Below are 144,179 nucleotides of genomic sequence, written 5' to 3'. Positions count from 1 at the left end.
ATGCCAACAAGAAGAGAAACAATTTGCAATTGATATAACCAATAAGCTAACAAAAAAATGCCAGTTTTATAGAACATAATGTAGAGGTAGTATCATGAGAAAGGGAAAGAGGAGATTAAAGAAAATGTATTAGAATGGGGAACACTCATGAAATTGAGATAATGACAAACAGTAGTATATTTTTTGCTATCTATTATTAAATCTCTAGAGTGTCTACTGTTATCCCAAAGGCCTTACCTAAAGAGAGCTGTTAAGACTCATGAGCACTAATGACTTCAGATACTTCAAAGAATAATACGTGAAATCCATACAATTAATGTGATAATTAGTAGTTTTAGTAACACAAGAAATAAATTTTTTCAGCCATACCCTTTGGTGTGATTATTCTCAAAGAGAAAGAAATATTATACACAGCAATAATTAAATAACTAAACTTTATTAAAGGGAGTTCTTGTTTTACCTACCAACATACGGAAATCAGATTTGTTTATGTTTTTATATATGTACATTTTTATTTATGGCTTTTTACTGCAGCTCTTTTATCAGTCTTAAAGTAAGAGTCAAAAAATGAGTGTGTTCCTTTTCTTAACTGGGTTCCTATTTTTCTTGCTTATTTGCTTTTAAATTGTATAAATTTCTTGCATGTTTTGCATACTAACCTCTTATCAGATATGTGGTTCACAAATATTTCCTCTCATTCTGTGGATTGTTTTTTCACACTGTTGATTATTTGCTCTGCAGAAGCTTTGCAGTTTAATGAAATTCTACTTTTTTTTTCTAAATTTGTCTATTTTTGCTTTTGTTTGTGTGTTTAGTGTCATATCCAAAAAAAACTTTGCCCAGATCAATATCAAGGAGCTTTCTCCTGTAGTTTCTTCAAGTATTTTCATGGTTTCAGGTCTTATGTCTAAGACTTGAATAGATTTTAAGTTGATTTTTGTATATGGTGCAAGGGTTCAAAATCATTCTTATATGGGTAGATAACTAGTTTCTCCAGTACAATTTATTGAAGATACCATATTTTCTCCATCATATGTTCTTGGCACCCTGTCAAAGATCAGTTGACCATACATGCATAAATTTCTGGGCCCTCTATTTTGTTCCTTTGGCTTATATGTCTGTTTTTATGCCAGTACCATGCTGTTTTGGCTACTATAGTTTTTTAATATGTTTTGAAGTCAGGAAAGGACAAAGAATCTGAATAGACACTTTTCAAAAGAAATCATACAAATAACCCAAAGCTGTAGGAAAAGGTGTTCAATATCACTGATGATTGGAAAAATCCAAGTAAAAGTCACAATTAGATATCACCTCACCTCAGTTAAAATGGCCATTATCAAAAAGACAAAAGGCAACACATACTGATAAGAATCTGGTGGAAAGGTGGTGGGAATGTAAATTAATACACTCATTATAGAAAACAGTCTAGAAATTCAACAAAAACTTAAAGATATAGCTATCATATATGATCTAGCAATCCCGTTTATGGTGTATATCTAAAGATAATGATATAACTATGTCAAAGAAATATTTGCACTCTCATGTTTATACTGCAGCATTATTCACCATTGCCATGATATAGAAACAATATAAATGTCCACTGATAGATGAATGGACAAAGAAAATCCAAGATATATAGATAGGTAGATAGTTTGGTAGGTAGGTAGACACAATAGAATATTATTCAGCTTTTAAAAATAAGATAGTCCTGATATTTATGACAAGATGATTGAACTGGAGGACATTACACTAAGTAAAATAAGCACACAAAAAGACAAATACTGTGCTATCTGACTCATATGTCAAATCTAAAATAGTCAAACTCAGAAGCAGAGAGTTAGAGTGGTGGTTGTCAGAGATGAGCAAGAAGAAAATGGAAAGATGTTAAGGGTTACAAAGTTTTAGTTATGCAAAATAACATGTTCTAAAGATCTCCTATACATCCATTAACAATAATGACTTATATGCTTAAAATTTGCTAAGACGATAGGTCTTAAGTGTTTTCATCAAAAATAAAAATAAATTTAACTGTGTAAGGTGACACATATGTTAATTGGCTGGATTGTGGTGATTATTTTATAATATAACACATATATCAAAATATCAAGTCATACTCCTTAAATACATACAACTTCGATTTGTCAGTTGTACCTGAATAAAGCTGAAAGAAATGAATTAGCATGTTCTTGAGTGATTTGTAAGGAATTCTCCCCAGCTACCTTGTTTTATCTCTATCTCTTCCCTCAGGATACTTAGGACATGTAAAATTCCTATGCTTCCTTGATTCTAACCCACAACCCTCAAAGCTAAATGTTTTTATTCAGTGATTATGAATATTTTGATTCAGCTATGCAACCACACTGAGTAAAACTGGGGGAACAAAGTAGTAGAATCCTGCTCTTTTGTGTCAAACACGGCATATAACCAGCACACTCCAGGTACTGAAAGGTAATTGAGCCACATCCATTTTCACAAGCTTCTAAAACACCGCTTTGGAAAATGTCTCTCATTATATTTCTTTAAACTATGAAAAATACTAAAATGACTTCTAATTCATTTGTGTTATTTCTTAATTCTTTTGGAATAACTAGTAAAATATTTTTAAAGCTCTCAGATTGTATTTTATGATTTTATTTGAAAACAATGCAAAGAACTATAGAAACATTACAGAGAGTAGATGAGGCTAGAACAATATCAACTAGGTCTATTTTCATCAATCATACATTCAAATGTGTGCTTTCAGGCTTTGTATATGAATGTATCTCAGCAATAAGAAAACACTCAGGTAAGTATTACTGAACGTTAAGTGCAACCATGTGATTATTCATGAACAGTTATATAAAGTTTTCATTGCCCATCCAAATACATGCCACACTGAGTATTCAATATGTTTGAATGTGAAATCTCTCACAAAAATACTTTCTTCAAACCATAATGTTACACATTAACTTACTACAGGGATTTTAAATATTATGTTAGAGTATAATTCTCTGCATATCATATTTGGGATTTTGTGCTATGAGCCATGTGATGCTCTTACACAGTGGTTCCTGGATCAATGGACCTAAGCTTTATTATCCAACTGCAAAGAGATAGTAGAGCAGAGGTGTTTGCCACTTACATGACTGTTTCTTATTTTGATTGTTTCATTTAGATAGTAAATCTCAATGGCATGGAAAGTGATCCAAAAGTAAATATTGTAAAAGATTTCCAAAATTAATAACGGCTGCTTCAAACAGCAAGATGAACGAAATTTACTTAAAACTGTAGGTGGCACTTACTGTTTTCTTTACTTCCTTTTGTTTTCCTTTAGGCCATCTAGAATTTCTTAAATAGCTCTATTTTACAAGTCTACAGAGATATCGGGGACATTCTTGTCTTTATTAGGAAGGAATGGGCATCTTATTTTTGCAGAAGTTAGCTTTTGGAAAATCTGTCAGGAATGACCTGTCTTTTTCCTATAAAATCCTGGGTTTCATGAAAAAAAAAAAAAAATGCATTCTAATTCCCATGTATATGTTAAATAGCAAAACTGTAACATGTGTCACTTAAAATAGCCATCATATGTGTCAACATTAACAGTAGAAAATAAACATAAGGAGGGGAAGTTCAAAGATGACCTAATAGCAACAGCTCCAGTCTATAGCTCCCAGCATGAGCGAGGCAGATGGCAGGTGATTTCTGCATTTCCAACTGAGGTACTGGGTTCATTTCACTGGAGCTTGTTGGATAGTGGGTACAAGGCAGTAGGAGCAGCCCACGGACCATGAGCCAAATCAGGGGGAGGCATTGCCTCACCTGAGAAGTGCAAGGGGTCAGGGAATTCACATTCCTAGCCAAGGGAAGCCCTGACAGACAGCACCTGGAAAATTGGGTCACTCCCACCCTAATACCATGCTTTTCCAATGGTCTTAGCAAATGGCACACCAGGAAATTATATCCCACGCCTGACTCAGAGGGTCCCATGCCCACGGAGCCTTGCTCGCTGCTAGCACAGCAGTCTGAGATCGAACTGCAAGGCTGCAGTGAGACTAGGGGAGGGCTGCCCGCCATTGTTGAGGCTTGAGTAGGTAAAAAAGCAGCCAGGAAGCTCCAGCTGGGTGGAACCCACCGCAGCTCAAGGAGGGCTGCCTGCCTCTGTAGACTCCACCTCTGGGGGCAGGACATAGCTGAACAAAAGGAAGCAGAAACTTCTGCAGACTTAAATGTCCCTGTCTGACAGCTATGAAGACAGTAGTGGTTCTCCCAGCGTTGAGTTTGATATCTGAGAATGGACAGACTACCTCCTCAAGTGGGTCCCTGACTCCCGAGTAGCCTAACTGGGACGCAACACCCAGTAGGGGCTAACTGACACCTCATAAGGCCGGGTTCCCTTCTGAGACGAAGTTCCCAGAGGAACGAACAGGCAGCAACATTGACTGTTCTGCAATATTTGCAGTTCTGCAGCCTCCACTGGTGGCATTCAGGCAAACAGCATCTGGAGTGGACCTCCAGCAAACTCCAACAGACCTGCAGCTAAAGGTTCTGAATGTTAGAAGGAAAACTAACAAACAGAAAGGGCAACTACACCAAAACCCCATCTGTACGTCACCATCATCAAAGACCAAAGGTAGATAAAACCACAAAGATGGGGAGAAACCAGAGCAGAAAAGCTGAAAATTATAAAAATCAGAGCACCTCTTCTCCTCCAAAGGAACACAGCTCCTCGCCAGCAATGGAACAAAGCCGGATAGAGAATGACTTTGAAGAGTTGAGAGATGAAGGCTTCAGAAGATCGATAATAACAAACTTCTCCGAGCTAAAGGAGGATGTTCAAACCCATCGTAAAGAAGCTAAAAACCTTGAAAAAAGATTAGACAAATGGCTAATGAGAATAAACAGTGTAGAGAAGACCTTAAATGACCTGATGGAGCTGAAAACCATGGCATGAGAACTACGTGACACATGCACAAGCTTCATTAGCTGATTTGATCAACTGGAAGAAGGAGTATCAGTGATTGAAGATCAAATTAATGAAATGAAGGGAGAAGAGAAGTTTAGAGAAAAAAGAGTAAAAAGAAATGAACAAAGCCTCCAAGAAATATGAGAATATGTGAAAAGACCAAATCTACGTCTGATTGGTGTACCTGAAAGTGATGAGGAGAATGGAACCAAATTAGAAAACACTCTTCAGGGTATTATCCAAGAGAACTTCCCCAATCTAGCAAGGCAGGCCAACATTCAAATACAGGAAATACAGAGAACACCACAAAGATACGCTGAGAGAAGAGCAATTCCAAGACACATAATTGTCAGATTCACCAAAGTTGAAATGAAGGAAAAAATGTTAAGGGCAGCCAGAGAGAAAGGTTGGGTTACCCACAAAGGGAAGCCTATCAGACTAACAGCAGATCTCTCAGCAGAAACTCCACAAGGCAGAAGAGAGTGGGGGCAAATATTCAAGATGCTTAAAGAAAAGAATTTTCAACCCAGAATTTCATATCCAGCCAAATGAAGCTTCATAAGTGAAGGAGAAATAAAATCCTTTACAGACAAGCAAATGTTTAGAGATTTTGTCACCACTAGGCCTGCCTCAAAAGAACTCCTGAAGGAAGCACTAAACATGGAAAGGAACAACTGGTACCAGCCATTGCAAAAGCATGCCAAATTGTAAAGACCATCAATGCTAGGAAGAAACTGCATCAACTCATAAACAAAATAACCAGCTAACATCATAATGACAGGATCAAATTCACATATAACAATATTAAAGACATAGACTGACAAATTGGATAAAGAGTCAAGACCCATCAGTGTGCTGTATTCAAGAGATCCATCTCATATGCAGAGACACACATAGGCCCAAAATAAAGGGATGGAGGAAGATCTACCATGCAAATGGAAAACAAAGAGAAGCAGAGGTTGCCATCCTAGTCTCTCATAAAACAGACTTTAAACCATGAAAGATCAGAAGACACAAAGAAGGCCATTACATAGTAGTGAAGGGATCAATTCAACAAGAAGAGCTAACTATCCTAAATATATATGCACCCAATACAGGAGCACCCAGATTCATAAAGTAAGTCCTTAGAGACCTACAAAGAGACTTAGACTCCCACACAATAATAATGGAAGACTTTAACACCCCACTGTCAATATTAGACAGATCAACAAGACAGAAGGTTAACAAGGATATCAGTTCTGCTCTGATCTTAGTTATTTCTTCCCTTCTGCTAGCTTTTGAACGTGTTTGCTCTTGCTTCTCTGGTTCTTTCAATTGTGATGTTAGGTATTGGTTTTAGATCTTTCTGGCTTTCTATTGTGGGCATTTAGTGCTATAAGTTTCCCTCTACCTACCACTTTAAATATGTCTCAGAGATTCTGGTACACCGTGGTTTTATTTTCATTGGTTTCAAAGAACATCTTTATTTCTGCCTTCATTTCGTTATGTACCCAGTAGTCATTCAGGAGCAGGTTGTTCAGTTTCCATGTAGTTGAGCGGTTCTGATTGAATTTCTTAGTCCTGAGTTCTAGTTTGATTGCACTGTGGTCTGAGAGACAGTTTGTTATAATTTCTGCTCTTTTACATTTGCTGAGGAGTGCTTTACTTCCAACCATGTAGTCAATTCTGGAATAAGTGTGATGTGGTGCTGAGAAGAATGTATATTCTGTTGCTTTGGGGTGGAGAGTTCTGTTGATGTCTATTAGGTCCGCTTAGTGCAGAGTTGAGTTCAATTCCTGGATATCCTTGTTAACTTTCTGTCTTGTTGATCTGTCTAATGCTGAGAGTGGGGTGTTAAAATCTCCCATTATTATTGTATGGGAGTCTAAGTCTCTTTGTAAGTCTCTAAGGTCATGCTTTATGAATCTAGGTGCTCCTGTATTGGGTGCATATATATTTAGGATACTTAGCTCTTTCTGATGACTTGATCCCTTTACCATTATGTAATGGCCTTCTTTGTCTCTTTTAATCTTTGATGGTTTAAAGTCTGTTTTATCAGAGACTAGGATTACGACCCCTGCTTTTTTTTTTTTGTTTTCCATTTGCTTGGTAGATCTTCCTCCACCCCTTTATTTTGAGCCTATGTGTGTCTCTACATGTGAGATGGGTCTCCTGAATACAGTAAACTAATGGGTCTTGACTCCTTATCCAATTTGCCAGTCTGTGTCTTTTAATTGGACCATTTAGTCCATTTACATTTAAGGTTAATACTGTTATGTGTGAACTTGATCCTGTCATTATGATATTAGCTGGTTATTTTGCTCATTGGTTGATGCAGTTTCTTCCTAGCATCGATGGACTTTACATTTGGCATGTTTTTGCAATGGCTGGTACCTGCTGTTCCTTTCTATGTTTAGTGCTTCCTTCAGGAGCTCTTGTGAGGCAGGCCTGGTGGTGACAAAATCTCTAAGCATTTGTTGTATACTTAGAAAACTCCCTTGTCTCAGCCCAAAATCTCCTTAAGCTGATAAGCAACTTCAGCAAAGTATCAGGATACAAAATCAATGTGTAAAAAAGTAACAGACAAACAGAGAGCCAAATCATGAATGAACTCCCATTAACAATAGCTTCAAAGATAATAAAATACCTAGGAATCCAACTTACAAGGGATGTAAAGGACCTCTTCAAGAAGAACTACAAACCACTCTCAGTGAAGTAAAAGAGGACACAAACAAATGGAAGAACATACCATGCTCATGGATAGGAAGAATCAACATTGTGAATATGGCCATAATGCCCAAGGTAATTTATAGATTCAATGCCATCCCCATTAAGCGCCCAATGACTTTCTTCGCAGAATTAGAAAAAACTGCTTTAAAGTTCATATGGAACCAAAAAAGACCCTGCACTGCCAAGACAATTCTAAGCCAAAAGATCAAAGCTGGAAGCATCATGCTACCTGACTTCAAAGTATACTACAAGGCTACAGTAACCAAAACAGCATGGTACTGGTACCAAAACAGAGATATAGACCAATGGAACAGAACAGAGCCCTCAGAAATAATACCACACATCTACAGCCATCTGATCTTTGACAAACCTGACAAAAACAAGAAATGGGGAAAGGATTCCCTATTTAATAAATGGTGCTGGGAAAATTGGCTAGCCATAAGTAGAAAGCTGAAACTGAATCTTTTCTTTACTCCTTATATGAAAATTAATTCAAGATGGATTAGAGATTTAAATGTTAGATCTAAAACCGTAAAAAACCCTAGAAGAAAACCTAGGTAATGCCATTCAGGACATAGGCATGGGCAAGGACTTCATGTCTAAAACACCAAAAGCAATGGCGACAAAAGCCAAAATTGACAAATGGGATCTCATTAAACTAAAGAGCTTCTGCACAGCAAAAGAAACTACCATCAGAGTGAACAGGCAACCTATAGAATGGGGGAAAATTTTTGCAATCTACTCATCTGACAAAGGGCTAATATCCAGAACCTACAAAGAACTCAATCAAATTTACAAGAAAAAAACAAACAACCCCAACAAAAAGTGGGCAAAGTTTATGAACAGACACTTCTCAAAAGAAGACATTCATACAGCCAACAGACACATGAAAAAATGCTCATCATCACTCGTCATCAGAGAAATGCAAATCAAAACCACAAGGAGATACAATCTCACACCAGTTGAATGGCCATCATTAAAAAGTCAGGAAACAACAGGTGCTGGAGGGGATGTGGAGAAATAGGAACACTTTTACACTGTTGGTGGGACTGTAAACTACTTCAACCATTGTGGAAGACAGCGTGGCGATTCCTCAAGGATCTAGAACTAGAAATACCACTTGACCCAGCCATCCCATTACTGGGTATATACCCAAAGGATTATAAGTCATGCTACTATAAAGACACATGCACACATATGTTTATTGCGGCACTATTCACAATAGCAAAGACTTGGAATCAATCCAAATGTCCATCAGTTACAGAATGGATTAAGAAAATGTAACACATATATACCATTGAATACTATGCAGCCATAAAAAAGGATGAGTTCGTGTTGTTTGTAGGGACATGGATGCAGCTGGAGACCATCATTCTCAGCAAACTATCGCAAGAACAGAAAACCAAATACCGCATGTTCTCACTCATAGGTGGGAATTGAACAATGAGATCACTTGGACACAGGAAGGGGAACATCACACACCAGGGCCTATTGTGGGGAGGGGGTAGGGGTGAGGGATAGCTTTAGGAGATATACCTAATGTAAATGACAAGTTAATGGGTGCAGCACACCAACATGGCACATGTATACATATGTAACAAACCTGCACGTTGTGCACATGTACCCTAGAACTTAAAGTATAATAACATTAAAAAAAAAAAAAAAAGAACCTTTGGAAAAAAGAAAAAAAAAAAAAGACTGTAACAGAACGTAATTACGTAATTTGCAATCACTTTCTGTAATGGATAATATGACGTGCTACCCAGACTCCTCTTGCAGGAATGAGAAACTCGTTCCACCACCTTCTGAAAATGTGAGCAGCTAAGTCTCTCTTTAGAACTTTCTTTTAGCTGGCAACATTTGTGCTCGGTTTATGACCCCTCCCAATATGTAAACCTATTCATTGTCAATATAAAAGTGTAAAGTCGTGGCTCCTTTGTCTCAAGGCAAGATGACTCTGAAGGGTCTTTTCAGCTCAAGGGCTTCTCCTGAAACTATATGAGGCCATCCTTGTAACTGCACTGAAGCTTAACTTCTTCCTCTGCCCAATTCTAGTGACTTTACAGGTTTTAAATGTTGATTTTGAGGGCGCTGCCCAACACAGTCCCCACATGCAAAATCCATCTTCATTTCTTTTCAAGGAATCCTGACTTAAGACAATTGGCATCATCAAGTCTAAGTAAATATATTTTAATATGAGATATTGAAGCTGGTTCCTCTATTAGCCAGCTGGTAAGGACGACATCATTATTGGGAGGAGATGGAGTACTGCAATTATAGCAGTGCAATTGTTAAAACTCTCACCTTTGATAAATTGGGATGGTATGCTGGTATAAGTTAATGCACTCAAAATTTCAGTATCTCAGGCTTTTGAGTGGCTAAGGGAAGTGTTAATTAGAAGGAAATTGAATTAGATGTTTTAGCTGAGCAACACTGATGCATCAGAGAAGACCAATAAAATGTTGTGGGTAATCAATCACCAATGAAAGTCAACTGTAAAATTCAGAGGGCCTCCTTGGCAGGTTAAAAAGAGACTCTTATTTCCTAAAGAGAGCGGGCAGGAAAAAAACCTGAGAATCAGGTCCAAGAATCAATTATGTATTATAATTATAACAGCAGCAGAGAGCTTTCCAGAGGAAGTCGAATTCGTAGCCAACGAAGGCTATGTTAATGCCAATGATAGATTCCTGGTTGGAAAAGATTGGGACCCTGAGCCTTGAGTTGGAAATATTTTTGTTGATGAATTAAAAATCATTAAACCCGAATTCCCTGAATACTCTGGGCTTGAATAAGATGCCCATTCCTTCCTAATAAAAACTAGCATGCCCTCATTGCCTGAAAATGATGCAGTAATTTCCACCTCACCCAGTGTCTTGAACACCCCTCAGCATCTAAACTCAGCTCCTTTTTTAGCTTACACGCTGGGAAAGTGCTAGGAATGTTAAGAATGATAAGCGACTATATCCCAAAAAGACCTGAAGACATCTCTCAATAAACTTCTAATGAGTTCAGCAATAACTAGTCAATATACAATTAATCCTTTGTATTCACAAGTTCCCCATCCACAGATTAACTGACTGCAGATTGAAAGTACGACAAAAATACAATAAAAAAATTACTGTACAAATTTTAAAAACAGTATAACAACTATTTACACAGCATCTACATTGTGTTAGGTATTGTAAGTAATCCAGAAATGATATAAAGTATACAGGATGATGTCCATAGATTATATGCCCATGCTATGCCATTTTACGTAAGGGACTTGAGCATCTACAGATTTGGATATCCAGGGGAGGTCCTGGAACCAATCCCCTGTAGATACCAGGGATGACTGTATACTGGAAGGAGTCAGGAGAGTGTGATTGGGTCTGTATCCAGAGGCTCTTGTATCAAAGAAGGTAGAATATGAGAATGGATAATGGCTGGCCCGTTTATTGATAAAGGAAAACTATCCCAAAAGGATTTGACCCTTTGATGAAAACCTCAGAAAACAGCATTAACATACTGATTGAGTTCTTAGCAGTTTTGAGAAAGTGGTAGTTTATAGTAGGTAAAGTATGAATGCCAAAACTGCCAGACGTGGCAAAAAAAGAGTTTGTAATTTTACAAAAGTGGCCAAGCTACTGAATATACTATGTAAGGCCAGAAAATTCACCATTTAACCGTATTCTGAAGAAAAAGTCCCATCTGCCGAAGCAATACGTGAGGTACTAGTGAGAGAAATACCATTCACCTGGAGAAACTCAATGTCACCTGCCCTCTACTGGGAGGACTTATGAGTAATAAATACTGTTACAGAACTGGGTTCCCTGATGACACAAAGGATAATAGAATCTTGATAATGTGGAGGCTAAAGGCAGTATTTAATCATCAAAAACAGGATGGAACCAGTTGTCATAACTATCAGAATGGTCACCTATAGGCCATGACTCTCAGAGAGTCATGGAGATAGTTAATAGATAGCAGCATCCTCAGGTGGGAAGCTGACGAAAGTTTCTCCATATGCACAATCAAAAGAAATCAAGCATGGATAGTCAGTAGACTGAGGGCAGCATCTCCAATAAAATTCCATGGTTCTTGACATAGTTTCTGAACTTGAGCCCGTTTTCATATATGGAGCCTATTAAGATAAGGAAAGAGAGAGGAAGGGGTGGTGGAAAAGGAAAATAGAAGTAACATCTCTCACACTTAAGAATATTGCTACAAGCTATTAACAAAATGACATGCATACCTGCCATCTTTGAGTAGGTCCAGACCAGGAAAGCGTTCTGCAGTAGAGAAAAGCTAGAAAAAGTAAAATTTGTACCAACCTGGCAGATTCTCATACAGAGGTTTGGTAATGAGTAATGATTCTTTGTTATTCATGGCATAGTGGAGAATTATGCAACATAAAAAAAAAAAAAAAAAAAAAACCCTCTGCTTCTAGCATGTTATTTGACCCTGGTATAGAAGAAATACTTAACCATAAGAAATTAAGTGGCCATTCTCCCTGCAAATCATGAGCTGAGTTCTGTCAGACCCTTCATGTCATAAGCAAGGCAGGCCTAGGAGAAATACATTGTAACATAGAAATGATACATCTAAAATCAGGAATGTGCAGTGGTGCAGACCCTTATAACACTCATCACTGTTATACCAGTCCCTCTATCTCTGCCTACATTTATAACAATATAGGAATTTGTCTTGTCCAATAATGGAAGTTGAGCTTAATCAGCTGCTGTACTACAACCTTAATCAGTAGTAGTTCTGAAAGGTAATAATGATAGAAAATCTACATGGTAAAGCCTCAGTCTTAAGACCAATTGCAGAAGCAGGTGTGATAATTTATCCCATTTCCCTTCTTTTGAAAGTTTCTCTTGAATTATAGAATAGTAAGAGTCACATAAAATATGTGTGAAATTTATCATAGGGTGGAAGTGGATTAAGATAGCACAAGGGGTGAACCATAGTGTATGCTGTGGTACACAATCCAGAGATCTCCTTCAGAACTGTCACCCTGTAATGGTTCCCTGCTGAGCCCCTCTCCATGAATTGCCTTAAGTCAAAGAGAGCTGCCTCCTCAAGGTAATATTTCTATCCTGAAGAAACTCACACCTATGACTGATGAATAAAAGGATATCTGGCTCACGCCTGTAATCCCAGCACTTTGGGAGGCCCAGGCGGGCGGATCACGAGGTCAGGAGATCGAGACCATCCTGGCGAACACGGTGAAACCCCATCTCTACTAAAAATACAAAAAAAAAATTAGCGAGCATGGTGGCAGGCGCCTGTAGTCCCAGTTTCTCGGGAGGCTGAGGCAGGAGAATGGCATGGACCCGGGAGGCGACGGAGCTTGCAGTGAGCAGAGATCGCGCCACTGCACTCCAGCCTGGGCGACAGAGCGAGACTCCATCTCAAAAAAAAAAAAGGATATCAAGATCTGATCCCTGTGCTTCGAGGTTGAATAACACTGAAAGTCCTTCTCAGATTCAGAGTTCCCTGTGGATGTGCTGAGGCTTTTGTTAAGACTGAATCACAGTTTTCTTTTTCTCTGCCCAAACTTCCTTCCTTCACTCCAACACAGATATTAATATCAAACGCACTGGTAAATCAACTTTCTTCATTCAAGTCTTCATCTCACAGTCTGTTTCCTGTACCAAATATAAGGCATAATCCTTACAGAAAATGTTGATCAGCTAACATACTAATATAATAATTAATTTTAGTTCATTCCAATGCCTAGGCCTTAATTGGTAAACAGGATGACTCAGACTTATTTAAATCTAGAAAATCTTGGAGATTTTTAGTGCAATATTAGTAATACGGAATTGAAGCTCGAGTTCTAATTGAGCAAAAAGCCATTGTCCCTGGCAATCTCTCCTGGATATCTGGAGTACTTTATTTATGATGGAGCATAGTGATCATAATTAAATATAATGGGAGATTTCTGGCACACTAAAATATTTGTTGGACACTTATATTTCTCCAGGATAATGCCATTTCCCCTCACAATATCCTATATTGTGACCTATTTCTAGTCTTTCCCCAACCCCAGCCATGCATTCATAGTTCTCTAAGAAGATGAAAATAATTTCCAGCTATCTTGATCTGTTTGTATTGCTATAGCAAAAGAACATAGATCATAGATTGGGTAGCTTAAAAAACAAATATTTATTTCTCCAGTTCTGGAGGCTGAGGATTTCAATATCAAGGCACCAATAGATTACATGTCTGATGAAGGTCTACTTTCTGGTTCATATATAGCTATCTTCTTGCTGTGTTCTAACATGGTAGAAAGAACTAGAGAGCTCTATGGGTCTCTTTTATAAGGGTGCTAATCCCATTCATGTGGGCTCCACCCTTATGATCTTCCAAAGGCCTCACTTCCTGATATCATCCTATTGGGGAATTAGGATTTTAGCATATGAGTTTGGGGGATGTACGTGTTCAATTCATAACACAAGCTCAAAGAACTTGCCACTCTAGAATTCAGGATGCTTTTTGTTTTGTATAAAGTACATTTTTCATGGTGCCTATAACTTTTATACTGTTGTATTGGACTAATCTTGGTACTATTTGCATTAATTCATGTTGTCTAAAGGAAGACATTAAGATCGGACACTACTACAGCTGATGCTCTCTTGAAAGCTTACCTCCTGGCAAGAGGTCAACTAGCACAAAAAATAGTGTACTAAACAACCAAAACTAAAGACCTTCACAGAGTCCATTTCACTTCCCTGTTACTTCCACCAGAGCAAATGCTGATATTCATGGCTAAGATACCTGCAGATGATTCACGTCACAGGACACTGTGCAGATAACCCCCAGTAGCAGCCTGGAACCGGGTAGACCTGCTGGGTGGCTAGATCCAGAAGAGAGATAACAATCACTACAGCTCAGCTATCTGGAAGCCACATCCCTAGGAAGGGGGGAGGGCACTACATCAAGGGAACACCTTGTGGGACAAAAGAAACTGAACAGTAGCCTTGAGCCCTAGACCTTCCTTCTGACATAGCCTACCCAAATGAGAAGGACATAGAAACACAATTCTGGTAATATGACAAAATAGGGTTATTTAACGCCCCCCAAAAATCACAGTAGCTCACCAGGAATGGATCCAAACCAAGAAGAGATCCCTGATTTACCTGGAAAAGAATTCAGAAGGTTAGTTATTAAGCTAATCAAGGAGGTACCAGAGAAAGATGAAGTCCAATTTAAGGAAATTGGAAAAAAAAAAATGATAGGAGAAATAAGGGAAGAAATCTTCAGTGAAACAGATAGCATAAATAGAAATCAATCACAACGTCAGGAAATAAAGGACACACTTAGAGAAATGCAAAATGTTCTGGAAAGTCTTAGCATTAGAACTGAACAAGCAGGAGAAAGAAGTTGAGAGCTTGAAGACAAGGTTTTCGAATTAACCCAATCCAAAGACAAAGAAAAAAGTATAAGAAAAAAACGAACAAAGCCTCCAAGGAGTTTGGAATTATGTTAAGTGACCAAACAAGAATAACCAGTGTTGCTGAGGAAGAAGAGAAATCCAAATGTTTGGAAAACATATTTGGGGTAATAGCTGAGGAAAGCTTCCCCAGCCTTGCAAGAGACCAAGACATCCCAATACAAGAAGCTCAAAGAACACCTGGGAAATTATCACAAAAATATCATAAGCTAGGAACATTTTCATCCAGTTATCTAAAGTCAATATGAAAGAAAGAATCTTAAAAGATGTGAGGCAAAAGCACCAGGTAATCTATAAAGGAAACAGATTAACAGTAGATTTATCAGCAGAAATCCTACAAGCTAAAAAGGATTGGGGCTCCATCTTCTGTCTCTTTAAAAAAAACAATTATCAGCCAAGAATTCTGTATCCAGCAAAACTAATCTTTATAAATGAAGGAAAGATACAGTCCGTTTTAGACAAACAAATGCTGAGAGAATATGCCACTGCCAAGTCAGCAGTATAAGAACTGCTAAAAGGAGCTCTAAATCCTGAAACAAATCCTGAAAACATTAAAACAGAACCTCTTTAAAGCCATAAATCTCACAGGACCTATAAAATAAAAATACATAAAAAAAAACAAGATATACAGTCAATAAATAGCACAATGAGTGGAATAGTACCTCACATCTTAATAATACTGTTGAATGTAAATAGCCTAAACGCCCTGCTTAAAAAATACAGAATTGCAGAATGAAAATGATTCACAAATCAACTATCTGCTGCCTTCAAGGGACTCACCTAAAACAGAAGAACTCACATAAACTTAAGGTAAAGTGGCAGAAAAAGATATTCCATGCAAATGGACACCAAAAGCGAGAAGGACTAGCTATTCTTATTCAGACAAAACAAACTTTAAAACAACAGCAATTTAAAAAGACAAAGAGGTACATTATATAATGATAAAAGGTCTTGTACAAAAGGAAAATTTCACAATCCTAAATATATATGCACCTAACACTGGAGCTCTCAAAATTATAAAACACTTACTACTAGACCTAAGAAATGAGATAGAGAGCAACACAATACTAGTGGGGGGTTTCAATACTCCACCTACAGCACTAGACATGTCATCGAGACAGAAAGTTAACAAACAATGAACTTAGACTATACCCTGGAACAAATAGACTTAACAGATATTTATAGAACATTCTACCTAACAACCACAGAAAACAGATTCTCTTCATCAGCACATGAAATTTTCTCCAAGATAGACCATATAATAAGCCACAAAACAAGTCTGAATAAGTTAAGAAAATTGAAGTTATATCAAGTACTCTCTCAGACCACAGTGAAATAAAGCCGGAAATCAACTCCAAAAGAAACCTTCAAAACCATGCAAATACATGGACATTAAACAATCTGTTCCTGAATAATCATTGGGTTAGCAATAACATCAAGATGAAAATTTAAAAATTCTTCAAACTGAATGATAATAGTGACACAACCTATCAAAAACTCTGGGATACATCAAAAGCAGTGCTAAGAGAAAAGTTCATAGTCCTAAATGCCTACATCAAAAAATCTGAGAGAGCACAAACAGACAATCTAAGGTCAAACCCCAAGGAAATAGAGAAACAAGAACAAATCAAACCCAAACCCAGTAGAAGAAAAGAAATAACCAACATCAGAGCAGAACTAAATGAAATTGAGACAAAAAAACAAAAAGAAAGAAAATTTAAACAAAAAGCGGGTTCATTGAAAAGATAAATAAAAGTGATAGACCATTAGCAAGATTAACCAAGAAAAAAAGAGAGAAAATCCAAATAAGATCAATTAGAAATGAAACAGGAGATATTAAAACTAACACTATAGAAATACAAAAGATAATTCAAGGCTACTATGAACACATTTGCACACATAAACTAGAAAGCCTAGAAGAGATGAATAAATTCCTGGAAAGATACAACCCTCCTAACTTGTATCACGAAGAATTAGACACCCTGAACATACCAATAACAAGCAGTGAGATTGAATAGGTAATAAAAAAATTACCAACAAAAAAAAGTTGGGGACCAGACGGATTCACAGCTGAATTCTACTGGGCATTCAAAGATGAATTGGTATCAATCCTATTGATACTATTCCACAAGATAGAGAAAGAGAGAATCCTCCCTAAATCATTCTATGAAGCTAGTATCACCCTAAGACCAAAACCAAGAAATGACATAACCAAAATGCATACACACACACACACACACACACACACACACACACACAAAAAAAAAAAAAAAAAAAAAAAAAAAACCACAGACCAGTATCCCTGATTAATACAGATGCAAAAATCCTTAACAAAATACTAGCTAACCAACTCCAAAAACACATCAAAAAGATAATCCACTGAGATAAAGTGGGTTTCATACCAGGGATGGTTTAACATATGGAAGTCAATAAATGTGATATACCACGTATACAGAATTAAAAATCACCTGATCATCTCAATAGATGCAGAAAAGCATTTGAAAAAATCAGCATCCCTTTATGATTAAAATCCTCAGCAAAATCTCCATAGAAGGGAAATACCTCAATCTAATAAAAGCCATCTATGACAAACCCACAGCCAACACAATGCTGAATGGGAAAAAATTGAAATCATTCCCTCTGAGAACTGGAATAAGACAGGCATGCCCACTCTCACCACTTCTTTTCAACATAGTACTGGATGTCCCAGCCAGAGCAATCAGACAAGAGAAAGGAATAAAGGGCATCCAAATCCGTAAAGAGGAAATCAAATTCTCACTATTGGATAATGATATGATTTTATACCTAGGAAATCCTAAAGACTCGTCCCAAAAGCTCCTAGAAATCATAAAAGAATTCAGCAAAGTTTCAGGATACAAAATTAATGTACACAAATTTGTAGCTCTTCAGTACACTGACAACTACCAAGTAGAGAATCAAATCAAATACCTAACTCCTTTTACAATAGCAGCCAAAAAAAAAAAAAAAAAAAAACACTTAGGAATACACTTATCTAAGAAGGCGAAAGACCTTTACAAAGAAAACTACAAAACACTGCTGAAAGAAATCATAGACAACACAAACATAGAAACACATCCCATTCTCCTGGATAGGTAGAAACCCTATTGTGCAAATGACCATGCTGCCAAAAGCAATCTACAAATTTAATGCAATTGCCATCAAAATACCACCATCATTCTTCATAGAAATAGAAAAACATCCTAAAATTCATATGGAACCAAAAAAGAGCCTGCATAACCAAAGTAAGACTAAGCAAAAATAACAAATCAGAAGGCATCACATTACCTGATTTCAAACAATACCATAAGGCCATAGTCACCAAAACAGCATGATACTGGTATAAAAATAGGCATAGACAAATGGAACAGAATAGAGAACCCAGAAATAAACTCAAATACTTACAGCCAGTTGATCTTTGATAAAGCAAACCAAAACATAAAGTGGGAAAAGAACACCCTTTTCAACAAATGGTGCTGGGATCATTGGCGAGCTACATGTAGCAGAGTGAGACTGGATCTTCATCTTTCACCTTACACAAAAGTCAACTCAAGGTGGATCAACCACTCAAATCTAAGACCTGGAACTGTAAAAATTCTAGAAGATAACATCAGAAAAACCCTTCTAGACGTCGGCTTAGGCAAGGGTTTCATGACCAAGCACCCAAAATCAAATACAACAAAAACAAAGATAAGCAGCTGGGACTTTTAAGTAAAAGAGCTTTTGCATGGCAAAAGGAACAGTCAGTAGAATACATGGACAACCCCTAGAGTGGGAAAAAGTCTTCACATTCTATCCATCTGAACTGGGACTTAATTAAGCAAAAGAATTTTGCATGGCAAAAGGAACAGTCAGCAGAGTACATAGCCAACCTCAGAGTGGGAGAAAATCTTCACAATATATCCACCTGACAAAAGACTAATATTCAGATTCTACAACAAATTCAAACAAATTAGCAAGAAAAAAAAATCCCATCAAAACATGAGCTAAGGACATGCATAGACAATTGTCAAAAGAAGATGTACAAATGGCCAAAAAACATGAAAAAATGCTCAATATCACTAATGATTAGGGAAATGCAAATCAAAACCACAATGCTATACCACCTTACTCCTGCAAGAATGGCCATAATCAAAAAATCAAAAAATAATAGATGTTGACATGGTGTAGTGAGCAGGGAACACTTCCACACTGCTGGTTGGAATGTAAACTGGGACAACCACTATGGAAAACAGTGTGGAGACTCCTTAAAGAACTAAAAGTAGAACTTCCATTTGATCCAGCAATCCCACTACTGGGTATCTATCCAAAGGAAAAGAAATCATTATATAAAAGAAATACTTGCACACAGATGTTTATAGCAGCACAATTCACAATTGTAAAAATGTGGAACCAACCCAAATGCCCATCAATCGACGAGTGGATAAAGAAACTGTGGACAAAGAAACTAATGAATAATTTTAGATTTATTATTGAATGCAAGGTTAATGCCTTTTAAAAAGTTATATTTCTATTTAATAGCAAAAAATAATTGATAAATAACAGCATATAATTACCATTCAAATTAGTATTTAAAAAATGTTTAGAAACTAATTTAACATAAAATGTGGAAGACATCTCCATTAAAAAGTTTAAAACATAGTTGAGATAAATTAAAACCTAAATAAATGGAAAAATACACCATGTTTATTATGGATTAGAAAACTTGATGTTTTCAAGATGCTTTTTCTCCACAAATAGATTTATATATGCATTGCAATCCCAATCAAAATAATGACAGGCTTTTTGTTTCTTTTTTCAAGAAATTGACAAACTGATTCTAAAATGTGTATGGAAATGCAAAGAACTTAGGAAAACAAAACTTTTGGAGAACACAATAAGTGGAGGATACATTATACTGACTTTAAGACTTACTATTAAGCTACATTAATCAAGATAGTATTATGCTTGTATAACAATTAACATATATATCAATAAAATAAAATACAAATTCTGAAAATAGTTTTACTCATGGCCAACTGGGTTTTAATGAAAATGTCAAAACAGTTTAAGGAGAACAGAATGTATTTTGTATAAATAGTGCTAAAACACCTCAATGTTTACATGGACAAAGTATATCTTAACCAATAATATATAACATACAAACATTAATTTGAAAAAGATAAAAGACGTTGATATTGAACCTAAAACTCTGAAGTAGTATATATATATATATGCTTGTATATATATATTAATTCCATATATATGTGTGTATATATACATGTATATGTGTGTGTGTATATATATACATATATATGTGTGTGTGTATACATATGTGTATGCATATATATATATATACACACACAACTCTGTGGAGAGCAAAGGAGTTTTTAGACAGGACACAAAAAACACAAACTGTAGAAGAAAAGCTGATGAATTTCTCTTGACCAAATTTAAAACATCTGCTCATTCTTATGCCACTCTACCCCATCATTTCAGCCCAAAATCTCCTTAAGCTGATAAGCAACTTCAGCAAAGTCTCAGGACACAAAATCAATGTGCAAGAATCACGACCATTCCTCTACACCAATAACAGACACACAGAGAGCCAAATCATGAATGAACTCCCATTCACAATTGCTTCAAAGAGAATAAAGTACCTAGGAATCCAATTTACAAGGGATGTGAAGGACCTCTTCAAGGAGAACAACAAACCACTGCTCAATGAAATAAAAGAGGACACAGGCAAATGGAAGAACATTCCATGCTCATGGATAGGAAGAATCAATTATCATGAAAATGGCCACACTGCGCAAGGTAATTTATAGATTCAATGCCATCCCCATCAAGCTACCAATGACTTTCTTCACAGAATTGGAAAAAACTACTTTAAAGTTCATACAGAACCAAAAAAGAGCCTGCATTGCCAAGACAATCCTAAACCAAAAGAACAAACCTGTAGGCATCACGCTACCTGACTTCAAACTATACTGCAAGGCTACAGTAACCAAAACATCATGGTGCTGGTACTAAAACAGAGAGACAGACCAATGGAACAGAACAGAAGTCTCAGAAATGATACCACACATCTACAACCATCTGATCTTTGACAAACCTGACAAAAACAAGAAATGGGGAAAGGATTCTCCATTGAATAAATGGTGCTGGGAAAAAATGGCTAGCCATATGTAGAAAGCTGAAACTGGATCCCTTCATTACACCTTATACAAAAATTAATTCTAGATGGATAAAAGGTTTAAATGTTAGACCTAAAACCATAAAAACCCTAGAAGAAAACCTAGGTAATACCATTCAGGACATAGGCATGGGCAAGGACTTCATGACTAAAACACCAAAAGCAATAGCAACAGAAGCCAAAATTGACAAATGGGATCTAATTAAACTAAAGAGCTTCTGCATAGCAAAAGAAACTACCATCAGAGTGAACAGTCACCCTACATTATAGAAAATTTTTGCAATCTACCCATCTGAAAAAGGGCTAATATCCAAAATCTACAAAGAACTTAAACAAATTTACAAGAAAAAATCAAACAACCCCATCAAAAAGTGGTCAAAGGATATGAAAAGACACTTTTCAAAAGAAGATCTTTATGCAACCAACAGACACATGAAAAAATGCTCATCATCACTGGCCATCAGAGAGATGCAAATCAAAACCACAATGAGATACCATCTCACAGTAGTTAGAATGGCAATCATTAAAAAGTCATGATTAATGATTAATCATTAAAAAGTCAGGAAACAACAAGTGCTGGAGAGGATGTGGAGAAATGGGAACACTTTTACACTGTTGGTTTAGACTGTAAACTAGTTCAACCATTGTGGAAGACAGCGTGGCGATTCCTCAAGGATCTAGAACTAGAAATACCATTCGACCCAGCCATCCGTTACTGCATATATACCCAAAAGATTGTAAATCATGCTGCTATAAAGACACATGCAACTGTATGTTTAATGCAGCACTATTCACAATAGCAAAGACTTGGAAACAACGCATTTTCCATCAGTGATAGACTGAATTAAGAAAATGTGGCACATATACACCATGGAATACTATGCAACCATAAAAATGGATGAACTCATGTCCTTTGCAGGGACCTGGATGAAGCTGGAAACCATCATTCTGAGCAAACTATCTCAAAGACAGAAAACGAAACACCGCATGTTTTCACTCATAGGTGGGAATTGAACAATGAGAACACTCGGGCACGGGGTGGGGAACATCACACACCGTGGCCTGCTGTGGGGTGGGAGAGAGAGGGGAGGGATAGCATTAGGAGATATACCTAATGCAAATGATGAGTTAATGGGTACAGCACATGATGCATGTATACATATGTAACAAACCTGCACGTTGTGCACATGCACCCTAGAATTTAAAGTATAATTGAAAAAAAGAAAAGAAAAAAATGATTCTGGCTAAAGTCTAGAGTGGACAATGAGAAAGGATAACCAAAGTCATAATCATACCTTTGTGAACACCTTTATGCTCATAGCTCATTAGTCTCTAAGTCTTTCTGCCTTGATCAGTAAGACATTTTGGATTATTAATGTGATATTCAATATTTTTTGAAGTCTGTCTCTCAAATATAAACATTACTAATTGATTGAGGTGACATAAATAAGGGGAAGTTTTCTCCAAATTGAAGATTCAGGAATATGTAAATAAGATATCAGTTCTCTGGAAGGTGAACCCTCTAAATTTTAGGAAAGGAGTGGGAATAATTGATTTTTTTTTTTTTTTTTTGAGACGGAGTCTCACTCTGTCTCCAAGCTGAAGTGCAGTTGCAGGATCTCGACTCACTGCAACCTCCACCTCCCAGGGTCAAGCGATTCCCCTGCCTCAGCCTCCCAAGTAGTTGGGACTACAGGCGTGTTCCACCACGCCTGGCTAATTTTTGTTTTGTTTTGTTTTTTGTGTTTTTGTATTTTAGTAGAGACGGGGTTTTACCCCATGTTGGCCAGGATGGTCTCGATCTTCTGACCTTGTGATCTGCTGGTCTCGGCCTCCCAAAGTGCTGGGATTACAGGCTTGGGATTACAGATGTGAGCCACCACGCCAGGCAATAATGGTTGCTTTTTGAGGGAGAAATTTTAAAATTAAAGAGCAGAGATACAATGTTATATGAGACAGGATAGCTTCATGCTGTGAATACATAAATGTAAACTGATTATATGGATTAAGAAAGCTAAACAATAAGCAGGTCAATCAGAAAGTATTAAGATTAAACCAGTAATCCTATAGAAAAGAAACTTGAAAATACATTTTGGCAGCTCCTAGTTCAGCACTTTTTTATGGAAAGAGAACTTTGGCCATCAGCCTTCAAATACACTTAGACATCGGGCAGAATCATCTCCGTCCTGAGATGAATAAAACATGCTCTTTGTTTCATGAGTTTAATAATACCTGTCTGCCCTTTGTCATGTGGAACAGTTGTGGAGTGATGATAGAATTATGTACCTTAGTCAGTAATTTTGGTGGCCAGACATCGGATCATGAAAATTTTACCATAAAATAATTGTCACTTATCAGAATTTTAGAGATATTAACTAACCATCTACTTTTTCCAACAGTATTATTCTCATTTTTTCATTTGTTTTTATTTTCTAGACTTTTTCAGAAAAAAATATTCCTAACATTTATTCTTTTCTTAAATCCCCTCTCCTGTTGGACCCTGAAGACGTTGTCAGCATTTGGATTTTATTCATGACAGATACATGTCTCTTTAACAAGTATGAATTTATCTCCTGAATATTAGTCTCTCAATGATTTATCTACCACATTTTCATAACTTGTATGAGGGATCAGTACCACCTTCCAGTGGTAGATCTTAATTTTTGCCGCTAAAGTTTTGCTCTGTTCTCTTTCTAGTAAGGGCTTTATCCTGAGTCATTTATTGACATGTGGCATATAGAGACCTCCTTAAAGAGGTACTACGTTATTGTCCCATTGATTTAGGGCCTGGCCACATTTCAAGCTTTAGCCAATGGAATGTGAGGGAATGTAACATACAGAAACATCTGAGAAAAAAAAAAAAAAGAAACTTCAGAAGGCATCAAGTGTTTCTGACAGGTCTCTCTTGCTGGATGTCCCAAGGACCACTTCTTGAAGAGGGTGGAATCTGGTGTGAGAAGACAAGGGGAACAGAGCCACAGAAGTTGATCTACAGCCATGGATATCTGTCTGGAACAATAAATCAATGTCAGTTGTAGCCACTGTCATTTGGGGGATTGTTTGTTTTCAATAAAGCCAACTAATAAAATTCATATACTAGGTTAGAAAACAATAAAGATGAAATATTTTAACAACAAATTTGAATTGTAAATTTGAATCCATCTTAAATGACATGTCGAGAGTAAAAAAGTTCGCTGCTTGAACAAAAATAAAAATTTTAAATTTATTAAAATTCACATTAATAAAAATAAGAATACTCTGCAATCCTGAGTTACTAAAAAGTATGATTTCTTTGCCTTTTGGTTTTAATAACATATGATTAAATAAAGTAGTAGTCTCATCACTTAATATCACTCCTGAGGCTTTGAGGAGAGATCTCTCCTACTTCAGCACGAACTTACAAAGTGAAGGCTGCTTTTCTTTGTCATGTCATCTAAGTCATGGCCAGGAATAGGAAAGGTATGTTTTTGGTTCTCCATTACATATACAAAACATCTTTTCATGTCCTCTGGAGATTATACCACCAGTTGTATTTTTCTCTACTACTCCTCATGCTGTCATCTACAGATAGCCTGTTCTTCCCCAGAAATTAAAGTCATGCACAGCTCATGTAATCCATACTTATTATTATTCTTAGTGAGTTAAATAATTGTATTGATGAGCTCTTCAAAACCTTAGTCTCTCTCCATCTTTTTACTCCCTCACATCTAGCAAAATCTGGTTTCACCTTGATTTAGTCTTCTGTTCCCATGGAAACACTCCTGTACATCAGTGACTTATTTTCCCCTAGAAATCCAAGTTGTAACCATCTCGCTTTCTCAGTATTACTAAATATCTCCCATCTTTTCAGCTCAGCTTCCCTGGTAGTACCTCAAAATTGAGACTTCATCCCAAGGAGCTTTAGATTTTATCTTTTTGCATGATTCCCTTTCTGTTTTCACTCTCTTTGTTACTCTTATATTTATTTGGTGGTTCATATTTATTCTCACGAGTTTTTAAGCACTTACAACTCTTGTTTCCTCTTCACCACTTGAACTCAAGTACATACATTTTCTGTGTCTAAACTCCATACAACTGAACTTAACTGAAAATAGTCATATAACCGTATTGACAGGACTCTCTTTAAATTCATCACTGCCTAAAAATAATATTATGTGTCCTAAATCAGTATGCTGTTTTAGAATTTGGTATAATTATTTCAGAAATTTGCTTTCAATAAATCCATCCCTATATACTATTCTATCTTTCTTAATTTATTGTGCTCAATATGATGGCTTCCATTGTATTCTTTATTTCCTGACATTTCTGCCTAGACAATTTCCACTTCCTGATCTTTGCACTTTCTATTCTTTCAGACTATAAGGCTCTTTCCCCAATCTGTTCAGAGCTAGCTCTTATTCTGGAGGTCTCAATTCAAATGTCACCTCCTCGGAAAGCCCTTGGATGGAAATCCTATTCAAAGAAAAGCTCCTTTATTACTCTCGGTTACATTGCCCTGTTGGTTCCCTCATTGCACTAATCACAATAATTACCTCCATTTTTTCCCTTTTATTATACCTTTCTACATCTAAAAATTATAGCCCTCAAGAGGAGGATGTTTTTCTGTTTTGTGTTCTACTATACCCTTCGTGTCTAGTATAATGCCTGGCAAAGAGCATGTACACAGGAAAGATTTTTTGATTAATGAATGAATGAATACCAAATGCAGATCACTTGCTAACACTAATTCAGTTTTTTATATGTAAAGAGAGCAGGTAAACATACATGATTTCCAAAGTCTTCTTTGGGGTTTTAGTCTCATCTTTAACCCCTTGACCACAGATTGTGAATATATATGCCACCTGATTAGGTGGGTAGTTGAATCAACTGTTAGTTTGAAGTGTCTATTTGGGCTAGTTCTACCATTTGTCATAGAGATTTCCAGATATAAGGCTATTTTTGATGCTTCCTATAGGTGACTACATCTTCAAAGAGATCTCAGCATGCATAAACAAGAATCATCGGCCGGGTGTGTTGGCTCAAGCCTGTAATCCCAGCACTTTGGGAGGCCAAGGTGGGGGAATCATGAGGTCAGGAGATCGAGACCATCCTGGCTAATATGGTGAAATTCCATCTCTACTAAAAGTACAAAAAAAATTAGCCAGGCGTGGTGGTGGGCGCCTGTAGTCCTAGCTATTCAGGAGGCCGAGGCAGGAGAATGGCTGAACCCACGAAATGGAGCTTGCAGTGAGCCAAGATTGCACTACTGCACTCCAGCCTGGGCGACAGAGCAAGACACCATCAAAAAAAAAAAAAAAAAAAAAAATCAATTATCCAAACCTCTCTGCTCACCTTAGTAGATATATAGCAGCTGTTTGTAATATTAGCTACACACCACATATTCAAAATCTCTATAGGTTCTAGGTTAGTGTTCACAAGAATTTTACACGTTAAAAAAGTTACAATAATCAATTCATTCCTGAGAACTCACTTTAAATTTATTCATCTGCCAAAAACATAATTGGAAAAATCCACTCTGTTACCTTCTTCATGTTCCCATGTAAGACATGGAGTCACAAAGCAAATAGCTTTACATGTAGGTCATACAAAAGTTATTAAAATTCCTGATAGTTTAGATCTTTTGGTAGAGTTTAATACGTATTTCTTTGTTTTTTTCTTTTTTTTTTTTTGAGACGGAGTCTCGCTCTGCCGCCCAGGCTGGAGTGCAGTGGCCGGATCTCAGCTCACTGCAAGCTCCGCCTCCCGGGTTCACGCAATTCTCCTGCCTCAGCCTCCCCAGTAGCTGGGACTACAGGCGCCCGCCACCTCGCCCGGCTAGTTTTTTTTTGTATTTTTAGTAGAGGCGGGGTTTCACCGTGTCAGCCAGGATGGTCTCGATCTCCTGACCTCGTGATCCGCCCGCCTCGGCCTCCCAAAGTGCTGGGATTACAGGCTTGAGCCACCGCGCCCGGCCTCTTTGTTTTTTTCTATTGATGAGATTACAATCAGACAGCAACTAACATAAGCTGTCACAATTTGCATAAACTTTGATTCGTAAGCATAATGTGCTTAAACACAATATCTATGCTATCCTTAGATATTGACATGAAGTTTTCTGGTGAAATGTAGGCAATTATAATTGTGGAAATACAGAGAGAGATCAATTGTTTATAATATGTTGGGTAGGCACAGGTCAGATGTGAATAAGACTCATTATTTTTCTTGTATTCCCACAGGCTCCCTCCAATAAGTGTCTATTGATTCATTCTCCCAGAGCAACTTTCTCCTGCTGACTGATAAGGCATCTCTAGAGTTGGCATCAAACTCTAGTTCATATGAGTTTTATTTAGTTATTTCCTCAACTATTCACTTTACAAATGCTAAGATTATTAACATTTTAATCTATTAAGCAGGTCAGTTATGAAATTTGTGTATCATAATAGAAGTATTCACTTTAAGGATTGCAAACTCAGATTCATGCAGGGTCCAAGTAAATCAAATCACTGAATAAAATTTTTGGAATAAACAAAAATTTAAGATAAAGTAAGCTGACACAACTGTTACTCAACTCCATCTAATTGTTACTCTGAGAGTAGGTAAGTCTGGCATTAACAAATTGTATGATATTTCTGAAAAGCAATTTGAAGTACTGGCACCGTGTGTGTGTGTGTGTGTGTGTGTGTGTGTGTGTGTGTGTGTGTGTGTGTTTTATTTCAGCCCAATTTACAAAGAAAAAAAAGTCTTCTGCAGGCTATATCCATCACTCAGTCTACAGTTATTAATGATTTCAGTATTGTTATTTTTGTAACATTCAAACAATAAATACTAAAATAATATTTAAAATGTCATTTCCTTTACAAAAATTCAATGTACATAGAACTGCTCTGTGTAATAATGTGTACTTTGATGCAATATTTTTCCGTGATACTCACTGTTTTTATTAGAACTATAAAAGCTGTTATGTAGATGTGTAGATCTCAAAAGACATAGACTTACACAAATAAAGTTTTAGCCTTGCATAATATGTACCATTATTTCTTCTTTTGCTTTTAATATGAAGGGTTAAAAATAGAATAAAAGGAAGACGAGTTACTCTAATGAAGAAATTAAGTGGGAGATTGGATTGGACAATATGAGAGAGGAAAGATCCTATGACAGGTGAAATAAGTTGGCTAAACCAGATACAAGTGAGAACTTTTAAAAAGCCCACAAATATGAAGAAATTACAACTCCAAACAATAAATTTCCTAGAGATAGTGACATAGAAGATTGCCTAGTAAATGACCACTTTTCAATAGGAGAGCAGGTTGGAGGGATATTTTGTTTACTGATTACTCTGTTCCTACCAGACAGTTCCTCTTATCACATTTGATCAGAAAAACACAGCAGAAAGAAAACAAAGAAAAGACAATATATTGCTAGATGCTAAAATAGGACATCTGTGATTTCCCAAAACATGTATGGGGTAGTCTATTTGTTTGTTTACAACATTTTAGGGGTCTATACAGTAGAAAATAAAACATTGCTAACCTGGACTATATAACTAAAGGAGATAACTGTAGATAAACAATTAAAATGTGGATTGTGAGCAACTGAAGTGCTTATTACAAATTGAGTCTGTTTGATCAACAGTAGTTAAAAGATTTCTTTCAAAGGACATTCGAAATGGATATTATAAATTGAAGACTATTTGACTAATGCTACCTAAGAATTGCCTCTTGCAAGGACACACATGTTTAAAGAGAGATCAGAGTGCTAAATGCAAAGGATAATGCTATAAGTTACACAGGTCAAACAATGAGGAGGAATTGATAAGGACAATGATGGAAGTTTTCTGTTCTTTCAGAAATTATACTAGATTCATGATTTTGTCTTTTACCTAATGTCAAGGTCATCTTTCTGTTGTAAGCTTATTATATCTGGTTATTATGGATGAAAAAAATGTAACAGAAGAATGTAAGTGAATACACATACAGAAAAATATTAATATTTTATAGGAATTCATATAGATAAAAATTAATTTAGAAACAAATACTTAAACTAGATATTTTGTCTGGAAAAAAATGAAAGAGAAATAATTGCTCAATGGTTAACAGCAGTTTTCTCATTTATATGCTTTTCCTCATTCATAGGTAAAAACTAAGCATGAATAATCCTCACTGTATCATATAATCACAAATAAAAATTTCAACTTTTTAATTTTTTGTGTCAACTTAGCTAGGCCATGGTGCTCGGATATGTGGTCAAACACCAGTACAGATGTTACTGTGAAAGTATTTTTTAAATAAAATTAACTTTAAATCAGTTAAAATTATCAGTAAAGTAGACTGACCTCCATAATGTGGGTGGGCCTAAATCAATCAGTTGATGGTCTTAGTTAAAAACAGATTGATGTACCCTGAATAAGAGGGAATTCTGCCTCTAGACTGTCTTCAGACATGAAGATAGCTCTTCCCTAGGTCTCCAGCCCGTCAGCCTTCTCTGCAGGTTTTGGAATTGCCAGCCCACACACCATGAGGTCTATTCCTTAAAATAAATCTCATTTTCACTATCCATGCAAATATTATTGGTTCTTTTTCTCTGGAAAAAAAAAAAAAACTCTGAAGTATACACTATTTAACATTTCCATTATCAAAAAATAAATATATATATATATACCATGAATTCCTGCAAAGGGCAATTGGAATTTGAAATGAAACACAGTGTCAGTTACATTAACTCGCCAAACAATAAAATATTCAGGTATAAAACTAATTAAATATGTTAAGATCCACGTGAGGAAAGGTAAAAAAAAAAAAAAATCTAATGAAATAAATTAAAGAACAGCTAAATAAATGGAGAGATAGCCCATACTCACAGCTAGAAATATTCAAACTGTCAAGATATCATTCCTTCCCAACATGATACGTGATTCAGTGAAAGCTCAATGAAAATCCCAATAAGATTTTCTTGGATAACAACGAACTCACTCCAAAGATTATACAGAGAGACAAAAGACCCAGAATAGCTAACACAATATTAAAGGAAAACAATAAAGTTGGAAGACTGATGCTACCCTATTTCAAGACTTACTATAAAGCTTCAGCAGTCAAGAGAGTGTGATATTGGTGAAAGAATAGACAAATAGATCAATGGAACAGAATCGAAAGTCCAGAATAGACCACCCAATATATTTAACCTTTGTTTCTTTGACAAAGAAGCAAAGACAATACAATGGAGAGAAGACAGCTTTTTCAACAAATGGTGCTGAAACAATTAGACATTGACATGATAAAAAATAATAATCTAGACACAAACTTTGCATGATTCACAAAACAACTCAAAACAGATTATAGATCTAAACAGAAAATGATAAAATGCCTAAAAGATAACATATCTGAAAAATCTAGTTTATCTTAGGTTTAGATTTTAAATAAACATCAAAGAAATCATCAATAAAATAAAAATTAATATGTTGGACTTCATTAAAACTAAAACCCTCTGCTCTGTGAAAGAAACTGTCAAGAGAATGAAAAGACAAGCCACAAACTGAGAGAAAATATTTTCAAAAAAGAGATGTAATAAAGAACTGTTATTCACAATATAGAAAGAACTCTTAAAACTCAATAGTAAGAAAATGAACAACCTGATTAAAAACCTGAGCAAAAGTTCTGAACACACAACTTACCAAAGAAGATAAACATGTGCACATTGCTCAACATCATATAATATTAGGAAATTGCAAATTAAGACAATGGTAACATAGGTAAGATACAACTACTACACGTTTAATATAATGGTCAAACTCTAAACCAATACAACAGCAAATGTTGGCAAGGATATGAAGCAACAAGGACTCTCATTCATTGCTGATGGGAATGCAAAATGGTGCAGCCACCTTGGAAGCCACTTGGGCAGTGTCTTACAAAACTAGACATATTCTTACCATATAATCCAACAATCTTATTTCTTTCTATATACCCAAATGGGTTGAAAGTTTTGCATCTACACAGAAAACTGTACAAATATGTTTACAGCAGCCTTATTCATAATTGCCCAAACTTGAAAGCAATAAAGATGTCCTTCAGTAAGTGAATGGATAAACTTTGGTATATCCATACAGTGAATTTTATTTAGTGCTAAAATAAAATGAACTTTCAAGCCATGAAAAAAAAAAAATCTGTTTTTTAAGCCATGAAAAAAAATGGAGCATATTACTAAGTCAAAGAATCCAATCAGAAAAAGCTACATACTGTATGATTCCAACTGTATGACACTTGAAAAGGCAAAACTATGGAGACAGTAAAAATATTAGGGAAGTCAGAGCCTGGGGTCAGGGGCAGTGAGAAGGAAGAATGAATAATCAGATCCCAGCGGATTTTGAGGGCAGTGACACTAATTTGTATTATACTATAATGGTGAATATATGTTCAGTATATATTTGGCAAAACCCATAAAGTGTACACCAAGGATGAATCCTAATATGAACCATGTACTGTAGGTGCTAATATATATACATGTAGGTTCGTTGAATGTAAAAAAAAAATGTACTGCTCTGATGAGGAATGTTGATAGGGAGGCTGTGAGTATGGGGAGAAGGTAGAGTTATATGGGAACTCTCTGTATTTTCTGTTTAATTTTTTTATACACCTTAATGTTTTTTTTTTTTTTTTAAATAGTCTATTAAAAATGTCACGGGTCATTAAAAACTCCACTATGAGACTGCAAGTATCTATTCATTTCTTGCCAACTAGATTTGAGAATACAGCCAGCAATGAAAATATGAATTTACATTAAGTCAAAGGATAAAGTAGAATTTTAAAACCAGCTGCCATTACTCACATTATTTATTTATAGGCTATTGTATAATTGCAGAATTGTGCTGAATAAAGACAAATATATTCTCTTTATTGAAGAACTTACAATCCAAAGATCAAATGAAAATTTAGAAACAACCTTATTTGCTCAGGAACATCAAACTAAGCCTTCTAATAGAAGAAGTTAATTCCAAAAGACTTCTTATGTGGACAAGATTTTTTGTCCCATATTTATAATTCTTGCACCTACTTACATATTGAGTAAAACCATACTGTTCTCACTTTGGTCTAAGTGTTGGCCTGTATGGCTTCTTTTCAATTGGTAAATTATAATGGCTCTGTATTTAATGAGTCTAACAATACTAAACAAATGGCATTCAATTACACTCCAAACACTAAATTGCTTTAATTTGGGAAGAAGAATTCCTGGAGTCTCGCTGAACAGTTATCAGTCATTCAGAATTGCTCACCGTAATATAAAAAGTTCTGTGCTTAAAAAATTCAGAAACAGCAGCATTATACAGTTGGAGAGCTCACTAATTCTTCTTCTGGGCATTTACATTTGTCTTATGTGTTCCTATAACTAGTTCTTGGTTGCTTTAGTTTCCCTCTTTTCTTTTTCTGTTTGGGCTAGGTAAGTAGTTTCCCCTAATGTAATTTAAAGCTTAATACATAAATTAAACTCACTTTCCTCTTGAAGATTTTCTGTGGCTTTCTCATTAGAGAAGACAGCTCCACACTCTGGAGCCATAGAATATTATGAGCACACCGAAACTTTTGGACCAGCACTCTCCCTTACCATTTTCCCTTCTAACAGTACTGAGCCACTTCAAAGTTGCCCCAAAGCACCAGCGTTTTATTCCTCTCTGCAGTTGCGCATACTCCTTTTTCCACTTGCAATGTTCTATCCTCCCTCTGCTTGGCTTAATCCCTTGTCAGTTTTGAAAACGGGTCTGTGTGTTCCCTTCACCGGGAAACTCATCTTCGGGGCTTCAAAAGGCTTAAACACTCCATGTACTTCAACCCAGGAGCTTACTCAGATACCATGTATATTTCAAATGATGTTTCTGATTCGTGGTGCCATACTGTAAATTATTATTTTAAAAGATGTCCCCCTTTGAGTGAGTAGGATTTGTGTCTGACTAGATGCTACGTTTTGTTCATCTTTGTACTCCCATCCCCTCACACATTGCCTGCCCTATAACAATTGCCTAAGAAATAATTAGTTTAATGAAATGATACTTATTACTCTATCCCTGACAGAGAGTGGTGTTTTACTTATAATCTAAAATATAGTTGTCTACTGTTTACAAATCAAAGTTTATCCTTGATAAATTAGCATCCTCACCACGCATCCCTATCCCACCCGACCCCTGCCCTCAGCCCCCGAACTCTTTTAACTTGAATAAGAAGCTGTTTTATTACGGCAGTTTTTGCCAGAATAAAAGTGAGTCTAACAGAAGTCAGTCCAACGGAAATGCATTAATGCAGGCTGGATTTGCCTAGACATCAATAAACTCGAAATGCTCCCTGCGGGGCACTTGTAGTGTCAATAAAGGTTCGTAATTACTTGCTCCTTGGAGCATTTTTATAACCGACCCCGTTCGCTGTGCTGCGAGGAGGAAACTCAAGATCTCACAAGTTCTTAACTTCCTAAACTCTAGAGGAAGTATGGTAAACACTGGAGGGAACTTCAGGTTTTTAAGCAAAGATGCTGGTAGTTTTCGTTGCTCTTTTAAGCTGTCAGGCGACAAGCAACTCAGAATTCCCCTTCTTACTTCCGGCGGGAGGGAAGATTGGAATTGGGCCTCATCATTTCTGAGCATGAAAGACCGCTGAAGCTACTGTTCAACCTGAAGGAACAAGGAATTCAACTGGAGAGAAACTCTGGCGACCAGGGAGCTGGGGACGGGCGCATATAGATGAGGGAAATCCTGGTTCCAATACCTTGTCTCATGCTAGAGGTGCCTCCCGACCTACCAGACCACATTAAAGACCGGGACCAAGGCGTGGTACTAACAGAGTAGCAAGCATCTCTTCCACTGACGTCAAGGACCAAAGGATGGAGGAGAGGTACTCAGAGCGAGCGCTTGAACACAGAACTCTTGAAGAGTGTCCCTGCCACCCAATACAAGTACGAAAAATGGTAGGACGGAGGAGAGGTGACAATCAGAGGCTGCATATGTATGTATATATAATTGAGACTTTTGGAGAGGACTTTGTTCTTCCTTCCTCCCCCCCCCCCCCTTTTCTTTCCTTTCCTTCTTTCTTTCCTTCGTTTCTTGGTATCCGAATGTGTGTGGGTGTATTTGCGTTTAAAAGAGAGGTCCGTGGTAGCTGCTTTTTTTTTTTTTTTTTTTTTTTTTTTTTTTTTTTTTTTTTCAGAACCCTGTTTCTCTGCAATGAAGTTTAAGCGGGACTTGAGTTTCCTTGACTTCTGCGTGAGGAGTTTCCAAATGAGAATTAAAGAGAGGAGCATAAATATCCATGAAGTTCCTAATGACACCTCTATCATCACTTGTTTCCTTCAGAATGCTGAGCCAGGGTCGTCGTCCACCACCCATGCAGAGTGGGCTGATCGCCTAACAGGTTCATGCGTGTCTTTCCAGATTGAGCTGTTGGTGGAATAATAAAAGTCTTCTTCCTTCCAACGCCATCCCCACTCCGGCACCCCGTTTCACTCCACCTCGGAGGGCTTGTTTTTGCGTGTGAGGGTGTGTGTTTAGCAAAAGCGATTGAAAGAAGGTACTCCTCTTGCAATCCACCCCTAGCTCTACCCGAAGCATTCCTCGGGCGGGACGCTTTTGTAATCTGTCCCCAGGCGAGGTGCCCTCTCACCTAGATGCGGATAGACTATCTTGGAGCCCCCAGGTCCAGAGAGCTGATGCTTTGATGTCCCAGGAGAGTGTGTGTGGCTCTGTGTGTACATGTGTGTGCGTATGTATGTATGTATATGTGTATGTGCGTGAGCTCGCAGGCGCGTAGCACTGTGAGCTTCCTCTCCCGGCACAGAGCAGGCAGAGCCGGGGACGTTACTCTCCAAGCAGCCTCCGCCCCCTTAGCCCGGTGATTGGCTTTGCGCAGCGTTTATCTCCTAGCAAGAGGGAAGGGCCAGTGACGCCCCCGAACCCAGCTGCAGAAGCTGCCGCCACCTCCAATGCACAAGGTGTCTCATCTGAAAAGAAACCTGAGCCCCAGGGAGGAGGCGCTGAGCGACCCTGGCGCGAACGGGGCGAGAGGTCGCTGGGCAGCGCTCGAGGACAAGAGGGAGCTCGGCCACAGAAGACCCCAGCGATCTGATCCTGGGATCCCGGCTCCAAGCTCTCCTCGCATTTTACAGATTTCAACCCCGCGACTATCTCCCCAAAACGGAGTCTTTATATCAAGAGAAGGTGCCGGAGCTGGGGCAACCAGGACTTTCCCGGGCACCCAAGATGCGCTCCATTAGGAAGAGGTGGACGATCTGCACAATAAGTCTGCTCCTGATCTTTTATAAGACAAAAGAAATAGCAAGAACTGAGGAGCACCAGGAGACGCAACTCATCGGGTAAATGCAAAGCTTCATTTCAGGATATGACAAAAAGTCAAGCCATAAATGAAATGTGAATATAGAAGGTAGAGTGGTGGTTAGGATAGCATGTGTGTGTGTTTGAGCTTGCGTGTGGTTAGTGTCATGAATTAAATAACAAAGGCTGTTGTTGAGATGTGCGTGCTTCTCTAAGCTGTTCCCAGTATGAGTTCAACTTGCTCTGTGCGGTTGTGGTGACAGTTGTGTTGGCCCTGGGTGCTCTCACGCCAAAGGAGAAGTCACTGCAGAAGTGTCAACAAAGAACGTGTGCCCTTGTCCTTTTAATCTGTGGACAGAGAGAGATGTCTTTATTCTCCAAACGGTTGCCTGTTTTATCTGTCCTATCACCTAAGGAGATACTGGAGATAGATCGTTTCTTGAAAGGCTGAAGGTAAAGCTTAGAAAGCAGGAAATAGGTATACTCTGTTTCTCTATTTTTTTTTTCTTTTTGACGTTGGATAGATTAATGTATTATAATTTGCGTTAGAAACTCCAGTACCACTAAGGATACTTCCTTATTTGTTCTTCTATGGGTAAAACGCATGGGCGTCATGGTTACAGTTTTAGAAAGAAACTGGGTACTGTAGCTTCACAGAGACTATATTTCTGCTATTTTTTTTTTTTTTTTAGTTTGTCTAGATGAGTTCAGACTCTCCCCCGCCCCATTAAGTTCTCTAAATATCACACTTCCTTCCACCCGCTGGCCTCTGTGTCTTTGAAGTTTACCCAGGAGGTGGTGCAACTTTGTGTTGCTGACATAGCCTGGAAGCCTTTTTCTGAGGATGTGAACCTGATTGTCAACTCTATTCAAAGTCCTGTTTCGGAAGTCCTCCCTGTTCCGGTTTGGAGGCGTCCTCTATCAGAAACTACACACCAGCAGAGATGCCTGCCCGGTTTATATTTTTATCTGACATTGATTAAAACAAAGAAAACAGTCCTTGCGCGTGTGTGTCTGTGTGTGTGTTTGTGTGTGTATGTGTGATGGGACTGCTAACACACACACATGCTCTTAAACTTCCTGCACTCCATTTCTTGATATTCCTGCTCCCTAGGTAATAAGCATTTATTTAAGTGAGCAAGATGCAGGTTTATCCTTACAGAAGGACTTGCTATTCTGTAGAAAACCAGGATAACAGTAGCACAGTCAATGAGGACTGGAAGAGAATGAAAAAGCTAGCAAGGAATGGACTGGAATGGTCGTTATGCATCAACGAATCTAAACATGGTCTATTCTGAGGGGGTAAAAGAGACCGGTATGAGATCGTTTACACAAGACTGGGTGGCTTGAATATCCAATCTGGCTCAATTGTTAGAAAAGCAGGACTTTGGGCAGGGGCGTGGGCATCCCTTGCAGACCTGTGCTTGCCAGACAGACAAAGGGGTCTTTAGAAAGGTGATGAATGGGCGCGTGGGGCTCCGATGAGAGGCAGAGGCTAGAGCGTGAGGGTCGAGGCTCTTTGTTCCCTCCCGGGCGGTGGGCTAGGAAGATAAGCCTGATCTCAGACAAAGCGGCCAAGGCTCACTAGGGCTCCGAGGGTTCGGGCCCTTGGCTCGGACCCTGGAGAGCAGAAGTGGGCGGGGCGAGTGAGGAGAGGGTCGCCAGATACTGCCGAGGTGTCAGTCTCCGAGCCTCCCTAAACCGTGGCCAGGAAAAGGAACGCGCCTCGAATCCCTGCGGGGGGAGTGGAGCCGGGACACTCCACATTGCACGGGTGTCATTTTTCCTGTGGCCTTTCCTGGACGTCGCCGGCTGGTGGAAGCAGCCCTAGGCGTTAAGGCAGAGGAGGCGGGCACAGGCGCGGCAGTTGAGCTAGCCGGGCTGGGTTTTTGCCCGCATCCTTTTCAAGCTGAGGCAGTTTCCTCCCAGCTTGGCTGAGAAGGCGTTGGGGCAGGCGCTTGAGTTATCCAAACAGGAAGAGAGGCGCGCACCGGGGCTATCCCCCTGCTCCCAGAGCGCTGGCGGCGAGGGGGAAAGAATGAGTGAGAAGACAGGGGCAAGCCTTTATTTCAGGACTCAGGCCCCTTTCGTCCCTCCCCGCCCCCCTCCCTCCCCCCTCTCCCCCCCCACACACACACCAAAGTCACTTTCAACGCTCAGTTGGCAAGTGGCTCCTCCTTCTTAATTAAAACCCGCAATGGCAGTCTGGTGGGGCGAGGCAGAGGGCTGACCGCGAACATCGCGCTTACACCCGTGCCCTGTAGCGTCCTGGCTGCTTTGGCTCTTCCTGAGAGACCGAGACTGTGGATGGAGTTGGAGCTCCAGGAACAATGCGAGGACATCTAGGCTCCCTGAGCACTGTTTCTTTTTTCTCCAGGATGAAAGGTTCAGTGGAAAAGCTTGTGACTCGAGCTCGTTATTTCGTTTCAACTCCCAAATAGCGCTTCTGGTAGAGGAGTTGACTCATGAAACGATCTAATCATCTCATTGACTCTCTTTCTACCCAAGCCACGTGGAGAGGCCAGTTTTGAGTAAACTGGAATGGAGGTTCGACTCCAGATCCCGGTCCAGTATTCAAGTGAGGCAACCAAGGCAGTCTCTGGCCTTTGGGGGGCACTGCGAGCCTTGTGGCTTGGCAGCAGTTTCAAAGAAGGGCCTTCCGTAGTCCTTGAATCTTGCGTCACCACCCCAGATTCATATTTAGCTTTTCTGCTACCATTTTTGCCATACACAGGCAGTTCCTTTATCCTTTCGACCCTTCCCCCGCAACTGAAGGTCCCATCTACAGTTACTATAGTCCCATCATTCCACGCAGACGGAAAAATAGAGAACCAGCACAACCTTCTCACCAACCATCCACACTCTCATATCTCCAAAGGAATACCTGTGGCATGTTTGTTTTGTTTTGTTTTGTTTTTTAAATATATATATAAGGAATTGTTCCAGCATAGGTCAAGTAATGCTTATTGAACATCTAAAATTCATGTTTCCTTCCACGAAAGCCTATTAGTTAATAAAGTTTAAGTCAAAGAGCAGTGAAGGCATTAAGTGGTGTGTTCTTGAGTAACTTTTCTTTCTTAATAGACCTCACAGTTGGCTTATGACTTAACTAGCTCTTTGTGCTCTTTTGGGTATGATTGGAAATGTGTTAATGTAAGGCTCCCACAGGTAAAATATGTAAGCATCCTCATTTAATGAGATAATATATTTGAAAGTGTAACATAGACTTTAATGTGCTATAAATATTTGTTTTGTTAGTCCTTAAATCTTGCTACACACTTGCTACACACTACTTTTCTGGTTGACTACAAATGAGACTAACTTACTTTTCTTATTATCCAGAAATCTCCCTTATAATTTGAGTATGTACTTTAGGTTGTGTTACTAAGTAATCAACAATATGAGTTCTGAAACCTATGATAAAATTGAAAGTGGAAATAAGTATTTTTACTTAGAGTATTACCATTGACAGCAAAGTTAGTTCCAGTTTGTTCTAGGTTGAAACACAACCTCGTGAAATCTAGAATTTGCACTTTACTTCACATTTCACATTTCACAATTCTAATAAAACTCATAAGCAATAAATTAAGGTAGAACCTATCTTTATTTTTAGTTGTTTGACACTTAGGTAATGAAAATACAAAATGGCCTGCTGTGTGTGTTCAGGCTTAGTTTCATGCAAATTCTTTTCTTAAAATGTTTATATTAAAGAGGAAGTTTAACTTAGTCCAAAGGGAACAAAAACATTCAAAAGCCAAGTCATGAAGAGTTTCAGTGGGGTGGAATACGGGGCTTTTGAGACCTAATGCCATGAAGTGAAATTAATCATATGTCTTACGTACTGCAAATCTATTAGAGTAACTTGTGGTGAAGCCTGGAAATATTTGTAGATACTAGGTTGCCTAAAAAGTGATTAATTCCTGCCATTGGTATCACATGGATGATTATCTTAGTGAATTTTTCTTTGCTCCATGTAAACAGGGATCCTTTGTATTATATTGATTTGTGCAGAGTGATTTCTTTGATGTGTTTTGCTCTTTTCCTTGTAAAAGTACGTATTGAATCTTCTTGTAGATGATCCTATGCAATAAATGTTTTCAGTGCAGCTGTTCAAAAGTCATGTCTGATCTGGAAAGAGAAATAAGTAGAGGGGTGGCAACATCCTTCGAGCTTCGCATTCATGGGAAGGAAGAGCCTTTTCTGAGACAGAATGCTACCAAGGTCATGAGTGAAACATCCCATGGGACCCATTTAACTTTATACAGAGGAATTTACTCTAGAGCTTCAGATTGTACTAAGTGGCCTTCTCCCACACTGAGTATAAGAAGTGTGACTAGTTGCAGATATTTTCATTCAAAATTATTTCCAGTGATAAAAGTCTGAAATTTGGCTTATCACCAGCTCAATGAAAGAAATTCAAACAGCAGAGTAAGATGGTAGCATTTTATTCATAGAACACTGATTTAAACTTTTTAAATCTTGGATATTCTGAAAAGGTTTGGAACAACTGAAAACATCATAGCAAACATTCTGCCATGTAAAAATGTATCTGTATTTACATGTCAATGAAGCAATCATCTATAGATTATCTATTTAATTAATTACTTAGTTTTTAGAGACAGGGACTTGTGATGTTACTCAGACTTGTCTCTAACGCCTAGGATCAAGTAATCCTCTCACCTCAGCCTCCTGAGTAGGCACTGCCCACCATACCCTGATTTTCCACACATTTTAAAGAGTGCAAGTCCATGTATATTTTTATTTCTCCTATGAAAGTTTATTGGTGGTGAAAATAATTATTGTAATGATATCAATCTGTGGTTAGAAAAAGAGGACATTGATACATCAATTAATAAGGTGATGATTAGAAATATTTCTTATCCCCAGAAATAGTGATAGTTTGTACCTGAAACCATGTAGTCATATTTCCCAAAGTGTGAATGTTAGCTTCTGTGTATAGCCACATTTTTATTCATAAGTAGTTATTATCATTAGAAATATAATATAAAAATTGACTTCTAGGCCGATGGTCAGTAAAGCACATCCCGTGTTTCCTGGCATCCTAAATGCCCCCTGTAAAGCAATAATTATTTGCCATGCACAGGCATGCAAATGTATCATTTTCATCAGTAGGATAGTTTAAGATACTAATTTTTATAGAATTCTGAATTTCACAGGGAGTAGCAGCCTATGATGCTTTGAACTGCTTCAGATTTAAACTACATGTTTAAAAAAGAATGCAAACCAAAATACCAAACTATAAGGCTTCAGTTACAGAACTCATCCAATAACTGTTACACAGGCAATGTTTCCATTGATACTAGGAGAGGATTGCGTAAAAAAAAAACAAACAACAACAACAACAAAACAAAACAAAAACACAGATTTAGACTTTGTTATGGAGCAAATAGTCATGTTACTTTTTAACTATATTTTGACATTCTAAGAAGTAAAAGGTGATGTAAAGAAATAAATACAAATATTCAAAGGGCTACGGTTACTATTGGTATCCCATAAGAAGTAGCTTTTTGATTTTCTGAGTCTGGGTTTACATTTATAAAGTACAAGAAAATGGTCCATTGAATAATGAATTTATTCAGTTATAAATGTTCTAATGGCATGCATACTATTATAGGTATCTGCCAGCATCATCACTCCCACCACCATCTCAGCTAGTACCATGCCCCATGATATACTAGCTTGACACTATTGGTTGCAGAGAGGTAGTCTTTTTTTTTTTTTTTTTTAATGTAAGAGAAAATGCCAGTAACAATGGCTACTGAATGAGTTTTCTGTCTACTATAATCTCTGTCTCTCCACCAACTGTCAGGGAAGTGACTCATTGTTGAGATGTTTTGAAATCGATGCAATTTTTGAAAAATTACTTTTGCATGCAGAGCCTTGCTTGATCCTCACAAAGCCATGGTATATTAGATAAAGTTATTGTAATTTTCAAGGTAAGGTAAGACCACTATGGCTTAGAAAGAGAGTAGAGTCCAGGAACTCAAGCAAGTCATAGAGTCACAAAGATGCCCAGATCACCTGATAGTCCAAGTTATTCTTGCTTCAAAACAGAAGCCCCTTCTATTATGCATATATGCCTTCTGTAAAAATGAAATTACAGTCTTAGGAATCACAATTATACAGATGGAGGAGCACTGACAAAACATTCTGTCTCTGTTGTCTAAACAGAGCTAGTGAGTGACTAGTAGGAAACAGAGCTTATTTGTTTAATCATATTTTAATTGCCAAATAATAATTGTATATATTTATGGGATACAATGTGAAGTTTCTATACAAGTATACACTGTGTAATGATAAGATCAGGCTAATTAGCATATCCATCACCTCAAAAGCATGTCATTTATTTGTGGTGTGAACATTTAAAATCTCCTGCAGCTACATAAAAATATACAATACAATATTATTAACTATAGTCACTGTGTTGTGCAACAGAACTTATTCCTCCTGTCTAACTGTGAAATTTTGTACCTGTTGACCAATTTCTCCCCATTCCCCACTCCTTCTTCCCTATATTCTGTTATCTACTTCCATGAGTTCCACTGTTTTAGAATCAACATGTAAGTGATATTAAAAGGTATTTGTCTCTCTGTTTTAGACTTATTCACTTCCCATAATGTCCTCTAGGTTCATTCATGTTGGCAGAAATGGCAGGATTTTGTTCTTTTTAAGGGCTGACTAGTACTCCATTGGTATATATAACCACATTTTCTTTATCTATTCCTCTGTTAATGGACACATATATTATTTCTACATCTTGGCTATTGTGAAGAATGCTGCAATGAACTTGGGACTGCAAGCATCTCTTTGACATACTGATTTCAATTCCTTTGGGTATATGCCCAGAGGAGAGATTGCTGAATTATGTAATTCTGTCTTTATGTTTGGTGATTATTTTTCTTCAAGTGCCATATATACCATTTTTTATTCAGAAATTGTTACCTGTAGATTCTTGTTCTAAGAGTCATATTCACTTAATCCTCATAACACCTTTCATCATGCTTGCATATTTCCTTCTAACTTGTAGGGGAAAAAGTATCTAAAATTCATCACCAGTATTAATTCAAATTGTGTACTGTGCTATATAGACAAAATGTTTCTTACTTTCACAAAGCTGGCAATTTTGTTTTGTTTCAGAGATGGTGAATTGTCTTTGAGTCGGTCACTTGTCAATAGCTCTGATAAAATCATTCGAAAGGCTGGCTCTTCAATCTTCCAGCACAATGTAGAAGGTTGGAAAATCAATTTCTCTTTGGTCCTAGAGATAAGGTGAGTTTCTTTACTAAGGCATAATAAATCTCACATCATGTCCTCAAATATGTTGGGCTTAGCAAATTTATATTAAACACCTGATTTATGGTTTAAGTATGAATACTTAAATAAAAGAATGAACCAGCTCTATTTAATGTTGCTCACTGAAGAATATGAAATCATAAAACTGAAACCATTACATAGTCAGAGATTTAAGGATGAATATGTGAGTTTTGAATATAGTGTCTTTATACGAGTGGAATACAATATTCATCAGAGTACTAATATTTAACATACTTCACTCAATTACTCAGGATGGACATATATTTTAAGAATTATCTTTAACTTCCCTATTGAGTCTTCATTCTGCTTTTGGGTTTTCTCAACTAGTTGAAAATTGAGCCTATTACACTCCTATTGTGCTGACGATTATAAATAAATTAGTCTTATCCTGTGAATGAGTATTTCTGTGTGGGCTCATGTTTTAAAAATTGGATAAAAATCAGAAAATAAGCTTTCTAGATTACTGACTTCTTTGTAAGACCAGTCATTTTAGCTGAAACCCACTCTTGAAATCATACTCCATGCCTACATTTATCCAGTATGTAATTTTCTTCTGATATAAACCTGTTACTAATAGGTAACAAGTAGGGTCACACCTTCTCAATTATGGAGGAAACAGGAAGATTGTTTTTTCTCTATAGTTACATTGCATTACTATATTGGTTGGTACCTTTGAATTAAAGCATTTCAGTAAACAAGAACTCACTAAAGTGTGAAAGAACACATTTGTTATATAATAAAATAATCTCAAAGTCAATGATAGCATTAACACACAGATTTTATAGGTGTAGCTTAGTGACTAAGATATAAGGGGCTGATTAATTTTCGTGGGTTTCTACCTACTCATTTCTTGGATTATACCCACCTTTAGTGTAGATTATAAGAAACTTGAAGGAGGAGTCTACTAGTCTATTACACTCATCTTTAGAGTATGCACAGAAATTTCACACAATGTTTTGGAGCAAAGATAATTACAGCATGTTGAAATTTACTTGAACTTATGTCTGGAAATTTTAAAAATATGGGCATCAGGGAGATGCAGGAATAGTATTACTACTTTGGTTTAAAGGTTTGAAATTGACTGGAAAGGGAAACAGGAATCAAATCATGGCAATGTCAAGTGGTGTATATTTGTTTGCTGTTAGTTTGGTGGGAGCTTTCTATATTCATGTGCCTCCTACAAGAATGAATAGATAAGTAGAATCTGATGATAGAGCTCATAAATCAATGACTTCTGGGTAAAATATGGCCAGCAAGCAAAATTTATTTCCACTGGATAAAGAAAAAAGAAACCTTAAAGCCAAGATTAAAAGCCAGGAGGTTTTTTAAATAAAAGTACAGATTTCCATAAACTCTTGAGAAATGGAAAGATTTGAAAACTCTGAATCTGTACTCTTCCTAACATTTAGCTGGTTAAAGCTGACCCTAGCCATGGTCTCTCAAGTTTGACATTTTCATACTTGGAACTCACATCTTTCATGATATCTATCAAGTGCATTCTTCTCTGTCTCATATCCCCATCCTCATATTTGAATTTAGAAACCCTGTGAGAGATGAGATAATCATGAGGAAAAAGCCACAAGATGTGAGACGATGTGGGGTTACAAACACAGATATATTTTGGTTTAGAATGGTGTGAAGGTTCATGTTTCTTGAAGGTACATTGGAAAAAGAGAGAGATAGGTGATTAAATAGCAAAAATTTGATCTGTGAGCAGAAAAATAACTTTCAAATTGGATGAGTTAGCAAGAAAGGGGCCAAATAAGGCTACAGAGATCTGGTAAAGAAACCTGATGGAAGAAAGTAAAATAAAATATTGTAATAGTTTAACTAGCATATCTAGCCATGCTAAATAATGTGTCAGATAACAAAAAATCTATTAAGTAAATTAAATAAGTAATTGGCACTAGTTCAATTATTATATCTGGTAATGCCTTTCCTAATAGCTATATAAAAATCAAATACTATAAATATGCATGAGGCTTTATACATTTTGCTATTAATAACATATTCAAGTGGAGGGTAATAAACCTAAGTTGACCCAGAAGATTCATATTACAACTTTACAAACCAATGAGCATTGCATTCAGGTATTTGAGGGTGATCTATTTTCAATTATAATAGCTGATAATATGAATGAAATGTTAGTACTATATTTGTGTGGTTCTCCTTAACAGATTAAAGAAATAAACAATAAAACAATGAACAAATGTTGAATAATACATACAAGGTTGTCACTTCCTTGAAAGGAAAGGATAATTTGAAAAACCATTATTGTACAATGTACAAAGAGTTCATAAAAATTAGAATTGGCTATAGCAGAAATGACTAGTGAGTATTAATCAGTTTGACACCTGTAATAAAAAATTTAGAATATGAAAGTATCTGACTGTTGGCTTAGTTTTTGCAAATATTTTTAAAAGACATATTGGAAACTAATTATGGACCATTTATTACTATTATTATTATTATTATTTTCTTTCTTCCTCACCTTTCTGGCATTTAAGAATTTCCATATCACTTTGGGTCAGTGATTGGCTGTGGGTAAATTTTAAAAATGTTTTCAAAATTCTACTTTTACATTTTTGTTTATTTTAATTTATTTTCTATTTTACTTTAAGTTCCAGGATGTGTGCAGAACATGCAGGTTTGTTACATAGGTATATATGTGCCATGGTGGTTTGCTGCACCTATCAACCCATCATCTACGTTTTAAACCCTGCATGCATAAAGTATTTGTCCCAATGCTCTCCCTCCCCTTGTCCATTGCCTTACGACAGGCCCAGGTGTGTGATGGTCCCCTCCCTGTGTCCATGTGTTCTCATTGTTCAACTCCCACTTATGAGTAAGAACATAAAGACATTATTTCCAACCAATTTTTATCTTACGTGATTCAACTATGATTATAAATCTTTCAAATTTAAAAATCTTATTAAACTTATGATACTTTTATTATATTCCTAATTTTGTCCACATATTAAAATGTGAAAATAGTTCCTGAGATATATTTTTTTACATTTGTAGATATGATTTTCATCCCTATTACTAGCCCCTTCATTCCCATATGCCTTATATTATTTTCATAAGCACACCAAGAATTGCTTCCTATGTATTCATCAAACAACTGTACTTCTATGGAGTTGTCTATGAGAAATGGTTCCATGTGTTACTTCATTGTACTTTGAGGATTCAAAATATATGGAGTTTATGCATTCTACAGCTAACTTTGCACTCAAAATAATTATCCTAGTTTTAAGGCTTGATATTATTGATAAAAGTTTGTTCTTTATTATTACAAGCTAAGAAATGACATATTTAAGATCCATTAGATGTTGTGAATAAATCTGTGAACATTGTACTGAGAGATTATACAGTCAGGTCCAATACTTGCAACTTGACTTTTTTTCCATATTTGGATTATTTATTTTCTTTTTTTGTTGTTGTTTTTTATATGTTGACTAGAAACCTCAAACAGTGCAAACATGAATTATAGATGTATAGAAATGTACAAATGTACACATCAGGACAGCTTTATCACATCAAAATTAGGAAACAATATTTCAGCTCTTAGTGTCATGATATATCAATGATCTGAAATACATAAAACTTGCAGGTTAACTAAACATAATTGCAAATTTATAGATGCTTAACTGACAAGAAAAATTTTCTTTTGCATACATAGATGTACTTTACAAAAAGGTATACATACAATGTGTATACCATCTTCTACTGGCTTTGATCAATAAGTTACCAGTAGAGTTAATCTCAGGTCACAAAGCTTATTAGTGGCAGTGTCAAGACTCAAACCCAGACCTCCTGACTGAGGAACCAGGACCTTATAAATATTTTTTTTGTTAATAATATATTTTCGTACCCAAATGTATATTATTAAAATTTATCATTATGGAATAAATGATTCTCTTTGCTCTAAAATAACACAAGATATTTTTCATTCAACATTACCAAATGCTGGACCAAATATCAAATGGCAGTCTAGGGTGTAAATTAAACTAAAAATGCTCTTCATCAAGTATTGTGGGACAATTTTGCCTTTTCATTTGCTGTGTTTAAGATTTTTTTTTTTTTTTTTTTTTTTTGAGGGTACTAAGATGGCTTTCCCATAACTGCTAGGTCTTAGAAATCCTAAACAAGATACAGTTAAAGGTTTTATTTTTTCAGCGCTTTAAGGCAAGTTGCCTTGCAAAAATAATCTTTTGAAATAAATAAACAAAATATGTATGTTCTCTCTGTTTTTTTGTAGGCATAATGAAACACTTGGCATTTTTTAATTTTACTTTTTATTTTCTTTTAGTGAACTGTGTCAGTACTAACTTAATTTACAGTGATTTTTCTTGTAGTCAGTGTCTAAAGTTTGCAAAAACTGATCCCTAATATATGTATCATAGCCTAATTTGCTTCTCAACTTGTGATACATTCCACCTATAAGATTTGTCACACATATTTTCTGATATAGTTAACAATGTCATTTAGATTAAATTTTAGTTGCAACTGTGTGCTTATTATTGCCAAGAAACTTACAGAGAAGAGTGGCACTTGGTGATAGCTTAGCTATATTTAACTTTTCACAAGTGAAAACTTGTTACTAAACAATGTTCAGTAAATTCATTTTCTGGGATTCTGCAGTTGCTATTTCAAGTGATAGGTGATGTTGAAAGGGAAGTTCTAGTTGAAAATTCAGTTAAAAGTTTCCGTGTAGAACTCTACTTGTCAGTTCAACAGTCCAAACCAACCTCTCAGTTTAAGGCTGATATTGCCTAACAATAAATAATTTCTATGACTAAGATACTTAGTTTCACTGAAAATGAAACACATTTTCAGATTCCTTCAGTTATCTTTAACGTTAAAATAGTTACTCAATTTAGGTGTTTGCTTATCTTATGAAGCTTCGAAAGTTGCATTATGATCACAAAATGACAGTTAAAGACCTGTGAAGGGTCTTTTTTTGGTTTGTCTGTTCTTTTGAGTCATGCACAGAAAACACAACCCCCTGCTTTGAATATCGGGTAATAACTTGACCACGTACCAGGAAAACTTGTACTGGTAAAGCATGCATATTAAGCATTAGCTTTTGTTGATTCATGTTTCTCTAGATAGAGCATAGATATTAAAGCCAGTTTTCTTTCTACCTCTCTCATTTCTCAAATAATTTTGTTTGACCTGCAGTTAAACAAAAATTTCTATCAATTGTCTTCTTAGCAAAAGCATGTATGTTCTCCTTGGTGACATGGTGTTGTTTCAGTTCAGTGTAAATACAGGAGTTTTCTATGCTTCCAGTGACATTTAGCTAATTATATTTGAATGCATTTTTTTTCATATTTATAGTCTGAACAACAACTAGACTTAGCAAATTCACAAAGCTTTTAATTCTGCATTACATCTACAGTCTAAAAACTGTTTTCACTAGGAGATAAAAAGCCAACCTTTTCTTACCGTTTCCAGAAATTATTAAGCACTTAAGTCATAATATTATTCACTCATAGTAATTACTTTCAGTCTTTCTTGGATCCTAGAAAAGGAATCTTAACTCAGATAACTTCACATATGTAGAAGACCTAAAACAGAAACTAAAAGTTTGGTTCGGGAATAAGAAAACAAAACAAAACAAAAACAAAAACAAAAACAAAAAACCCAGAGTCACTAAAGTTTACCTCTTTTACTTTTTACTTTGTAAAATAGCGAATTCTGAGTTTTGCCTAAACTTTTTGTGTTTTTATATTTTGATTCGTCTATGTGAGTTGGTAGTCATTTTTGTTTTGAAATCACTTTTACTATTTTTACTGCTTCAATTGAAAAAAATACTGGCGAGCCTATAACAACATTGGAAAAACATGTAATTAAAATCTGCATTTCGTAATTATTTATCTTATTAAGCATTAGTTTCTTCTAAGAGTTAGACAATATGATGTCTTTCAAAACTTTGCTTAACTCTTATAGTTCTCCTTTTAAATCATTTTTCCCTAAGAGTAAATAAAGTAAAGAGATTTAATTATACTCAGGAACTTTTTTTTTTTTTTTTTTTTTTTTTTTTTTTTTTTTTTTTTTGAGACAGAGTCTCACTCTGCCAGGCTGGAGTGCAGTGGCGCGATCTGGGCTCACTGCAAGCTCCGCCTCCAGGGTTCACGCCATTCTCCTGCCTCAGCCTCCCGAGTAGCTGGGACTACAGGCGCCCACCACTACGCCCGGCTAATTTTTTTGTATTTTTAGTACAGACGGGGTTTCACTGTGTTAGCCAGGATGGTCTCGATCTCCTGACCTCGTGATCTGCCCGCCTCAGCCTCCCAAAGTGCTGGGATTACAGGCGTGAGCCACCGCGCCTGGCTATACTCAGGAACTTAAAAGACATGTTTTACATTATTTTTGCAACTAACTTGTCTGTAACACAGCAAAGGTGCTGTTATTGGAAAGTCCCTTTTGATGTTAGTTGACTAGCATGTAAGTGTTAACTTTTTTGACCATTTCCCGTTTGGATTTCCAAGCTACAGAGTCTTTTTTCACACCAGGACTACTAATCTACTCGCTGTAAGCTTGCAAACATGCCACTTCTTGGTAGCGTACATCTTCAAATAGCTCTACAGCAACCCATTTAAATTATATTCAAAGAAAAACGATAACACCATCTAGCTTGATGATTTAACCACATCCGTGTAGTCTCTATTTTAGAGCCAGCCTTGTCATTTACACAGGAAATGAGAAATTTCTGTTGAAGTACAGGTGTCAGATATTAATTATTCACCAGACAAATAAGTGGTACTCAATAAATATATACAAAAGTCTCTGCATATTGACACTTTTGGTGCTAGTTGTTAACTTTTGTGAAAAATCATTAAGTGCTTGACATAAACACTTTTGCAGTTTCTATAATACATAAGCCCTAGGGTTTCTTATTTAAAATATAATTATCTTCTTATATAACCTGGACTTTGCTAAGATAAACTGTTATGGTGTGTCAGTGGTATTTCTATCAAATTTTGTGATTTCATTTGTAGAGTATTATATAGGCTTTCCTGTACAAACTCTACTGCTTTTAACCTGATATTCAGAATATTTGGGAAAAAATCATAAAATTATTTTTTCAACTAGCTGATGGACATATTTCTTGTTTATAAAATCAGAGCAGAGTTTTTCAATCACTTGGTTTTCTAATTAGAACAAATATTAAACTGGAACCTATTTAGAGCAAATACAAATAAAGACAACAAAAGAAAAGATATGAGTTACTTTCCTCCCTTCTTTGCTAATCATGCTTATGCCTTCTGAGTTAGAGAATTACTCTTTTGATGGAGTCAAGGGGTAAGGTTATATTCTGCTCTCAGTAATAAAATTTACTAATTGTGATGAACTTAAAAAGTAAGAGCAGTAGAGGAAAAAATGTGTCCATCATATCTTAAATGTTAAAATAATGCCATTATTGTTATTACTTTGAAAATATAAGCTTGCACTAACAGCACTTTAGTAAATAATATCCAATTTCCAACCTAGGTGTAGAGTTTTCTTAAATTGTTTCTTGCTGTTATTATGTTGTATATCCCCTATTATGTTGGATACCCCTAGAATCAAACAATTCCAGACTTTTGTAGACCAGGTTCATAATTTGAGCTAAACACAACCCCCTGCTTTGAATATCAGGTAATAACTTGACCACATAGTAGGAAAACTTGTACTGGTAAAGCATGCATATTAAGCATTAGATTTTGTTGATTCATGTTTCTCTAGAGCTGAGATGTTAAAGCCATATATATATATGTGTGTGTGTGTGTGTGTGTGTGTGTGTATACACATGTGTGTGTGTGTGTGTGTATATATATATACACTTTTTTTTTCCTTAAAACCTACTAGGGTCCCGGACTCTTCCCTTCTTGTTAGTTCCAGGTATAAATAACCTCATCCAGTGATTTCTTCTGCTCACTGTTCTTAAGCCTTCGAACTCTCCTCTAAGTACTCTGACCTATCCTTCCCTCCTCTCAATTTAATGGCAGCTACCCTTAAGTCATTTGAATCTATGGACTTATATGGGAAGGCAATATCCCTTTTGCTGCCGGGATGGCTCCAATTTATAGTGGTATCTCTTGCTAATTGGGGTTACAGAAACATTTAAAAGGTCCCAATCAATAGACTCTCACACAGTTCAGATTACAGGCACTGCTAGATATGTATTCTCTTTTATCTCAGCCTGCAAGTTAGTTGGCTATTTTATGCCTGACTTCACCTCTTTTAGTGCCTTGCTAAAAGGAGAAACTAACATAAACCAACATACAGACACATTTTAAACAATTATCTAAGAACAACATATTTATTAGATGTATGGCACAACTTCCCAATTATTGCAGACAGCATTTGTATCAGGTGCTTTTCTATATCATGCCAAGGATCATCAGTTCTCCAGCCAGCCATATATATGTATAGTATAATAATTATACATATATAGGATGTATATATATATGTGTGTATATATATAAAAAAATCATTTTCCATCATCTACCTAAGCATATGCATATATTTATGTTCATGTAGCTCTCAATCTGTTATCAATTTATATATTAGGTATGGGTTGGCTAAGTATCGACCAAAAAAGTAACTTTAAAATTTAGTGGCCAAACAAGTAGGAAATTTCTTTATTTCTCACATAAACTCATATGATCCACTCATATCCTATTTAATTAAGAAAACTAACTTGCATGACCCAGCTGAGCTCTACTTGGGTTTTGAGACTTGATGAGCATCCATGTGACCAGGTAAAACTTAGAAGGTTCAAATATTAGAAGGAAAAAGAGAATAAAGGAAACTAAGGAACAATTAGCTACCTCTGCCACACACAGTCCAATGTTCTATCTATTCATTTTGTCTTTGAAGTATCCATCTTACTTCCTGGACTCTTGATCTTAGAGAAAAAGTTGCATATATATTTATTGCTATAGTTTTAATTCTTCTTTAGATAATTATAATATACATATCATATGTATAAATGTATATAAGTTTGAGAAGTTCATTCCTTTTAATAGCATTAACTGTGATACAATCAAAACAATCTCAAATTATTTCTCTCCACCTTAACTAGATGATATTAAACAACATTTATGACTATCAAAATAGGCTGAAGCTAGCAGAATAACTATTCAAAGTCAAGTCATGGCAACTGTGTTCTACTTAATATACCAATTTTTCTATATATTTTGATAATTGGAGTACTTTTTATAACTCCACAAATAGATGTATATACTATATCTATGTACACAGTCATGAAGAATCTGTGCAAATGATTTTTAAAATTTTATTTCTTATAGAATCAACTTAATTCATTGGTTTAATCACCACCTAAGATTCATAGCTTACCGATTTGGTAATCTAAGATTAATAGTTTGCCAATTTGTATTTCTTCTTATGTTACTTTTTAAATGACACCACCAGTTCTTGGATATGCTGATGGTAATATAAAAACTTTGCTTGTATTTCAAACACAGGAAGAACATACTTCGTTTCTTAGATGCAGAACGAGATGTCTCAGTGGTCAAGAGCAGTTTTAAGCCTGGTGATGTCATACACTATGTGCTTGATAGGCGCCGGACACTAAATATTTCTCATGATCTACATAGCCTCCTACCTGAAGTTTCACCAATGAAGAATCGCAGGTTTAAGACCTGTGCTGTTGTTGGAAATTCTGGCATTCTGCTAGACAGTGAATGTGGAAAGGAGATTGACAGTCACAATTTTGTAATAAGGTGAGTTTTCTTCTGTTTTTTGAGATTGTAAGTTTTTCAAAGACATTTTACTTGGGGATGGAAAACTGTTAGAAAATTTCAAAGTACTACTAAAAGCTCAAACAAATATTTGTCTATGATATCCTTTTCTGTGTAACATTTAAATTATATTTACCCTGGAAGAGAATATTATAATTATTGCATAGTTGAAAGAAAAAGTGATCTCATCACAGCAACAAGATTCACACAGCTTTTTTTGGTGAGGGGGGAGGCAAATGGCAATTTTATTAAATTTAATATTCCACACAAACTTTTTTCTTAGTATCTCTTCTTCATATTCTATAGTTTTGTGTGATTGTATTTGGTGTATAAAGATTATCAATATTACTATGGAATGATGTAATAGATTTATGTTAATGTTACTTTTTATTAATAATTATCTAAGAGATAGTAAGAACATAGTTTAACAAGTTTATATTTGATATCCTGAGCCATATTTCTTTAATTTCTCTTTATATGTGATATTTGTGTATGTTAGTATGTTTGAGTTTTATGGTTTTCTTACATAATTAAGCATGCATGTTTGTTTTTCATTAATGGTTAAAAGACATTTGATGAATTGTGTGTTTGATTAATCTATTAACTGAAAAAACTCAACAGTAGAAATGGAATTATAATCACATCATAAATGTAAGCAGTTTTTAATGGTCAATTTTTATATCTGTACAGTTTTTTTGGATTGTTTTAGTTCCTTAGAAAAATTAGCTAAATGAATGAAACATGGATATTGAAATATGAAATAGTACAATTTAAAGATGGAAGAAAAGTATGCTGAGTTGACATGTTGAAAAACACAGTCTCTTGAAGATATGCTGGAATATATTATTTTTGAATATTTTGAATATTTTTTGAATATTTTTGAAATAAAGTCTTAAAAGGAAAGATAACTAATTATGTATGTATTAAATCATAAATAGGCAACTACTTTAAAAAAAAAAAAGTCATGAAAAATCACACCCAAGCATTATCAAGTGAAGAAAATGCGTAACAGCAAATAAAACTGCAAACATTTTTCCTTATTATCTTTCCTTTTCTCTCTTGGGTGCAGGGTCAGAGATTAATGTGAAATCAATTTAGCCTTTTAAAACTTGAACTCTTACACTAATTAGACTATGAGAGAAACCTTGTGAACAAGTAGATATAAACAAAGACAATTGTATAGAAAGAGGATGTAAAAAATTTGATGAGGGAATGGCAATGGAAGTGGAAATCAGGAGCTTCAAATGTTGAAGTCTATGCAAAATATAGCTGTGAAAAAATGTAAGGCCTCTAGAATTTCTGATGTGACTAAATCATAAGGTAGGTAAAATAAAGAAGTAACGATGTCAAGGCATAATCAAAATTGTTGCAATGTAAGGATTTCAGCAATCACAATAGGGAATTTTGAAAGGTGATAATACTGAAGGAAAGTAGAGTCTAAATGACTTCTTATTTCTGCATCCCTCTAAACTTTGACACTGGGGGCCAAGTTGTTAGATTTAGCCCCAGCTGTGACTCTGAAATGAAGACTGCTTTTACATGTGGGTAATGTTAGAGGCCTGATGACAGTAGTCCCCAAAGTTTACGTCATTTCCTTATTGCTTCCTGATCTGGCTTTGTTACTCCAGTTTCTATTGACTGGGATTTTGCATTATTCCAATTCCTAAACTACTGAGTTCTTATCTCATGTGGAATTGTGTGTCCAATAAGTAGGTTCCTACACTCTGTCTTAAGAGTGGCTGGTGACCAACCTTGCTTTATACTACCACCTTTCATTTTCACTTTTCCTGCCTTCAATTTCTAGAAGTTATACAGCCTGCACTATATCTCACTTCCTTGTAATTGGCTATGGCAAGCCTATAGGTTTCCAGATTTCTGGGATGTGGTCAACCTGTGAATAAAATTCTGATCTCAAAAAATCTTTCTGTCCACCCCTCTTATTCTAAAATTGAAGACTATTTTCTCTTTTACTGGCCAAGCAACAACTGGCCACTTGATAGTATTGCTTTCACAATTCTACTATGGACTACTGGACATTTAGATCACTACTAAGCTACTCTGGTGCTACTTCAGCAAAATGCCTAGAACTTGATATTGTACATATACTTTCTCTTCCTTTTATGTTTTAGGCACGTAATTTCATGCCTACTTTTTAGATTTAAAACCCTATAATCTGCCGTATACTAATGCACTCCAACTTCAATTTGGAATATTCTTTGATCATTCCTATAGTAACCCAACTCCAGTGATGTTCAGTAAACTGGTTTAACTGTTTTTACCCCATATTCTGTGACTCCTAGATTCTTTATCTACCTTATTACTAACTATCAGATGAATTTGAATGTCTGTTCTCAGTTTCTTGTCCTCTATTGTCAATCAACAGATCTACTTTTCTAGCAGAATATCATTAGCACTTCCTTAAGTGGTCCGTTTTCATGCTGTTTATGAGGGCATACCTGAGACTGGGAAGAAAAAGAGGTTGAATTGGACTTACAGTTCCACATGGCTGGGAGGCTTCAGAATCATGGTGGGAGGTAAAAGGCACTTCTTACATGGCAGCAGCAAGAGAAAATGAGGGAGATGCAAAAGCAGAAACCCATGATAAATCCATCAGATCTCGTAAGACTTGTTCACTACCATGAGAACAGTATGGGGAAAACTGTCCCCATTATTCAAATTATCTCCCACCAGTCTCTCCTACAATACATGGGGATTATGGGAGTACAATTTGAGATGAGATTTAGGTGGGGACACAGCCAAACCATATCATTCCACCCCAGCCCCTCCAAATCTCATGTCCTCACATTTCAAAACCAATCATGCCTTCCCAACAGTCCCTCAAAGTCTTGACTCATTTCAGAATTAACCCAAAAGTCCACAGTCCAAAGTTCCATCTGAGACAAGGCAAGTCCCTTATGCCTATGAGCCTGTAAAATCAAAAGCAAGCTAGTTCCTAGATACGATGGGAGTACAGTTATTGGGTAAATACAGCCATTCTAAATGGGAGAAATTGGCCAAAGCAAAAAGGTTACAGGGCCCATGCCAGTCCAAAATCCAGTGGGGCAGTCAAATTTTAAAGCTCCAAAATGATCTCTTTTGATGCCAGGTCTCATGTCTAGGTCACGCTGATGCAAGAGAGGGTTTCCCATGGTCTTGGGCAGCTCAGTCCCTGTGACTTTGCAGGATATACCTTCCCATCTAGTTTCTTTCACGTGCTAGCATTGAGTGCAGTTTTTCCAGGCAAAGGGTGCAAGCTGTCTGTGGATCTACCATTCTGGGGTCTGAAGGATGGTGGCCCTCTTCTCACAGCTCTGCTAGGCAGTGCCCCAGTAGGGATTGTGTAGGGGGGTGCTCCAACCTCACATTTCCCTTTCACACTGCCCTTGCAGAGGTTATCTATGAGCACCCCACCCCTGCAGCAAACTTCTGCCTAGGCATCTAGGCATTTCCATACATTTTCAGAAATCTAGGCCCAGGTTCCCAAACCCGAATTCTTCAGTTCTGTGCACTCACAGGCTCAACACCAAACGGGAGCTGCAAAGGCTTGGAGCTTACACCCTCTGAAGCCACAGCCTGAGCTCTACATTGGCCCCTTTCAGCCATGGCTGGAGCAGCTGGGATGCAGTGCACCAAGTCCCTAGGCTGCATACAGGGATCCTAGGCCCAGCCCATGATACCATTTTCTCCTAGGTCTCCAGGTCTGTGATGGGAGGGGCTGCTGTGAAGACCTCTGACATGCCTTGGAGATATTTTCCCCATTGTCTTAGGGATTAACATTCGGCTCCTCATTACTTACGAAAAACTCTGCAACCAGCTTGAATTTCTCCCCAGAAAATGGGTTTTTCTTTTCCATCACATTGTCAGGCTGCAAATTTTCCAAACTTTTATTTTATTCAGTTTCCCTTATAAAACTGAGTGCCTTTAACACCACCCAAGTCACCTCTTGAATGCTTTACTGCTTAGAAATTTCTTCTGCCAGATACCCTAAATCATTTCTCTCAAGTTCAAAGCTCCACGAATCTCTAGGGCAGGGGCAAAATGCCACCAGTCTTTTTGCTAAAACATAAAAAGAGTCACCTTTGCTCCAGTTCCCAACAAGTTCCTCATCTCCATCTGAGACCACCTCAGCCTGGACCTTATTATCCATATTGCTATCAGGCTTTTGGTCAATGCCATTCCACAGTCTCTAGGAAGTTTCAAACTTTCCCACATTTTCCTGTCTTGTTCTGAGCCCTCCAGACTGTTCCAACCTCTGCCTGTTACACAGTTCCAAAGTAGCTTTCACATTTTGAGGTATTTTTTTCAGAAACACCTCACTCTACTGGTACTAATTTACTGTATTAGTTTGTATTCATGCTGCTGATAAAGACATACCCGAGACTGGGAAGAAAAAGAGGTCTAATTGGACTTACAATTCCACATGGCTGGAGAGACCTCAGAATCATGGCGGGAGGTGGAGGTAAAAGGCCCTTCTTACATGATGGTGGCAAGAAAAACTGGGGAAGATGCAAAAGCGGAAACCCCTGATAAAACCATCAGATCTCATGAGACTTGCTCACTACCATGAGAACGTTGTGGGTGAAGCCATCCCCATGATTCAAATTATCTACCACCAGGACCCTCCAACAATACATGGGAATTATGGGAATACTATTCAAGATGAGATTTGGGTGGGGACCCAGCTGAACTATATCAAGTGAGAACCTCATGGAGTCAACAGTTGTATTTTGACCTTATACTTTTTCTGCATGCAATGTGTGCTTTACTTTCTTTCAAATTTCATGAGTATTATAAAATATATATACATCCAAACTTTAAAAGGTAAAATTCCTTGCCTAGATAACTAGTAATATTAACTAGTGTGAAAAAAATTCTTTTAAAGCTTTGAGAATAATGTTGAAATAGTTAACAAACTAGAATTTTCTCTTATTGGTAGTTTCCAGGCGCTTTCTCTTCCCAGAGAACAGATGACCTCAGATGAACTAAAATGAGAGGTATTATATAAGAATATACGCCACACAAAATACTAACTTTCTCAATTCAAAGTAGACTTATCTCTATACTTTGTAATACAAGAGTTCTTTGACAATTCAAACAGAGTTGATAAACTTAAAAAACAAGACAGGCTTGCTGTAGTTTTAATTTATATTTTTGAATTTGGAACATCACCGTGGATTTTTCAAACGCATTTCTGTAAATCTACAACCTACTTCAGTCTACCTCCCATTGTTGGTGACTTTCCTACATGAGTCTTACCTGCATACAAAATCAGAAATTTTAGAGTGGAGCAAGAATCTGCATCTTTGAAAAGCATATATATGGGGAGTTGACACTTAATTCACTATAAGGTAGAAGTTTAGTGAATGTAGATATATGTGTTTTATGTATATCTAACTCACATAACTAAGTCTTAGAGTGTCAGATTCATATACACACCCACAGGCACATACAAATATCATATTTAATTATTGTATGGTAAATATGAATGAGAAAAATTGAAATTAGTATAAAAGTGCCTTGACCCCTTTTTCTTCTTAGCATTATATCACCAATTAATCAGCAAATTCTGTAGATATTACCTTCAAAATATATCGGGAGTCAAATGATTTATCATAACGTCCACTGCTGTCACCCTGGTAAAAGCCAACATCATCTCTTGATTAGAATTCTCCAATAGTTCCCTAACTGATGTGCCTGGTTGCATTCTTGCTTCCTGTCCCCAAAGCCAAAGTCACTCTTTATCATGAAACAGCTTCTTACCACACTCTATAAAGTACTAATATCTTGCCAGTAACAATAAATGAGGTAATCTGAAGCTTCAGGGACAGACGATGTTCCTGCCAGTCATTTTCCCTGAAACCCTCTTTCCCACATACCTATGGGTGGTTTTACCCCCCATTTGGGGGAAAGGATGAGGGTCTATGCTTGTACAGAATATCCTCTGCAAGTCTTCCCTGACTGTAATATCAGAAACACTCCCTACCACTATCACCATCTTTCTCACTATCTCTTTACCCTTCCATTTATGTATTTATTTTTGCATTGTATGTTTATTTCTTTATTGTTTATCTTTTCAACTAGAATATGCAAGACCAGTTTTGCCTGCATTTAATCATTTTTTAATCTCAGACCCTGGCGAAGAGTCTGACATATTTATATATTCCATAAATATTTGCTAGAGGTAAGCGAGAAGGCATGTAGTAAGAAAGAAAGGAAGTAAGGGAGGGAAGGAGGAAGGAAGTAAAGGAGAGAGGGAGGGAGAGGAGCGAGAAAAGTGTTCTATCAAGGTCTTCCATCATCCATTCCACCTTGCATGAATGATAATCCCTTATATAATCTTCAGTATTACCATAATAATGTACTTGGTTGTCTGGGATGAGTGGCTGTCACATCATCTCATCCAAAACTACAGCTCATCTAGTCATCATCTCCTCTAAAACCTTAGGCGACCAAGTTTCAGAGCAGGATGCAAATTCTTCCTACAGTAAATGCAGAAGCTATCTTACTCTGTCTTTCATAGAGTAATATATATTGGGCATCTGTTGCTTGCCTTTTAGCCCACCATCTCACCAAGCAAAACATGAGGATCTCTGCTTTGAGTGCCTCTTCATTTTCTCATATTAGCATAGTTTTAAACTTACAGTATATAGTTATAATTCCAAATGTATAAAATGTATCTTATGAAACAATTGGCATGAAGTTGAATTTACATAAACTCAGTGTCTTACAACCTAGAGAAATGTTGTAGGGTAGAGGCTACTTTACATGTGCACATCTGAAATCTTTTTGTAACTAGTTTTGTTTTTCTAAATTATCGTCATCTCTATTATATTATTCCTTTAAAGATACAACATCTCTATTATTTCTTTAAAGATAAAACATTCCTTTATATTTTATTTAAAGATGATAATAAACTTGAGGGCAAATCTATTGGGCTATATAAATTCAAAATTTATGAGTTTAATTTTCAAGAAAAAATTCTAAACCTTTCTCTATAAACTTGCAATGCAGAAATGAGTTGAATAGCCATAGAACTTACTGATTTGTGCTTGAAAATTAGTAAATAGCAGAGTACACTTAGAACTAGGAGTTTAGGAGTCTCTTGATATTTTTAGCAGCTATGATTATTTTTAAAAAACTATTTAATAAGAACTAAATAGTGACCAATTCAAGTTCATAATTGTATTCCAGACTTATCAAGAAGTATAGAAAGGTAAAGATAAGCATCTTAATGAAGGCACAGAAATTATCACCGTGATCATTTTTTATTTTTTCTATGTTTTTACTACTTTCCAAAAATAGAGGTTAGAATGTTGTAGATTGAATTATTTGCTAGGGCTATACTGTCTTTCACGGAGTAAGGGATTACAGATTTGGCATCTGTTGTTTGCATTTTGCCTCACCATCTCACCAAGTAAAACATGTGGCACTGCTTACCACATAATCTAATCTACAATATTCTACAACAAAATTTCTGATTTACCACAAAAAAATCAGATTTTCTAATGAACATTTTCGAATGTATCTACATTTTAGAAACAATATCTACAGAAAAATCTTTTGTTACTTAATAGCTAGCTGAGAAATTCATTCGCTTGAGTTTAATTTTATCATTTTATTATGAAATTGTATGTGATCACTTACTGTATTCTACAGTGTTTAATTGTGGAGATATTTGAAAAGTTTTCTCAGTACCTATGAGCTGAAAAATATATTCCTTTATTGTAGGAAGCAATAAGCAAAACACTGATAGTTGGTCATTATTAAGTAGTTGGTGTTTGTATCAAAGTTCAATTAGCACTTAAGAGTCATCATTACGAACAAAAAATGAGCAAAAGTAATGCCTGGGAATAAAAACTTTGCAGCCCAGCACAATGGCTCATGTCTGTAATCCCAGCACTTTGGGAGGCTGAGGTAGGCGGATCACCTGAGGTCCGGAGTTCGAGACCAACCTCAGCCTGACCAACATGGAGAAATCACATCTCTTCTAAAAATACAAAATTAGCTAGGTGTGTTGGTGCATGCCTGTAATCCTAGCTACTTGGGAGGCTGAGGTAGGAGAATCTTTTGAACCCGGGAGACTGATGCTACGATCAGAGATCACTCCCTTGCACCCTTGTACTCCAGCCTAGGTAACAAGAGTGAAACTCCATTAAAAAATAAATAAATAACTTTGTCACTTCTGAATAAAGATTGTCACTACTTGCCAAGAGGCATGCAACCTCATTTTTCTCATTTTATTTATTAGGCCACTCCTAAGAATATATTCTTCAAACCATCAAGCCGAAAAATGAGGTGCTATATCTGGCAATATTAATGATGAACCAAACTGTCCCAGCGCTTAAACTCCCTGTAAGTTAGATCCTTTTCAAAGGTTCATTAATAGTGATCTGAATATCTGAAATCAAGTCATTATTTGAGGCATAGTAAAGAAGGAAGAGTAAAACAGAATCCAATGCCAACCAGTTTTCCCAAAGACAGAAGTTAATTTCAGCTCACAAATGCCAATTTGTAATTGATAGCTGGAGAGTGTGACCGTAAGTAATTTAAATATAGAGTATATGAAACAAAAATCGGAGACTATTTTGGTAATAATTTTAATAATAGAAGCTCTCCAAAATCACGTGTAAGTGTTCAACCGATAGATTTTGGATTATTTCTTCTGGTACTACCTTTTCCCTTAGTATGATATCTATTTTCTATTTTGAAGGTCATATCGTGCTACCTCTTAACATTCTTAGATTTATAATAACCCTTGAAAATACAAAATTCTAATCTGACTTATGAACATAAACAAACCAGTCACTTCATTGTGGACACAAGATCTTCAATGACCTGTTGTCATACCAGACTTCCATTCTTCCTTACAACTCTTGTTCCTCTTGCTGCCTTCTGACTCATTATTTGTGTAACAAATACATTTCCTTCCCCAAGTGTGTGTGTAGCCCTTTGTTACTACAAATGTGTCTCCTCTACTGTAGAAGGTACGGAGAATTTTTGCTTCAAATTTAATCAATCCTCATTATTCTTCCTTGAAATAGTTTCCTAGCCACATTGAACTGGTTAAAATTATTACAAAATTTTAGTAATAATTTTTAGGATCTCTAGAATTTTTTATTATGCTGGAGATGTGTATGTATCTGCGTAGCTGTAGACCCAATTGATTCGTTGGATGGTTGGTTTTATAGTCTGTGTTTCCAGTTTTTTGTTTCTTACTTTTCCTTTAACATAGTAAGTTTGTTGAAAGAGAGAGGGAGAGATAAATTATACCTGGTCTACTTGCAGTGGTCACTAATTAGTGCAGTAACTCCTTAAGGCTAAGATTTACCCAGGTATTATACTCAAGTTGACCTCTAACTTTATAAACCAAGATAGTCTCTTAGTGGAGGTTTGTATCATTAATTAATCAATTAGGTTAAATAATGGTTTTAGTGGGGTATTTCAAAAAAAGGGAGTCCTGGTCAATATCATTACATGATGCTTAAAGTTAAAAAAAAAAAAAAAAAAACAGATAAAAATAGGAAAATAAATTAAAACTCAATTTTCATTGCCTACTGAGTGACTCAACATTGAACTAATTTCTAAAATTTAGGTCTCATGTACATATATACCTAAATAACAGAAAAATAATCATAAGAGTAAAATTCTTATTTCTTAACAAAAATGTCTAAAACCAAAATTTACGTAAGAATTTTAAATACACTGCGATCAATGTTTTTGTATGTGAAACCCTAAAAACACCTAGTGTTTTTACAAGATTCCTGAAATAGCAAATGCCATGTTTCAAGGAAAGAAGATTGGCTAAGATAGAAAAACAAAGGAAGCCAGTCATTGACTAGGTTAAAGATATCTTCTTGTCCTACAGTTCCCTCTCATAAGAAAGGTTTGTAAAAAATGATAACGTCCTCGTAATATTAAGATTTAATCATATGATTATAGACAAGCAAAATTTTGACAAATTTGGTTGGGCATTGATGTGCCATTTAAAATATACCATTTCTCACCTGTTTGAGAAAACAAGCAAATGGGAGCATAAGAGAAAATATTGTTTTGATATTATTCCTTAGACCTATCTCTTCAAAGATTGATAGGAATTCTGAATACCCTCAATGCGCTATCTTAAAACTGCAGAAAATGATGATTTTCCCCTATGGGATTCTGTACAAAAGAATGTTCATTTACATATATAATTCAATCTCTCATATTCTCTTTTTCATCTCTGGGATAATTTATTTTATCCTTCAAATAACATCTGTATTTCTGGTATTGTTAAGTACAGAGGAGTATAGTTTTAGGCTTTATATATTTGTTTTAATAACCTAATAAGAGAAAAATTCCAAATAATCAGTTGACTAATGCTACACTTCTAATATCAATAGTAATGATGTGTGCAGAAGAAGTTAAACTATACGTGATTTTAAAATTGTAAAACACTACTTGATACTACTGCTTTTAACATTAGTAAATTTAGGAACCTGTAGAACTAGTTCCCTAAAATTTGTCTCAACCGGAGTCCATTTTAATGAAAAGTCTATCAACTGAAATACATTGGTTGTATATTTTTCTTGTAAACATTTAAAGAGAAAATTACCTTCTAAAAGATAAACATTAAGTTTATTTTATCAAAGGAACTAACACTTGTTACATTATTTTATCTATACAATAACATTTCATGAGTACCAACCAAGAGCCAGTCATGAACAGTCCCAATTACAGAAATGAACATCTACATTCATTCTTTTTGTTTTTTGCCATGAGGACTTTTCCCATTTATTTTATCTATTAATTTCAGGGGACTTTTAAGGTATTAATTAACATGTTAAATATGTTCTTCCAGAGGTCATCCTTAATACAAAACAAAACCTCCTAAAAAGTTATGAAATTAGCTACATTATCTTGCAAGATACTCATATTATGAGTATTCCAATTCAAAGGATCTAGAATTTTACAACAAAGTGATATAAATAAGAATGTAAAACAAAATCTATTATACAAAGTCAAGAGCAGAAAATCAACTCTAGAGAAACTATAACAGCAATGAGATTTCTTATGTTATGTTGTTCAAGAGTATTACATTTATCCTATCTGGTTATACACCACAGAAGATGTCCAGCTACCAATACAATGAATGCATCAAAACATTTGTAAATGACTACACCTTAATAGGGGACAAAGTTAAACACAAGCATCTGTTAAACATACGTTTAGCAGTAGAATATTATCTCTAAAAGCACCACATTGAAAGATTTTCGATCGGAATCTTTAAAAAATGTTTTGAAAATATTATCTTAGGTACACTGGAGAGTGTTTCTTTTTTATTTTATTTTTTATACATTCATTCTTAAAGGACAACTGGTGCCGTGTGGGGTGAGGAATAATCACTACAATTCAGAATCTCCAAAGACACATAATACATTTAAAATATTTGACTATGGCCAGGTTTATTATTTCCAATAATGCAGAGGACTAATAGAATGTTTGAAAGAGAAGTTAAGGTATGCTTCCAATGCTGAATGAAGTGTTCCCACTCAGAACTTTATCTGAAGTCTTTGAGATATTTCAGGATAACTAATTAGGTTACTAATCTTTAGATATTACACATAATAAATTTTAAGAAGAAATCATTAGTAACTTTAAAGTTTTAGTTAAGTGCCATAAGCTGTCTGACATTCTGCTACACACCAACCAGAACACCGCCAACATCTACATATCTTATATGATTAACTATTAACAGACTCAGTCATCATCATAAGGGGCTGAAAAATATTCAACTGACTAAAACCATGGCGGTTTCTACCATACCTGTACTGTAGAATACTTTGACCCACTTTGAGATTTTACATACAGTTCATGGGATAGTCTATTACCATATCTGAGCGGAATTTAACTTAAATAACCCTTTTTAATGCCACAAAAAGTGGAATAATGATGAGTAGAATCTTTATTAAGTTAAATAAAAACTGGTAAGCATTAGAAAAATTGTCCAATTGATATATATTTTTTTAATTTTGCACTTGGATTGTCTAATGTGCTAAATACCATATAAACATAGAGATAGATAGACGATAAACAGAGATAACAGATAGAAGCTGGGCACAGTGGCTCATACCTGTTATCCCAGCACTTTGTGAGGCCTAGGTGGGAAGACTGCTTGATTCCAGGAGTTTGAGAACAGCCTTGGCAACATGATGAAACTCCATCTCTACAAAAAATTTAAAAAATTAGCCAGGTGTAGTGGTATGTGCCTGTAGTCTCAGCTACTCGGGAGACTGAGGTGAGAGGACCACTTGACCCCAGGAGGTTGAGGCTACAGTGAGCCATGATGGTGTCCTACAAAATCCTTGCCTCAAGTTTACCACCACCATGTATACTTATTTATCGAAAAGTGTGCTGTAAAATTTCAAGAATTGAGAGTTTGAAAGATTACACATATCATTTATATATCACCATAGGTAAAGGAACACAAGTTTAGAAAGATTCCCTCATACAATCTGTATAAATTGTCTTTTGAAACTTTTCTTAGGTTCTTTCTCTTTGAGTAGTTTTGAAATTAATGTAATAGCGCCTATCTTACATTAAGGAATTTAATTTGTTGGTTGTGAAAATTGTTTTGAATTTTGCAAAGCAATCTTTAAAGTGCTTTTAAATTTTTTCTCTAGTTATCTTTCAAGTTTTTACATAATCTACTCTCATGAGTATCTACAAAAAAGCATATTCTAATATTTGTATTAGCTATACTCAATAAATTCACAACAGTGGTTTTCAATAAAAATATTCATATATTTCCTAATAGTGATTTTGAGTGATGACAAAGAGCAAAGTCTCATTTCATCGCTCCTAGTCTCCTCTTTCCCCACCTTTGTTGGAAAAGTGGTGGTAAATTCTTTCCTTTCTCTGGGCTAGCTGTGGATTGTAGAAACTCTCAAGCAGCACTTCAGTACTGGTTCCTCACAGAAAAGAAACCTTGTTTCCCCTTGGTAACAAGAAAATCTGGCCCTGCACTGTCTTTGGTGTTACATGGTGGACTCTGAGGGAGGCAATGATTAACAATTGCAATTGGCACCTAATATTCTTTAACCATGAAATACCACTCCTTACTTTGTTTAAACAAAGATGCTAGAGGTAGTGAGTCTTTCTAGAGACAGTCAGAAATCAATTAAGAGCTACAAAACACTTTCTTTTGCCACTTTTGGCTAATTAGTTGGAATTTCTAACTTAAGTTTCTTTATTTACTTATTTCTTTCTGCTTACCTTTTCTCCATTCTGTCTTCTCATCTTCCCTCTAGATTAAATCACTATCTTCTATTTACTCCTTTTTAATTTCTTAACCAACATCTTCAGTCCCTTTCCTGCAACTTCTGCTCTCCTTGACTGCTTTCCTCCTAATTTCTTCTTGGTACATATTTTCTCCTTAAAATCAAAAACAGCAATAAGATATCAATTGAGAGAGCCACTTAAATGTGTATGTATTTATGTAAGTAAATCCTTGCTACTCAAAGTGTGGTCTTAGATGACCAGCATTATCACCTGGAAGCTTGTTAGAACTACAGAATATCAGAACTTGCACCTGGTCTGCTGAGTCAGCATGTGCATTTGATTACAGTGCCCAGGTGATTCTTATGTGCATTAAGGTTTGAGATGTGCTGGCCTAAACAATATGCCTTAGGCACGTTGGAGCTCCCACTATGTCTGACTTTTTTTAGCCTATATCTTTAGGACCTAGCACCAAGATTGGTATACTGAGGTTGGTCAACAGGTACAAAATTACAGTTAGACAGTTTAGTCCATTCTCGCTTTGCTAATAAGTAAATACCAAAGACTGGGTAATTTATAAAGAAAAGAGTCTTGACTCACAATTCCATATGGTTGGCAGGCCTCAGGAAACTTACAGTAATGGTGGAAAGCACCTCTTCACAGGGTGGCAGGAAATAATGAGTGCCCAGCAAAGAGGGAAGCCCCTTATAAAACCATCAGATCTCTTGAGAAGTCACTCACTATCACAAGAACAGGATGGAGGAAACTCCCTCCATGAATCAACTATCTCTATCTGGTTCCTCTCATGACACCTGAGGGTTATGAGAAATACAATTCAAGATGAGATTTGAGTTGGGAGACAGCTAAATCCTATCAGACAAAAAGGATAAATTATGATGTCTATTACACAGTAGGATGACTATAGAAAGTTACAATGTATTGTATATTTCAAGATAGGTACAAGAAAAATTTTTGAATGTTATCACCAGAAAGAAATGAAAAAAATGTTTAAAGTGATGAATATGGTAATTACTTTGATTTGATTGTTTTATAACCTACACATGCATTAAAACATCACACTGCACCCTGTAAATATATAGGATTATGATGTGTCAATTATAAACAAAAAATAAAGAGTGAATACTTTTTTTTAAAAAAGAATATAACTGCCAAGAAAAACCTGATACATTGAGGTATATATAATGTATTTATTGAATGGATAAATGAATGAGAAAATTAATGTAGGAGTTGAGGAAATTTTGGTTTGTATCTGCTGCCAGAGTTTTTAACACACTGAATTTCAACATTAGTACATAAGATAAAGCATATATAAAGATAATTTAAAACTTTACAAGAAAATACAGAACTATGAAGAGTGGTATAGTGAAATGTTCTAAAGATTAGGAATCAGAAAACCTGGGTTCCTATTAATTACTATAAGTGTAATATTAGAAAACCATCAGTATTTTCATTGTTCAGTGAGGTCAATAATAATAGGCCTGTTAACAGCAGAGTGATTTTCTCACTTATCAGATGAGAACATAGTAAAGAAAAGCACAAACTGTAAAATGAACCTGATAATAAGTGATGCTAAAGGACGTCTTGTTTAAGTTCATTGTCATAGGTAAAACTTAAAATTGGCATTGCATTTTCTAACAGCCATGGCTAAAAGGGAAGCCTGATGACTAGAGATGCAAATTATCATTGTCTGATATGAATAAGAAGACAAACTTTCCCTGGTACAATGCTGGTACAATGCGTTTTTATAACTCAATCAATTCTTTATTCTCCACTGGTGGATAATTTACAACAAGCTTTAAATCACCTTCTTGACCTTCTTTGAATGCTAACTCTTTTATAAGAAAATAGACTTTTCGGGAACAGAAAAAATATCTTTTCCTTTTCTACATGTTCACAATGAATAGCCTTAAGGCTTTTTTAAATTTTTTTTATTTTTTTATTATACTTCAAGTTCTATGGTACATGTGCACAACGTGCAGGTTTGTTACATATGTATACTTGTGCCATGTCGGTGTGTTGCACCCATCAACTCGTCAGCACCCATCAACTCTTCATTTACATCAGGTATAACTCCCAATGCCATCCCTCTCCGCTCCCCGCTCCCCATAATAGGCCCCGGTGTGTGATGTTCCCCTTCCCGAGTCCAAGTGATCTCATTGTTCAGTTCCCACTTATGAGTGAGAACATGCAGTGTTTGGTTTTCTGTTCTTGCGATAGTTTGCTGAGAATGATGGCTTCCAGCTGCATCCATGTCCCTACAAAGGACACGAATTCATCCTTTTTGATGGCTGCATAGTATTCCATGGTGTATATGTGCCATATTTTCTTAATCCAGTCTGTCATTGATGGACATTTGGGATGATTCCAAGTCTTTGCTATTGTGAATAGTGCCACAATAAACATACGTGTGCATGTGTCTTTATAGCAGCATGATTTATAATCCTTTGGGTATATACCAGGTAATGAGATGGCTGGGTCATATGGTATTTCTAGTTCTAGATCCTTGAGAAATTGCCATACTGTTTTAAACAATGGTTGAACCAGCTAACAATCTCACCAACAGTGTAAAAATGTTCCTATTTCTCCACATCCTCTCCAGCACCTGTTGTTTCCTGACTTTTTAGTGATTGTCATTCTAACTGGTATGAGATGGTATCTTATTGTGGTTTTGATTTGCATTTCTCTGATGGCCAGTGATGACAAGCATTTTTTCATGTATCTGTTGACGGTAGGCATGTCTTCTTTTGAGAAATGTCTGTTCATATCCTTTGCCCACTTTTTGATGGGGTTGTTTGTTTTTTTCTTGTGAATTTGTTTGAGTTCTTTGTAGGTTCTGGATATTAGCCCTTTGTCAGATGAGTAGATTGCAAAAATTTTCTCCCATTCTGTAGGTTGCCTGTTCACTCTGATAGTAGTTTCTTTTGCTGTGCAGAAGCTCTTTAGTTTAATTAGATCCAATTTGTCAATTATAGCTTTTGTTGTCATTGCTTTTGGTGTTTTAGACACGAAGTCCTTGCCCAAGCCTATGTCCTGAATGGTATTACCTAGGTTTTCTTCTAGGATTTTAATGGTTTTAGGCCTGACATTTAAGTCTCTAATCCATCTTGAATTAATTTTCTTATAAGGAGTAAAGAAAGCATCCAGTTTCAGCTTTCTACTTATGGCTAGCCAATTTTCCCAGCACCATTTATTAAATAGGGAATCCTTTCCCCATTTCTTGCTTTTCTCAAGTTTGTGAAAGATCAGATAGCTGTAGATGTGTGGTATTATTTCTGAGGGCTCTGTTCTGTTCCATTGGTCTATATCTCTGTTTTGGTACCAGTACCATGCTGTTTTGGTTACTGTAGCCTTGTAGTATAGTTTGAAGTCAGGTAGCATGATGCCTCCAGCTTTGTTCTTTTGGGTTAGGATTGTCTTGGCAATGCTGGCTCTTTTTTGGTTCCATATGAACTTTAAAGTAGTTTTTTCCGATTCTGTGAAGAAACTCATTGGTAGCTAATGGGGATGGCATTGAATCTATAAATTACCTTGGGCAGTATGACCATTTTCCCAATATTGATTCTTTCTATCCATGAGCATGGTATGTTCTTCCATTTGTTTGTGTCCTCTTTTATTTCACTGAGCAGTGGTTTGTAGTTCTCCTTGAAGAGGTCATTTACATCCCTTGTAAGTTAGATTCCTAGGTATTTTATTCTCTTTGAAGCTATTGTGAATGGAAGTTCATTCATGATTTGGCTCTCTGTTTGTCTGTTACTGGTGTATAAGAATGCTTGTGATTTTTGCACATTGATTTTGTATCCCGAGACATTGCTGAAGTTGCTTATCATCTTAAGGAGATTTTGGGCTGAGACAATGGGGTTTTCTAAATATACAATCATGTCATCTGCAAACAGGGACAATTTAACTTCTTTTTTTTGTAACTGAATACCCTTTATTTCTTTCTCTTGCCTGATTGCCCTAGGCAGAGCTTCCAACACTATGTTGAATAGGAGTGGTGATAGAGGGCATCCCTGTCTTGTGCCAGTTTTCAAAGGGAATGCTTCCAGTTTTTGCCCATTCGGTATGATATTGGCTGTGGGTTTGTCATAAATAGCTCTTATGATTTTGAGATACGTTCCATCAATACCAAATTTATTGAGAGTTTTCAGCATGAAGGGCTGTTGAATTTTGTCAAAGGCCTTTTCTGCATCTATTGAGATAATCATGTGTTTTTTGTCTTTGGTTCTGTTTATATGCTGGATTATGTTTATTGATTTGCGTATGTAGAACCAGCCTTGCACCCCAGGGATGAAGCCCACTTGATCATGGTGGATAAGCTTTTTGATGTGCTGCTGTGCTGGATCCGGTTTGCCAGTATTTTATTGAGTATTTTTGCATCGATGTTCATCAGGGATATTGGTCTAAAATTCTCTTTTATTGTGTGTGTCTCTGCCAGGCTTTGCTATCAGGATGATGTTGGCTTCAAAAAAATCAGTTAGGGAGAATTCTCTCTTTTTCTATTGATTGGAATTGTTTCAGAAGGAATGGTACCAGCTCCTCCTTGTACCTCTGGTAGAATTCAGCTGTGAATCCATCTGGTCCTGGACTTTTTTTGGTTGGTAGGCTATTAATTATTGCCTCAATTTCAGAGCCTGCTATTGGTCTATTCAGGGATTCAACTTCTTCCTGGGTTAGTTTTGGGAGAGTGTAAGTGTCCAGGAAATTATCCATTTCTTCTAGGTTTTCTACTTTATTTGCATAGAGGTGTTTATAGTATTCTCTGATGGTGGTTTGTATTTCTGTGGGGTCAGTGGTGATATCCCCTTTATCACTTTTTATTGCATTTATTTGATTCTTCTCTCTTTTCTTCTTTATTAGTCTTGCTAGCGGTCTATCAATTTTGTTGATCTTTTCAAAAACCCAGCTCCTGGATTCATTGATTTTTTGGAGGGTTTTTTGTGTCTCTATCTCCTTCAGTTCTGTTCTGATCTTAGAAGGAGAAATAAAATCCTTTACAGACAAGCAAATGCTTAGAGATTTTGTCACCACTAGGCCTGCCCTACAAGAGATCCTGAAGGAAGCACTAAACATGGAAAGGAACAACTGGTCCCAGCCATTGCAAAAACATGCCAAAATGTAAAGACCATCAATGCTAGGAAGAAACTGCAACAACTAACGAGCAAAATAACCAGCTAATATCACAACGACAGGATCAAGTTCATGCATAACAATATTTAACTTAAATGTAAATGGACTAAATGATCCAATTAAAAGACACAGACTGGCAAATTGGATAAAGAGTCAAGACCCATCAGTTTGCTGTATTCAGGAGACCCATCTCACATGCAGAGACACACATAGGCTCAAAATAAAGGGATGGAGGAAGATCTACCAAGCAAATGAAGAACAGAAAAAAGCAGGAGTTGCAATCCTAGTCTCTGATAAAACAGACTTTAAACCATCAAAGATCAAAAGTGACAAAGAAGGCCATTACATAATGGTAAAGGGATCAATTCAACAGGAAGAGCTAACTATCCTAAATATATATGTGTCCAATATAGGAGCACCCAGATTCATAAAGCAAGTCCTTAGAGACTTACAAAGAGACTTAGACTCCCATACAATAATAATGGAAGACTTCAACACCCCACTGTCAACATTAGACAGATCAACGAGACAGAAAGTTAACAAGGATATCCCGGAATTGAACTCAACTCTGCACCAAGCGGACCTAATAGACATCTACGGAACTCTCCACCCCAAATCAATGGAATATACATACTTCTCAGCACCACATCGCACCTATTCTAAAATTGACCACATGGTTGGAAGTAAAGCACTCCTCAGCAAATGTAAAAGAACAGAAATTATAACAAACTGTCTCTCAGACCACAGTGCAATCAAACTAGAACTCAGGAATAAGAAAATCAATCAAAATCTCTCAACTACATGGAAACTGAACAACCTGCTCCTGAATGACTACTGGGTATGTAACGAAATAAAGGCAGAAATAAAGATGTTCTTGAAACCAATGAGAACAAAGATACAACATACCAGAATCTCTGGGACACATTTAAAGCAGTGTGTAGAGGGAAATTTATAGCACTAAATGCCCACAAGAGAAAGCTGGAAAGATCTAAAATTGACACCCTAACATCACAATTAAAAGAACTAGAGAAGCAAGAGCAAACACATTCAAAAGCTAGCAGCAGGCAAGAAATAACTAAGATCAGGCCTTAAGGCTTTATCCTTCTATCTCACAAAGGATATGTATTTCCTTAACTCAAACAGGAAATAGCGAACAACTAAATCCATGATAGAGAGCTAAGTCTAGGGCACTAGAATGATTTTTTAAAAAATTACTACTAAAAAAAATAACGACTTATAGTTTAGGAATAGTAACATTGCTTATCTAATATTTGCTACACACATTTTCTCCAGTAGTTTTGCTTAATACCTTGTTCATGTTTTTTATCTATGAAATTTTATAATTTATATAAAACTAAATTGTGATTTTTGTTTATTGATTTTAAATGCAAAATTTGTGTTATATGTAGAAACATGATTTATATGTTGTTCTAATTATGATGTTTAAAATTTAACTTAAAACTACACATGAAATATGAAATATAAATTGTGATGAGAGGTACAGTTCTTTTTTTCTAATTCTGTCACTCCTCACACAGACATTATTTTATCTACAAGTAAAAATTTTTAAAAATGGAAATGATGACCATAAACTATCTAAAATTTTAAAACGTTTTAAATTTTCACCCATTTTCTAAAGCAAAGATTGTAAACAATTTTTCATATATAAGTCTAACAAAGATTTTTAAAATGTTTACTAGTCAGTGAAAAGTTACATTGATGTTGGCATTCCCATAAAATGCATTTGGAAATGTAAACTGTAAACAGCTTTTCCAAAAATCAAGTTAATGATGTCTTCCAAAGTCTTATAAATAAAATTAAATCATTGTACATCTGAATAATTATTCAAAATGTGAAGAAGAGGAATCTGAGGCAATGGGACCTGTAAGCACACAGACAAATACTTTCCATGATCTTAAGATGAGACTATTCACAATAGCAAAGACTTGGAACCAACCCAAATGTCCATCAATGATAGAAAGGATTAAGAAAATGTAGCACATACGCACCATGGAATATTATGCAGCCATCAAATAGGATGAGTTCATGTCCTTTGTAGGGACATGGATGAAACTGGAAACCATCATTCTGAGCAAACTATCACACGGACAGAAAACCAAACACTGCATGTTCTCACTCATAGGTGGGAATTGAACAATGAGAACACTTGGACACAGGGTGGGGAACATCACACACCAGGGCCAGTCATGGTGTGGGAGGGGGAGGGAGAGCATTAGGAAAAATACCTAAAGTAAATGACGAGTTAATGGGTGCAGCACACCAACATGGCACATGTATACATATGTCACAAACCTGCATGTTGTGCACGTGTACCCTAGAACTTAAAGTATAATAATAAAAAAAAAGATAAGACAGAATTTGAGACCACCCTCTTGTTAGGTTCATAATGAACGTTCAAGGGGAAATGCCAAGACATGCTGACTTTAAATGATGAAGGATCATTACATCATGTTAAGAATTTGCATGGAATCTTACAGTCCAAGAGGGACCGCTGGAGTTTGTTGTTATGTTGGTTTGCTTTTTTGCTTGTTTGTTTGAGTTTTGTTGTCATTGTTATAAACAGAAGAGAAAAATACTGAGAAGTATAGAAACATGAACATATTAACACTTGGAAAGACCATAATAATAAACAGATAAAAAAGTATATGAAAGAGAAGGCACCCTAAATGAGGAAGATATTAGAGGAGGAAAAAAGTGATGACATTCAGATCATAGCAGTAAGTAAGATGATAACACCTAGTGCTGATGGTATGATTGCTATTAATGTGAAATATTATCGTTATCATTCCTCTTTGACATGAAATGGACATTAGCAAATGGTCAGTAGATCTATCCTTCCACAGATTTTCAAAATACAGCTACAGTTTTTGGTTTAAAGTACTTGTTATTTTTCAACTATCATATTTATCTGTAAATAAGACATAGGTAAAAAAAATGTACTCCAAAGCCAAACACAGATACACTTGTCAGTGCCTATTGTTTCCAGTTATGTGTAATTATAACTTTCACCTTCCTTATAATTGTTCTCCACTTCTTCATTCAGTGCTTTATCAGAAAGTTCAGATACAAATATAAAGAGCAAGTTTCGACTTTTCAGATGATCATACTCTGATGAAGGAAGTAAATTGTTACACTAACAATGTCCAAATTGCTTTATTAAAGGTACTCACAGAACTAGCCACTGATGATAAGGCAAAGGCAGGACATAAGCTCTCATTATTATTATGTGTAGCTTTACTAACTTATTAAAGACGTCAATCCCTGGACAAGTAACAAAATATGTCAGAGTTTAATACATAGTAGAATATAGATAACAGTAAGTACTTTTACACCAGAGCAGTGGAAACAATCAATTTGGCCTGGGAAATTAGGTAAAGCATTGAAATGGATATTAATCATTGGTTTTTAAGAACAAATACGACTTTTTCAGGCTTAAGACTAGGGTGTCTTAGGGAGGGAGGTAGTTTCAGGCAGAGACATCAACATAAATAAAGGAACACAAATAAACAAAGACATAGGGAGTCTGATAATATTTGAATCTAAGATAGGCAATAGGATGTATAAAACAAAAATTCTGAGTAGGGGAGGGAATAGTTGTGGAAGATCCAATTCGGAATCTTGACTGAAATTAATGAAGATGTTTGGTTAGGTTCATAACATGATTAAATGTACATTGTAAACATCAAAACACTATCTCTGAAACAGAGAATTGATAAAGTTGACAGTCCTTGTGGCAAGCAGCTGGTTACAGCAGTGTCTTTTAATATCTTTTCACAAAGATGATTAGTAATAGAATCGATTTTATATCATGATTTACTCCTCGTATTGTTTTCCCGACTGTGGCTACTAACCATGCACACATATATGGAAGTCTTCAACAAATTTTCTTAAAATGATGTTCAAGGAACACTGTCATTTTCTGTTATAATCCATTCTATCCTTTTTTACTCTTTCAAAATTAGCGATCAATGAGCACACAATTAATTCATGATCTACCAATGAATCTAGTTAATTGTTTGAAAAATAATAAGGATATTATTACAATACTAGTTCAAAGAAACATGGTGGTGCCTCAGCTGAGAATGTATCAGTAAGAACGTAGGAGAGGAAATATATTCAGGGGAAATTCTGAGAGGAATTTTTAGGGCTTTGTAATGAATCAGATACAGAGGATAAGAACATTATGGGGATCAGGCATTACAACTAAGTCAAAGTATGAACCTGTTAAAATAGAGCTTGAGAATGATCCCCTTATAATAAGTATGGTGTAATAAACGTGAAATTGTCTTGGCATACCTTATGATATCAGAAATTGAAACATTCATTTTTATACACTCATAATATTTTTCCCAATGCTTGATTGGTATTAGAATGCCTACATATTTTGAGCATTAAGCCGACTGTCTTTTTGGGACTCAGTATTGAATAAATAATATATAATAAGTTAAAAATAATTTTCAACCTTGGGTTATACTTTCAAAAAGATATTTATAAGAATGACAAGTGAATATGTTATTAAGGTTTTTTGTTTATTTAAACAAGAAAGTTAAATGTCAAAGTGACATTTCTGTGGCAATTTGATGATATAATCACTAAGAGTTAGATATTTTTCCTACAACCCCTCTAATGTACCCATTGTACATACTTTATCAACAGCATGAATTGCAAAGGGAAAAATTATAGTTTTTCTACCTTAGTTTTCTATCATGGGTGATTACAGTATCAACCATAGCAAATGTTGTTTCCTTCTTTTAAGTGTACAACATAATTTTAAAGGACTTAAGTACTATGCTGAATCAGTTCTTTTGTTAAACAGTAGTAACTGCTGCAACCACAGACCAGTGGAGTAGTTTTACTGATTATTTTGGCAAGAATGTGTCATGATACATATATCTTGAGAATTCTCACTTGGTTCTCCAATCCCTAATTTTAAATATCCTAATTACAAACTTTTCTCAAAATTTTATTTTGTAATACACAGGGAATCTTTCAACAACTCATATTTTTTCCTTGCATTCCTTCAGGCAAATAGAAATTACACCTCTTTTTAATTACAAAGGCAGAATTTTGAGGGTATACCTAGTATTAATTCTATGTGCAATTTTAAGAAACATATTTATGATTCAAATATATTTTAGTCGACTACCATAAATACATTCATATTCACTTTCATGAAAAAAAGAAAACAATCATATGCTGATTCTTAATGGTCTGTGATAAATGGTGAAATTAATATGTCATATTTAAATTACTTTGACAATTCATGTAGTGTAACAGCAAGTTCCCAACAATGCTCATGAAGTTTAATGATGTATTTTTCACATCTATGTATATTTTTATTTGGCCCAGGTGTTAAAAAAAAGTTTGAGTGTAGAATCACATGTAGACTGCTTGGTTTTGAACCCTGGCTCTAGCACTTACAAACCAATGACGTTAGTCTGGTCACCCATCCTCTGTGTTTGTGCTTCAGGTTACTAATCTGTAAAGTATATATAATTGTAGTACTATTTATTTGCGTCCTTATGAGGTTAAATGTTTAAATTTATGTATATGTGTGTGTGTGAAATTTAGAAGAGGTCCTGGCATTTTTAAAGTCCTTTTCAAGTGTTAAAACAAAAACAAAGATGTCTTTGTAACATTTCATTGAAGAAAATTTTTTGCATAGTAATTCTTCTTATTATTATTATTTTTGAGACGGAGTCTCGCTCTGTCTCCCTGGCTGGAGGGCAGTGGCGCGATCTCCGCTCACTGTAAGCTCCGCCTCCCGGGTTCCCGCTATTCTCCTGCCTCAGCCTCCCGAGTAGCAGGGACTACAGGCGCCGGCAACCGTGCCCGGTTAATTTTTTGTATTTTTAGTAGAGACGGGGTTTCACCGTGGTCTTGATCTCCTGACCTTGTGATCCGCCTGCCTCGGCCTCCCAAAGTGCTGGGATTACAGGCGTGAGCCACCGCGCCCGGCCCGCATAGTAATTATTTTTACTTACACAAACATCTTTCAGTTTACTCTTTGAAAGTAAATATGTGTGTTATATGTGATGGAAAAATGTGAACCTTAAACAGTTAATCAAGATATAGCACGTTTAACTTCAAATATTTCCATTCATTTTAGCAAATATTTTACACATCTTATTTCTTATTTCTCCTATGTTTTGGGCTTTGACTGATAGGCCCTGGAAACATAAAGAGAAAAGAGATATGTCTAAGGAATCCATATTCTGGTAGAAGAAACTAACATAACTATGTAATTAATCCACAGTGTGATAAATTCAGTGAGAGACAGACAGACACTAGGTTAACATTGTGCCAATGAATACAAGACAACACTTAGTAAAACCAGTGTTAAAATGACATAATCTAAGGCTTGGTTCTTAATTCTGAAGGCACTGAGAATTACTATTGGCCATGCCCATGTGTCCTCAAGCTTAAGGGACAAGCTTATGCTTTCTAAAGCAGACTGAGATTCCAGAACACTAGATTTTAAATTTCATTCACTGGAAGTCTCAACAAACAGAATTATCATAATCAGTAAATGCGCATGTATGATTGGAGGAGTATGAGACTAAAGATTGTAAGACCATTTAAATTATAACAAAAATCTAAGCAAGGTATAACTAAAATTGGACAGTGGCAAGAAGAATAAATAGGAAGTGTCATATTTGGGTGGTAAGAAGAGTATATATAAGGCAGAATTTGGTGACCAAGAAGATATGGGGAATACAATGGGGAGAAAGATGTAAAAAGTCTCTGAGATGCTTGTATTTTGGTAACAGTAGAAGTAATAGTGGCATAGTATTAGAAAATAAAGAAAAAAGAAGTTTATGGAAGAGAAAAGAGAACACTACAGGTAATGACTTTCATTGTAAACATGCTGATTTGAAGTATCGTTGGGATAATAACTGAGGAGTTCAGTAACTGATTGAAACCCAGATAGGTGTTAGAGTTGGAGATAAAGATTTCCTTAACCATGCTAAGTGAAGGATGGGAGTAGTTGCGCTCCTGCAAGAGGTGAGGTGTGAATTGAGAGATGATATGGCTAGTAACAAAAATCTAGAAAATGCCAACAAGGAAAAATTAAGAATAAGGAGTGATCAATTGGACATTTTTTGCCTTTTTTTTTAACTATTCAGTATCTGACAATTTCTTGTTATTTAAGGAGAACCTGTAAATATATAGAAAGGGGACCTGCTATCCACTACAAAAGCAAAAATTGATCAATATTTTCATTTCTCTCTGCCTAGCAGCACGGGAACAGAAATGTGGTCAAAACTAGTTTAACCACATTGTCCTAATTATGACTTTGGCTGGTGAAATGTGGGGTAAGAAAACTGGGTTTACTAGAAGTTCAGAGTTCCCTGATAGTGAGAAATCACGGTGTCCCTGACAGGGAATTAACCCATTGTTTGGGGGCTATGATCTTTTTAGTGATTCTGTGGTCTAGCCAGGTTTCCAATAAATCACTTTTTTCTAAGTTAAGCCAGAGTTGGTTTCTGGGAGTTGGGTATGGACAAGAACAGAACAGAAACAAAGGAAATAGACACTATGCAAATGTCACAAGAAGTCATATTAAATAACAAACATTATGATAGTTGGTTGCTTTGTGGGATGCAATTTTTAAAATATAGTATTCAGTTATGTGTATGTTATGTGTCACTGATATTGCCATGTGCTTTGTACTGCATTTAATAAATGAGAGAACTTTACAAAATGATTACTGAACACCTAATATGAGATATTTTGGCAGTGGGAATAAGTAATGAACCAGACAAGATAGCTACCCGCATTAGTAGAACCTGAATTTTGTTGCCATTTCAGAATTTGCTGTTGGCTTTTATAAATACATTGTGAAGTCCCAGATAAAGAACAGCAGTTAACGCTTTACCCTTCGTTTTCCTTATTACAAGCAACTATGCATTGACAACCAGATGCCATTAGACTTTCTTTTTAATTGATAAAAGTATTTACAAATTGTTGTCTTTATGATGTCTTATCATTTTAATTTATTCATTTTTGGTTCCTTTTACACTCTGCTCTATTTTTTTATCCTTTCTTGAAAAAACAAGTGCTAACTTGTAATTAGTCATACCATTCAAGTCTCCAAGGAGAAAGTTGATAAATGCAAAGTTTTAGTTTTATTTAAAATGTGGATTCACAAGGAAGCACTCTGACTATAAGCACCTTTCCTGATTTTACAGATTCTTTTCTGTTGGTATGCTGAAGTTAATAAAGACAGTGTAAGACAGAGCTGTCCTTGCCGTTTGTCATTAGCTGAAGTCCTGGGATATCTCTGTAATTTTAGGTCTTAGTTTAATCCATTGCTTTATATCAGAGAAGATAATTGTGATTTTATATTACATTTAAATAAATTAAAGATACTAATAGCATTTTAGCGATCTCATAATATTTTGAGATAATGCTTCCAGTATCCTCTTATTATTTATTTTGAGACTTGAGTTCCAGTGCTAAAGAAGATTTTTTTCTTTCAGCAATAACATTTGTTTAGGTGTAGTTTTTCATACTGGGCACATTTCTTATAAGATGTAAATCTCTTGAAGAGAAAGAAGATAAAAATTTACACATTTCAATATATTTATTTTAAAATTAAACTCAATGAGTGGTTTTTACTTCTCATTTTCACATAGAACCACTTTTTATTTTAGGAAAGAGAATATAGGCCACTGGTTTTATTGTAAAGAGTCTTGATTTGAATTCATGTGTTCTGAATTTTAGTACTGTACTTTTAAATGGCATCTCAGAAGTGCGTCATTTTTCTTCTTTCTTCTTTGCTTCCTTCTTCCCTCCCTCCTTTAGTGTGTGCACATCTACTATTAATTACCTAACCTTTTTTCCACACTTACATAGTAGGAAATCTCAGAATCAACCTTTTATTTTCCTTCACATTCTTTCCTATGTCTGTTTTCTTTGGTGGCTTTTCAGAGGATCACAACCTTCTGTATATTCCTACCAGGCAGTGACTTTCTGCATGCTGGAATTATCATCCTCTCCCACCCAAGACCCTACCTTTGGGGAGGAGTGTTTACAGAAGACTGAGGAAAGATGAAACCTTCACTTTAGCCAATTAGACTTTCAGACCAAACATAAGGTTCAACAAGGTGATGGAAGTCATAGCCATATCACCTTCACATATACAACTGAACTTGTGACCAAGTTCTTTGTATTTATTTTTTGCTTCCTTTCCATTCTTAGGGATTCAGTGTTACACAATATTTAAGAGCATGAGCTTAAAATCTGCCTCTACTACTTACAAACTATGTAATCTTGGACATATTTCTTGCAACTCAGTTTCCTCATCATTGGAAAACAGCAATAGTGACTATCTCATTGGCTTATTGTGAGAATCACATATATTACATGCAGAGCACAGAAAATGCTCCCTGGCACATCACAAATGTTCAATACAAGTTAGATATTCAGCCAGGTGGGGTGACTCATGCCTGTAATCCCAGCTACTTGGGAGGCAGAGGCGGGTGGATCACCTGAGGTCAGGAGTTTAAGACCAGCATGATCAACATAGTGAAACCCCATCTCTACTAAAAATACAAAAAATAAAAAATAAAAAAACATAGCTGGGCGTGGTGGCGGGCACCTGTAATCCCAGCTACTTGGGTGGCTGAAGCAGGAGAATTACTTGAACCCGGGAGGCGGAGGTTTCCCTGAGCCAATATTGCGCCACTGCACTCCAACCGGGGTGACAGTGGGAGAAGCCATCTCAAAATAAATACAGAAATAAAGAAATAAATATTTTAAAAATGTAAGTATTCTTCTTAGAGCAATAATAAAAGATTTTTATTACCATCTATGTGAATTATGTTATTATGAAATTTTAGCTGGGAGGACTTATTCTCCTGAATACTTGAGTCATATTCCTCTTTTTAAGTACAATTGACCATGTCTATGGGTTTTAAAGTTTCCATGCTGCCTATGGAGTCAAATTTGTTTCATCTAATATTTAAAATGTTTGCAGTCTGGCCCCATCAGCCATTCAAGTCTCAATTCCCAGGGGATCAAAAGTAAATTTCAGCCAAAATGGCTTACTAAATGTGTTGTAAATAAAGTCTGGACTTCCTTATGCTGTTGCTCAGAAAGATCTTATTTGACATGCCTTTAATTTACCTGCATGCATTTCCAAAGATTTATGATCATAATACATTGTAAAAGGAAAGAGTATGTGAAAGGAATTAGCATAATCTAATATGTTGTATCCATCTAGGGCAAGGGAATTTTGAGAAGAATTTCAAATATTTTGTTTCATTTAATTTTCCAGTTACAGTTTTCTATAAATCAGTTAGCCTGGTTTATAGAAAAATTTGAATCTCTGAAATATTTTTATTTGTCACTTATACTTGAATAAAGTAAAAAGTAAAAAGAAAAAAGAGCTATAAGCTTAGAGAAGTTAAGTAACTTGTTTGATGTGAACTCCATTGCCCACATTTTAGGTCTCCATTGCCCACGTGGTTACTGATGATCAGATAGCTAAGAATAGAAATGAAGCTAAGTATCTTTTATTTCTCAAAGTTTAAGCCAAATTTGGATAAATATGAGGTATATATTTAACATTTTTATTTAAATTAAACAATATATTTTTCCTTGGCATAGTTCTCCTTTCTGTCCCCTCCAAAATCTAAGCTATTCTGTAATATCTGTGCAGTTATAGCAAATTTGACCGAAGTTTCCATTTTTGTTTCCACAGAAATGTGAGAATGACACAGTCTAACATATTTCTTGGTGTTCAGATCTTTGTTTAGTAGAAGGAATTTGATTATATTTTCATTCTGTGAATTTCTCTAGAAATTATGACACTGTTCTTCCCACCCTTGCCAGTAATGTTAACGAATCTGGGTTTGTGAAAAATTTCCTCTTCTGTTTAGTCATTTCATTATTTTCATGATGTGTATTGTTTGTATTTCTATCAAGTTAAGAATTTCATCAATTGGCATTGTTAAAAGCATAAAATGTGGTATGTGTGTATATGTGTGTATTTTGTGTGCCTATTCAGCATACTGAAATGCAAATGTTCAAGGTGATATTTCAACTTTATTTCTTATATTTTGTTTACTACATTATGGTATACCACAGGAAAGTCAACTTTTAATCCTATGGTTAATAGTTCAAAAGTCTTATCAATTAGTTATTTAATACTTTCTAGTAACATTTTGAAATCTTGTCTATCAAGAGATCTGAGGTATAGATATTATGCTTATGTTTTAGATGTTTAAAACCTTTTGTTTAATAACTGCTCAAAATTTGGGAAAGGTCCTGGCTGAATGGCCTTGAATAATATACGCGAGTCCTAGGAATCTGAGCTATAAAGCTAGGGCTAAATGATAAAACATTCTTTCTTCTACAGGAAGGTTTGTGTGAAGGATGAATTTATAGACATTTATCATATTTCTGAATGAAATCGTATGTACAATAGTGTCAGTTAAAACTCCTGTCCTGGAATGATTACAAACTAGATGGTGCTTTTCCTTTATAACCTATATGCCCTTGGACATGTTTCTCAACCACTTTAGCCTTAGTTTCTCATCTAAAAGTGAAGTTAATACTACTTTTTACCTCAAAGCAAAATGAATGGTTTGAAGTCTATGTGAAGCCCACAACCTTTATGACAGGAAAGTCAAAGATACTGACAGGTCACATGTGCCAGCTTTCCCTAGGAATTTTGATAAAGTAATCAGAAAGTTCAAATATGTGACAAGAAAAAGTATAGAGTAATTGAGTGATTTTTTTCCTGAAGGGATAATTTAGCAGAATATATCATTTTTATTCTATTTAATTGGGTTGGTTTTTACTAGTTTTACTATTATAGTGAAAATAAAGTATAAATATTGATTTTTCTACAATCGGAATCCTCTGAAAAGAAATTACTGAGGGTTTGTTGTAGTGGAAAAAATATCCAAAGCCATTTCCCCAACAGGAACATGTTAATTGTAATGTTACAAGTATTCTCACTATTTTACCTAAAGAAGTGTCAGTAATAATGATGTCCAGAATATAATTTCTCCACAATTTCCAAATTCGTGTTATAACTAGCTTCATTAAGATTTTAGATTACTTTTAATATTTGTGTAGAGCACATTTTAGGACTTTAAAATGATCAAGTCCTTGATCTTCCTTGAGTTCCACAAGAAGGTGTTCACTTTGACAAGTATTCACATCAGCAAATCTTTTTCTGGTCAGTCCTGTTTGTAATATTCTTACCATAATGAGAATGAATAATATCAATCACAATTAGTGGTATGAATCATGAATAGAAACGAATATGTACTCTGTCATATAATATAGTGGATGTAACTAAAGATACCTAAATTGAAAAGATAATAATCTTTAACCTATACTTTCTAAATAATATTATTGTGTTAATATTTTTCCCTCAGTAGCTAACTCTAAATAACATAGAATTTGAGATGAAATATATTTGTTGTTATAGCTACATATTGTCAGAGATCTAGGAAGTAATAAGATATGTTAATTAAGAGAGATAAGGAATGATATATAAGACAGTATTTTTAATATCAGAACACATGCTTGACTTTTTAATTAAAATGTTTAATAATTCGATTAATGTGACAAAGTACACAAGGAAAAGAAATGTAAGGAACTTTCATAATGTGACCAAACATTCAAAAATGCAGAAAAAGAAAATCACGTCCCTTGAAAGGCTGATAAAAATACTAAAAATAGTTTCATATTTTCATGAAAGGTTTGATTGAATTGATTCAAACAACTTTTTCCCAATACAGTAAACTCTTGTTTATCAAAATCTAGCTTTTCTTTTGTCAACTAAAACCTACCTTTTTAAAAGCAAGTTAAAATAATTTTTTTTAATGAAGTTATTTTTAAAATCAAGTATAAAAAGGTCTATGTGACCGATCAAAGAAGCAACAGAAATTGGTTAAAGGCCATATTCAAGGTGCTTTTCAAAGCTTTCTTCTAATATAAGAATGGAATCAGGTTATATGAATAACATCAGGCCCAAGCTCTTTTCAAAACCTTATGGCTCTAGTGGAGAAAACAATACAACATATTCTGTTCTTTCCCTACATATGCATTCCCCAGGGATGCATACGTCCAAAAAGAGAAAACAGATATTTTGAGGAGGTCCTAAAATAACAGGAAGGCTGATATTTGATCTTATAGTAAGAGTTTTTCTGTATTACTTAAAACCCCAGAAAGTCACATTAAATATGATATCTCCACTCTTCTTATTTTTCTTCCCCATTTAGACCTATAGAAAACAATTGTAAATATGTTTGTGTAAGACACTATAAGGAATTGTACTTTTCCCTTAACCTCAGAGTATAAGTAAAGCCAACTTTATCTCCTTAGACTTACAAAGTTGTTGAAATGACTTAAGTTTTACAAGTGGTGCAGATTAGAATGTCAAGTCCAATGTGTTTTATTTACTTGTAGAGCAGCATGTGGTTTAAATTGCCTACTGAATGGCCAAAGAACCCTTGTGAATTTACCATCATAAATTCTCTGATTACAAATTCAAATTGTGTGGTTTTATGAAGATAATAGCAAAGGGTATTCTTAGACAACAGGTTGAATTCACACAAGTGGCATTTTGAGCCCTGTACTGGGAGTGCACTTTTTTATTGCAAGCAGCATTCCTGCATGTGCAGAGAGTTATTGAAAATGCAATCTTACCAAGTAGATGATCTGTTGGTTTTCTTTTCACATGGTTTAAAAAATGCTCATTTCCCATTCTTCTTTTCATGAACATCATTTTACCAGTGAATATTTCTTTTTTTTTCATTTGTCTCATTAATTTTTTCCTCTTCAGGTGTAATCTAGCTCCTGTGGTGGAGTTTGCTGCAGATGTGGGAACTAAATCAGATTTTATTACCATGAATCCATCAGTTGTACAAAGAGCATTTGGAGGCTTTCGGAATGAGAGTGACAGAGAAAAATTTGTGCATAGACTTTCCATGCTGAATGACAGTGTCCTTTGGATTCCTGCTTTCATGGTCAAAGGAGGAGAGAAGCACGTGGAGTGGGTTAATGCATTAATCCTTAAGAATAAACTGAAAGTGCGAACTGCCTATCCATCATTGAGACTTATTCATGCTGTCAGAGGGTAAGTGACTGGAAAGGATCAGTTTGTCCTTGGCACAGTGGAACACATATAACTAAACATTTTCCCTAGACAAGAATAAGCTTCAGTAAAATCTCCAAATGGATATATGCTTCCATTATTTCATAACGGTTACTCTATTTACAAACTTGAAGTTTGTTTACATATGATATGATTTTAATTCATCTTCTTTTTTGAAAAAGCAAATTGTTGAACCTGTCACTTATTTATGTCTGCTCATGAACAAACTACTATTTTTTTTTTTATTTTTAGCGCTAAAAAGTAATAAGAATTCATAGTAAAATTAATGGGTTTTGTGTAAGGAAACTACAACAGAAGAACTGAATGGCTATTGGGCAATATTATGTAAGCATAAATGTTAGATATATTTAAGGAGCAATTAAGTCCCATCTGTAGCCAAGAGGCCTACTGGTGAGAAAGGAGGCTGGCTGAGATAAAATGCCTTAATGCTTCCCCCCAAAGTCACAGATGCCGTTTTAATGAATTAAGCCAACATTTCCCTTTTATTAACACAAGTTCAGAAAAAAGCATTAAAATATAAACGCTTGCTTAAAAGTGGCAAATGACCAAAAGGCCAAATTCACTCATGCACACATATAAGTATGTAAAGAAGATGAACCACAGATGAGAAATTATGTTTTTTTACTGGAAGTGTACTGAGTGTCAGATACTGTAGCTTCAAAAATGAAGAGCTGACCACTAACTTTAAAAAATGCATAGGCTTTACAGTACAAACAGAGGCATATACAATTCACTAGTGGCCTAATAGGGGAATATATTGTCAGAGGTGTATAATTTGTCACTCAGGTTCACAAAGACACTTGGAAAGTAGATCAAACATTTGAACTGGACTTTAAAAACAGAATAGCCTGTAATCCCAGCACTTTGGGAGGCCGAGGTGGGTGGATCACGAGGTCAGGAGATCGAGACCATCCTGGCTAACACAGTGAAACCCTGTCTCTACTAAAAAATACAAAAAAACTAGCCAGGTGAGGTGGCAGGCACCTGTAGTCCCAGCTACTCGGGAGGCTGAGGCAGGAGAATGGCGTAAACCCGGGAGGCGGAGCTTGCAGTGAGCTGAGATCCGGCCACTGCACTCCAGCCTGGGCAACACAGTGAGACTCCGTCCCCCCCAAAAAAAAAAAAAAGAAAAAAGAAAAAACAGAATAGCAATTGCCCGAGGGATAAAAGAAACGGAATAAGAAAACCAAACAGAAGGAAATGCCGTTACATTATTAGAGGGTACCAGGTCAAGGAAATGATGAAGTGCACAGTAAACATATGGAATAATGGAGCCTGTTGTGGAACACTGGAATACAAAGTTGGAAAAGTAACTTGGGATGTGGTTGAGAAGGGAATTGAGTTTATGCTGTAGGAAGCACAGTTAGATGTCTGACTTTAATAAGAAATCTTGTAACTGCAGACATTTATTTGGCAAGGACAAGAAAAATGCTAGAGGCATAAAAACCAATTAGGCTTTTGATCAGTTTACTCATAAGATAATAAGGATGTAAGACAGAAGCAGTGGACTTGGGAAGGAAGGGCAAGTTCAGGGGGCCAATTAAATACAATGGATACAAGTCCTGAAAAAAACAGGTTTCCAAGCCCAGACTTAAAAATAGTTTCTTATACTGTAACAGGAACTGGGCTAAGGTGTTTTTGTTTTGTTCCTGAGATAATTTCCTGCAAGGATTTACTATTTCCTGTTTAAATCTCTAGAGAGTTTCTTGTATTGTATTATTCTGCACACAATTACATTGCTTTGAGACAGAGTCTCACTCTGTCGTCCAGGCTGGAGTGCAGTGGCGCGATCTCGGCTCATTGCCACCTCCGCCTTCCAGGTTCACGTCATTCTCCTGCCTCAGCCTAGGGAGTAGCTGGAACTACGCCCAGCTAATTTTTTGTATTTTTAGTAGAGACGGGGTTTCGCCATGTTAGCCAGGATGGTCTTGATCTCCTGACCTCGTGATCCGCCCACCTCGGCCTCCCAAAATGCTGGGATTACAGGCGTGAGCCACCGCGCCCTGCCTAAATTGCATTCTTATAATTACATCATGGTTATTCAACACACATTCTCTTGGTGTTTGACAGGAAGTTTCAACAAAGTAAGATAAAAATATGTGCATTTGGATAAGTAACTGGTTTTTTTTTTGTTTGTTTGTTTGTTTTTTAAGTTACAAATATCCCTGGTAATTACAATTTGACTCTTAAAAAAAAGTACATTTTAAGAAAGTGTAACATTACAGTGCATTGTGTTAAGAACATGTCTGTTTTTGTCTGTTTGGGTATCATGTTATTCTGAAAAACACCTTAAAAAGATAACTTTTCCATCTTAAACACACACACACACACACACACTCACTCCAGTGATAGCAGATTAAGTTTTAGTAAGAAATACTCTGAAGTAAGCAGACTATGGAAAACTAATGAGAAAACTTAAGATTACTCTGAATTAGTACCTTTGTTTCCTAGATTTTGGTTTATATTTCTCAATCCGATACCAAAACCGAAGCATGAAATAAGAGGAGTGACTGCAATAGTGCATTTTCAATAAGTTAGAATCCAGATAGTGTTATATATGATTAACAGTGAATACACATGGGTTTTTACATATATTTTAAAGGTAAAAATTGCAGATTCTTTCAGTAATTTAATAAGACTCCTATGTTTTGTCCTATTCACTTTTATAACCATTATAAATATAAACTACTTCACTAATTCCTAAGCATTTTATTCCAAAGAGCAACAAGGCTAAATTTCTTACCACTGGTGAAAGGAATGGTATGCCTTTTTTGGTTACTGTGAATTAGATATATTTTCTAAACTGATTTTGAATTCTGTAGAAATAACTTCTCTCTCCACCTTCCTTATCACAAATCTACATATACCCTCTTAAAGGGTCAAGGTATTGAGTTCTAAGCTGTGGCCATGGATAATAAAAGGAGCTCAAGAGAGTCTTGTGACTTTTCCAATAGAATGGAAATTTGTACACATGGTGTACGTGTGAAAGGCAACTTCATTTATGGATTTTATTGAAACTAGTACATTAATGTATGCAAGATAGTGTTTTGACATAATGTATGTAGTTTCTACTGGAACTGTAAATGAAAATAAGGAAGTATGAGCACTGATGAAACAAAAATGATTTATGTGATATGAAAGCAAAGGCAAACTCCCCAAAGAACTATTCTTTAAGTAATTGTTTTACATCTCCTTTGACTTACCTCTCTGAAACCCTGTGGTTAATACAGTTCAGCAAAATAAGGAGTTTCATATCCTCTGTTGATTACTGGACTTGGTTGACCCTCATGAGCAATTAAAGCACCCAAGACGCAGAATTTAGGGTGTGTATAGTCATAATGTTAAAATGTGAAGGCTCTTCCAAGTACTGCAATTACAAATAAAAAGTTTAAGTGATTTGTAAAACAAGATTCCTGAACACAATGAGGATCATTTAGATAGTTTTCATACGGTCAGACATCATTACTTAACCATTTTGACCTCTAAAAACTGTGATTCCTTACTAATTTTAAAATCCTATTTAATTTTAGATTTTTCTATAAGCTCTAAAAATGAAGCCGTCAGTCACAAAATTCAGATACTCTTAAGTATTGTTTTAATGTGTTGCAATTCTTCTGAAACCATATTCAGTAAAACAGAAGGAAAAGTTATATACATAGATTCATAATTTAAAAAGAATCTTGCAAAATAGTAAAAGTAATCTAATGGGGACAAATCAGATATATACATTACAAGTTTAAGAGAATGTATGAAAACATAAAATCGGTGTGGGATTGCCACTTTTTTATTGGTATTTCTTCAGAAGCCCCACGTGGTCTGCATTTTTCAAATTAGCATTTTGTATTTTTTTTTTTTTAATAAAGAAAGGAATAATTTTGGGCCCAGTGCAGTGGCTCATGCTTGTGATCCCAATACTTTGGGAGGCCAAGGTGGGTGGATTACCTGAGGTCAGAAGTTCGAGACGAGCCTGGCCAACATGGCAAAACACTGCCTCTATTAAAAATACAAAAATTAGCCAGATATGGTGGCACACACCTGTAGTCCCCGCTACATGGCAGGCTGAGGCAGGAGAATCACTTGAACCCAGGGAGGCAGAGGTTGCAGTGAGCTGAGCTCATGCTACTGCACTCCAGCCTGGGTGACACAGTGATTCTCTGTCTCAAAAAAAAAAAAAAAAAAAAAAAAATTGGAGCAAATAAGATAGTAAGCATGAAGAGGGGATTCGGGGTCTTCAAAGTCATTTAAAAATTTGACTACAAAATGTAAAATAAAAGCTTCTTATTTATATCCAGCTAAGAAAATTATTAATATACAACTTAATATCTTAATAACCTGTTTAAATTAATGACAGTTTTATATAATATTTTAAAATATTATCTAAGACATAGCTCAAAATACATTTTTATAAAATGCTTAGAGACAGGTAAAAATTCCTATTTTACAGTTGCTTTAATTTGACTAGTAATAACCAAATGTAGTTTTTACATTGGTGGGATGATTATACTTAATTTTCTTACATTTAGTATGGGAAAAAAACAAACATTACAGAAAGTGTATCCTCAGTTTCACTATCGAACTATGACAGATAATTTCATAAGAATCTTTCCAAAAACCATATAGATAGAGAAGCATATTTTAAAATTATGTTTTAAATGCACAAGCCTAAATATGTATTTATTGTAGTAGCTCTACAACTCGAATCATATGTACTCTTTCGCACTTTATTTTTTAAATTAACATGACATTTTCTTAACAACACATAAATACAGCTTTTTTTTAAATAGCAAAGTATATTCCATCATATACTTTTCTATAATGTATTTAACCAATCTTGTTTGATGGACATTTGTATTCTCATTTGTTCTTGTTATATATAATTTTATTTTGTTATTAAAAATAAATTATAGGAAAAACGAGAGGTAGGGAAAGAAAAGTAAATATACAATTCTGATTAGCTAATTTTATAAGCTAATAGTATATTTTAAAATATAAAATTAATATATGCTCACAATAGGCCAGGCATGGTGGCTCATGCCTGTAATCCCAGAACTTTGGGAGGCCAAGGCAGGTGGATCACTTGAGGTCACAAGTTTGAGACCAGCCTGGCCAACATGGAGAAGCCCCATCTCTAATAAAAAATACAAAAATTAGCCAGGCATGGTGGCACATGACAGTAATCCCAGCTACTAGGGAAGCTGGGGCAAAAGAATTGCTTAAGGCCAGGAGAATCGCTTAAGGCCAGGAGGCAGAAGTTGCAATGAGTTGAGATATGCCACTGCACTCCACCCTGGGCAACAGTGTGAGATTCCATCTCAAAAAATAAAAAAAAAGTATGCTTACAATAATAATTCTGAACAAATAATTATATATAAACTAGTCTTATATTACCTTTTCAATTACAATATCCTGAAGGAACAACATTCAGAGAATGTATGAAAACATAAAATTGGTGTGGGATTGCCACTTTTTTATTGATATTTCTTCAGAAGCCCCATATAGTCTTCATTTTTCAAATTAACATTTTGTATTTTTTTTTAAATAAAGAGTGGAGCATTTTGGGCCCAAAATTGCTCTTATTGATCTATTCTTTTTGTCTGTGTGTGTGTATATATATATACACACACACACACACCTTATATATATACATCATACATGTATATACATCTATACAATATGCATTCATTTAGAATGTGTTTTTTTTCCCCAGAAAAAAAGGGAATTTTAATAAACACAGAGGTATGGATGGGTTTAAACCTAGTGAATACTGTATAATATGTTCCCTTCTGAAAATGTTATTTGTATTCAGATTTTTTTTTTTTTTTTTTTGAGACGGAGTCTTGCTCTGTCACCCAGGCTGGAGTGCAGTGGCCGGATCTCAGCTCACTGCAAGCTCCGCCTCCCGGGTTTACGCCATTCTCCTGCCTCAGCCTCCCGAGTAGCTGGGACTACAGGCGCCCGCCACCTTGCCCGGCTATTTTTTTGTATTTTTTAGTAGAGACGGGGTTTCACCGTGTTAGCCGGGATCGTCTCTCGATCTCCTGACCTCGTGATCCGCCCATCTCGGCCTCCCAAAGTGCTGGGATTACAGGCTTGAGCCACCGCGCCCGGCTGTATTCAGATATTTTTATTTTATTTTATTTTATTTTATTTTATTTTTATTTATTTATTTTTTTTTTTTTGAGACGGAGTCTCGCTCTGTGGCCCAGGCTGGAGTGCAGTGGCGCGATCTCGGCTCACTGCAAGCTCCGTCTCCTGGGTTTACGCCATTCTCCTGCCTCAGCCTTCTGAGTAGCTGGGACTACAGGCGCCCGCCACCGCGCCCGGCTAATTTTTTGTATTTTTTTAGTAGAGACGGGGTTTCACCGTGGTCTCGATCTCCTGACCTTGTGATCCGCCCGCCTCGGCCTCCCAAAGTGCTGGGATTACAGGCGTGAGCCACCGCGCCCGGCCAGATATTTTAATTTTAAACATTAATTGGTTTAAGCTTTTGATCTGTTGATATTCGAGTCTGGGAAAAAAAAATGTTAAAATATTTACATTTGAATCCTTTGGCCCCTGCTAATTATTATGAACTATTACTAAAAGATTTAAACCAAAAATGAGATTTTTAATTCAATTACCTTAAAAATTTTGATGGCCCCTTAGTTTTTTTTTTTAATTTTTACTTTTTTTTAATTCTACTATAACAAAAGTAATATATTCTTTTTGCCACCACATTATAAGTACTAATTTGTTTTAATATGATGGGGGTTATCCTCTTATTAAATTAATAAGCTTCTACTTTGTATTAATCAAGATAAACACTTGGATTGAGTACTCACAGAAGATACTGATAAATGTATATAATATTCTGTGATGTCACCATCATAGTAAATAATTCCAAAGTTATTTACCATTTTTTAGCTTACATCTTTCTCAAAAAAATTTTTAAAGATAATTCATTTCATATAGATTTTTAAAATTTTGATTCAATGAGTAGTATAGTTCAGTGCAAAAGTAGTTGTGGGTTTTGCTATTGAAAATAATGGCAAAAACCATGATTACTTTTGCACCAGCCTAACGCTTTTGGTTTTCGTTATTTATCTTTTAGTGGAGAATACATAACATACCTGTATACTTAAAAAAAAATAGAGTCTTTTTTAGTGATTGCAAAGCACATGAGTATGTGTAAGATAAATGGGCTACATAAACTGCCTTAGATTTGCCTGGAATTAAAAATTGTTGTTTTTATTTGAAATACTTGGTAAACATCTCATGCCCTACAACAGTGTTTTTTTGTTTGTTTTTTGTTTATCTTTGTTTTTTTGGTTTCTTTTTTGAGACAGAGTCTAGCTCTGATGCCCAGGCTGGAGTGCAGTGGTACAATATCGGCTCACTGCAACCTCTGCCTCTTGGCTGGGTTCACGCAATTCTTCTGCCTCAGCCTCCCTAGTTGCTGCTACTACAGGCATGCGACATCACCGCCGACTAATTTTTTTTTTTTTTTTTTTTTAGTAGGGATGGGGTTTCACCATGTTGGCCAGGCTGCTCTCGAACTCCTAACCTCAGGTGATCCATCCACCTTGGCCTCCCAAAGTGCGGGGGTTACAGGCATGAGCCACTGCGCCCAGCCAGCAGTGTTTCTTAAATTCAAGCTTACATATGTATTTTGGAGATTCTGTGAAAATGTTCTTGATTTTAAAGAGGATTTGAACAATTCTAACTAAGAACACTGACTTAGAGAATTTTAAAGAATTTTGCAGAAATTTGATTTCCAAGGAAGACGAAAACAAACCTTTCCTATTCTGACTTTAGACAAGACTGTTTAATTCCTTTAGTGTCAGATTTATAACCATTAAAATATAGGTATTGATGTCTATAATCGTATAGATTCCTTTGGGCTCTAAGAATCACTGGTTCTGAACTTTGATTGTCCTTACACATGGGAATATTCAAACTGTCACAAAAAAACCTCTTGTCCTTAATTAAACATTCTCAGGAATGTCTTCTCCGTAACTTCCTAAAGAGGTTCATTAAATTTTTGATAATCATGATAATAAAGAGAGCTTTCTAAAATATTTCTTCTTTAAAGTCATTTTCTCTTGATATTTATTCTTTACATGTTTCAACACCACAATTAAGTTAACCCACCATCATCTAAATGTTTACTTGACAGCAAAAGAAATATATTTAAGAAATACATATTTGAAATATATAAGAAATATATATACACACATAGGCACACATAGATACACATTCATATATATATAAGCATGTATATATACCTAGGTAAATATTATATAAAAAGAACAGACAGACATGTTTATTGCTGAATTTGCCCTTTGTTTGATTTCTGCAATTATTAATTTTTTTAAAAATTCATAACTTTTTTGATAAATGTCAATTGTGGAAAACCTATTTCTGAACTAGTATTTACATATATGAAAAATAAAATTAGTATACATACATATTTACTATTATATCTATATACACACACTGTACAGACTTTACATATATAGTCTATATGTATTCTCAATATACTTTGTAAACACACACAAAACATATATCAATATATTATATATAATTCTATATATTTTCTTGCTATTTCTCTGTCTCTATATATGCTATACAGAGTATATATACTCTGTGTGTAGATATGTTTATATTCTTTGTATATATACACACGGCATAAATAGATATACTGTATATAATTTACACATACTAACAAAGTATAAAATATACAAATATATGTTTTATATAATTATATAATATGTAATAGTATACTCATAGTATATATGTTTATTATTCTATGCAAGTTACTTTGTTAGACATTTTGTATGTCAAACATAGTGCCAATAATATATTGATTTTCTTGTAATAATGGTACATTACTAAATTTTATTCAACTGTAGTCACTTAGGATTTTCAGAAATCAGTTTTTCCATGCTTAATATATAGTAAAAATCCTCCCTTTTATATTTCTGTTGTTGGTGTTTGACATGCCATCTTGAATTTATTTCTAGTAATTTCATCTTTTGTTTTTAAGTAGGTATTGTTTTACATTATTACTTTAAGTGACTAAATAACTCTTTATTTCCTCATTCAGAATATAAGATAATAGTTTAATTGATTTACGTACTTTATATGCAGTATCTTTTTTGCTTCATTAATTTTATTAAATAAAATTACGGTGAACAACAGGATATCACTTAATGTACCCTCCTAGGGTTCCCAGGGTTTTGCTAGAACATTGATATTCTATTTTGGCATACCTTCCTAAACTACCTGTGCTCGCACTTTATGGCATGATGATCAATACCATAATTCTTAGCTAAATGTAAGAGGGAAAAAATATGTCTTACACATATCAAGTGACATATCTCTCTAACTTCTCATCTGGGTAGTTTTCACTCTGTTGAAAAATATTTAATGGTTATTAAAAGAATGAAAGCACACATTAGTTGCTTTGGTAGAATATTTTTATGGTTTCTAACCAATAAACAGATTATATTTTCACACATCATCCATCAACTTTTTTTCAGCATTAAGACTAACAAAAATATCGTTTCTCAAATGTTAGTTGCTGCACTCATCTTTCAGATGCAAAAATTCATTTTAAATGAATGTAAGGGTTAAAGTCTATATAAAATGAAGATGATCTTCTGCAGGATAACTTCATGTGAATGTCATGGGTTTGTAGAAGAATGTGAATCAGACCAGGCTCCCAATAGTCTTTAGCAAAACTATAGGCTAAAATACATCATCAATAGACCTCAGGAAATTGAGTTTATTAGTCATTCTAATGGATTGTTTTGGAGTATTCAATCAACTCAAGTCACATAAGGAAAAGCAATTTTAAAAAACAACTTTGAAAAGAGAATATTCACTCCAAGTGCTTTCTGAAAATGGCTTACTTGTTTTAAAATTAGTCTTAGGCTAAAAATATTTCCATATGGTTTCTATTTTGACCTATGAGCAACACAGCTGTAATATTTCTTTATAAAACATGTGTCCTAGTTTAATGTTTTTGAGTAGCTAGATGCTGCGTATTAGGTATTTTAAACCAAAGGAGATTTCCATGAAAGGATATTTCTTTCCTTACTGGTGGACTCTGATATGCACACTTCCGGAACTTCAGTGTTTCCTGATATTTTAATCTGGTTACCCTTCAGTCACAATGTTATTTCCTAGTAGATCCTATTATTCATATTGCATTGTGTAATGTGGAAGTAAAAATAGTTTATGTCTGAGAAGATATTCCCAAGTCTGTGTCTCAAATTGGAACCTATGGAAAACAGCTTTCATTCTGCCCCTGACCAATATGCTTCCCAGTTCTGGTTATCTCTCATTGAGACTAAAAGGCTTTGCAAAATATCTAGAATTTCTTTGGAAGAGTAGTTAAGGTTTCATAGCACCTCTGTGACATTGGCATATTTTGGCTTTCCTTCTTGTTGTGTATTTTTCTCTCTTCTTCATATAGATCATTTTTTATTCCTTCAAGTCTCAATTTAAAGGTGAGTTTCTATTGGGCATCATTTCTCACTCTTGTTCCTTTTGGTGAGATTGACCTGGGTTTCTGCTCTCTGTATTCTCTTCTCTTTTGGAACATTCTTCAAAATGTATGAGTATTGTTTATTTTCAACTTTGTAGGTTTATTTTAAAGTTTTTCATAGCAAATATTGACTTATTCATCTCTGTAACTAAAAGAAACATGAATTCCCAGTATATGTTACGGTGGAGGTTGGGGCACATGTGCAAAGGGGTGGAGAATAAAAATGGGCAAAGTTGTGCTGAAGTTAGACGTTGCAATTTGGTTCAGTTAGTTCTCTAGAGCAATTCAAATAAGCAGGGAACCAAACAGAATTGAAGAAGAGGTTTTCTTCATCAATCTGGGTAGCACTAGAAATTATTTTCACCAGGCAGTATTATGATGAAGAAGAGGGAAACTTTCAAGAAGGAAGGCTTGAATTCTAAATAGTGAGGACATAATCTGGATAGTTTGTTTTCCTGCAATTTATTATTAATCAAACTATGTATCAACTTGTGCCCTGAATCTACTAAATTATGAAATTAATGCTTACTAAATTTTACCTGCCTGTGGTGTTTGTTAGGGTAAAAATAGAAGAGCAAGTTCTGATAAGAAAAGTAGATGAATCATAATAATGAGGCATGACGTATGGAAGCATCCAGGCTGACCATCTATAAATTCATCCTGGCCACCTGAGAAAAGTACCCTAGATCTATAATTTAGTAACAGTTTTCTCTTGGGTGTTATCTTTCAAAATCTGCATAAATAAATCAGTCCATTAATTTTTAATATTAATTTATCATGGTGCTCTATAGAGGAAAAATGGTTACTCAAACATTTTAGCTGGGGAAATAAATTAATTGTCATTATTTTATAAATTCTAGGACTAAAATTTCATAATCAGAACAAAGCGCTATACTGCTATATTCACAAACTGCAGGGAAAGCTCAATAATTTGTTCTATTACCTTTTACTTTCAAGGCTCAATCTTTTAATGAGTGATAGAAGGTGCACAAATAACCTCAGAAATTCCCTTGTTTCTTTGACTTTTGAGAAGAAAAGAACATTGATCAATATGCAAAATATATACTGAGTTAATTTGCATTAAGCTATTCTAATTTAAGTCAAGATGACTGGTCAATTATTGCATTCAGAGATGTCTTATATATAGTAAAATAATTAATATATTTTAACTATTAAATATTAAATACTTGGGAATTTAAAGTTAAATGCAAATATAAATTTTTAGACAGTGAACACAACTAACTACCTCCTGAGTTTGTGGATAAAAGTTATCTAATCAAGTTTCCCATAAATCTTTGAAAACGTTACAGGTTCTTATCTTCTTGAAATGATACAAGTGTACTTTAGCTTGAGTGTAATAGTTTAGATTAGGTCTTTTGTTTCTATGTGATTGATCATGGTCAGTTAACTAACTCTAGTGTCTCATGTGGTTGATCATATAATCACAGCCTCAGGCCACAACTTCCAAATTATGGCTATTGCCATTGGTCAAGCCAGCTCAACATACAAGAAATAAGTTAGAGAATAAGGCAAAAGACTTGGGGCTTGACCACTAGAATTGCCATGTAGGAAACAAGATACTGGTACATTCTGCCAACTTTTTCAGAGACTAGTTTGCCACACCAGGTTCCTATTGGTAAGAGATCAAAGAAAGAGTCATTTCTGCTTCTTTTTCTCTTTGCTCTAAAATCTTATGCCCCAACCTGGATGAGTACATACATTGTAGCAGAATAAGTTTAAAGACTTTAGTTATAAAAATATTTTTAAAGTAGCTTTAACAATCGTTTTCAGTGACTTGATTACATAAAGCCAAGTATTGGAGCCACATTCACCAGAGGAAAGCTGGAAGTTTTGTTTCTTAGTTTCCAGTTTGAGCCTAACACCTATGACTGACTTCTCAGAAATAAGCCATTTACTTTTTCACATTCCATGGATAAAATAAATCAAAAAGAATATTCAGACCTACAAGAGAAGAATCACAAAATACAGCCCTAATGAAGACCAGTATCCAGTGCAGGGAGTAAAATCAAAATGCAGTGGCCTGATTCTGATACCTCTGGCAGCCTCCTCACATCAATGTGCATCCCAAATAGCCAGGGTTATTCTGTGTTCCCCACTACTCTGTTGAATGAGATTTCTTGTTTGTATGTTAGTAGGTTAATGTGCTCTCCCTTCAAGATAGTACATTTATGATTGAGTATGGTTTTCTGACGATTATATTTAAACATAATACATGGTGGTTGACATATGTGGGAAATATTGTTCAATAGTTTCTTTCAAGATCAATCAAATCACATTATATAAGATGCAAATTCTTACACACTATTTCCTCCAGATGGTCTTATGCTGGGGCTGTCACCTGAGGAGCATAAGTGAAAGCAAAGCTATAAAATGTTTCCTCAGTTCTTAAGGAAGGATACTTGCCATCATATCTTAGGAACTCTGGCCTTCTAGTGCAACATTGTGCCTATTTGTTGGTAAATTAGGGAGCCGTCCAGATGGTACCATTTTTGTACATTCCATGAAGAATTCCTGTCCCTCTTAAGACCTTACTTCACTATAACTTGAAAGGCTTTACATCTCAGTGAACACCACCTAAACTTCAAATATTGGAGAGAGATAATAAAATGCTTAAATACCAAGTAAGGTGTAAATAACCGATAGCTAATTCATTCTTAGGGGCAAATAAGTTGTTGAGATTAAAAGAAGGGATTTATAAGGGCCCTGTGAACACACTTTGGGAATTTGCAGAGCAAGCAGTGGAAAATATGTTGGAGCAGCAGTATGGCTGACTTCCATTCCTCATGATAACGCATACACTGCATCTTCATTCAGGTGGATCATGGTTAGGCATCATAGTTAAGCTTGGTAACAAAAAAATTGTAGGTGACAAATCATTGCTCTGCATTGTGTAAATGCCTGCTGCTTTTTTTATTTTTACATGAGTTTTCAACACCAGACTTCATTTCTTCAGCAATGATATTGTTTAGCTATATCCTCTGGTTAAGTTTTCCTGGTGAGAATACAAGTCAAATGCTAGCATCTTAAGAACTCAATTATAAACACTCAGTTCTTACCTGCTTCCACTTTTAGCCTCCAAACCATCTTCCAGTGACCATGTTGATAGTTGAATGGAATATGTTGCAGAGGGAGATTGTGCTGGCAGTTGCTACCTTTTTTCTAACTAAGAATAAACTGATTTTGTTTCAGACAGTATAAACTTTGATTGTCAACATCAAATTATTTTCATAATGAAAGTATGGTCTATATTGCTTGCCCCATTCTCTAATTCGTCATTTAAAGTACACTCCTTTATGTACCTTTTGATGTCACTCTAGAGATAGTAAAATCAGTGGAAAACTATATTTCTTTAAAAAATAAACAAAATAATAATGTGACGATATAATAAAGTAATGAGGAATTCTTAGGTAAATAGCTTATATGGATTTCCCTTAAAAATTATTGGCCTTTATAATAGGAGCTTCCTTGGCCTTTATACAAATTTCAGCAAACTTTGCCAATGTTCATTAAGCTAAGCTACAGCATCAAGCAACTGAGTTCAGCGTTAAAGCTCCCTTGTTTTAGATACTCAACAATATTTGCACCAGTTACAAACTTGGATGAAATTAAGTGCTAAAAGAATCATGTGACTAGATGTATCATAACATAATCTAGCATGGCACGGATTCTACTTTACACTTAATATATTTGATAATTTGATCTAATATAAACTTTTTTTTCTTTTCACTGGTGAATCTTAATTAAAGTAAAATCATTACTTGCAGCTAAAGTTCTGATTCTGTATTTTATTCAAATGATGACCTTATTCCTCTCAATAGAATTCAGTGAACTTTTTGCAAAAACTGTTTTATAGGCACATATAAAATCTACAATATGGCAAGCTAATCTTACACCAAAATATATGTTTCTCAATACTGCTTGAAAGAATTGTACAGTCATTATAAATGTTAATAGTCCATAACTGAAAATAGTAAAAACTGGGGATGGTGTTGAGGGGGGATGTGGGCACGTTATCAAAATTTTCATCTTTGTTTTTGCTTAATAGTCAACTTTTTTTTTTTTTAAGGAACTTGATACTTTGTGGAATCCATCTGTGCTATAATCAAATAATCCACCAGCAGGTCTCCATTAATAAACGTCACTACCAGGAAGAATCAATGCTGCTAAAATTTTGTTGTTTGCTGAGATCACAATTATTTCTTCTCTTTCTGTTTTCTGTGGAACAGATGCATACACCAGAATTGCTGTCAGTTTCAAAATTAATAAGCTAATTATTTTATGAGAAATAACACAGAATATATAAATACGAATATTTTAGGAATGTACAAATTACAAATTCCTATCAGGCGGAATAAGAGTGAAATACAGATATTTTTCATTAAAATAGTCTATTGAAGCAGTAAAATATTTGAAATCACACAATTCCACAACATTTTGAAAATATGAATAGAAGTATTCCTGCTATATCACTAAATTCCTTCTGTAAACACGTATAGAGTGCTGTACTGGGGGCTAGGTCTGAAGCTGCAAAAAAGAAAACAAAGCAGGGGCTTCCTCAAGCAACAAAACCAGCTTGGTAGCCAACAAGGTTACATAGGGAAGTGACAAGGTAGTTTTGGAATGCTAGATCAAGGGATTTGGCAAATGCTTGGATGGGACATGTAATTAGTCACTGATTAGAGATTCACAGAAGAGATTCCAAACAGTATTAAAGATCAGCTAAAAGTATAGACTAAGAGTTTACAGAAATGTCTATCCACAAATTGTGTCAGAACTGTGTCATCAGTGGAGGGTGTCTAGGATTTTGATATCTTGAACAAATAATTGGACAAAACACACAAACAAAGCAAGGAATGAATGAAGCAACAAAAGCAGAGAATTATTGAAAATGAAAGTGCACTCCACAGGATGAGAGCGGGCCCAAGCGTAGGCGCTCAATAACTGGGTTACCAAATTTTCTAGTGTTTAAATACCCTCTAGAGGTTTCCATTGGTTACTTGTTGTATGCCGTGTGTAAATGAAGAGGATATTTCTTGTCATAGCTAAAGTGTTTCCATTTGATTTAGTTCTAAGGAGTCAATTGGAATGTGAATTGACCTTACGTTCCCTGCCTCCAGACCCTATCCTCCTGCCTCAGCTATACACTGCATAATCGACCTCTTTTGAAAGAAATAAACATAATGACTCCAATACCTATGACTTGAAAAAAAATTTCTATTGATCCCAATTTACAAAAGTTCCAGTTTACACAAAGCATCAGGTTCCCAACCATAATTTTACATACTCAACTTTATTCTAGAAGGGCATGGAAGGTAATAAGAGTAAACAGCTATGCAACTATTGAAATCAGTAATCTGTTTAGAAATTACCAACATGACAACAAAAATATGTTCCAAATAGATTTGTGAACCTCTCTTCTTTCTTTATTATGATGTACAGTAGGTTTTGCATTTCCCTTATTTTGGCTTTCTCATTTAACTTGGTGTGCACAGGAAATAAGCTTTTGGATGCCTTACTGTGACACTGAGTGTGATAATGAGGAGGCATACTGTGATTGCAAATGGATTAGGTGGGGGCCAGGGAAAGGGGTACTTACTAGAGAATAAAACACACAGAAACAATTTTTTTTTTTTGAAAAAAACTATTTTCATTTGTTTTTATTGTTTGGAATACATGTAATAAGAAAACTTTGGGGACTTTTTTTTCTTACATTCTTAAGTAACCTAGAGACAAGAATGTTATGAGAGAGAATGTAGGCTGACTGGAAAAGACTCTATGGAAGACAAAAAGCTCCAAAAATGTTATGCTGCCCAAGCTAGTCAGGAGATAGTATAGGCATTCACCTTCCTCTGTAGTAACTTGTGTGTTAAGAAATGACTTTTCTTTATTCAAGCATTGTGAGTCATGAGGAAATCAACTTCTTGGGGGAATTTTGCAACTCGCTCAATGTTCTGACCCTTTTAATATTTAGGTATGATTGGGGATTTTCTAACCAAGCTGATGATGATATTAGGGAACATTTTCATAGCTTGTTTTTTAGTACATTAGAACAACACGTTGAAAACTAGTTTCATGGTCTCCTTGAAAATTCCCCAACTTGTACCCTAAAGAAAACTCTAAAATAGCAATGTGCATATGTATGTATATACACATATATATATACACACACACACAGACACACACAAATATTTCATCAAACAACTGTATGTATTCTCTGCTCTGGATTTCTTTAAAATAGCACTACAATATTCCTTAAAATAAGTAGAAAATACTCTAAAATGTGAAAAGGAAAGGGTGAAAGGAAATTTATAATAACTTGGAAAAATCTAAACACATTTGAAAATTTTCCTTTCAGGTATTCGACAATGTTGCTGTGTCTCATTGATAAGACCAAAGAAAATATGACATAATATAAAAGTTTGGGATCAGGAATAGTTTTAAAAATACTCTGTATGAATTGAAAATATTAAAAGTATGTATTTTTATTTAAATATATGCATTTATTATATGTAGCTAATGCTTACATATGGAAAATATTTTCATGATTTTTTGACATAATCCAGTTAAATTCCTTATTTTATAAAGGAGACTGTTGCAGCTCAGAGTCTCATTTGCTCAAAAATGGCCACTCAGTTAGTGGCACAGTTAGAGTTGCTAATTCCAGGAGCAGCTCTCTTTCAACCAATCTCACTATAGAACAGTTTATCTTTATAATAACATGGCAATATTTGTGCCATTTTATCATTTCTTTTTGATGTATGTTTTTTCAATATAATAACACCTATTGATTTAGAGACCCTTGTATGTATTGCCAAAATAATATTCAGAAAGTGAGTGCTTTCTATTTATATAAGTTATCACAGATCTTGAGCTGTTCTGTCTTGTGTTTCCTGGCCAGAGATAAAGAGAAGATTATTTTTCATAGACAAGAAGAGGAAACAACTAAATTAACTGCCTTTGTAGCTAAGGATTCAAAGCTCAAACTTCAGACCCAAGTTTTCAAATAATTCTAAAATAGAATTTCAATGGTTATTTTTTCAATTTAACAAAGAGAGCATAAATTCTATAGCTGAACTTTGAAGCATTTCATTAAATTTAAGTTCATTTATCTGCTCAGGCTTTCAGCTGACATCTGCAGAGCAAAATCAAGATCTTTTCTGGCAAATTGATTGATGGTGTGCCATATTATTTATAAGGCTCAAACTATGTACATTTGAAATATTTTAGTTTAAATGAAATTTGAAACAAGATATGAAACCTTGCAATATGCAGTTACCCAGAAAACAAGTGAAATTCATTTCATAACTAAATATAATTTTTTACATATTGTAAGTTGGCGAAAGTTTATAGAAAAATTTTTTAAAAGGTGGGTGTGGTGGCTCATGCCTCTAATTCCAACTATTTGGGAGGCTAAGGTAGGAGGATTGCTTGAGGCCAGGAGTTTCAAATCAGACTTTTCATCACAGCAATCCCTCATCTCTACAAAAAAGAAAAAAAATTAATGTTCTGTTTTTAGTGCAAGTTTTGTCACTATGGCTTAAATAATTTTGCCAGAAAGTTTATAATGTGGATGTCATAGTGTTGGAAATTGAATGCCACCATTTTATGATTTGCTGAAATTACCCAGTAGCAATTTTATTTTCTCTTGTACATATTTGCTAGTCTATTCAAAGCAGATATTCATGGAGCTATAGCAGAAGAAACTGCCAGAGAATAGCTTCTAAGTATCTACAGTGTTGATGACTTACAGTAAGTCTCTGGAATTCACAGAAACATGTTCATTATAAATTCAGATTAAATTAATTAAATTCTTATAGATAAATAAGTAAATACTTGTAATACAGTGACTTTTAATTTGATTTTTAATTTAATAGGTTGTTTTTTTTTTTCTCTAGTGCTCCAAATTTAATCAGTTCCTAATGTTTTGACTGGAATGAAAAAAATATATAATTTACATGTTACTTCTGGCCAAGATGTATTTTGGTTATATTATTTGATGTGTATTTGTTAGCAATCTAAGTAATGTAACATTGGCCTTCATTAAAATCTCTGATTTCTTTCATTTATCTTACAGAAACACCATAGTGTAATTTCTGTTCCTTATTCTGGTTGTAGAAGAGAGGTAGCAGACTCATGACTCACAATTTGACTTGGCCTACCGACCTGCTTAATAACACAGATATTTAAAAATGAAATTAACTGTCAACATCTAATTATCATGAGATTTTTCAAAATACATTTCAATATGTGGTGATTCTTTTAAAAATCAGAATATCTGTCTGTCCTAGATCTCTATTTCTTCATGATTATGGTGAGGCAGAGCTAAATTGTGCTGTCTTCTATACTCTAGGCACTGATATCCTGTCCTTCACAGTCCCATGTACTGCTTTGTCTCATTCATCCTGATAACAAGCCTGATTCACTCATCCTAGTTTCTGGCTTTATCCAGCTCTCTAACCATTTGCTTCATTATTCTGCCTTCTGAAGGTAGAATGCCGTATAAACATATGTGGTAATTGATTCAGACACTCTTAGAAGTGGAGAAGACTGCATATTTTCCAATGAATATCTCATTTAAAAATAATGACCTTAAGACATTCTTGGACAGATTAAGTGACTTACTAAGACGACATATACAATAGGTTGGTCTCAAATATACGTCTATCAGCATGAGTTTAAGAAACCAAATCTGAAATAGTTGCAAAAAAGCAGGCAACATCTCACCAGTAGAGATTCCTTTCAGGCAGTGTGTGCTAGTAAATGTTTAACACTAACTCTCTGGGAAAACAAACTGGATTTATAGCATTTGCTGATTTTCATAAGGTAAATACTCCCACCATGTCCAATTTCAGACTAATGAGGAGATGGCAAACAGCTCACAAAATTAAAAAAGAAAAAAAATTCTCTGTGGTTCTGTGAATCAATAAGGGCCAGCTCCAGCACTCTAGAATGGACATATGATTCAAGGAGATTCTTGTGTAAATTGGGTGAAGAAAATTACAGCTACTAACATTCAGGCTTATTAAATGAAATCATTTCTATCACAGTGGCAACTCTATCAGAAATGTCTATCTCATGTATTAGAATATTTTATTTAAATTTTAACTGTCATCGTAGTTTAGATTGGCCAATGCAATTGCACTGGCAACAGTGATATCTGTAAACACAAAGTCAATAGCTTTTATAGACTTTGTCACTTCTGGTTTATTATACTAATCAAATATCAACATGTGTAATGGATACTTTATATAATAATACCTAAAGTGGAGTCTCTAAATGTTTTGGACAAAGAAAAAGTATTTAAGTTCTTCATCCTGCTATTGAGTTTGGACCGGCTAAATGCTTTTGAATAGCATTCAGATTTTATGGTGTGTGTCAGAAATGGATATTTACTGTAAATCTATTATTATTTTTCTAAATTTTCATTCTTTGTCTAAAACGTAACAAAAATCCAATAGTAATGACATAGCACAGTATATATATTCTAATTTCTCTATTATATATGCTTAAAAGCATTTTGACATTATTTAAATGTTTTCATTTTATTCTGGAAACTTGGTAGTTATGACGTTGGTTCTCACAGGTAAGAAATATGTTTACTTACATAATTGGAAAAAATTGATTTCTTAACTACTTAGCCTGAAAATGAGATGATATTAGTAAAGTGATTGCTGCTTATCTGAGGAAGTAAAGTTATATCATTTCCTTTAGAATTTGTGATACAAGCTTTATACAAGAAACAGAAATAAGATTTAATTCTTGATAATACATGATTAAAATATGACAAATATTACATATACACGTATATATATGCTCATTTGAGTATGTGTGTGTATATTTGTGTGTGTATACATATTTCAGTTAGTATGTATATTCAGCTTATTATGCATTCAATTCTATTCCTAATTCCAGAACTGTAATGCAGGATTTTATTAAACTATTAATACAGATTATGATTAATTTTTAAATAGAAATAAGGTATTTGGGTGTAACGTATGCTCAACTTTTGAGGGGGAAAAACTCCTTTCACCTATGATGTTTTACTGTACTTCTCAGTGATTGACTTATAGAGCTTTTAAATTAAGAATTGAAATATAATGTCTCCCTCATTCCATAAAAAAAGGAATCTCACCACTAAAGAGAATTACAACCAAATATTTTGCAACAGTACCTAAGAATATATAGGTTATCTTAATTTCTAGCTTTCTTAATTTAATATTGAGCATAATGGTTTTCTCAAAAGACTGATTTTGTGCTACTACATGAGCAAAATAAAACGGCAGATGTTTCATTTAAAACCTCTTAAATTCATTCTTATGGTTGAATGTCATTCTATTGCAACCACTGCATCTAAAATATTTCACCCTTTTTGCTGGAAGGAGACTTGCCCAGTGCTACAGAACTATTAAATGTTACAGATAGAGAATCTGCATCGTTTGTTTCCATTAACTGTCCTGTCTGGATGAAAAAAAAAAAAAAATCCATAAAATGACAGATAAATGTAACATTTGACTTAAAGAAAGCAAAGAAAGATAAAATTTGCTGAAAAATATTCAAATAGTATTAAATACTAGTAAAAGATTTCTGCTGCTCCCAGAACTTATACACCCCAACGACTTTACTTATTGTCTATGAAAAGACTGGCAAAATGGATAAGTGTGTGTGCGTGTGTGAGTGTGTGTGTGTGTTGGGAAATTCACTTGGAACAGTTGTTGAAATCTGTCCTCTGCTGTTTATAGTTCCTCACCTATAATGTAAAGGAAATCATCCTTTTGCCCAACGATTTGGAGAGAGGACTTTGAATTTGAAGTGAACAGTGTATGAAAATAGAAAAGGGCATAAGAGAAAAGTAAAATAGTCTGTGCTCAAGTACTCTAGAATTATTCTTGAGAAAGAATTTGAAGCGGAAATGATGACATGAGACTGAGATTTAAAATGTCCTATTATTTTCTTCTATGTTCTTTCACAAATTTAGCTAGAGAGTGTGGGTATGGAAAATAAAGCTGCAGTAGACAATCAATTCTAGATCTCTCTACTATTTAGCTATCTACCCATCTATCTACTATCTATTCTCTCGTCTCTCTCTCTCTCTCTCTGTCTCTCCCCCTCTCTCTGTCTCTCTCTCTCTGTCTCGGAAACCAGTTCAATACTGGCTCCCTAAAGCACTTGTGACACTTATTGACGACTCAGGTTTTGCAAGTGGAAAGTAGAGCTAATGATCAGAATGGTATCTTATTTCCTTTAGGTATTATGGTCTGTGTGTGTGTGTGTGTGTGTGTGTGTGTGTGTTTTAGCACTAATGAGAAAATTCCCTAGACTTCCTTTAGAGTTCCTATGAGTAAAGTCAATAGTGATAAGTGACGTGGGAGTATTTTAACCTGGAAATTGGAAAGTAAGTCTCCAAAGTATTATATTTTAACGTCAGTACGGAACAGTAGCAATTTTCTCTGATGGATTTTATTTTTTCCAAGTTTCAGTCTGTGTTTTCTACCAAATCTAAATAAAAAATTGAATCTGGCAATGATAAAATAATGCTTTTAGAATTTTAAAATTATGAATAATTCAAGTTTATTTTTAAAATTTCATTTTATTTAAAAAATATTTGTCCACTTGGGAGTTTTGAAATGATAACTTTAATTTGCCAAGTTGGAGAAGTCAACGTGGGATTTCACATTTGCTGTAGAAAAGTGAAAGTTAATTATTTCTAGGTTATACTTAGTAAGGAGTACCATATATTTAGCTGAGAAAACACGTGAACCTTCCTTTCTACATTCAATTTTAGGTTTCTTCTTTTCTATGTACTTTTATCCATTAGTAGTCTACCAAACCTAATGACAAATCTCAGAACAGTGCAAAAAAAAAAAAATGAATTCTGCATTCAACCCTCTATCACATCTTATGATTTTCACAATTTAATTTTAATATTTGAAATTAATTTAATCCATGTAAAAATGGCATGGCCAATTTAATAGTAATACTAGAGATCCAGCTCAACATGGTCTTTAGGGGCACAGACTCTGGAGCCAGATTACGTTGTAATCCCAGTTCCACATTTTACTAGTTCCATGACTTTGTGCCAGTTAGTTATTATCATTCCTCATCTGTAAAATAAGATTATTAACAGTGCCTACTCAGGGCTACTGAGAAATCATTTGAGTTATATGCAAAGCGCTTAGAACAGTGCCTGGCACATTATAAGTGCTAAACAAGGCTTATCTCTAATTAATACATCACTGAAAAATAGATTCAGTAAATTCTCCTTTGGGTAATTAAGCAAAGCTCATTTCTCTCTCAAGGTATTTCTCTCTTTCCAGACAACTCTTCCCTTTCTGCAGGTTTATTTAAATTAATCACAGTTGTTCTAATAAAGTGTCTTGAAATACATAAATGAATTTTGGTTAGAAAAACAAGTAGGAGACCTAGTGATCACATCTTATTATGCCTTACTTTGATTTCAGAAAATACTCTACTCAAAATATCTGCGTTTAGCTTCCTTTTTACTTCTGTATCTCTCTCAATTTAGAATGAAGTCAACTGATGGTTATCTTTCTATTCTGGTGAATATTAATAATGAATGAATATGTCCAATGTATCCCCCAAAGTGGGGATGGGTCCATTCCAAACTTGGCAGTTGAAATAGCTGTATATTAATTATTGGTAAATATCTGTTGACTTCACTATGCTATTTCTGAAACAATAATTGGCAACCACAGCACCTATAATGATGTTTTAATATTTTAAACTTCATCTTAAGCTTTTCACAGGAGTGACAAGTACAATCTCAGATGAAAAATTTGGTATGAATGAATATGAATTAGTGGAGAACCTTATTTTAACCATCGGTAATAGCAGTACTGTAACAAGTTAACTTTCCAATGTTTATCTTTAATAGCATTGCATATTTTCAGATTTCAAGTAGCCACATTTACTTGGGCTGAAAAAAAAAGGTTTTTAAAAATTGAATGGTTTTTCTCATGCATTTTCCTACTCATTTACCTACTTTCATGTGAGTATAACTTAATTTGTTTGTGTTAGAAAAAATGACAACCTCTTTCAAAATAAGTAGAGAATCATTCCTGGCTGTCAGAATGTCTCACAATTCCATGAAAAATTGATTAACTCTCCATATGATAATTCAAGGGAGAAGTGTCACTGTATAGCTAATCATGTGCCATTTACTAATAGATCTAAACTCATGGGTAGCTTTAGCATTTGTGATTGAAAATTTTGTTTACAAACAGAGAAAGAACAAATTAACATTTTCTAGGATATAAAAATGCCACATCTGTAATAACAAGAATATAAGCTGGAAGACATCTCAGCCCTAGTTCCTTGTTTGTTTTTCATTTCACATGTTTTATATTTCGAAAAAACAATAATCCAAGAAGGCTGGATGTGTTAGGCCATTCTTATGTTGCCATAAAAAGATAACTGAGGCTGGGTTATTTATTTATTTATTTATTTATTTATTTATTTATTTATTTATTTACGTTTTTTTGAGACGGAATCTCGCTCTGTCACCCAGGCTGGAGTGCAGTGGCCAGATCTCAGCTCACTGCAAGCTCCGCCTCCCGGGTTTACGCCATTCTCCTACCTCAGCCTCCCGAGTAGCTGGGACTACAGGCGACCGCCACCTCGCCTGGCTAGTTTTTTGTATTTTTTAGTAGAGACGGGGTTTCACCGTGTTAGCCAGGATGGTCTCGATCTCTTGACCTCGTGATCCGCCTGTCTCGGCCTCCCAAAGTGCTGGGATTACAGGCTTGAGCTACAGCGCCCGGCCGAGGCTGGGTAATTTAAAAATAAAAGGGATTTAATTGGTTCATGGTTCTGCAGGCTGTATAAGAATCACAGCACCAGCATCTGCTTGGCTTCTGGGGAGGCATCAGCAAGCTTACAATCATGACAAAAGGCAAAGTGGGGCAGGCTCTCACATGGCGAGAGCAGGAGCAAGAGAAAAGAGCTGGGAGATGGTACACGCTTTTAAACAATCATATCTTGTGAGAACCCACTCACCATCGCGCGGACAGCACCAAGCCATAAAAGATCCACCCACACGATCCAATCACTGCTCACAAGGCCCCACATCCAATATTGAGGATGACATCTCAACATGATATTTCCCAGGGACATAGATCCAAATTGTATCACTGAATCAATTTGATCAGTAGTGACAACTTAAGGGAAAAAATAATAAGCAATATTAAAGCTTTAGAAACTCAAAACTGTCAACATAAAATAAATACCATAATAATACGTTTCAGCAATTATATTTTAATGTCCCCATTCAATACCAAATTATAGGCATTATCATAGCTGAAAACATTTCTTTTTAATGTGAGTTAAATAGTTATGAGATCACTGTATTTAATATTTAAAGTTTTACTAAATGCTAATTTCTAATTTCTAAGCATTCTGCTCTCTATACCCTACAACTCCTTTTGTCACTAAAGCGTTCTATGTTTTATTATTCTTTTATTCTTCTACCTAATTCTATTTAAAACGGACCTCAGTAGTACATATCCATATCTATTATATGTGTGTATATATAAGTGCATCTATTTTTAGATGGAATTTTATAGAAATAATGTCTTTTGATTATTATATTAGCACTCATTTGATTAAGATGATAACCCAATCTCTTCAATATCCTTTAATTCTTTCATTTACTTATTCAACAAATATTTATTGAACATATTCTAAGTGCCAGGCATTTTGCCATATCTGGGGTGCACATTTGGATTAAATAGATACAGTTATTACCTCACTTGGATAATTAAATCATTACTAGGAAATTATAGTACAGTGTGATAAGTGCAAGATGAGTGAGGAGTGGATGCTCTTGGAGAATCCCTTCTAGCAAAACTGAGTTAGGGGACTGATTAAAAGAAAAAGACCTGCTGATGAAATTGATACTCTAGCTAATGCCAAAAATAGGGAAATATGTTTCAGGCAGAGAAAATTACATGTGCTTGTTGTGTAATATTAGTTAACACCCATGTAACACTGTGTGCCAATCATTATTACAAGTGATTTTCACACTATGTAAACAGCCCTTTTAACATAGGTTTGTTATTACTCCTATTTTCCCCTTAAGAAAACTGAGGAATAAATTAGTTAAGTAACTTGCCCAAGTTAACATAACCAGTAAAATTCAAGGCTGGGATCCAAGTAGCTTGGTTCCATCATCTGTACGTTTCCTGCTTCCTCTCAATTCCATACTGCCTTGTACAATAAAAATGCACAAAAAAATTTGATTTATTATGCTAGGTATTCATTTTACAGCCGAATCAATTGCATAAAATAATTTTAGAGACCAACTTACAATCGTTGAAATAATACATAAACCCTGTGTGTCATCAATCATGAATTTGAACTCAGCAAGAAGGTTAGGAATTTACTTCACTTTAACGAAGATTTATTGTCTTCCTGTACATGCAAGACTCTGTGCTAGTTACCAGGCATGTAAAGATCAGTTAGTTTAATCTCTGCCCTCAAAGAGTTCACAATGTTTCCTGCAAAATAACATGTTAACCAATAAGAATGTATAAAACTTATGCCAAATGCAACCTACATGTGATATGAAGGTACGGAGTTTGCCTGATTCACCTTTGAATTTATAACACAATATCTATTACCTGACTAAAGACAGAATGAATGAATGAATGAACACAACAACATGCTGTAAAGGGAAGAATTACTTTTCTCGGGGTCAATCATGAGATACTTCATTAAAAGGAGGCATTTAGGGCCTGTAAGAGTGGATTGGATTTTCTCAATGGAAGGTGGTAGAGTAGTAAGGTAGATGAAACTTGACACATAGAGGGGAAGAGGAGCAAAAGCAATAGAATAGACAAGTTAGAGCCGAGTAAGAACAATGAGAGAATGTCCTGAAGAGTTGGGTTGGTGTAAGTTTCTAGATGGTCTCGAATGATGTAACAGGAGCCTATAAGAACATTTTAGAGGTTAATTTGTTACACTTTGTGCAAACTAATGATGATCTAAGGCAGACTAATGAAAACAAGAAGATAAAGAAAGAGATATATGTGGAAGTTAGCTAGGGTTGTATTAAGATTATGTTTTTAGAATGCTGCAATACATTTTAGTGCAGTAACCTACATTAACTGAAAAAGGGAGAGTCATACTTTGAAAATAAGAACAATCTCCTTCATTTCATTTATGGGCATAGCAAATTTCTCTTCTTATCATTGCAGTTTCTGTGGTCCAAAGCATGTTTGAAAATGAAACATCTGTGATACTGAAATATCTTCAATAAAAAAACATCTGTGATACAAAAATATCTTCAATTTTTTTTTTAGAAATTGAGAAGGCTTCCCTCAGGCATATGTCCCAGATATACAGTATCACATCTTAGTTATAATTGCAAGCACTGTGGTGCCCCAATAGAACCTCCAAAAGAAAAACTAACCCATATGAATTTAACTAAAATAAATATAAATAATTAAATAAAATCTAAAGCGTGAACTGATTTGTATCAAAGCTCCTGCTTTAAGTGTCAATGAGCGGAGCACACTTAATCCATCCAAATACGAACTTTTTGTTACTGATATTTAGTATCTATGTAGAGAAAGATTAAAAATAGCATTTAAACTAAACTAGATTCTCTTTAGAATTCATAGGTAAGTTCCTTCCTTCTAAATATTTCCTAGAACCAATATTTTAAATAAAGTTATAGTTCTAGATTCTGGGAGTATACTCAAGTATTTTTGACTTGCATACAATATGTAGATTCCCATCATTTCTCAATTCCTGTGTCACCTTTCCAGCCCCTCTCCCCATAACCCAAACCAACTGTGGAAAAGTTAGTTCAAGAGTTAGATAAGGAAAATTTAAAAAATAAATATTTTTGTTTTGAGCCCCCTGACCCTCAGAAATAATCAGACCAACTCATATAGGGGCATTTTAGCTCTATGCATTGCACCTGATGGACAATATTTCAGTGGAGCAGAGACAGTGGAGAATGAAAGAAAAATTAATATCATGAAACAGGATGGAGATGAGAAAGTACTCTGAAGAAGAGTTGTGTCTCTGCATGAAAGAAAAACAGTGGTCATCATAATAATTCCATTTATTGAACATTTATTTTATCATTGAATCATCAGAAGTAGGTTTTATAAGTCTTTTTTTAAGATGAAAAGAACTGTGCCTCCAAAAGAATTTTAAAAGATCTTGTTAAGAATCCAGACGGGAAGTTTTAGAATTGATAAATGTTTTATGTCTCAAGGTATAATTTTAGAATTTTTTATAGTTACATTTTGGAGATTGTCTTGCTGTGGCACCTGCAAGGCATTTTATACAGTCCTTTTGTGGTCCGGTAAACGAGACCCTGGGCCTTAGTTATGGGATAAAGACTGTCAGTCATCCCAGGGTAAGGACTATATTTTTTCTTGTCTGGGCTTGTTCACGAGTCAAGTACCTGGAGAACAGTAGTTCCTCAAAATTAAGTGGTCAATGGAGAACAGAACCAATAATGAAAAAAGAAATAATTCCAAAAGTTAATTTAGGTAGATAAATATAATTATATAATGTAACTAATTACCTCTTGCAAACCAGTTATTTCAATTTCAGTTAATACTTTTGAAGAGAGTTGTCACTGGACATTTATTATAAGTCCTATACGTAGGTGTAATAGGATTTATTTTGAGAAGCTATAGGTCTAATTTTAAGAATGCATTGGTTATACTGTGCTTTACCAATTCTAAGTAAACATAATAAAACATAATATTTATATCTGAAGTCATATGCAAGTATAGTTACATAAATAGATATGATTACTGAATCTCCTATAGAAATTATTTGCTTGTATCCTTTAAAAATTAAGTTGAGTTGTACTTGCACACGTTTCTTGTGTATCTGTACATTTATGCATACACATACATGCACACACATAGACAAATATAATGCAACCATTCGAAAGAATATCTTTAAGTTATGCAATAATCAGTTGCCATATCATTCTTGATGATGTGTCCTTGACTGCTTGCCTGAACTCATAAAGTTATTACAATATATTACCACCCAGAAATATTATAAGACATAAAATAAGTCTGTCAAGGGTTTATAGAGGTATTTTGAATTCAGAAGAATAAAATATTTGATGTATACGGATATTTGTTGCATATGGCAGTTTCTAACTTAGACATGGATTGGGCTTTAAAAATTTGAAATCCAAATAGGAAACTATTGACTGTTTTATTCAACAATAAATACTACAGTACTAATTATGTGCTAGGCATTACTTAAAGCACTTTACAAATTTTACTTTATTTGGTCTCCATAACAGCTCTATAAGGTAAATATTATTCCCATTTTATTGACTATGAAATAAAGCACAATGAAGTCAAATAACTTATACAAGCTCACATAGTAAGTGGTAGCACTGGGCTTTGAAACTCATCAGTCTGGTTCCAGAGTCTGCACCTATAATTATTGCACAGAATGTCTTGTAAGTATTCCCTTTCACTTACTTGTCCCTTGTAACAGGTCTTCAACAGTTTTATAAGCGATTCCTAAAGTCTTAGAGTGAGCCACATAAGTATTTTATCTTCAGTGTGGCACATTTGTGACCAAAGATTGCAAAAATAACATGACCATACTCTTAAAAATGAGACATAAATAATAAATAAAGACTTCTTATCTCTTTATGTTGTTTAATTGTGCTTTGGAAAGATCGTTTTTCCTTACAGAAGAATATGTTGCTGGGTAGAAATGTTGTAATAATTCTAAAGGATCTGAACATGTTCGAGGATTTCAGAGATTATACACAACAAGCAATTTATTATGTCTACTTTCTCTTTAACTTATGGCTTTCCTTTCCCCATTATAGATATATCACTGTCAATATCCTATTTTTTCAACCTTTACTTTATTACTCTAAAACAGAATTCAGACAAAGGAAAAAAGTTCAAGTAAATGAAAAGATTTATCAAAGCATTTAGGTAATAGTTGGGAGGAGTGAAGGGAAAAAACAGATCAAAGAATATATAGGTGCTTGTATTTGAAAAAGGGTTGAGTTTAAATTTCTAACCCATGAGAGACCAAAAGACAAAGAATCTTAATGATCAAACCAATAGATAATTATTTTGAAGGGAGAGAGTGTGCTGGGGAAGACTTCATGGCTCACACAGTTCTGTAGGGGCTCACGGGGTACTGTTCACTGGGATTCTCTTGGCAATTAACCCAAGAGAGCAGAGCATGCCAGTGAGGTGAGAGCAAGCGTGAATACACACGGATGCTCCTATGTGCAGAATATTCATAGTTTATAGGTAATTGCCTGCGTCAGAATTCATAGTTATTTCATAGTGAGTCATTTGACAAGGTTTTGTTCTTTTCCTGGCTGTAATAATTAAGCTAATGAAAATTCTTCTCAGTCTCAGACCTGCTAAGAAAATTTCCCAGGAATGTGGGCCATTGAAGAAAACGGAACTCTTCCCTTGCTTAATTAAGGAATAGTAGTTTACCTCTTTTGACTTGAACCAATGCTTGTTCAAGACTAACGATCTTCCACATCCCACACAATCCTCTGATCCTCTTCTGGAATTCTAAGACCTTTCTACCTAAATTTTCTAGAGGTAAAGTGCAGGTTTAGGCAAGGGAAGTAGCCCTAGAGATGTCTATGGGGTCCCACGAGTGAGGAATCTAGGGCAAAATCAACTTTTGGCCTGAGAGGAGACTTTTAGCAAAGACGTGATTAGAAATCTCAAGTCCAACCTATGTTTCCATCTAACGGAAAAGCTTTTGATCCATAATGAGCCACTTTCAGGGATTTTCAAAGAGGTATTGCTTTTTGAGGTCTCAGAGAAGGAAAAGCGGAGCTTGGAGCCTGCAAAAAGCACACTGACCCTAAGGAATACCGGAAAGTTGCTTTCTCAGGCTGCTGTGAGTGAACGTTTTGGAAAAGCTCTTGACTGGCACAAAAGAGGAACTCTGAAAGGCTGACAGAAATGTTCCTCATTTCAGCCCGTATCAATTTATTGCTCATCAGCTCATTAGGGTTTTACACGGTGGTTGGTTTATGTGAGCCCCAGTGTGTAATGAACCCAAGAAGTGAAAACTCCCCCAGAACCCCAGGCTCTCCCAGGACAGGTAATTTACTTTTCCAGTGAATGGTAGTGGACTCATGTTTTGTAGTTGCAATCACAGGTTTGCTCTGATTAGTGAGATGTCCCAGAACTGTAAATTAGAGTGTTTTATTTTTGCTTCACTACATACATTCTGTATATGCATAGATAAATGGATACAGAGATAGATTTCAGTTTGAAATTTGAATTACTTAACCAGTGTTTTATCAACAGTGTACAGTACTGATGTTGCATATGGCACCAGGGCAAAGTCCTACAAGAAAACATAGGAAATCTGTGATCTTAAAATGCACTTTGCCCTCTTCTTGTAGAGCTGCAGATTGTTGCTGTGAATGTCAATGCTCTTTAGGGAGGAACTAGAGTGACAAAGGTAAATCCTGGATTTCTTTGAGTTGCCTGTGGCCACACGTGCTGCTTGTCTCTGAAGTCAGGGAGGGCCTGATTAAATACAGGGCCCACCCACTGTGAGAAAACACTCTGCCATCCCAGCTGCCATTCAGAATGTGAAATCCAGGATATGACCTGTCAAGATGAGCCACTTCAGCATATTGTGGCAATGCAGCTGTCACTGAGATACATAAGTCTCCAGAGAAAAGCATTCAAACTGTTTCCATGGTGGAATGAATACAAATGCACAGCAGCTCTAGTCATATTTGAATGTGAGTTTTATCAGCAGGATGGTCCATAGTAAATATGCAGATTTTTGCAAGTGACCCCAGTACCTCTTCTCATCTCTGATTGCCGAGCCTTTTCTGAAGCCATAATTCTCTTAGTTTACATCTGAGAGGGGCAGGGAACATTTGTAAGCCATACAGAGTTAAGATATCCAGTTGTTGTTCTTTTTCCTCAATGAAGACAAAATTGTTATAGATTATCCAAGCTACTTCAATGACTCATCTGAAAAAGAGATGTTTTTACAACGTAGATTTAAGTTATTTTATATTTATTTATTGATATTGAACTTATTCTCTTCAACATTCTGTCAAATGTATAGTGCTAGCAACACATTTATAATATTACTTCAAAATTTCTAACTTGTACCATTAGTGTTAGGAGAAGCCCAGTAAATATAATTTGTTACTTTGTAAGTATTTTTCTAATAAGGAACTAACGTATATCACCCCACAGGTGTGCCCAAATAGGTGGTAATAAAAACTTGGAGAGGAAATTTTCTTCCTATGGGATGTGTGTGTGTGTGTGTGTGTACATATATATATGTATCTGAATAGCAGACTGAATATATATTTACATATTTATTATATATGTTTACAGATATGATTTGATGTATTAATGTATTATATATAATTGTTTGTATAAATATAATATACAACATCTAACTATACATGTTATATAACTATTCTGAATAGGACACTCATATGGATATTTACTTTATTTATTATAATTAAATGATATATTACCTAATGATACCCTGTAACAATTTGTTTCACTTGTTTTTTTCAGAAACTCTTGATTTTAATAATTCATTAATTTAACAAGTATATTCAAACTTGTTATGTGAAAATGTTAAGTATATAAGAGTTTCTAGTTTGTTTACATATAAATTTAGAACTTGCATATCCCAAAATACCCGAAAGCCATAACTGGACTGCAGGATAAACTTCAGACCTTCACTCTTGTCACTTCTTCACTGCACTGTGATTTTTTTTTATTTTTTTGGCCCCAAGTACCTATCATATTCCCCAGATGGCTTAGCCATCATCACTGGCAGATTATGAATAATGTTTTACATCGAACAGATGTAAGCAATTTGTAATTTTTCCCCTTTCTGAACCAGCTTTGTTTTGATGAATCAAGTGGAAATTGAAACTTAAGTAGAACTTCTGTTTGAAAAGGAGCAATGTTTTCCCACATTGGCATATGTAGTCAGCTCTTAAATATAGACAAGAAACAGCGAATAGGGGAACTGGCCAGGGTGTGTGGCAAGAAAAACTGGAAGATCATTACTTAGCATTACTACATAGTTACAATTTCTTTATTCTATAGAACCACATCATAAAAAAAAAAAAAAATTAAGTTGTTCCAAACCAACCAAAAGTTCATCAGGTTGCCTGTGTTTCTATCCAGTAAGAATATTCTTCAAAAGAACTGGAATTCTGGAAATACAGTAAGTGCTGGTGAAATGTTAAAAGAGAAAGAAATGAGCTATGCCCTTGACAAGGATGTGTTTGCTCTGCTGAATTTTATTTTATGTAATTATATAAATTATAATTATATTTTTTGACCCTAATATAAGCAAGTCAAATAAAGCATTACTGGCAATTCAGTGTTAGGTTAAGCTCTCTACAGGCTACAAATTAGGTGAATAATCTCTCTACAAGCTACAGGTTAGGTAAATAATGACAAAAATATCTACCTAAGACAGACCTTAATTATATGGCTAGAAAAGGTACTTTTATTTGTGCATTGATATCCTATTCATAAATAATATATATTTTCCTTACATTAGCCAGTGGCGAGACCTAAAATGCCACTTAATGTCCAGAGTTCAGTCATGGTCCTGCGCTTTCAGAGCCTGTTTCTGACCTGATAATTCTTGCAGTAGAAAGAGCAACCATACTGAGTATCCTTCGCTTTCTTTAAAGTCTGTGAGAACAATCTGATTGGCAGTTTGTCTGGAATAAATCTGAATTATTGAATATTTGCAAATTTGAAAACTTCATATGTTACAGACAGAATTTGATGACAAAAATGTGAACTATCCAAGACAGACACTAATTCACTTCTTATTTCTGTGCTCATTACTTAATTTCAACATCACTGATCTAGAAAGCTTAATGTTAATATATAAAATATAATTCAGTAGAATCATAGACCATCCTCAAAGTTTCTTTAACCCTTGCCTCCAAAATAAATAAATAAATAAATAAACATGAAATCTCATGTCTGTCTTTAGTAATATTTGGAATTGCAAAATAAATTAAATAATATGATTTGAACCCAATCAAAACAACTGTATTTATTATACTTCTACTTATATCCCACTCTAGGAATCTATATGTTTCTCTGACAGTGAATAATCACTGGTTCTAATAATCTGATAAAATCTCTTATTTTTATTACTTAGAGACAGAGTCTCACACTGTCACCCAGGCTGGAGTGCAGTGGCCTGATAATAACTCACTGTAACCTCAATTTCCTGGGCCCAAGTTATCCTCCTACCTCTGCCTCTCTAATAACTAAGACTTCAGGTGTATGCCACTACTGCTGGCTATGTTTTTTTTTTTGTAAAGAGAGGGTCTTTCTATGTTGCCCAGGCTGGTCTCACACCTTTGGCCTCCAGGACCCTCCCACTTCAACCTTCCAAAGTGATGTGATTGCAGGCATGAGCCACTGCGCCTGGCCTAAAGATCTTATTTACTAAGTCTTTTGTGTAGGCAGCCGTTGGAGGAACTCATTAGGTGTATTTTCTTATTTGGTTAAGGAACTGAATGGGATGACTTACCTTACCCCCTGCTCTTTTTTTTTTTCCTTTTTAGATGCTGTTATTTAAAATTTCTTAGATATATAACAGAGTTCCTTAGTTCCTGAGTTTGCTTTGATACACAATTGTTAGACCAAAAATAAAAAGACTTTTTTTTTTTTTTTTTTTCATGTCTGTTCAAAAGGTAGGATCCTCTGGATATCCTTTAAAGAGTTCCCATAAATTTTATGGATTTGTAGCCTTCTTCCAAAGAATGAATTAAGATAGCAACTGAGATATCTCAGTTTTCTTTTAGTTAAGTAACCCCACTAGAGATTCAATGTGAGGTTTTGTAATATTTTAAACTTAATCTTTCCCCAATATTTTAATGCAGTTTATACTCTAGTACTCTATACATTCTTTATGAACCTGTATATACCCTAGATTCTTCTCTTGCCTTCTGCACTCTATATGTATTACATGCATTCTAGCAGTTTATACATGAAATTTGAGTCATCATACAAAACAATATTATGTGAATGTACTAAAAGAGAAACAGACGGTCAAGGACACTGTACACTTCTTCACAAACCAACTCCCACAGATTGCCTTTCTTCAGATTTTTTGCCCAAGTAGAACCAATCATCAATCAAACAAGTGATTTGAGAGGCTTTATTATGGAAATATTCCTCTTGAACAATAACAACAACAAAAAGCCATTTCAATCACATTTTCATTGTAAAGAAAGTTATATTTAACTCTCTTTAAGTTTATTGTTATAAAGTCTCAGTTAATTATCTCTATCAACTTATATTCTTATTCAAAGTGTCGGTAAAAAAACTTTGTGACTCTCATTCTTGAATTTCTATTATACCAGTGTAACAGAAAGAAAACAAATTGTATGGAATAAATGTTTGTCTTAGGCAGTGCCTCTAAATTTAAATGAATTTCATGATTGCTATATTGAGTTGAATTGCATAGTCCACATTCTAGATAGATACCACATGATCATTTTTCACTGCTTTCTAAAATTTATCAAGTCCAAAAAAAGTAACTATTGGAGTTTTTTGTTTCTTCATTTGTTTTGCTTTGTTTTACCGGATAATTTTCAAGTCCTGGTTGTATAATTCAGGCACCAATTCGTTAAATTATTTAAACAAAAATAAGAGTTAAATGAAACTGAACTTACATTTGTTAGTTGAGTGTTATATAAGCATGTATTACTGGAAAGGGGATCCCATCTAGACCCCAAGAGAGGATTCTTGGCTCTCACATAAGAAAGAATCCATGGCAAATCAGTAAAGTGAAAGCAAGTTTATTAAGAAAGTAAAGCAATATAAGAATGGCTACTTCATAGACAGAGCTGGTTGCCCTTTTTTATTTTTATTTCTTGATTATATGCTAAATAAGGGGTGGATTATTCATATCTTCCCTTTTTAGACCATATAGGGTAACTTCCTGACATTGTCATGGCTTTTGTAAACTGCCATGGCCCTTGTGGGAGTGTAGCAGTGAGTATGACCAGAGGTCACTTTCATCACCATCCCGGTTTTGGTGTCTTTTTTTTTTTTTTTTTTTTTTTTTTTTTTTGAGACGGAGTCTCGCTCTGTCGCCCCAGGCTGGAGTGCAGTGGCGCCATCTCGGCTCATTACAAGCTCCTCCTCCCGGGTTCACGCCATTCTCCCGCCTCAGCCTCCCCAGTAGCTGTGACTACAGGCACCCGCCGCCACGCCCAGCTAATGTTTTGTATTTTTAATAGAGACGGGGTTTCACGTGTTAGCCAGGATGATCTCGATCTCCTGACCTCGTGATACGCCCGCCTCGGCCTCCCAAAGTGCTGGGATTACAGGTTTTGGTGGGTTTTACCTGGTTTCTTTACTGCAAACTGTTTCATCAGCAAGGTTTTTATGATCTGTGTCTTGTGTTGATTTTCTGTCTCATCCTGTGACTTAGAATGCCTAATTGTCTAGGAATGTAGCCCAGTAGGTCTCAGTCTTATTTCACCGAGCTCCTATTCAAGATGGAGTTGCTCTGGTTCTAACACTTGTACATAGGTAATGTGACCTGACTTTGTTAATGTGATTGCTTCGACATAATATATTACATTTCATTTACATATTGATACGTAATTTACAGTGAACTATTATTTGTATGGTATCATTCAATTCTTTCAGCATTCCTAAAGGGAAGAGGTTCTTGCCCAAATTTAGAGATCAGGAATCTGAAACACAGACGTGACAAGGACTAGCCAAGGCTTAGAGCTTACACTGTGAGGGCTGACTGCAATCTAAGTCCTAAGATTTTTCACTGTACCGAAGTTGTTCAATAGGAACATTAACATTATGTTAGAAACTTTCTCTATATTAACATTCTTGATTTCGGCAATCATTTTATAAATGCAGTTTTTAAACTAAGTGATTCTGCCTAAAATGTGTTGAAGGTATCACCATTGACTTTATTTTAACATAAAGGGAGGAAAATTAACAATGGTTTGAATAGATTGACATTTCACCAAATAGGGATTAACATGTGGAGGGGAAAAACAATCCAGGTATTTATTGATATTTGACTAATGAAACATATTTCATAGCATCTTATAGCCCTTTAAAGTTTCAGGGCTAAAAGTTGAAAGTTTTTCTTTAATTTTGTGGAGCAGAATTAAAACAGTGGCTTTGTAATAGAATTCAAAACCCAAAGCCTGCCACCTTGACATTGTCTTAGCATTATTCCTTCATGGAGGTTTTCCTCAGCTGGGAAGTTCCCTTTCTTATATGCTCATGGAAAGTCCTTATTTGAATGTTCAGTTCATGCCAGGGACAAGGCAATTGTCTAAATGGGCAGTTCCTACAGTATCTGCCCTTTATGGCAGGAATAAAAATAGAGAATAAAGATTTATATTTGACTAACCTTCCCAAATGCTATTAGTTTGATGCTTGCTGAGAATGTTTTTAGGAACCACTTTGAATTTGCTTATGGCTATCTTAATTCTATTCATTTGCTGGGATTTGAGAACTCTGATCTTTGACTGATGTTTAGTTAGTGTACATTGATAGCAAGAATGTTACATTATTCAATGGAATATAGATCACATTTGTTGGTCCTTACTTTTCTTGAAATTGATTTTAGCACAACTGAGAGGTTAATGTAACCTGACTTATTGATGTAAACTGAGCATATCCATTTGTAAACAGTCCAAATCAAGCTAAAATAAGATCATCAGATCATTAGAAGAGTTGTTTATATTTTGTTGTCATAGTAAAATTAACTTTTATTGGGAAATTAACCTCATATAAGCTGGGGAATATGGAAGTATATTCTCTAAGTACCTCCTTGGACTCCATGTCAATGTAAAGAAAAAATGTGCATGGATAAACACCTAGATCATTATCGTCTTCCCTATCTAACCCGTTTTTACTGAGCTTTAGGATTACCTACACAACTACCACTCCTTGTATTTTAATGCTATTTTTTTTCTTGTAGGATTCTATGCCCTGTGATTAATTATTGCACTGTTTCCTTTCAGTCTTAGTAAGAAAAATGTACAGTTTCCATGGTTTTTGATTTTCAAACAGTAACCTGATCTCATAAGAGCACTTAAATGTTAACCTAATTTAACTCCTTCATCATGCTTCAGAAGACCATCCCTTTTCTATTTTTCTAGTATTTCACTTTTTGTACGTCACCACTTCTTCATTCTGGAAGTTTAGGTTATGAGTTTCAGTTTTTTCTCAGAAGGATTAAAAGTGAAGGTCATTGAAATAGTAATGGATTTTAAAAAAGGCCATTAACATCTGTGGTTTGACATCTGTTTCGTATTTTACTCTACCTCCAATTTGCCAGCTCAAGATTTTAAGCATTATCTTTGACAGCTCCCCAAATATATTTTACTAATGCAGTTATAATCCATCTATTATATGATGTTTATTTTTAAAATTCTTCTTCACCAAAATCTAGCCCACATATGATTAGTTGAATCATATATGTAGTTTGGGAGACATATATTTTAATTCCATTCAATAATCTGACATGGTAAATAAAGTCTAGAGTATTCTCTATGGTTATTTTTGTTTAATTTTTCTCAATTTTCAGCAAGATTCCATTTTCCTGTGACTTAATTCTCTTACATTAGCTTTAGCTTTTAAATTGTAATGGGTCATTTTATAACTTTCACATAATCAAACATTATCAAAACATCATGTTTTATAAAATGAATACAATTTTATATGTTAATTAAAATGAATAAATAAATTTGAAATAAACATTAATTATGAATTTGTTAGGAGAAAAGATTATATGACCCTTAATTACGAGTATTACAGGCAAGTGGAAATTATATTGTAAGTTTTTCAGTAGGGATGATCTAATCAAAGAGCTCCATGATGCGGTTGAAGAGAAATGCTGCATGTTATGTCAGATAAAGTAGGGGTAGTTAGTATCTGCCAGCAAGATGTAAAGGATAGACTACTGCTATAGTTGAATGAGCTCTCTTGTTCCTTATTGTGAATTTCATACTGCTTTTGATCATATAGAAGTGAAAGTTTTAGATACAGTGAAACCATATTAAGATCCTCATTTTGTTGGTGAGTAAACTGAGTCCGAATATGTTTAAATGGTTTGCTCAAGATCACATCATTAATAAAGGTACATCAAAGCCGGGCTTCAGTTTTTCCAATACTTTCAAACTATTGCATATTGTAACTCAGGGATTAGCAAGTCATGAGAATGCTGTTTTATTAACACTACAATTCTCTAAAATGCCAGCAAGAATAAATTAAATAAGCATGCATTAAGTACCAACTGTGTTTCCAGTATTGTGTTGAATATGAGTTTAAAATAAAAACATCATTTATCTCTTCTGTTTCTATTTTTATTAGATAATGGTAAACATTTATATTAATAGGTAATGATGCTATCTTTACAAAGATAGCTTCCTTACTCCACTTTCTCTCTTAATAAATGGTTTACTCTATTTTCTCTCTTCACAAATGGAATAAACAACTAATACCTGGAAATGTTTCTAAGTAATTTTTTAAATTGAATTTTGTTGGTTAAAACTCATGAAGCTGCAGGTCAGAAGGAATATTTTCTCTCTCTTCTGCAGTCTGCAGCATGCTGGAGCTTGCTTGTACTGGCTTGTAAGATCTCATTGCGCCATCTCTTCCCAATTTAGTGTTCACTGATGTCAGGTTGGTAGCTTGAAATCAGCCATGATGGTAATATTTACACCACAGAAACTGACAAATGCTATATATATCATTGAACTGTCTCCCGACACCCAATGTCTGCTTTAAACATTCACCAACATACCAATGTACAGCTTGTTGGCTGAACAAAACTGGATAAGCTATTTTACTTATTGAGCCACAACTGCATCCTCTATGAAGTAGGGATGATAATATATTCTATTGCGTATATTGTAATATTTTATGAGGATCATGTGAAAGTGGTTTGAAACTATATGGAGTAAAATTACTAATATCACAATAATGGGAGTTGTGTATTCACTAAATATGAGACAGTTGACTGAACTAACATAATATAGGTAGATCTAGAATTTCTTAACATTGTATCCATACTTGATGTGACAATGTGCATAGACAGATAAAAAGAAGAGGGGTGAAATTCAGAGCTAAGGGCAAAGCCTTGTTTCTCTGATAGATGTCAGATAACATACATTGGTACTGAATAGAATTTAGTGATCATTGAGCATAAAGTAGTATCCCCATTCCTTTCCTCATGCCATGAGTCGTTTATGCCTCTGATGAATTAAGCTTATAAAGTGTGATAAAGTATTCTCTGTATGTATACTATGAAGAGCTTCTGTAGAAAATATTTTCTACTTTCTCTTTCTCAGCTATTTGACGCAGAGCTCTGAATACAAAGGGCACGTAGAAAAAAAATTAGCAATTGACCTCTTAAAGCTACAGACTTCTGCTTTCATTTTAATGAGACTTCAAAATACCTTCAGAAGCATCATAAAACTCTGCAAGGAAATTCTTACCATTTGGTACAATGTCATTGCCTTTGTCATTTGCAATGTGGTTAAGTAAAATATATCGTGAAAGTACAAAATTGTCTTCTGACTTCAAGCACTTTTGAGAGTGTACATGGGAAAAGTGGGTCCTTTATACTAGTCCTCTTTTATTTACCTTTGAAAAAAAAATTTCCAAAAAGCTTCATACATAGAAAAAAATCACTATTGATACTGGCCTGTTAATCACCATAACACCATACAGATCATTGTTTACTTTTTCCACCAATTAACTCCCTGTTGGTAATGATCCTAAGAACTTGCTATTCCAAGCTGAATGCTCTTAAGTAGCTAAAGAAAACAATTTTTAAAAGTTAAAATTAAAATAGTTATAGCCAGGTATATGTGAGCTTAAATCTTGGTCCTGTCACCTACAATTTCTGTGACTTTTAACTGATTATTTAGCCTTTCTTTCCCATCACCACCAAACCTCAGTGTCCTCATATATGACATAACATCTACTCATAGGTTTTTGGCGAGGATTAAATGAAAAAGGACCATATATAGAGCTCTTTACACTGTTTCTGGCCCATTATATACTCTCAATAAATTATTCTTATTGCTACCTCTTAATAATTGCTTATCTTTTTACCCCTAGGTTTACACTTAGCTTGCCAAATCATGTTAAATATGTCTGTCTGTCCCTTTATTTACACACATTAGAACAAGATCTAAGATCTATCACTTATTGTCTGTCTGGCAAACTATAAGGATTACTTCATGGCAGAGTGAATTATTTTCAGCAAGTTCAGTGCTGGAAGTTCTACTTTTATTTAAAGAATTTACTACCAACCCTGCTTTATCTGACAGCACAAGCCATTTCATAATCTTAAAAGGTATCATGAACTGTGCCAAAATAATTTCAAAACAAAATTAACTTGCTTGTGCTTTATATAATATACTGCAGATTAGAATACAATGAAAGGACTATTTTAACAGTAGGGAAGAAAACAGCAGATATTCCATTTCAATATGTCCAGGGATGACTGCTTTAAGTTCCATGTTATATGGTTGACACACATATACTCCTCATAAGAATGAATGGAAATATTGACAAATGTAAATGATGGAATCTCAAAAAAACATACATTTATTTATTGTTCCATACATGATTTTTGATGGGAAAAATAATATCATCATAAATGGTCTCTGTTAGCTTTCTGGCGTGACTCTAGAGTTCAGAATGTGCAGATATGTTCTGCAAAGATTACTAATAGAAAGCCAATTATTTGGCGGGGCACGGTGGCTCATGCCTGTAATCCCAGCACTTTGGGATGCTGAGGCAGGCGGATCATGAGATCAGGAATTTGAGACCAGCCTGGCCAACATGATGAAACCCAGTCTCTACTAAAAATACAAAAAAAAAAAAAAAAAAAAAATTAGTTGGGTGTGGTAGTGGGTGTCTGATATCCCAGCTACTTGGGATACTAAGGCAGGAGAATCATTTGAACCCAGGAGGCGGAGATTGCAGTGAGCCAAGATCGCGCCATTGCACTGCAGCCTGGGTGACAGAGCGAGACTCTGTCTCAAAAAAAAAATCAAAAAAAAAGCCAATTATTTTATAATATTTCAAGTTACCGCAGACTAGAAGAACCAAAAACCATTTTTTTAACCCGTGACATAGTCTTCCAGTGGAATCAAGCACAAATCTCAGTTATTGGAAGATAAATATGAGAGGAGAAATAGAGGAGCTCCTGAATTAAGAATATAAAGGTATATTTTGTTATACACTTCATCTCACATTCCAGATAGAAGAATTTCTGGGCTCATTAATGGAAACTTTGTTTATAATATAACATTAAATTACAACTGTTGGCACAGTGAAATTCCATCCTTGATATTCAAATTCTTCTAGAAATTATCACATTTGATTTTTTGAAGAAGACTAATATTTTAAGAGGAAAAAAACTATCATTATTAGGTTGGTATAAAATTAATTGCAGTTTTTGCCATTACTTTCAATAGCAAAAACCACAATTACTTTTGCACCAATGTTATACTTCTAAAAATTTAGACTTCTTTATTTAAATATAAACACAAACTAATTTTCCTTGTTTGTCAATATATTGAATGTGAGCTCTCCTTAGTATCAATGTTGTTAATTATAACATTGTTGTTCTAGAACTGTGGTTGCTTGAAATAATCAGGTATTTTGACTCATCAGGTGATTATTATCTGCTATTATTATGAGATACAATCTAAAATATTACTGGATTTAAAATCAGTAAGCATTTATTAGGTACCTTCTTTTCTCTGCAATGTACTACAACCTGAAGGAAGGAGAGGGAACAAAATTGTGAGGAGAAAGGAGACAAGGAATAAGAGTGTTTCACACAATTTCATGGAGAGAGAAGATTTGAAACTACAATCGAATTTTATAGAGGAAACCCCAAAGCCATAAATTAAATGTTTGTTTCACAATTAAGGAAATATGTCCATTGAGGTTAAACAACGTGACCACAATTGTCCAGCCAATAAGTAGTCACGGAAGTTTCCAAGAGAGAAGTGGGATTTGTGAGTGGGACTGAAGAATGATTGTTTTGGGATATGCTGAGAGCCAAGTAGTATTACTTATTATATGTCAAGCTTTATATTCTTTTACTTTTACTTCCTCTTTTACAGCATCACAACCTTTTATGTTAAATATTGTTAACTGGGCTCCAAGGAAGGGAAACAGCTTTCTCAAGTACTTATAAACATATCACAGATTCAAAGCTGCAGCTACTGACTATAAATATAGCCTTCTATAGCACACTGATTTGGTCGGTAGAGACATTACAAATTTTGAGTTTCTTTGATGTAAGAAATGGAACAACCATGTTGGAGCAAGAGTATATAAGACACCTCACTTAGCCAAAACAGAGCTTTCATGCTCTGTTTTGTATGTGAGAGAGTAGTGAGATCTATAGAGGCTACCAAATTTATTAAAAAGTAATAAATGTTCTATTTACACATAAAGTCCAGAGTGAATGTTTCATACAACAGAAGAAAGTATAATCATAAAACAAAAGGGAAGGAAAGAAAGAAGAAAGGAGGGAAGGAAGGAAAGAAGGAAGAAAGGAAGAATGAAAGGAAATTAATAATATTAAAAATAAAACAAAGCCTCTCTGATGAAAACTAACTTGTATATGTCTATGTATGAATGTAACATATATTAAGATCCAAATCAACCAGAGAAGCAAAAGAATGTCACATATTATAGCAGTAATTATCTTTATGTGTATGGATTATAGGTAATATTTTTCTTACTCAGATTTTTTTTTCTTCAAATTTTCTACAAGGAGTTTACATTGATTTGGTAACACACAAAAAAATCAATTTACATAGAAAGAAATACATGTATGCAAACTAAATTATTGGTTGAATTTAAAATTTTGCTAAATTTTAAACTATAACATGTATATTTAGGATAAAAATTAGAACATGCTATACTGAAACAGTGTGACTATTCCATTATTTTATAATGCATTATTTTCAATTTATTGTTTTTCCTAATGAGGATGAAACACAAGTTAATATTCTATCTCTTTTGATAGACTCCATAAGAATTTGCAGTTTTCAAATATCAAATTGTATATAGGTGTATACATTCAGGTATGGATTTCAAAAATGTAGTCTGGGCTCTAGCTTTTAATGCTGATAATTATTATCTAACCAAATATGCTAACAGAATTTAAAAGAATATCTATTTTTGTTCTTTTCACATGTGGAATTTGTTACTGGTTTAATACTGAATTACTATAATTTAGATTGGCCTATATAATTTCAAACAACATTAGGTTGATAATAAACACAAAATATAGTCTTATTGACTGTTTGATCAGTTCTGTGTTTTTAAATTTTTAGAAAGTTATTACTTATTGCCTGACTTAAGGTATTTTTCAACTTATCTGTTACATATTGATGTCATTTATTAAGGTGTATTTTCCTGTGACACTTTTTAGAAATCAATAGGATAAGTGGCATTTATTTTATGTTGTTTCTTCAAAAATGTCCTGAAATATTGATGGCATATTTTTCTTTGAAATTATTCAAAGTGTTGCAAATGAAATATCGCAAAGTTTATTTTTCTGTTAGCTGAATTAAAGCTAAATTAATTCAGTATTTTAACTGCATAGATTAATTTATCTAGAACAAGACCACAGAAAGGTTTTAAAGCCACTCTACCCATTACTTTCAAATAAGATGCTTCGCAATCCCAGTTTCATTTTCAAGACACTTCAGTGATATTCTATTTGTGGTATCTCATAAGATGCGCTGAATCGAAAAAGGTTGAGTGATTGCTCATCTCTGACACCATTTTAAAGAAAATAATTTTGCCTTCAGCATTTCTAACATTGTAGTTACTTATTTGTATTGCATGTAGAAATTGCTTTGGTATTTGTCAATGAGCAACCATAGTTACATGAACCTTGAGGAAATCTCTCCAGAATTAGGAAATGGAAAGCATTCATTGGTAGTAAGAAGTTTGGAGTTTCATACAAGTAATATAGCAGCATTTTTCTCACTTTAGAAATAATTCGGCCGGGCGCGGTGGCTCAAGCCTGTAATCCCAGCACTTTGGGAGGCCGAGACGGGCGGATCACGAGGTCAGGAGATCGAGACCATGCTGGTTAACACGGTGAAACCCCGTCTCTACTAAAAAATACAAAAAATTAGCCAGGTGAGGTGGCGGGCGCCTGTAGTCCCAGCTACTCGGGAGGCTGAGGCAGGAGAATGGCGTGAACCCGGGAGGCGGAGCTTGCAGTGAGCTGAGATCCGGCCACTGCACTCCAGCCTGGGTGACAGCGCAAGACTCCGTCTCAAAAAAAAAAAAAAAAAGAAATAATTCACCATGAACCTCATACTGTCAAATTATTCCTAATCATTGACTTTGCCTAATGGTAATACTCTTTTCTTTTTGACTGAATGTGAATTTGCTTGGCTTACTTTAAAAATTTATAAATAGATAGATTTTTTTTAACTAACAAACTGCATCACCTAACCTCTGTAACCATACACGTTCACAATGCTTTCACATAAGATCACATTCGCAATACTTTCCTATAATCATTATTTCATGTTAAAAAACACTTGTTTTCTCAGAGCCCAGTGAGCTTCAGGCCATATCATAGTTTCTTCAAAGTCTTCAAAGAAGTTTGACTATGCTCCTTGCATAGAATCACGCTCTATGGTTTCTTCATTATGTTAATAGTGTATAAGTTATGGTTTTGCTCATTAAGTTACTCTGAGTTATGAGAAAATTCCTAGATGTTCTTCTCTGAAAATTTCTTATAAAATCTTCTTTACTGATTACAGACGTTCTCAAAACAATTGTGATAATAAATGGTTCATAACACATTTCATACAGCGCAAAATATTTGGCCCACGGCCTTCAGTAAATGAGAAAAATAGAATATGTGTAAGGCCATTCCTGATGCAGAGAAGCGAGAAAATGAAAGACAAAATATAGAATTATTATGGTGAGGTATATTTTCCCTGTTTTGGATGTTTCCAGTGAGGTTTGAAAGTATAAATTTATTTAAGGAAATGAAGTAACATCTCACTTTAAGATTTTTTCATACTCAGTAATCTAGATATATTTTATCTCCCCTGGAAAGCTTTATAAAAGTTTTAGAGAAAAAGAAAATAATATGTGAAATCTAAAGCAAGTTTATTAAATACAGCAACAAATGGGATCTAACATATTTCCCTTACATATGGATGGCAGAGTACATATCTCTCCAAATAGAAGACAATAGCAAAAACAAAATAATTTTTAAACTTATTAAGTTTTTGTGTTTATAATTGGACAACTTTGAAAGTAAGAGAAAAATCCACACTCAGCTGTTTTCAAAAAACATCATTGCCCTTAAGGAAATGAATATGCCAAGAAATATTGGAAATCTCCTTTCTTCCAGAGATGTGAGTTTGTGTGCTTTTCACATGAATGTTTGACAGCAATTATGGATTTAAACATTTTGAAGTGCTTTATTGCCTGTAAAGTACTTATCAGCATTGAAATATATTTTATCTATTTAACAAAATGTTGAATTGTGTATGTGGAAAACTATCAATTATTCTACAACTTTTTTATTTATGAGTGGAACTAAGGCTTCTAATTTGCTTTAGTACCTTGTGACTTGGAAAATTAGAGCTGAATAAATCAGTTGATATAACATAGATAAAGCATTTATTTCTTTGGAATTTTAATTGCAATATCATACATTTTGAAAATCTATAGGCATAGTTTCAAACTATTTTTTTCTAGGAAGATTATTTAATCTTTACCCAGTTACCATGACTTCTGCAGTCATATTTAGTCCCTTTTGAGAAGATTTTACTCTGCATATTATATAAATGTTTGCTATTGATTCATTTCAAAGGTGAGGTTCTAGAGTAATATTCACCTACATTCCAGGTCCCCTGCGTATTTATATGACCTCAAGAATGAGAAAGAGAATAAACATTAAAGAAAAAATAAAATAAAAGCATCAAATTTTCTAAATGCTTAGAAATATTTCTTCAGTAATTCTTTAAAATATTATTCATAAAGATACTTTTTAAGTTTTCTGCATTGTATGCTTGCTATAGGATATGCTCTGTTTCTCTAAATTCTTCTCTTCTTGATTTTGTTTTTTGTTTTTCCAGTTACTGGCTGACTAACAAAGTTCCTATCAAAAGACCCAGCACAGGTCTCCTCATGTATACACTTGCCACAAGATTCTGTGATGAAATTCACCTGTATGGATTCTGGCCATTCCCTAAGGATTTAAATGGAAAAGCGGTCAAATATCATTATTATGATGACTTAAAATATAGGTACTTTTCCAATGCAAGCCCTCACAGAATGCCATTGGAATTCAAAACATTAAATGTGCTACATAATAGAGGAGCTCTAAAACTGACAACAGGAAAGTGTGTAAAGCAATAAAGCACATTTTGAAACAAACAATATGCACTTCTTTTCTGAAGATGCTTCCGGAGATTTGAAAATAGGATCCAAAACACGGCTGGGTTTCAGCATCCACCAATTAACTGAAAGGTGAATAAAGGACGTTCATGAGAAATCGACTACCAGCTGACGAAATACCTGCAAAGTGCTCTAAAAATTAAATATTTTGACTTCAAGGGTCCTAGTAAGTGCCACTTCCACTAAGAATACAGTTTGAATGTATAATCAGTAGTGTTTACAAGATCCAACAGTGCACTCATCATTAGTTAACAAAGCAAATATGTTTATCACTGTCAGGCTGCCCACAGCAACGCCAAGCACATCAGAAGAGGAACCCCAGGAACTTAACTCTGACCTTGGGAAATTAAACCATCCTTGTCAGCAGAAACCAAGATGGAAGCAGTTTGAGCAATGAAATCCATAAGATTAAACAACTCAAGTAAATGCCTTCAGTCAGGACTCTGAGTCTGATCATGAATTTTATGTTTTAATTTATGTTTTTGTTTGTCTTCTGGGATCTCTTTTGTTTTGGGTATTAGGGTGCTTAGAAATCCTTTCTGAGATACATATGAATGAGGAAAGAAACTTTAATTATTTTTAAAGTTCTTATACTTTTTAAAAGCTATCACACAAAGATTTTATTTTATTTTATTTTATTTTTTTTGAGATGGAGTCTCCCTCTGTCGCCCAGACTGGAGTGCAGTGGTGTGATCTCAGCTCACTGCAAGCTCCCCCTCCCAAGTTCATGCCTTTCTCCGGCCTCGGCCTCCTGAGTAGCTGGGACTACAGGCGCCTGCCACCACGCCCGGCTAATTTTTTGTATTTTTAGTAGAGATGGGGTTTCACTATGTTAGCCAGGATTGTCTCTAGATCGCCTGACCTCATCATCTGCCCACCTCGGCTTTCCAAAGTGCTGGGATTACAGGCGTGAGCCACTGCACCTGGCCGACTTTCTAAAAAGTTTTATTTTGCACAACTCTAAACCTGCATATTATTTTCCAGTGGTGTAGAAGGTACCAGCTAAAGTGAACCACTATGTAATATTAGGCCATTCTAAAGGAAAGATGTTCCATGTCATCAGAGATGGTAAAATAGGCAGAATTTTAAAAAAATGAAAAAAAGAAAAAAAGATCTTTGGTACCAAAGATTAAGCTTGCGTTTCTACACAGCAAACCATTTTTCTTTCATGAAAATAATATATTATTAACATGAATATATTATTTTGCTATTAATGTGAAAGTTGTCTCTAAATATTTTTAAATTTCCAAACTCATGCTTTATTTTCATTTGAAATGTTTTTCACACCTTTTGCATTACATAATAATTTTGTGGAAGCATTTTGCCCTTTAGAATAAATATTAGATTGATATAGCTGAAATGTGACGTCCAGTTCTTTGATATTCCCCTTGTTATTCAAATAGAAATATGGAAATGCTTCATATATTACTGTTAAATTTCTTAGTGCAGAAATAACATTATTAATAGAGTATTGTTTTCAAAACAGAGATGATTAATTTCAAGAGGTTTAACAATGAAATTGTGTCAATATTTTGCATTTAAAATGAATTTAATTGACCAATATTTTCTGTAGTTAAATTTAGTCACAATATCACATGTGTTCTTCAAGAGACACATGAAATTATTAATAAAGTAATTTAAAAATTTTTAATGTATGACAGAATTGACCGGTAGGCCAGTTTTCTGGTAACATACGATAGTGGAGTGTTTCTTTAGAAAGCAGAAGCACTGCATTCTCACTTCTACTTTGATTTCTTATTTCTTGGGGAGGCAATTTGAGGAAAGAAGAAATGTACGGGGAATATATATGTTTTGTTTCTTAGGGAAAACAATCTGAGAAATGAATAAAAAGCATGAAGTGTGTGTGTGTGTGTGTTACCGTGGAAAAGGATATTCACAGTAGTACAGTTCTCAATATTTTTAATGAGATGCCATCTTTTAAAAATATAGTAAAACCTTGGGATATAGAATGTTACATCTTTTGAGAATGTATGTGTCTCTAAGTAAGTGAAATCTAATGCGTATAGGAGGCTGATAGCTAAAAATGAATGGAACATTAATGTACTTTTATAATTAAACCTCTTATCTATTGGAAATTGTAAGAGAATAGATACATGTTTTGAATGTAAAGTTGAAAAGTCTGGTTTACTTAACAAATTGAAAGTGATTTATAAAATCTAAATTTGGACTACTTGCAAATGATAAGCTGTTCAAGTAGCCTTTAATTTAAATCCAACAGAAATCTAGAAGTCACAAGCAAATATCTTATAGGTAAAATCCATCTGGGCACTTAAAGTATGTCTTTAAAAAGCAGCAGCAATGTACCTTGCCATTTTTAGCATATTTTCTTCCTTTTTTTTTTTCTTTCTTTCTTTTTTTTTTTTTTTGGAAATGGAGTCTCACTCTGTCACACAGGCTAGAGTGCAGTGATGCCATCTCAGCTCACTGCAGCATCCACCTCCCAGGTTCAAGTGATTCTTGTGCCTCAGCCTCGTGAGTAGCTGGGATTACAGGCGCCCATAACCACACTTGGCTAATTTTGTATAGTAGAGACGAAGTTTCAACATGTTGGCCAGGCTGGTCTTGAACTCCTGACTGCAAGTGATCCACCCACCTCAGCCTCCCAAAGTGCTGGGATTACAGGTGTGAGCCACTGCAGCCGGATCATTTTTAGTATATTTTCAATAAATATATTTAAACAATGTAAAGGCCACAGCACACATATCTCAGCCATTAATTGTTCTGTGCATTGATGTTTATCTCATAGATGCATTGAGTAGTGCCTTTTTAGCTTTTTCACATTGCTTTGTTACTACTGTATCCTTTGTGTTCCCTAAATACATTGCCCACTTCCAAAAATGTTCAGCATGAAAAAAAGGGCTTCAGTATCAACTGAGACTACTTTTGTTCATCTCAGGGAACTTTCAATAGTCAAGAATGAATTCAGTTAAAAGTATTTAGGGTTCAAAGAAGACAAACCGTACAAGCCCATTTCATTCCTTGTTGTATACCTTTCCATCTGCCCTCCCGCTTTCACTATCTACTGTGGCCTTTTTATAGGAACAGAGCAAGATCAATGAAGGCTAATGGCAAGAATAAGAAAATGAGTTGAGATTTAACCAATAGCAGAGCATAAAGGATCATAACAAAATCAAATTATAAAAGCATACTTGAAATAAGTGGAGTTTTTTTTACTTTGAAAATATCATATATTCACAATTTTAATATTTTAATTTATTTTTTACTATTTAACCCTGTACCTGGCAATGCTCAGGCAGCTGATTGTGAAATACTCCTGTCCTTTACAGAACATGGTTGTTATTGTGCTGTTGACATGAATAGACCATGGAAACATTTTCATCATTATTACTCAGCCTGTGCTGTAATTAATGTTAAGTTGCTGAAATAAAAAGTGAGCAAGTAATAGATTTTCTGGGCAAATCTGATGATTCAGCCCACAGGACTGATGAAACTACTGCGGAAGTTTTTCTATCTGAAAGAAGGTGCTGGGCATTCAAATGTCTTCATGTATTGTATATCATATGAATTGTATATCAATTACTAATGGGAATTTCTAACATATATGCTTACAAAAGCAATTTATTTAAGTAATGCTAGGGGTAGTGTACATACCAATTAGTTATTCAGCTACTATACAGAAAAAGGATGAACAAATTAATTTATTTCTGATTGAGTCAGTTAGACATAATGCATATAACGTGATACTTGGTTCATAAAAGAATTGTTTTCATGTGGTTTTTGTAGGGAGTATATGTAATTGTGGAAGGGGTATGGGAAGAGTTGTGTATAGTTAGTTGTTATCTCTACAAGTTGGAAAGTTTTCCCATCAAACATTATCAATATCCCAACGTTTTAAAAATTGAGTGAGGGTTATTATTTGTATTTGATGAAAGAAAATCCAAATAAAACCCACCTAGAAATAGATATTTTATTATATATGTGCTATAGATATAACTATATAGTACAAATAGACATGTGTGATGCATATATACAATGTTATATATGTGTATATGTGTTTATACACACTGAGTCTGTAATATGTACACACTAGATTTGTGTTATGCTAACATCTTCAGGGTCTGCACTGTGAACTACCCTGGAGATAAGTAAGGCCACTTTAGAATAAAGAAGTTCTTTTGAGACTTCAGTTACTAACCTGCTTTAAGAGGTATCTACTTTATAACTGAATTCTATGTCGTTCATATGTAGAGTTACAGTAAGAGTCTAGTATGTCCAAATCTTAAAAATAATAATAAAGAAGAAAAGTAAAGCCTTCAAGCTAGCAATGTATTCGAATTACAGTTTTCAGACTGTGGCTCTAGGCCTTGTGTTTTTCATTTAAGTAGCACCTTTTAATAAAAACCGTTTCTTTGTGTAGGCAAAAGCACAAGTGTTTCAAATGTAAATAGCAGGAAAATAAAGAGTTTACAGAGATAGCATTGCTGCACACAATAATTGCTACTGAGTATTTCTTATAGAATTTGTGGAATTGAAAGATGAGGTTTATTCTGTCAAGTTCATTCTGTTCAACACTGTTTTCTTATTGTTTGTGTATAGCAACCGGGTGTTATTGTTTTATCATTTGTAAAATTGTAAAATAAATTAAATCCCTTTTTTTCACTGCTTTTCTTATCTCATATATCCAAGCCCTTGGTTATACTTTGTACGTTAATGTTAAGTGATCATTTTTAACAAGCTTTGGTTAGTGCTTTGATTTTCCACTCCCCTTAGCCCTAGTGGTTGGCAATTAGGCAAACCATTTATTTGTAAGTGTATACATGGGAATATGAGCAATGTCAAAAACTCCCTGACTATTAGGAAATCCTTAACAATATTTTGTGTAGTACATTCTGTTTGTGGTTGAGGGAATAAAGTATTTCACAAGTGACAGTCATTTATATCCAATTCACACTCCCACTGACTAATGTTAGTGAGTTATTTTAGCTACAATGGGTTCGTACACACTGTACATTCTATGACAGATTTTTGATTTAGTATTTCGACTGCTATTTGATCCACTTAATATTGTTTGCAATTTGCCTTCCAGGAGATGATTCCGAAAAACTACATGCTTAAATCTTCTTCCATGGCTTTCTATAACTTGCAAGTCTGTTTTCAGACTCTGTATTGATTTCCACAGAAACATTTAAGAGAAATTTTAAGAAGCCACTGTAGCATTCTGCAATTTTGAAACATTTACTGGAGACCAGTAATGAAGCACTGACAATAATTAATACATATAGATGTTATTTATATTTGTGTTATTACCTTCTTTTTCAAAGATTCATATACAATGGGTTATTCTTAGCTACTTTGGGGGGTATAATCAGACCTCATCATGTGGAACTCCATTTTTGATGTTATGGAAGAGCTTTCAGGATTGTAGTATGAGTTTTGATGCCTGAAGCAATTTTCTAAAAGGCAGTATTTACAAATAATTTATTCCTACTCTCAAATATTATTTTTAAATGCTTATGATTTAAAAATAGGTTTAGGTATGGTTTTGCCTGAAATGGTGGATGATTTGCTATAATCCCTCTCTTTACACTTATTATTTTATATTACAGCCCAGGCCTTTTCAAAATGTATTCTGAGAAACATTGCTGTTCAACATGCTCTGCAAAGGAATGATGTGTTCTCATATAATTCCACAATACTCTCAGAAATTAATAAGAGATGGTAGTATATTACAAACCGAGAAGTCTCCAAATAAAGAAAATGATTTAAATTTTCCTAACCAAGAATATTAAAATGTATCAAATTTTTGCATATTTAATACTTATTTTAAGAAATTCCAAAATACACTATTTTTACAAACCTCTTCCCAGAATTAAAAACTGAGCATACATTTTTATTTGCCTTAGAATTAAGTATCTATAATGTTCTACACAATTTATGATATAAATATAGATTACCGTATTCACACCTTTCCTTATATTACATGCTACAATGTAAAACACAGGTGTCAAGATGAACATTTGGATATGTACGGGCTTTCCATATACTTTATTAAAATGTACATTCCTCTAAGTTTTTGAACAAGCTTATTAGCTATGGATTACTGAATCAAATCAATCCAATTCACCAAGGCCTATAATGTTAGTGTAAAATAGATTGAATATGCACTCATAGTAATCCAAAAAGTGTATCAGCCATTTGAATCTCCCCCTTCATATGTTATCAAGACTTAAATTGTCCTTACTCTGGGCCAAACATAGTTTTTAATATTTAATATGTATTAACTGATTTAATCCTAGTAACAAGTCTATGAAATGGATTCTGCAAATATTATAATTTCGTAGATAAGATTAAGGGAGAGGTCATGTGATGTGCTCAAGATTACATAGCTCAAAAATGAGAGAACAAGGACTTGAAACCACTAACTTCAATGTCCACCTCCCTAACCATCACGTTTTTGATGCTGCGGTTCCTTAGCTGCCAAGAAGTTCTTTGGGAAACAGTTTGCAAAATAGATGACTATTTAATGAGTACAGATCAAAAATATAGGTAAGTATGTAGAAATAATACATAATTTAGACTTTAGGAAGGTCTAATTACTGATTCCTGCCCCCAATAGGACAATCATTTCCAATAATAAGAGTATCTTGATTTCCAGGTCAGTGTTTTTCCCCTGAACAATGCTGGATAAAAACTGCAAATTCTTGCTTCTGACTCTTCTTGTTATGTTTTTTTTCATGCAAGCTGGATTACCTTTATGTTCAAATCTGACTTTATGTATCACAGAATTTATTACATTACTTTTAAAGTCTAAATATGAACTTCCTATGTAAACATTTTGATTGAATTTAAATGTTTTATTCATCTCCATTAGCAACTGTTTATAAAAATCTCTTAAAGTTGAACTTCTGCAGATAGCTACAGATAGCTAAACTAACCTATTTGATATTGTTTTTGTTGTGTTTTGTTTTGTTTACTAATTTATCTCTCTTCCTGGGGATAGGAATAACTTAATCTCCAAATTAAGGCGGCAGCTTAATTACTTGCTCTATAAACTAGCTTCTTTGTGCATGAGCCCATGAGAAGAAAAAAAATAATATCAGACATAAGAATAAAATCCCGACTAACACGGTGAAACCCCGTCTCTACTAAAAATACAAAAAAAAAAAAATTAGCCGGGGTGGTGGCGGGCGCCTGTAGTCCCAGCTACTCGGGAGGCTGAGGCAAGAGAATGGCGTGAACCCTGGAGGCGGAGCTTGCAGTGAGACGAAATCACCCACTGCACCCCAGCCTGGGCGACAGAGTGATACTCTGTCAAAAAAGAAAAAAAAAAAAAAAAAGAAGAAGAAGAATAAAACTAGTGGCCGAGCGCGGTGGCTCACGTCTGTAATTAATCTCAGCACTTTGGGAGGCCCAGGCCGACGGATCACGAGGTAAGCAGATTGAGACCATCCTGACTAACACGGTGAAACCCCGTCTCTACAAAACAAAAACAAAAACAAAAACAAAAAAAGAATTAGCCTGGCGTGGAGGAGGGCGCCTGTAGTCCCAGCTACTCGGGAGGCTGAGGCAGGAGAATGGCGTGAACCCGGGAGGCGGAGGTTGCAGTGAGTCGATATCGCGCCACTGCACTCCAGCCTGGGCGACAGAGCGAGACTCCGTCTCAAAAAAAAAAAAAAAAAAAAAAGAGAGAAATAAAACTAATTTAACGCATTTTTAAAAGATAAAATATTTCAGTCACTTGGTTGCTTAATTTCTAGAATCTCAATAAAGAAATTATGTAAAAAATGAATACCAATATGAAAATAACTCTTTGCTTATTTACTTTTTGCTTCCAGATTGCTGATTTCGGATTCAATTACCAAAGTAGAATTACTCAAACACAAAAGAATTCTAGTCCGGAATGTGTTCCACAAAAATATGTTCAGTAAAAGACAACTCCATAGATTCCCTAGTTGGAGACTGAGAATATAATTTAACATCATAAAAGAGCTGAGAACCTGCAATATAGAAATTCTGTTGTTTTAAAAGCCATATATCCTTTTATAAGTACTTCTATTGGCTATGAAATTATTTTCTGAAGAACATACTTTGGATAACACTTCTGAATGTAACAAATGGTAACAAATGTAATAAACAATACAAGAAGGGAGAACAAATAAGAGTTTCACAGTGAAAGTTTTTACTTATTCAGTGTTTTCCCACCTACTACATATTTTTAATATTTTCAAATATGAAAAATGTTTAAATTTATATATTTATTTGTTCTCTAAACATTTCTTAAATTATTTTTCACAGAAATGATTACTCTCTTTTCTAAAATATTGATCACACACCTACATGATTACATTCCTAAGGGCAGTCGGGCAACTAAAAGCTGTTGCTCATTCTAGGCCATACGTACAAATCAGTTAACTTTCAGGCCTTTTTTGTAGAACAGGAAGAAACAAAGTGCTATGAGGCACTAATTTGCATTTTCTAGAACAAGTCAGGATATTATAGTAAGCTCATTCTCTGTTGTCTGTCCAGCCCAGCTTCCCTGGCTCCAGCCTCTGGGCACCACACAGATGGGCTGACTATGAGCACATCTGCCAATGCTGCCAAAATGTAAACACACTCAGCTGGCAGCAGATGTTTTCCAGGAAAGATCACTACCACTGGAGTTGTTCTGCTTTGGATTTTGTTAGCTGATCTTTATGGTTGGATATAAGGCTATTCTGTTCAAATAGATCATTTGTCTCCCAGGTATAGAGCAATAACACAGTAGACTAAGGCTCAACTGTTTTATATTTACCATGTTCATATACGTAGAAATGTTGTTAAAGGCTCTCCTAATGGGTCAAGATTTTTCTTCTTATATAAATGGGACTTATTTTACTTTAAGATCTCATTTACTGAGCTCTTCAGTAAAATATAAAGTTTAGAGGAATAAAAATAAGCATCCTTTCTGCTTTTCTATGATCATTGGTATAATTTGATTTAGTGTTCTCTTGTGCTGTTCTCATCATTATCTGCATTAATTGCCCTAGTCCTGCTTTTTTATTGAAATACTCAGCATTCATTTGTGGTAAATTTATTTAATACTGTAGATCTTAAAAGTACATTTTTATATGAGTTTATAAACTCATTTAATATATATGCATTTGTAAATCTTGATGGCATATAAAAATCTCGAAATACTTCATCGTATAAAATGGTTACATTTATTCAGCATTTATAAAGTAATAGTAACTACTTGTCACTCTGTTAAACATGGAGGAATACCTTTCTCCGTGGTTATCAAGATTTAAACAGAATCAGCATAGAAGAAAATAAATGATATCATTTGTTGTCAAGTATTCTACTCATAGTGTGCCCAAAGAGATAGGGGAGTCTCAAGGAGGCTTGTGGATGGGGGACATTGATCTTGGCCTATAGAAATGGATCATCAAGAATGCATCTTCTGACCAGTGGCTATTAAACTGAGTTTTAAAGAACATTTTTCATTCAGTTTGACAACCGCTTTTCAGTGTTGACAATGTGCACCTATGAAGAGCTAGCAATTTTTACATCTGTGCAGCAGCTTTATTTCAGTTATTTGAATGACAAGTCATATGGTTTGGCTGTGTCTGCACCTGAATCTCATCTTGAATTGCAGTTCCGAAAATCCCCACGTGTTGTGGGAGGGACCTGGTGGGAGATAATTGAATTAAGGGGGTGGTTTTCCCCATGCCATTCTCATGATAGTGATTAAGTTCTCACAAGTTATGATGCTTTTATAAGAAACCTTCCCCCTTGCTCAGCTCCCATATGTCTCCTTGCTGCTGCCATGTGAAGAAGGACATGTCTGCTTCCCCTTCCACCAATGACTATAAGTTTCTTGAGGCCTCCCCCTCCCTGGACATGCTGAACCATGAATCAAATCTCTCTCCTTTATAAGTTACCCAGTCTCAGGTATGTCCTTATAGCAGTATGAGAACACACTAATACGACAAGCAACACAGGAACTCTGATCATCTATGAGAGCAGCAGTTGATTAGGCAGGACATGGAGCAGAAGAATTTCAGGAAAGCATGGAGCCTGGTGGAAGAACACCACTCTTTTTAAATAAATTGTCCTTGCACATCCTCTACAAACTTGAAATGTCCTGAGCACAGGACATGGGCAGAGTTGGACATGGTTTGTAGTCAGTGGTAAAATCAAGACAAGAGATATTTAATTAACAAAATAAACAATATTCATTTAAGATAGAACACCAAAATAACAAAAGGCAGCTATTTTTCTTGTTTGTTTGTTTTTAGTAATCTAAACAGTAGAGTTTGATAGAAGCTAACTATTGTCCTAGAAAATTGAAATACCTAACAATACCTGCATATGGAAATTATAAAATTCTCTGAGCTCCCCACATCCTGATCATACTTCTCCAGGTTAACTTTTGAACTACAAGTTTAAATAAAATTAAAGCATACCATAAAGCATGCACTTACTACCAATGCCAAGTAACTGCCGACTGCCTGAAATTATTTACTTTATGAAATCCTTCACTTGCAAATATTACTCTTAATACTTTCTCTATGTTTCCAGCTTGAGTGAATGCATCATAAAAGAAAATGTCTCAGACTTGATTCTAAATAATGAATTAAAAGTGATTTTAGTTACTTTAATATATGTTTCCAAATTATCCTAATTTTAAAGTTTGATTTTTAGTGATCTCAGAATCTGAAAATCTACCTGCCAAAATTTTCATGATATACAATTTGAAACTTTTAATATTACTTTTCACTCAATGACTAGGCTCCTCCATAGACTCCTCTATTATGTCCTCCTCTAAAATACTATGTTTGAGGGAAGATATTTTAGCCTTGTTTTTAAATCTCCACACCTATAGAGGTCTTATCTATTCTGATGCTTTTGATAGATGTAGAGACACCCTGGAGATAATAATAAAAACAAGGAGTCTAGTCATACAACAACGTGCATATGCATGTCTTAGTCTAGGTCCCTTTAAAACATGGCTCAAGGGAATTTTAACGCAAATAGTTTATTGGGCAAATGTCCCTAGGAAGCAGAAGTGAAGAATCAAGAAAAGTATGACAGAAAAGGAGTGAAAGCCTATATAAAGATATGTTTCAAATCGGCCATTTCTGTGAATAATGGGAGCTCAATCTCACTTGAACTATCTGAGGGGCCTTAACATAAGGGTCTCAGGATTCAAGAGGTGAAAGAAAGAAGTTATTCTCCATCAGACCCCATTCGCTATGCAGAGTTTCCCTGTGAGTCATTAGCTCCCTGAATTACTGGGATGTGCTTGTGAATTCTAAGCTAGCTCCCACAAGTTACTCATAGCATATGCCAGAAAAGCATTTGCAGTATCAAGAAAGGTAGTGCTTAACATGAGGCATTGTATGCAAAATATTGTTTGCTGAATTTGTGACTGGAATCATGGGTGAAGCAGAGAGGAAGTGAGGTAGTGTGTTAGATGTTTAACACAGTCTTCCTAGTGCGTCACTTGGATAGGCTCATGTACTCCATTAATTCCAGTTCATAGCCAACTCTCCAAATTGTTAGAAGGCTGCCAAATTTATGGAAGACTGTATATAAAAGGGTTAGTTTGGAAACTATAGCCCCTCTATCTGTAAATCATTCCAGGAGGATTGATATTTATCAACTCCTCCCATTACTCATTTTAGGGCCCCCTCACTTCAGCTAATGTGGGTTTGTTAACTAAGGGACGACCCAAACTTTTACTCCAAAGAATGTGAGCACTCAATTGACTTTTATGTGGTGAACTTGACTGCTGAAATTGTCCATTCAGATTTATTTCTGGGCATTGAAGCACTAAAAGACACTTGATGACTTTTCTGGGTCCCAAACTTAGCCTCCTTTACCTGCGTTGTGTAGCATAAACTGTAACTCTTTGTCATAATCAATGTCAATCACTCCTGCC

At 35.0% G+C, this 144,179-nt stretch overlaps 1 protein-coding gene across 1 annotated transcript; it reads left to right on the top strand.

Annotated features, from left to right (window-relative positions):
* Positions 1–35,212: 35,212 nt before the first annotated feature.
* On the top strand, positions 35,213–132,880 carry ST8SIA4 (ST8 alpha-N-acetyl-neuraminide alpha-2,8-sialyltransferase 4). Its single transcript, NM_001266232.1, is given in 5 exon segments — positions 35,213–35,607; positions 42,725–42,856; positions 52,381–52,638; positions 84,887–85,180; positions 131,953–132,880. Coding segments are annotated over 5 exon segments (1,080 nt in total). The 5' UTR covers positions 35,213–35,494; the 3' UTR covers positions 132,236–132,880.
* Positions 132,881–144,179: the final 11,299 nt, after the last annotated feature.

The sequence above is a fragment of the Macaca mulatta genome, chromosome 6 (genome assembly GCF_049350105.2).
Source record: "Macaca mulatta isolate MMU2019108-1 chromosome 6, T2T-MMU8v2.0, whole genome shotgun sequence".
NCBI classification, from domain to species: Eukaryota; Metazoa; Chordata; class Mammalia; order Primates; family Cercopithecidae; genus Macaca; species Macaca mulatta.
The sequence above is the reverse complement of the archived record's forward strand: the minus strand, read 5'-3'. Positions and strand labels throughout refer to the sequence as shown.